We start from the raw sequence: 144,179 nt of genomic DNA, 5'->3' as shown, positions 1-144,179 counted from the left end.
TCCCCAGCGATCCTGGCCACAACAGGTGTCGCTTGACCAGTGTCTCTGTGTAGCCCTTGCCTTACAAAGACCAGTTTCTGCAAACACTCATCCCTGATAACTGGCTGATTATTCTGTGTAAAAGCATCTTAAGAATCAAGCAAACCACGTGTCACCTGCTGTGACCCAGTTATGGTCAGCAATGTTCTGAAGGGACAATGAAATCGGTGAAAAGAGCTACAGTGTTTTACCTGGTTTTTACGAAATCATGTACCTGGTATTGCAGATTTTAGTTCAGCGTCTTAAAGGGAAAGAGACTGCTAGTGTCTTTAAACAGGGAGTCTTAGTGAGTTGTGGATATCTTTGGCAGCATATAAAATATGCATGTCTATTGGGTAGAGCTTGGAGGATTTTTTTAGGTCACAAAAGCTAAACACTTGGGGGAGAAATTTATCAAACTGGTGTAAAGTAGAACTGGCTTAGTTGCCCATAGCAACCAATCAGATTCTATTTCATTTTTCACAGCTCCTTTGGTGGAGTCTGATTGGTTGCTATGGGTTCTACTTTACACCAGTTTGATAAATCTCCCCCTTGCTTTTTTGTCTTAAACCTTATTAGTTATAGACCTGCATCATGAGAGGAAATTGTTAATAAATGTGAGAATGGGTAAATGATTAGGTTAAGGTTTCTCCACTGACCATATACATAAAGTTGGAAGTAGACCTGAGAACTTGATGGCCCACTGGGTTTTGTATGAGTTGTAGTACGGATTAAAGGTTATGTGCACACGTGTTTGAAAACTGTAAGGGCTCATGCACATGACTGTGTGTATTTTGCGGTCTGCACGGAAAGAAAATCCGTTTGTGAGCATGAGCCCTAACTTTCCTAATAGATTGTGACAGCAGGGGATAATCAATGTAAGAGTCAGGGACACTGACTTGGGTTGCTAAATGTAAGCATCTGTTTATCTACGATAGTGGCTGACCAGTTCAATAGACTGGAAATGCAGAATGCCTCAGTACTGGTGTTCAATGGTTGAAAATATCAATCTAATGTAAATTTTATGACCTGAACGTTTTGGGAAAAAGTGTATGCACAACCAAATAAGCTGCTTAACCTGCAGAATGTCAAACAAATTGGGTAATACATTGTGCATCTGTCATACTGTATTCCTACAATTAAAGTGAATGTGTTACCTATAATTTTTTTCGGACATAGAATAACAACACACATCCTTTTTTCTAAACTGTTTTTATTTTCTGATTGTAGATTTTTTTTACATTCTATTTCCTGAACATGATTATGCAGGTGGCCATCTTGCCTGAGGAAGTTTCCTATTGATTTCTATGGGAGAGTTTTCTAGGCATGCTCTGTCACCTGTGCAGAGGTCAGGAGGGCGTACATAAGCGGTGATCTCACCTATTGTGAATGGTGGATCCTGTGTTATCTATACAGAGGTCATATCAGTCATTCTAATTTTGCCTGTGATGAACATGAGATGGCTATTAAAAAGTTACCTGAACGGAATAGGATGCCTATTATTAGGCTTACTAGCCAGGATTTAGGTGTGTTTTTTTTTTCCAAATATAATGACGTGGAAAATTAAACATAATATCAACAAGGGGTTATCTGTGATTTATTTTATTTTTATATATTGATGACCTAGCCTCAGGATAGGTCATTAATATCTGATCAGTGAGGTCTGACTCCCGACACCCCAGTAGTTTGAAGAGGCTGTGGCGTTCCTGTGCTTATCAAGCACAGCGCCGTACAATATATAGTGGCTGTGCTTGGTATGGCAGCTCAGGCCCTTGAATGGGACGGAGCTGTGCCTAGGCCATGTTACATCACAGGCCCCTTCCAACAGCTAGACCCCCCACCGAACAGATATTTATAACCTATTCTGAGGATAGGCCATCAATATCAAAAATGGTGGAAAACCCCTTTAACCACCTCCGGACCGCCTAACGCAGGATCGCGTTCCGGAGGTGGCAGCCCTGCGCAGAGTCACGCATATATGCGTCATCTCGCGATGGGCGAGATTTCCTGTGAACGCGCGCACACAGGCGCGCGCGCTCACAGGAACGGAAGGTAAGAGAGTTGATCTCCAGCCTGCCAGCGGCGATCGTTCGCTGGCAGGCTGGAGATGTGTTTTTTTTAACCCCTAACAGGTATATTAGACGCTGTTTTGATAACAGCGTCTAATATACCTGCTACCTGGTCCTCTGGTGGTCCCCTTTGTTTGGATCGACCACCAGAGGACACAGGTAGCTCAGTAAAGTCCCACCAAGCACCACTACACTACACTACACCCCCCCCCGTCACTTATTAACCCCTTATTAGCCCCTGATCACCCCTGATCACCCCATATAGACTCCCTGATCACCCCCCTGTCATTGATCACCCCCCTGTCATTGATTACCCCCCTGTAAAGCTCCATTCAGATGTCCGCATGATTTTTACGGATCCACTGATAGATGGATCAGATCCGCAAAACGCATCCGGACGTCTGAATGAAGCCTTACAGGGGCGTGATCAATGACTGTGGTTATCACCCCATATAGACTCCCTGATCACCCCCCCTGTCATTGATTACACCCCTGTCATTGATCAACCCCCTGTAAAGCTCCATTCAGACGTCCGCATGATTTTTACGGATGCACTGATAGATGGATCCGATCCTCAAAACGCATCCGGACGTCTGAATGAAGCCTTACAGGGGCATGATCAATGACTGTGGTGATCACCCCATATAGACTCCCTGATCACCCCCCTGTAAAGCTCCATTCAGATGTCCGCATGATTTTTACGGATGCACTGATAGATGGATCCGATCCTCAAAACGCATCCGGACGTCTGAATGAAGCCTTACAGGGGCATGATCAATGACTGTGGTGATCACCCCATATAGACTCCCTGATCACCCCCCTGTAAAGCTCCATTCAGATGTCCGCATGATTTTTACGGATGCACTGATAGATGGATCCGATCCGCAAAACGCATCCGGACGTCTGAATGAAGCCTTACAGGGGCATGATCAATGACTGTGGTGATCACCCCATATAGACTCCCTGATCACCCCCCTGTAAAGCTCCATTCAGATGTCCGCATGATTTTTACGGATGCACTGATAGATGGATCCGATCCTCAAAACGCATCCGGACGTCTGAATGAAGCCTTACAGGGGCATGATCAATGACTGTGGTGATCACCCCATATAGACTCCCTGATCACCCCCCTGTAAAGCTCCATTCAGATGTCCGCATGATTTTTACGGATGCACTGATAGATGGATCCGATCCGCAAAACGCATCCGGACGTCTGAATGAAGCCTTACAGGGGCATGATCAATGACTGTGGTGATCACCCCATATAGACTCCCTGATCACCCCCCTGTCATTGATCACCCCCCTGTAAAGCTCCATTCAGATGTCCGCATGATTTTTACGGATGCACTGATAGATGGATCCGATCCGCAAAACGCATCCGGACGTCTGAATGAAGCCTTACAGGGGCATGATCAATGACTGTGGTGATCACCCCATATAGACTCCCTGATCACCCCCCTGTCATTGATCACCCCCCTGTAAAGCTCCATTCAGATGTCCGCATGATTTTTACGGATGCACTGATAGATGGATCCGATCCGCAAAACGCATCCGGACGTCTGAATGAAGCCTTACAGGGGCATGATCAATGACTGTGGTGATCACCCCATATAGACTCCCTGATCACCCCCCTGTCATTGATTACCCCCCTGTAAAGCTCCATTCAGATGTCCGCATGATTTTTACGGATGCACTGATAGATGGATCGGATCCGCAAAACGCATCCGGACGTCTGAATGAAGCCTTACAGGGGCATGATCAATGACTGTGGTGATCACCCCATATAGACTCCCTGATCACCCCCCTGTCATTGATCACCCCCCCTGTCATTGATCACCCCCCTGTCATTGATCCCCCCCTCTGTAAGGCTCCATTCAGATATTTTTTTGGCCCAAGTTAGCAGAATTTTTTTTTTTTTTCTTACAAAGTCTCATATTCCACTAACTTGTGTCAAAAAATAAAATCTCACATGAACTCACCATACCCCTCACGGAATCCAAATGCGTAAAATTTTTTAGACATTTATATTTCAGACTTCTTCTCACGCTTTAGGGCCCCTAGAATGCCAGGGCAGTATAAATACCCCACATGTGACCCCATTTCGGAAAGAAGACACCCCCAGGTATTCCGTGAGGGGCATATTGAGTCCATGAAAGATTGAATTTTTTGTCCCAAGTTAGCGGAACGGGAGACTTTGTGAGAAAAAAATTAAAAATATCAATTTCCGCTAACTTGTGCCAAAAAAAAAAAATTTCTATGAACTCGCCATGCCCCTCATTGAATACCTTGGGGTGTCTTCTTTCCAAAATGGGGTCACATGTGGGGTATTTATACTGCTCTGGCATTCTAGGGGCCCCAAAGCGTGAGAAGAAGTCTGGTATCCAAATGTCTAAAAATGCCCTCCTAAAAGGAATTTGGGCACCTTTGCGCATCTAGGCTGCAAAAAAGTGTCACACATCTGGTATCGCCGTACTCAGGAGAAGTTGGGGAATGTGTTTTGGGGTGTCATTTTACATATACCCATGCTGGGTGAGAGAAATATCTTGGTCAAATGCCAACTTTGTATAAAAAAATGGGAAAAGTTGTCTTTTGCCAAGATATTTCTCTCACCCAGCATGGGTATATGTAAAATGACACCCCAAAACACATTCCCCAACTTCTCCTGAATACGGCGATACCACATGTGTGACACTTTTTTGCAGCCTAGGTGGGCAAAGGGGCCCATATTCCAAAGAGCACCTTTAGGATTTCACAGGTCATTTACCTACTTACCACACATTAGGGCCCCTGGAAAATGCCAGGGCAGTATAACTACCCCACAAGTGACCCCATTTTGGAAAGAAGACACCCCAAGGTATTCCGTGAGGGGCATGGCGAGTTCCTAGAATTTTTTATTTTTTGTCACAAGTTAGTGGAAAATGCTTATTTTTTTTTTTATTTTTTTTTTCATACAAAGTCTCATATTCCACTAACTTGTGACAAAAAATAAAAAGTTCCATGAACTCACTATGCCCATCAGCGAATACCTTGGGGTCTCTTCTTTCCAAAATGGGGTCACTTGTGGGGTAGTTATACTGCCCTGGCATTCTAGGGGCCCAAATGTGTGGTAAGGAGTTTGAAATCAAATTCTGTAAAAAATGACCTGTGAAATCCGAAAGGTGCTCTTTTGAATATGGGCCCCTTTGCCCACCTAGGCTGCAAAAAAGTGTCACACATCTGGTATCTCCGTAATCGGGAGAAGTTGGGGAATGTGTTTTGGGGTGTCATTTTACATATACCCATGCTGGGTGAGAGAAATATCTTGGCAAAAGACAACTTTTCCCATTTTTTTTATACAAAGTTGGCATTTGACCAAGATATTTATCTCACCCAGCATGGGTATATGTAAAAAGACACCCCAAAACACATTCCTCAACTTCTCCTGAATACAGAGATACCAGATGTGTGACACTTTTTTGCAGCCTAGGTGGGCAAAGGGGCCCACATTCCAAAGAGCACCTTTCGGATTTCACAGGTCATTTACCTACTTACCATACATTTGGGCCCCTAGAATGCCAGGGCAGTATAACTACCCCACAAGTGACCCCATTTTGGAAAGAAGAGACCCCAAGGTATTCGCTGATGGGCATAGTGAGTTCATGGAAGTTTTTATTTTTTGTCACAAGTTTGTGGAATATGAGACTTTGTATGAAAAAAAAAATTAAAAAACAAATCATCATTTTCCACTAACTTGTGACAAAAAATAAAAAATTCTAGGAACTCGCCATGCCCCTCACGGAATACCTTGGGGTGTCTTCTTTCCAAAATGGGGTCACTTGTGGGGTAGTTATACTGCCCTGGTATTCTAGGGGCCCAAATGTGTGGTAAGGAGTTTGAAATCAAATTCAGGAAAAAATGAGGAGTGAAATCCGAAAGGTGCTCTTTGGAATATGGGCCCCTTTGCCCACCTAGGCTGCAAAAAAGTGTCACACATCTGGTATCCCCGTACTCAGGAGAAGTTGAGGAATGTGTTTTGGGGTGTCTTTTTACATATACCCATGCTGGGTGAGATAAATATCTTGGTCAAATGACAACTTTGTATAAAAAAATGGGAAAAGTTGTCTTTTGCCAAGATATTTCTCTCACCCAGCATGGGTATATATAAAATGACACCCCAAAACACATTCCCCACCTTCTCCTGAGTACGGAGATACCAGATGTGTGACACTTTTTTGCAGCCTAGGTGGGCAAAGGGGCCCATATTCCAAAGAGCACCTTTCGGATTTCACAGGTCATTTTTTACAGAATTTGATTTCAAACTCCTTACCACACATTTGGGCCCCTAGAATGCCAGGGCAGTATAACTACCCCACAAGTGACCCCATTTTGGAAAGAAGAGACCCCAAGGTATTCGCTGATGGGCATAGTGAGTTCATAAAACTTTTTATTTTTTGTCACAAGTTAGTGGAATATGAGACTTTGTAAGAAAAAAAAAAAAAAAAAAAAAATCATAATTTTCCGCTAACTTGTGACAAAAAATAAAAAGTTCTATGAACTCACTATGCCCATCAGCGAATACCTTAGGGTGTGTACTTTCAGAAATGGGGTCATTTGTGGGGTGTTTGTACTGTCTGGGCATTGTAGAACCTCAGGAAACATGACAGGTGCTCAGAAAGTCAGAGCTGCTTCAAAAAGCGGAAATTCACATTTTTGTACCATAGTTTGTAAACGCTATAACTTTTACCCAAACCATTTTTTTTTTACCCAAACATTTTTTTTTTATCAAAGACATGTAGAACTATAAATTTAGAGCAAAATTTCTATATGGATGTCGTTTTTTTTGCAAAATTTTACTACTGAAAGTGAAAAATGTCATTTTTTTGCAAAAAAATCGTTAAATTTCGATTAATAACAAAAAAAGTAAAAATGTCAGCAGCAATGAAATACCACCAAATGAAAGCTCTATTAGTGAGAAGAAAAGGAGGTAAAATTCATTTGGGTGGTAAGTTGCATGACCGAGCAATAAACGGTGAAAGTAGTGTAGGTCAGAAGTGTAAAAAGTGGCCTGGTCTTTCAGGGTGTTTAAGCACTGGGGGCTGAGGTGGTTAAAATATGTTTAACATGAAAACCCATTTAAAACAATTGTTTATATTCTAATGGCATGTTTAGATTCGCTATGCCCATGAACAAAAAATAGACCGCCCAATGAAACCGTTTTAACATCATTTTAATAGAATGAAGGCGAGTCCTTCTAATTTGCTTTCCTTTAAAGATTAACACTGTAATGGCAAAGTCAAAATCAATATCATGAAAAAGGATCTGGTCGTCTTCTGCCAACTGCATGTTATATACATAAGGCAATAAAGGACATCTCCAGGATATGCTATAATCTGACAGATTTGTGGCCCCTCCACCAGTACTCAAAATGTAAGGGCCGAAGTGTTAGTTAAGCGCTGCAACCTTTTCACGTTTCCTGGCACAGTAAGACTCCCCCCTGTAGTGTAGTAGAGGGCGGCCTGGGAGCACTACTCTCCAGCGATCATAATGTTAGCGATATGCCATAACCTTACATGGGAATACCCCTTTAAGCTAGCCATAGATGTAAAGATGTCCATTTGATCAAAAAAATTGTTCAGATATTTGTCATTATCTGGATGCTTGGTGAATCCAGCCTGTATATGGAACATCATTAATAATGGTGACGTTGCCATTTTTGGAAATGTCATTCCTCTATAAGGTCCAGCAGACATATTTTGGATGATCATTACATTGGACCTGTAAATAACCATAGCTTGAAGCCATGATGTATCGATCAGTAATATGGTAGAAATTTGGATTCATACTAACTACTGTATACCTTGAGAATCCACAAGAAAAAAAAAAATTGTCATGCTCCACTGCAAGGAGACAAATCTGGTGCCTGTTGGACGCATGATATGGCAGCATGTGTGCGGAGAGTGTGACTGCACCATTGACAATTACTGTGTCACATATCGCACTCCATTTACCGTATACAAGTGGATGAAAATAGCAGTTCTTTCTGTAAGCTCTACTTTTAAGGTCTCTTACATTTTCATACTCTACCATTTTTCTGAAATAAACAGTTTATAACAAATGCTGACAAGGGGTGAAATGAAAATGGGGGGGGGGGGGGGGTGTATTCTGTCTTATAGGACTTGTGGTGAGAAGTCCTTGGAAGTGAGTCTTATGATAGAGCACGTGTTGATAAGGTGCTTTGGCTGGTGAATCCCTGCTTAACAGGGATCTAACGTGGTGGCCGGTATGTGACCCTGGCAGTCAGCCGTTGTAGTATTTTTCATGAATGAAACGTGCTTGTCGTCAGGACAGCTGAAGCCGCTGCTGTTTGTGTTGCTACCTCTCAGTTGTGTCCGTTTGTCCGTCACCAGCACCTGCTTATACGACTATGACATGGGCTGTTTGGATGTTTCTAATACTTCTCCATCCGTTCCTATAAGCAGGCATGTGTTCTTATTCTTGATAAGGCATCCCTTTTTTTTCTTCCTATATGTAGAGATTTAGAACAGTATACAACTCGGTTATCTATATAAACCCGTTAGGAACCCCTTAGATATCGAATGTGCTTAACATATATTACTATTGCCTCCAATTACCTTTCCTGGAAGGTTTCTTGTGTGTTTCAGAGAGAAACTAAAACTCAAATAATCTATGCAAGAAAAAAAGTCATGTTAATATCAGTGCTTCAAATATGAGCCCCTCTAAAATGGTTCAGGGGCATGTCCACCGTATACCTATTGTATATGGAGGTAGCAGCACAGTTCTAAATGTACTTGAAACTGTTCTATCCAACAAGCAGAGCCATGAGAACATGTTCAGAGTGCTGATGTGGCACTTTTTTTTTCCTTTACATTTTACTTTTTGCACAGAAATGTCAAATCTGCACGTTGTGAACAAGGACTAACGTGTTTGGTAGTCTCACCAAAGTCTTGGGCTAAATAAATTTTGACTTGGGTAAATTATGGCATAACCATGTCTCTAGCAACCTTGTGTACTAATGAACCTGTGTGACGTTTAATGAGAAACCCTACTGATTTGGAAAACCTCATCCACATGCTGCTGAGAAAAACTGTAACAAATTTGCATATAATTTGACTTGTGGTGCAGATTGTAAATCCGCAGCATGTCCATTCTTGCTGTGGTTTTCCACCATAATGGTGAAATCTGCAGCAAACTCAGAGCCTGCACACAATGTGGAAAAACCACAGCATAAGGCCTTATGCACATGACCGTTGTTTGGGTCCGTGGCTCGGATGCGGACCCATTCACTTCAGTGGGGTCCGCATTCATGGCTCTGTTCCGTGGCCCCCGCTAAAAAAAAATATAACATGTCCTATTCTTGTCCGCGCTTGGCGGACAAGAATAGGCATTTATTTTGCCGGCTTCCGTTCTGCAAATTGCGGAAGGCAACACGGGCGGCTTCCGTTTTTTGCGGATTGCAAAAAAAGGCACGGCCGTGTGCATGAGGCCTAACACAGTACCAACAAAGCGTATAAGATTAGACAAATCTCATGGTGCACAAATTGATCTGCTTTGCGGATTTTGAAATCTGCACCATGCCAATAATTGCGTTTTTCTTGTACGAATTTCAGCTTTTTCAATGGAAGGGAGAGATCTCTAGAAAATCCGCACCAAAAATTTGATAAATTCCAGATTTATGTGCGGTTTTTCGTATTGTTTTGGTGCAGATTTTCTGCACATAAATCTGGAAACCCTTAGGCTGCCTGCCACGATATCCACATCATTTGCTGCTGCCAAAATCCAGCAGATGTCAGTTTTCCACTACTTAAAATACTCGCCCATCCCTGTGCATGTACCCTTCTTTATAAAGAAATGAATCAAACTGACCTAAAATGAATATTTGTAATATACGTTATTTTCACTATTTCCTTGTGAAATAGGCACCTGAAGGGTTGGATGTGCTGTGCCAGCGCTGGTATCGGCAGGTGCAGCGATAGGCGCTTTGTCCTGTGGAATCTATAGAGCACTGATATGTCAGTAGTGTATGTGCACGGATCGCAAAGTGCTGTAGGCACCTAAATCCTTCAGGTGCCTATTTGACAAGGAAATAAAGGGATTCTGTCACCTTGTTTTAGCTTATAGAGCTGCGGACATGCACGGCTAGATCACCGCTAGCACGTCCGCAATATAACTGTCCTATAGGGCTGTGTCCTTTTATTGTGTTTAAAAAATTATTTTTATAGAAATGTAAATGAATCTGGTAAGGTGCCCAAGGGGCTGTACTGACCTTCTAGGAGCCCAGCACCGTCTGCATCCTCCGAATCTCCTCCTTGCTCAGTTAGATTGCTGTAATCTCGCGATGCACAGTTCCTTCCCTGAGGCTGATGCCAGCACAGGGAAGGAACACTATACCGGCACTGCGCATGCACGAGTTCGCGGCAATCTAACTGTGAGCAAGGAGGAGGTTCGGAGGACGCAGGGGAGCGTGGCTGGGCACCAACAAGGTTAGTACAGCCCCTTGGGCTCCTTCCCAGGCTCATTTACATTTCTATAGAATCATATTTTAAACACAATAAAAGGACACAGCGCTATGGGAAAGGTATATTGCGCACGTGCTAGCGGTGATCTAGCTGTGCATGTCCGCAGCTCTGTAGGCTAAAACGAGATGACAGAATCCCTTTTAAAGTATATTACAAATATTGAGAGAGTTTTTAATAAAGTATATTCCAAAGTTTAAGCACTGGTTTGTGGAAAATTTTTGAAGTGCAGGAAAGACACATGCACATATGTAATAAGCCATACTTTTGTGCAGGTGAGCCTATTGTATCAATAGTCATGATACATGTCATTAGTACACTGGTACTAGGGAATATTACCTATCAAAAATTATCATTCGTGTGTATATATTATAAATGCAAGCTCATGAAACCTGTGGCATAAAAAATAGAATTCAGAAAAGTTGTGGACCGCCCGAATATGGGTTGTGTGTACTGTATTTTACTTGTAATTTTGCAGTAGTACTCACTTGGCACAAGGTGGCGCTGCACTTAGAATGGTAAATGTCTGTGAAGATTTTTTTTTTTTACTTTAATAAAAAGACATCACAGAGAAGTCAGGAGTTTAAGTAGAAATATTATCAATTGCAAATCTTCCATAAAAGTTCTTTTTGCTGCATTTGTCTTATAGTTAAGCACTAACTAAAGTTGATCAGATAACCAGCCTGGTCTCTACTATAGGCCTGCAGAGCTTTGCGTAATATCCTTTATACACTTCCCATAGTGGAGACCCTGAACACATTCGGCTTACCTTCAAACAGCCTGGGAGAGGGGATATTTATTTCTTTAATTTATTTTCTCATATTTTTGTAAAATCAGCAGAAATGCAATAAAATTATATTTCAACAACCTTTGATTTCTTATGGTTTTATTTCAGTGACTACTCTAGAACATTGTGTGGACTGGTGAACTCTATTATTTGCTTACTATATACATATAGGCAGCTTGTGGATGTGAAAAGACATCATGCAAAGGACCGTATTTTGGATCCACATCCTATCTGCATTATTTTAGGCTCCCATGCAGCGGTTCCACAAATTATAGGACCTGTCCTATTCTTGACTGTTTTGCAGGCAAGAATAGGCTGTTCTATTAGATAAATACAGCATGCATAAGGGGTTCTGCAGTTTGTTTAAACTGATGATCTATCCTCTGAATAGATTAGCAGCATCTGATCGGCGGTGGTCCAACACCCAGGACCCCCACCGATCACTGTCTACCGCTGGCCCAGTGATGCCACGACTAGTATCAATTACCTGGGCGGGGTTAATCTCCATTCAAGTGAACAGAGTTTAGCACAGGCCAGTGATACTAGTCGTGATGTCACTGGGCCTGCAGTGACCAGTGAGAAGGGCGCGCCGCTGCCTTCTCAAACAGATGATCAGCGGGAGTCCCAGGTGATCACATGTTGATGATCTATCCGGAGGCTAGATCATCAGTTAAAACAAACTGCAGAACCCCTTTAAGTGTGGGTCGGCACACATTTACTCTGTAGTAGACAAAAAAGTTATTGAACAAGCATAGAAATATGCAGGTATAACTGGAGTCAGGATAACAGCTACCACGGACCATAACGGAAGTCTTAGCTATCTTGAACCTTGTACGCCAAACTTGAAAACAGAGGTTCGCTCAACACTAACCAGATGAACCTTTGTTTTGATGCTGCCAGGGCTTTGCTGAAGGTGTGATTACCACTTAAAGGGGTTGTCCGGGTTCAGAGCTGAACCTGGACATACCCTTATTTTCACCCAGGCAGCCTCCCTGATGTCTGCATCGGAGCATCTCATGCTCTGATGCGGTCACTTGCCCTACGCTAGATTGTGCAGCTTCGCCCGGCAGTGTGTTTAGTGACATCACCGGCTCAGATGGGCGTGCTTCAGCTCTACCCTAGCAGTTTTACTGGCTAGGACAGCGCTAGAGCCCGCCCATCAGTGCCAGTGACATCATCGGGCTTCCTGGCAGCCCCATGGAGAGCCTGTTAAGTTACCGGAACTCTCAAATGCATTTGCCCTGCACGATTTAGCCTTTAGAGGCATTCCGTCATAAGACGTCTTTGGGCTGCATAACAGATCCGTCCCGTTTCCGTTATGCAGGAGAGGACTCCCCTCACACACCAGGTTTTTGCAACTTGTTGAGAGGGACTTGTTAAGTATGTGCAAAAATCATGGCATTAACTGGTCCATCAGTGCAGAAAAGTATCAGGACCTAACCATTCCCAATAACTGCCTGCTCATCAGATGCAGTGATTGTGTGGCGCCCCCCCCCCACAACCCAACAAACACCATCATAGTCAATGGGATCGGTTGGGTGGCGGTGTCTTATCACTTTCAAACAAGAGGAAAGAATAACAGATGTAAGGCTACTTTCAGACTAGCGTTCAGAGAGGATCCGTCTGGTGTCTGCACAGACGGATCCTCTCCTATAATGCAGACGTTTGAATCCGTTCAGAATGGATCCGTCTGCATTATAGTTTAGAAAAAAAAGTGTGAAAGTTGTTCAGACGGATTCGTCCAGACTTTACATTAAAAGTCAATAGGGGACAGATCAGTTTGAAAATTGAGCCATATTGTGTCAACTTCAGCCGGATCCGTCCCCATTGACTTACATTGTAAGTCTGGACGGATCCGTTTCCCTCCGCACGGCCAGGCGGACACCCGAACGCTGAAAGCTGCGTTCAGGTGTCCGCTTGCTGAGCGGAGGCTGAACGCTGCCAGACTGATGCATTCTGAGCGGATCCGCATCCACTCAGAATGCATTGGGGCAGTACGGATGCGTTCGGGGCCGCTTGCGAGAGCCTTCAAATGGAGCTCACAAGCGGAGCCCCAAACGCTAGTGTGAAAGTAGCCTAAAGTGCCTCTCAGGTTCAGTTCATCATTTCCTAACTGGTTTATTATTACTTATGTTTCTAAGATCTATAACAGATTCGCTCTTTTATCCTATTGACTTATAATAGGACCAGCAGGTGTCTTTCTCTTGGACATAATTCTAAAGACTACGCTATTGTGACACTTAAAGGGTGTCTTCATGTGCTGTAGACTTTGTTGTAGAATTTTCCCATGACAAAATCGGTTCCATTGAATGGCACAGAAAATTCGGCAACAAAATCTAGTGTGTGAACCCAAAAGAGCAATGAAAACCTGATCCAAGTGAACAGAATCTAGCCTAAATAGATGAGCACAGATGACAAGAAAGAATTACCCATCTAAAGGGCTTGTGAAAGTCTCAACTGTATCCATCTTTCTTGCCTGCATCGATGCCCCCACATGAAACATAACCACATAATATAAAAGGCATTACACACAATACGGACTGAAAATAAAAGGTGAACTCTGCTTCAGAGACTTTATTGGAAGGCCACAAGTTTATTCCTTACCACAGGACATAACTGGGCGATCTACTGTGCAACAGAATTTTCTAGGCAACATTTCTAGTCAGGAAGCACTAGTTGAGCTTAATAGGCAATTGAGTTAAGGACTTCAAAACTAAAAAAAAAAAAAAAAACACACCATAGAAGGAAGAGCCATGTGACTGACACAGTACACCCCTACAGCTGCTCCTTCCAAAAGATCAGAAAAAAATAACGGGATAAAATGTACACAAAAAACCCCACCAAAGATCAGCTGATATCAAGCTGATTATCATTGTTTTAATTCACGGCTCTTGTGGCGATGTGGACAAGTAGCAAATTCCCAGGTAACAGTACTGGTGGCCATTCATGTGTTAAGACCGCTAACCAGTCTAGAAGACATTTAGCTTTTCATTGGTTAGTGATAGCAGTGTACAAACACAAGGGCTCTTTGTGGATGTAGTGCTGGGAGGTACAACAGTTACACAAGTTCAATGCCTCACAATAAGTATGTTAGTCATGCAGGTACCTCTAGAACGGACTATGTATATGGCACACCAGTCACTGGCGGAGAATCTTGTTGAGTGGTGGAACTACAAGATGTTCAGAACGGAACAACCCAATACTGTAATTCAGAAGGTTGTGGTTTCCAGGAAGTGGATGTCCTCCCAGCGGCTTAGGATGCCCAAGATAAACTAAATAAAAAACTGCATGCAAAAGAAAAAAAAAAATCTGATTCAATGGAACAAAAGTTACACTGTAGCTGAAGCAGTTTTCAGGGATCCGTGGCAGGCATCAGAACCTCTGCGGCACAGGATCACAGAAATTGCAGCTGCACAGTTTAAAGCAGAGTCCAGCAGAACCTGGGCCAATTAGTTTAAAACCATATACACAGTGTAGGGAACAGCAGAAAAAGAAAAAAAAACATTGTTAAAATAAAAAAAGGGCGGGCAGGGCGTGAAATCTTTCATATCCATCTGTTCGCAGAGGAGTTTCAGCACAACATAAATAAAATCTTCAAGAAATAAATAGAAATTTGGCTCCTAGGATACCAGAAGAGGAATCGACTGCATCCATAAGGAAGGCTGTGATACCTCCACCCAACATAGCAGGGTCATCCCGTGCTGTGGGAGGGGAAACAAAATGGAGACGTGGGGTGCGAGGTCGGTAAAGAAGTTTCTCAGTGGTTCTTATGTGTCCTCATTCATTTCCTGGCTGTCCGTCCGGGCAATCTTTCGTGGGGGCGCAGATGTTTCACCTATTTCCAACTGGTCTTGGTCTCTTTTCTTTGCAGCGTTCTGCAGACAAAATGGAAGGCGATACGTCAGGTTAGTATTAAACAGCATGAGGCAGACGTGGTTACTTAGACAGAAGCTTCTTCCAACACACCACAAAAAGATTTCCAGGCCATCTCCAGGGCCACTCTTACATCGGTGTGATCCATCATGGCCCAAATAATAATGCAAGCCACAAAGTTAGTGACAGTCTTATATAGACAAGGGTTACAAGGAGGGCAATATGCATGTATGATAAAGATCATGTTCACACCAGCCCAAGTCTAGATAGTTTTTAATAGATGTGTGGATGGATGCAAAAGATGACATGTTATCAGTGTAGGAAATCATGCCAGCTATGAATGTCATCTATTTACAATTTTACATAACCAAAATTCAGCTTCGCCCTGTGATTGAGTTCACACAATATCATTCATCTTCGGGGATTCATTCCCATGTTTGGAAAAAAAATAAATAAATAAATAAATACATGAAAAGCAAGAGCCGATAACTATACTGAATAAACAAGTCTGCAATTCCAGCTGTTAGTCTCTGTAAAGCCAATTAAAACGGGCTGAGAATCCACCAGATAATGAGCAGTCCTATGAATGCTCGTTAGCGATTACTCGTTTTTCGGGTAACTGGATAGTTTGTGTAGGCACCTAAATCATTTGTCGGCAGCAGATCATGGTGTGTAAACAGGCTCTGCTGCTGGCAAACCAGTCTGTATGAGGACCAGCAATGTCATTAGCGATCACTTGTCCCCATATTGTGGAGGCGATCGCTGCATGGAAATGCAGAGGTTTCCCCCACCGACAACTAGGCGATTGTTGGGAAGGAACACTTCCTTTCCGACAATTGCCTGCTGAATTATCCCGTCTAAAGGGACCTCTAGGCCGCTTTTACACAGTCAGTGGTCAGTGATTGTGAGCCAAAACCAGGATTGGAGCCTCCAGAGAGGAGGTATAAGGGCAAGATCTGCACCTGTTCTGTGTCTTTGATCTGCAGCTGGTTTTGGCTCACAGTCAGATAGAAATAAAAAGCAGCCTTCAGCAACTTAATCAGTGATTTTGAGTCTAAGGCTTCTTTCACATGGCCGTAGTGCGGGCCACATACGGCGGTTACGCAATACACAGGGCACCGGCCGCGTGCATTCCGCGGAATGGAAGCATGGAACGGAACCCCACGGAAGCACTACGCCATAACTTGTTCTATCTTTTTGCAGAACGGACAGATCACAGACCCATTCAAGTTGAATGGGTCTGGATTCGCCCCGGCCGCCAAACGGACAATGCCTGTGCATTGGGGACTGCAAATTGCGGTCCCCAATGCACGGAACGGAACCAATACGTTCGTGTGAAAGACGCCCAACAGAGGTGCGGATCCAAAACACAGAACAGGTGCAAATCTTTCTCTTATACCTTGTCTGTGGAGACTCCAATCCTGGTTTTGGCTCAGAGTCACTGATCAAACATTAACTATGTGAAAGCGCATTAACTTGTCTGCCCTTCTTGTTGCAATTTTTTTTAACCACTTGCCATCTGGGCCATTTGCCCCCTTCCTGACCAGGCCTAATTTTGCAAAACTGACATATCTCACTTTACGTGGTAATAACTTTGGAACGCCTTTATTTATCCAAGTCATTCAGAGATTGTACTTCATGACAATGGTAAATTTGGGTCAATATATTTCACCTTAATTTATGAAAAAAATCCCAAATTTACCAAAATTTTGGAAAAATTAGCAATTTTCTAAATTTCAATTTCTCTGCTTTTAAAACAGAAAGTGATACCTCAAAATATTTATTACTTAGCATTCCCCATATGTCTACTTTATGTTGGCATCATTTTGGAAATGTCATTTTATTTTTTTAGGACGTTAGAAGGCTTAGAACAGTGTTTCCCAACCAGTGTGCCTCCAGCTGTTGCAAAACTACAACTCCCAGCATGCACGGACAGCCTTCGGCTGTGCGGGCATGCTGGGAGTTGTAGTTTTGCAACAGCTGGAGGCACACTGGTTGGGAAACACTGGCTTAGAAGTTTAGAAGCAATTCTTCAAATTTTTAAAGAAAATTGCCAAAACCCACTTTTTAAGGACCAGTTCAGGTCTGAAGTCATTTTGTGGGGCCTACATAGTGGATACCCCCATAAATGACCCCATTGTAGAAACTACACCCCTCAAGTTACTTAAAACTGATTTTACAAACTTTGTTAACCCTTTAGGCGTTCCACAAGAATTAATGGAAAATAGAGATACAATTTTAAAATTTCACTTTTTTGGCAGATTTTCCATTTTAATAATTTTTTTTCCAGTTACAAAGCAAGGGTTAACAGCCAAACCAAACTCAATATTTATGGCCCTGATTCTGTAGTTTACAGAAACACCCCAAATGTGGTCATAAACTGCTGTATGGGCACACGGCAGGGCGCAAAAGAAAAGGAACTCCACATGGTTTTTAGATGCCATGTCCCATTTGAAGCCCCCTGATGCACCCTTACAGTAGAAACTCCCAAGAAGTGATCCCATTTTGGAAACTAGGGGATAAGGTGCCAGTTTTATTAGTACTATTTTTGGGTACATATGATTTTTTGATCATTCAATATAACACTTTATGGGGCAAGGTGACCAAAAAATTGGTTGTTTTAGCACAGTTTCTATTTATTTATTTTTACAGCGTTCACCTGAGGGGTTCAGTCAAGTGACATTTTTATAGAGCAGATTGTTACGGACGTGGAGATACCAAATATGTATACTTTTTCTTATTTATTGACGTTTTACACAATAATAGCATTTTTGAAACAAAAAAATTATGTTTTAATGTGTTCATGTTCTGAGAGCTATAGTTTTTTTTATTTTTTGAGAGATTTTCTAATGTAGGGGCTCATTTTTTGCTGGATGAGGTGACAGTTTTATTGGTACCATTTTGTGGGACATACGCGTTTTTGATCACTTGGTGTTGCACTTTGTGATGTAAGGTGACAGAAATTGCTTGTTTTGACACTTTTTTTACGGTGTTCACCCGAGGGGTTAGGTCATGTGATATTTTTATAGAGCTGGTTTTTACGGACGCAGCAATACCAAATATGTCTATTTTATTTAATTTTTTCTATTTTTAACTTTTTTTTTTATTCCTTACTTGGGGAATTTTTTTTTTTTTTTTTTTTACATGTGAAACTTTTTTATTTTATTTATTTTCTTCAACCCTTTATTTTTTATTTTAAACTTTTCGTCCCCCATAAGATCATACAAGACCTCTGGGGGACATTTACTTCACTTTTTCTTTTTTTTTTCACTTTTGATTTCTCCTGTAACTGGGGCTGACATAGTAGCCCCAGTTACAGGAGAAATACACCCCCCCAGAGAGGCTGTACAGCATAATTCAGTGCTGTACAGCATAATTCAGTGCTGTACAGCATAATTCAGTGCTGTACAGCATAATTCAGTGCTGTACAGCATAATTCAGTGCAGGGCTGATCGAGGTCTCTGAAAGACCTCACACAGCTCCTTCACTCTCCGGTCCCCGGCGGTCATATGACCGTGGGGCCGGAACAGGAAGCGCATAGCGCTTCCTGCTCTGCATACACAGCACTCGTTGAGCGCTGTGTATGCAGCGATCCAGAAGGCAGGGACACCTGGGCACTGTCCCTGCCTTCTCTCTGGGTTGCCCTGCTGTCACTGACAGCGGGCAACCCGATCAGCAGCTGCACGATTAGAGTGCAGCTGCACTTTCTGAACAGACGTTCTGGAACGTCCATTCAGAAATAGAGAACCACCTCCCGGACGTTTATATCCTATGGGCGGACGGGAGGTGGTTAAAATGGGTGCCACAAATGAAAATTCCAACATATCTGTAAGAAAATGAAACCATTACAAAACCTTGGCTACCAAATATATTGGACCAACAAGTGGAACCTGAGATTAGTACAACAAAGTATTTACAGTGTCAATGTTAAAAGGTTTTCCAGGACTAATATTTAAAGGCTATTTGGGGGCAATTTTTTTTATTGCATTGTACTCATTTTAAGCTAAAAACCATTTTGTAAATTGGTCTTTATTACAAATGAGGAACCCTTTTTTCTGTACAGAGCCGAGATGCTCTAGAAGCAGATTCAGTTGGGGAGCTGACGGGCTCCTTATCTCTGACATTATAAACACTCATTAAAGTTAAGTTTTTATGTTACTGATAGAATGTGGCTTAAATAAGTGTTTATGTCCTCTTGTAGTTTAGAGATAAGGGTTATTAGATGACTGACACAAAGCGAAAGTAAAAAAGTATGATTGGCCCAGCTAGACAGTTAACCCTTTGTGACAGAGTGGCTCAATATTTTTAATAAAGACCAATTGAAAAAATTATTTAGCCCAAAATGAGTAAAATGCAATCACAAAAAAATCTGCCTCCGAAGGTGTACATAATCTTTAAGGTCTATCTTGGCATAGGCCATCAATATCAAATCAGTCGGGTTCCAAGTCCCAATTAGGATGGCCACTTGCTTCACTCCAAAAAGCCAGAAATTATAGGCCATGCTAAACCAAGCCCCATCCAAGTAATGGTGACGGCAAAGGAAAAAAACATGGAAGATCTGAAGGTGAGCTGTGCGGGGCTCAGAGTGCTTCTCTCACTCTCAGTCAGTTTGCGCCTGCAGCTCCCGCTTAGCACAATGTTGCTGTCTAAGGCCTCTTTCACACTTGCGTTGTCCGGATCCGGCGTGTACTCCACTTGCCGGAATTACACGCCGGATCCGGAAAAACGCAAGTGTACTGAAAGCATTTGAAGACGGAACCGTCTTCCAAATGAGTTCAGTGTTACTATGGCACCCAGGACGCTATTAAAGTCCTGGTTGCCATAGTAGTAGTGGGGAGCGGGGGAGCAGCATACTTACCGTCCGTGCGGCTCCCCGGGCGCTCCAGAGTGACGTCAGAGCGCCCCATGCGCATGGATGACGTGATCCATGTGATCACATGATCCATGCGCTTGGGGCGCCCTGACGTCACTCTGGAGCGCCCGGGGAGCCGCACGGACGGTAAGTATGCTGCTCCCCCGCTCCCCGCTACACTTTACCATGGCTGCCAGGACTTTAGCGTCCCGGCAGCCATGGTAACCACTCTGAAAAAGCTAAATGTCGGCTCCGGCAATGCGCCGAAACGACGTTTAGCTTAAGGCCGGATCCGGATCAATGCCTTTCAATGGGCATTAATTCCGGATCCGGCCTTGCGGCAAGTGTTCCGGATTTTTGGCCGGAGCAAAAAGCGCAGCATGCTGCGGTATTTTCTCCGGCCAAAAAACGTTCCGTTCCGGAACTGAAGACATCCTGATGCATCCTGAACGGATTTCTCTCCATTCAGAATGCATTAGGATAATCCTGATCAGGATTCTTCCGGCATAGAGCCCCGACGACGGAACTCTATGCCGGAAGACAAGAACGCAAGTGTGAAAGAGCCCTAAGCGTGGTGCCGGGCAGAGGTCAGGGTACCAGGAAATCGGATTGTCCTGCCTAAAGCTGGACATCTGGCCCCCCTACTCCAAATAGACCCTCTGATTAGGTGACTGAAGAGGCTGCAGCGCTCCATCAAGTCCCTTTTATTACCTACCAGACTGCGCTCTGTACTGTTACAACTCAGTCTCTGTTGGTGTCCCGCAAGGCTCTGTCCTAGGACCCCTGCTCTTCTTCAGCTACACTTTTGGCCTGGGACAGCTCATAGAGTCCCATGGCTTTCAGTATCAGTCTTATGCTGACGACACACAAATCTACCTCTCTGGTCCAGACATCACCACCTTACTATCAAGAATCCCACAATGTCTATATTCTACATCATCCTTCTTCGCCTTTCGCTTTCTAAAACTCAATATGGATAAAACAGAATTCATCATCTTTCCTTCATCTTGCTCAACCCCCCCCCCCCCCCCCCCCCCCCCCAACAGACCCATCACAATCAATGGCTGCACACTATGCCCGGTCAACCAAGTCCGCTGCCTTGGAGTGACCTTGGATTCTGCCCTTTCCACCATCTGCCGCCTCCAACTCAAAAACAACTCCCGCATGCGTGCTTTCCTTAACTTTGAATCTGCGAAAAAGCTTGTACATGCCCTCATCATCTCCCTCCTAGACTACTGCAACACTCTCCTCTGTGGCCTTCCATCTAGCACTCTCACACCCCTCCAATCTATCCTCAACTCTGCTGCCCGACTAATCCACCTCTCACCCTATTACTCCTCTGCCAATCCCTTCACCCAGCGAATTCACTTCAAAGTACTAACAAATACATACAAGGCCGTCCATAACCTGTCCCCTCCCTACATCTCTGAGCTACTTTCCCGATACACCCCCACACGCACTCTCCGATCCTCACAAGACCTCCTTCTCTCCTCTTATCGCCTCTTCCCACAATCGCCTCCAAGATTTCTCCCGTGCATCCCCCACACTCTGGAACTCGCTGCCCCAACATATCAGACTCTCACCTACAGTGGAATCCTTTAAAAGAAACCTAAAAACCCACCACCTTTTCAGACAAGCCTACAACCAGTGACCCTCTATATCGCCATGACCAACTTCACCCGCACCTACTGTGTCCTTCTCCCATACCATGTAGATTGTAAGCCCTCACGGGCAGGGCCCTCTCTCCTTCTGTACCAGTTTGTAACTCGTCTTGTTTATGCTTAGTGCAATTGTCTGTATTATGTATGTATACCTCTTCTCATATGTACAGCGCTATGGAATAAATGGTGCTTTAATAATAAATAATAATAATAATAATAAGGCACAGTCAGAAGTACAGAAGTGTGCCTGGTAAACAATGAAGGGGATGACATTCTATTAGCGGGTATGATGATATTGATGGCCTATCCCATGTCAGACCCACCTGACAGGAGGACAGCACATTTCAGAAGTCAAAAAACTGGCCAGAAAAATAGTCTAATGCCTGCAAATAAAGTGTCTTGAGGAGAACAGTCTCACCTTTTTGTCCCATTGCTGGTGTAAATATCGCAAAAGTATATTTGTTTTCTCTGTTACTATGACTGGACGGTAAAAAAGAAAAAAGAAATTAGAACCATCATCTGACAACATTGTCACCCCTCCTGCCCACAGCAATGAACTTACTTTGGTCAGAAGGATACTCTCTTGTGGGCAGGTAAACTGACGGCCGTCTATTCTGCAAGACAATTCCTCAATCGTTACAGGATAGAAAACGTGATCTCTAACACTTAAAGGCCTTGACTCCACTCTTGCCTACATGCCACACTCCAGGATGTACACAGACTAGATAAAAAGTGCCAGATTGCCCTATTCTGTCAGTTGTGTCCCATGCATCTTTAAGTGCATATCACAGCGTCAGCGAGTCCCTCTTTGGAATACAGCATCAGCCACACAACTTCCCAATCAGTGAGGGATCATGCTGCAGCCCCCTGACTTATACAGAGCCACTAAATGGGATAGCCAGGAAAGGGGATAAAAGAGGTAAAACTTATACTTGGACAGTGGATCCTTAACCCCTTCCTGCTGCAGCAATTTTCCTTTTTTAAATTTTTCCATTCACATGAGGGCTACGCAGTAAAACTGCCCGTATAGGTTACGCAGTAAAACTGCCCGTATAGGTTACGCAGTAAAACTGACCTGTAACCTTCACTCTCTAGGTCAGTAAGATTATGGCAATACCACAATAATAATAATAATAATAATAATAATAATAATAATAATGATGAATACAACTACAGCTTGTAGGTTTTAATCTTGATAGAGTTTTTTTATTATGAAACATACGGCAATATTCATGCGTGATGTTTTGGCTCACAGGCCTTCCTGAGACACTGCCTATATATAAAGAAATACAAAAATTTTAATAAAAAAAAGTTACAAAGACCAGATAACATATCCACTCAAATCAGTACACTGTTCCCTGTGCTAGATGCAACAGTGTACTGATTTGAGTTTATTTTCAGAGTATCTTGTATATCTGCTTGCTGTGTCAATATTTGGCCTTTTTCTTTAATACCCTAAACAAGACATTACTTATGGCTCATAAATGAGAGATTTGTTTTGTTTATACCACCATTTTGACCTTTTTGGCAACCTTATGATCCTTTTGGTGGTATTGGAATGAACTCCAGGTTCTGTGCAAGCCTCCATCTGGCAACCTACCGTGCTTGTAAACCGCGTCCAGAATTTTGCACTATGTAAATTGCTGATATATCTTGTGGGTATGTTAATCTGGTCTTTGTAACTTTCATTTTTATTTTTTGTAATTTTTGTATTTCTTTATATATGGGCAGTGTCAGAGGAAGGCCTGCGAGGCGAAACGTCACGCATGAATAATGCCGTATGTTGCATAATAAAAAAACTGTACAATCAAGATTAAAATCTACAAGCTGTAGTTGTATTCATTATTGATAACGGGGTTGGAACCCTACTTACAGCAGATACACGAAGTGCGACAAAGATTTACCGTAATACCACATTTATATAGTTTTCTTGTTTTAATACTGAAAACAAATAACTTTAAAAAAGTTGCAGAGCAATATTCTGACTATCTTTTGATACCATTTTGGAGTGTGGTTGACTATACAATCACTTTTTATTCAACTTTTTTGGGGGAGGTGAAGCCACCAAAAAAAAAAAAAAAAGGCAAATCGACCATTTTTTTTTTTTTTTTCTGTTACGGCATTCACCACACAGGATAAATAAGTTTATATTTTAACGAGGCTCTGTCACCAGGATCAACCCCATTAAATCAGACATACTGCCCGGTAGGGCTCATCATGCTGATTAAAACCATGCCTTTCTTTTGTCTGTATGCTACACAGCTGCAGAGATATGTGTTTATATTCATATGCAAATAAGTTCAAGCACCAGGAGGCGGGACTGAAGCCTTGGAGCACTGCTTTGTGACACCCCCTGTGCTTTACACACGCCCCACCTGCAGTTCAGCGCCATTCACTTCTATGGGGCCGAGCCACGCCTAGGCCATGTGACCTATGAGTATGTCATCACATGGCTTAGACCAGGCATCCTCAAACTGCGGCCCTCCAGCTGTTGTAAAACTACAACTCCCACCATGCCCTGCTGTAGGCTGATACCTGTAGGCTATCCGGGCATGCTGGGAGTTGTAGTTTTGCAACAGATGGAGGGCCGCAGTTTGAGGATGCCCGGCTTAGACAAAGCTGTAAGAAGGCCACGGCACTACTGCGAGAGCCGATGCCTTCTCAAATAGCTGATCAGTCCCAGATATCGGACCCCCACCGATCAGATACCAATGATGTATCCAAAGGACATTTTTGGACGAAGCAACACCTGGGGTGAGGGGGCATTTGAATTTTTATTATTTGAGGTTTTTTTTTACATTTTTTCACTGTCATTTTTAGCCTCCTTAAGGAACTTGAACATGCGACCTTTTGGTCACTTGTCTTTAGGATTCTGACACGCTGCCTGACAAGCCATGCCTCGTCCATGGCTTTACAGGCAGTTAGCTATGACAGGCCTGGGAACTTTCCCAAGGGCCCAGGCAGTCATGGTAATAGAGAACAGTCATTGTGGCAGAGTACCAGCTGTATTATACAACCAGCAGCTGCCATATATTGAGAGCTCAGTGTGTGAGCCCGTTCCATACTCCTAACACTGCGTTGGGTCTTTAATCCTTACACAGACCATAACATCAGGTATACATGTACACCTGATGTCAGGAACAGGTCAAAGGAGTACAAGATTAGGAACTAATAAAATATATATAATAAGATTCTGATGTGTTCTTTGCGCCAGTAACATCTCCACTCATCAGTTGGCCTCACCTGGTCAGAAGAAAGCTGTGCACATGTATGGCTAACTGCTCTGAGGATCAGCAGAAGATAAGCACAGGTCACCATTCCTGACAGGTCGGTTTTACTAAACAATTATATTCCCCATGCAGTAACTATTGCGGAGTATCTTTTCACATAACACAGCATTATCATTGCATTGCAGCACTGACTTGACAGTAGCAGACCATGCGGAGGCATGCCCCCGACTGGTAACACCCAGCTGTACATTTACCAAAACATACAAGGTCCTAGCAGAAGCCAAGCATACAAAACTATATAAATGGCCCCAAATCACAGCACAAAACTATCCCACAACGATACAGCGGAGACAAGTAAAATAGTGTGGTTGGGAAAATGACTTACTGAGGCTTTACACACAGAGTCTGCATGAAATCTGCTGAAGTTGCTCTCATTGTACACTGGTAGGCCTTTTAAAAAGTCTGCCTAAGAGGGAAGAAAAAAAATATAAAAATGTAAGAGCACAAGCTTATGTCTTCCAAAATAACGCACATTACCTGGGCTCCCACTGATTAGCTAAGTCAGAGTCACAACCCAGTACCCTGAGGAGTGGTGAATGGACGGCACTGAACTACTTAAAAGGTATATGTACACTAGGGGACATTTATCAAACTGGTGCACAGTAGACCTGGCATAGTTGCCCATAGCAACCAGATTCCACCTTTAATTTTCCAAAGGAGCTGTGAAAAATGAGAGGTGGAATCCGATTGGTTTCTATGGGCCAGTTTTACTTTACACCAGTTTGATAAATATCCCCCACTGTGCGTATTAGGCTACTTTCACACTAGTGTTTTTTGCGGATCCGTCATGGATCTGCAAAAATGCTTCCGTTACAATAATACAACATCATGCATCCGTTGTATTAGGTCGAACGGATCCAGTTGTATTAGGTCTTCTATAGCCATGACGGATCCATCTTGAACACCATTGAAAGTCAATGGAGGACAGATCCGTCCCCATTGACTTACATTGTGTGCCAGGGCGGATCTGTTTGGCTCAGTTTCGTCAGACGGACACCAAAACGCTGCAAGTAGCGTTTTGGTGTCCGCCTCCAAAGCGGAATGGAGACGGAACGGAGGCAAACTGATGCATTCTGAGCGGATCCTTTACCATTCAGAATGCGATAGGGCAAAACTGATCCGTTTTGGACCGCTTGTGAGAGCCCTGAACGGATCTCACAAACGGAAAGCCAAAACGCTAGTCTTACATACAAAAAATCCACAGCACAATACAGTACCAGCTACGTACATAAGACTTTCAACATCGCATGTACATGGTGTGGAAATGACCTGCGGTGCAGATTTTAAAGTCTGCAGCATGTCGGATTTTCAAAACTGATGCAAAGGTCGAGATGTGGGGCAAATCCATGTCAAAAAACACAAGTAATACAGGCGGATTTTGGAGCATCAATGCAGCATAAACTGCAAGAAAAGCTGTGCAGAAAATCTGCATAAACCACACTGCCGCGTGCATACACCCTCACCAGGTGCATTAGTTCACCAGATGCCTAACGATTTGGGGACTAATTACATGCAATGAGAACTTGTTTGATCAGAGTCCCGACTTCTGACGTGCAGGGCACATTTACTACAACCTTTCTCCACCATGTGAGTCTTGCATTTCTACGTGCCCCCTGCACGGAACCGGTTTCAAAATGGGACATCCGCATTTTTATTTTTTTTGCGGCCCCATTGACTTCAATGAGTTTGTGGGCCTCATTTTACGGACATATTCTAGCTTTTTTTTACGGAAATGACATACCGATGCAGAAAGCACATAGATGATCTGTGCGCTTTCTGGTTCCGCAAAAAGATAGAACATATCCTATACTCGCCCCCCAAAATGCGGACCCAATGAAGTCAATGAGTCTGCAAAAAAAAAAAATGCAGACACAACGCGGACAGTATCTGTATTTTGCAGACTGCCTGAATAATGCTCTCCAAGATGTTGATACCGGTGACCCAGGTGGCCGCTGCTTTCCAGGGTACACTAAGAGGGGGATGCTGTGCTCCACCAGTAGTGTGGCCCCTTCATTCACAGGACTGATGGGGGCCCAGAAGTCAGACCACACCAGTCGTACAGGGCCGTCACCGTCTAATAAGCCATGACCTGTACCATACTCCTGAATAGGTCACGTATCATGCGGAGGACACAGGACTGGGGGTCCTGGGTTTGGATGTGACAGGGGCGGATACGGATGACGACACTCACTGTACTATATAAGCTTATATATGGCGTATACATGCTCTGTAGGACAGCCACCAGTTATCACCAATGACAGTATAGGCAATGATATAAAGGTGAGGGACAACCTAAAGAGCTGGACAGAAATGGCTGCCTGCTGGAGGTGACACCTATGGATGGAGGTTACTCTAAGGAGGGAAACCCTGAAGCCAAGAGGCACAAGCCGTGCTGCGGCCTGGACTGCGGGCTTCTTACCTCGCCGCAGCCTCCACTACCCACATCAGATATGCAACAAGCACAGTCCAGCTCCCCATCCCACAACATGGCCGCTGACACTCCGAGCCGGGCACCTCACAGACCCAGCACCTTCCAAACTCATATACATATACACACCATCATCAGCCAGCTCCCCTCAGCTCCAGCCTAGCCCGTTCACACAAACCACCACGGGAGCGTCTCCTGGAAGCCACGCCTCTCATTGGACACCACGCGAGAGCTTTGCCTTCGGTACGCCGCACCTGATTGGTTGATATTTCCTTCTCTCAGCATTGCGGCGCCCTCATTGGCTGTTCAGCTAGTCTGTCAAAAACGTAACTAGCGCGACCATGTTAGGGTGCACGGGAAAAGGCACGTGTTCTTGTCGCTGAAGTTGTCATTGGCTGACAGACAGTCGCTAGTGCTCATGGGAGTTGAAGTTCTGCTAAAGTGTTTGTGTGACGCCGTTGATTTGCATAGAATTCCCACAGATATAATTAGACGCTCTTGTTGCTTATGTCAGACAAGTTGCAGGTGTTTAGCGTTGTTTCGCTTGGTGTTTATATTACGGTGAAAATGCAAAAGAAGACTTTTTTTTTTACTTTAAAGGGCATCTGTCAGCAGTTTTGTACCTATGAATCTCGGTTTGTCCAATATTGATATGTGCCCACATTGCCGAGAAAAATGATGTTTTAGGCTACTTTTACACTGGCGTTTTGGTTTGTGAGATCCGTTCAGGGCTGTTTTGCACTAATGGATTCTGAATAGAAAAAGATCCGCTCAGAATGCATCAGTTTGCTTCCGTTCAGTCACCATTCCGCTTTGGAGGCGGACACGAAAACGCTGTCCATCTGACGAAACTGAGCCAAACGGATCCGTCCTGGCACACAATGTAAGTCAACGGGGACGGATCCGTTTTCATTGACACAATCTGGCACAATAGAAAACGGATCCGTTCCCCATTGACTTTCAATGGTGTTCAAGACGGATCCGTCTTGGCTATGTTAAAGATAATACAACCAGATCCGTTCTGAACGGATGCAGACGGTTGTATTATCTGTGCAGATCCATGACGGATCCGCACCAAACATGAGTGTGAAAGTAGCCTTAATATATGTAAATGAGGGGTGTTGCTGTTACACATAGAGACTCAGCTCTCTCTGCAACTGTCATGCTCTTTGATTGACAGGGCCATGCAGTGAAAACATCATATCTAACCCTGTTAATCAACGTGGAGAAGGCGCCTTAGTTGCTGAGAGCAAGGTTTGTTGAAAGTTTAGGTACGTTTTAAGCCATATGTACCCCAAAATGATACAGGTAAAATCTACAGCTTATCACTCAAAATAAGAGCCCTCATACAGCTCAAGTGACTAAAAAGTAAAAAAAAAAAAAAGGCTCTTAAAAACTAATTTCAACAAAATTCATGTTTAAAATCCAAATGGTGCTGCTTCCCTTTTGAGTTCTGCATCCTCCTCCAGCTCTTAAAAGGCCAGCGTGTGTGGCCTAGCAACTGCTCTTCCCTGGATATAAAAGGCACATTACCTTACAGGAGGGTGACTGAGCAATAAGGTTCCTAGCTTGCCTAGTCCCTGCAAAGGATTTTGTGTCTTCTGAGCTCTCATGCCTTACCTCTGCCTGTTTACCATGTTGATTCTGTTCTGCCTGCCCTGACTGCCCTTTTATCATATTGACCCTGTGCCAGGTTTGATCCCTGCTATGGGGCCCTTACTTCTGTATGTACACCACTGAGTATGACATAGACGTACACACGCAGTTCTGGGCTGTACATTTATGTTGGCACAGGTCTTAAGCTTCCTCATCTTGCAGTTGAGCTAGTTGGTTGCCACTGCCTCTACTGGACCCAGAGGCGGACTGGGAGCTTCAAGCGGCCCTGAAAGAAAACAAAATAAGGCCCCATCTTGTAGGTGGATCCAAATTGACAGAGGACCAGGCAACACAAGTAGGCAGGGACATCGCAAATAGGCAGGGACAACAAAAGTAGTCGAATCAGCAATACCGTAGTGCAGCACAAAATGAGACCCCAGCAGAAACAAGTACCACAGTGCAGCACAAAATACTGCCTTCCCTGCTCCAGTATTCAACTGTAATAACGTCCTGTGGATGGAAATACACTAGAATTCAGGAGGGCACATGTGGCCACCAGCCAGGCCATAAGTACCTGAAGCTCCTAGCATTAATTACTACTGAGAGCTTAAGATTGTTAGGTATCCAACTGATGGTCATGAGGAGGGCTCATACGGCCCCCGGACATCAGTCCACCGGGAAATTTCCCTGTAGGGTCTATGGCCAGTCTACCCCTGATTGGTCCTAGCATTGCATGATTGCCAGGTAGCGCTCGGTGGCCCACTCATTTCTAGTTATGCTCCTGATACTGGGGGCATTATGGGGGCTATTTTAGATACCGGGGGCACTGTGGGAGGGCAATAATATATATGGAGGTTTCTGCAGGGTTTGGCTTAAAAAAATGAAATCTATTTGTTTTTAATGTTTGTTAAAAACAAATGCAAAACCATCATTAAAAACAGATAGATGGACGAAAAATGGATTCACACATTGATGTAAAATCGCCATGAAAAACTGACAGTTTATCCATTTTTTATATTTTTAACAACCGTGTTTTTTTTCACTGTCATGTGACAACAGCCTTAGGGCTCATGCACACTAACGTATTTTCTTTCTGTGTCTGTTCCGTTTTTTTTTGCGGAACCATTCATTTCAATGGGTCCGCAAAAAAAACGGAAGTTACTCCGTGTGCATTCCGTTTCCGTATTTCCGTTCCGCAAAAAACTAGAACATGTCCTATTATTGTCCACATTACAGAAAAGGATAGGACTGTTCTATTAGGGGCTAGATGTTCCGTTCAGCAAAATACGGAATGTGCACGGATCTCATCTGTATTTTTTGCGGATCCGTTGTTTGCGGACAACAAAATACATACAGTCGTGTGCATGAGCCCTTAGTGGACTAATATCAGCTCTGTAAATCACAGTGGTTTTTCCCTGCACACACACATAGATAGATTAAGGCCTCCTGCACACGACCGTTGTGTGCACCCGTGGCCGTTGTGCCGTTTTCAGTTTTTTTTCACGGACCCATTGACTTTCAATGGGTCCGTGGAAAAGACGGAAAATGCACCGTTTTGCAGCCGCATCCGAGATCCGTGTTTCCTGGCCGTGAAAAAAATACGACCTGCCCTATTTTTTTCACGGCCAACGGTTCACGGACCCATTCAAGTCAATGGGTCCGTGAAAGAACACGGATGCACACAAGATTGGCATCCGTGTCCGTGATCCGTGGCCGTAGTTTACTTTTTATACAGACGGATCCGAAGATCCGTCTGCATAAAAGCTTTTTCATAGCTGAGTTTTCACTTCGTGAAAACTCAGAACCGACAGTATATTCTAACACAGAGGCGTCCCCATGGTGATGGGGACGCTTCTAGTTAGAATACACTACAAACTGTGTACAAGACTGCCCCCTGCTGCCTGGCAGCACCCGATCTCTTACAGGGGGCCGTGATCAGCACAATTAACCCCTTCAGGTGCGGCACCTGAAGGGGTTAATTGTACTATCATATCCCCCTGTAAGAGATCAGGGCTGCCAGGCAGCAGGGGGCAGACCCTCCCCCCCTCCCCAGTTTGAATATCATTGGTGGCCAGTGCGGCCCCCCCCCTCTATTGTAATAATAGGTTGGTGGCCAGTGCGGCCCCCCCCCTCCCTCTATTGTAATTATTCGTTGGTGGCACAGTGTGCGCCCCCCTCCCTCCCTCCCTCTATTGTAATAATTCGTTGGTGGCACAGTGTGCGCCCCCCATCGGCCCCCCCTCCCTCTATAGCATTAACAACATTGGTGGCCAGTGTGCGGCCTCCCATCTCCCCCCCCCCCCCATCATTGGTGGCAGCGGAGTTCCGATCGGAGTCCCAGTTTAATCGCTGGGGCTCCGATCGGTAACCATGGCAACCAGGACGCTACTACAGTCCTGGTTGCCATGGTTACTTAGCAATAGTACAATAGTAGAAGATTCATACTTACCTGCTGGTGGCTGCTGCGATGTTCGTGTCCGGCCGGGAGCTCCACCTACTGGTAAGTCACAGGTTTGTGCGGCGCATTGCTAAATGAACTGTCACTTACCAGTAGGAGGAGCTCCCGGCCGGACACAGACATCGCAGCTCCCAGGTAAGTATGAATCTTTTACTATTGTACTATTGCTAGTAACCCGCTGCCACCAATGATCGCGGGGGGGGGGGGGGGTTAGATGGGAGGCCGCACACTGGCCACCAATGTTGTTAATGCTATAGAGGGAGGGAGGGCCAATGGGGGGCGCACACTGTGCCACCAACGGTTTATTACAATAGAGGGAGGAAGGGGGGGGGGCGCACACTGTGCCACCAACGAATTATTACAATAGAGGGAGGAAGGGGGGGGGGGCGCACACTGTGCCACCAACGAATTATTACAATAGAGGGAGGAAAAGGGGGGGGGGCCGCACTGGCCACCAATGATATTCAAACTGGGGAGGGGGGGGGGGGTCTGCCCCCTGCTGCCTGGCAGCCCTGATCTCTTACAGGGGGATATGATAGTACAATTAACCCCTTCAGGTGCGGCACCTGAGGGGTTAATTGTGCTGATCACGGCCCCCTGTAAGAGATCGGATGCTGCTAGGCAGCAGGGGGCAATCATGTACACAGTTTGTAGTATATTCTAACTAGAAGCGTCCCCATCACCATGGGAATGCCTCTGTGTTAGAATATACTGTCGGAAATGAGGTTTCACGATCTAACTCATATCCGACAGTATATTCTAACATAGAGGCGTTCCCATGGTGATGGGGACGCTTCAAGTTAAAATATACCATCGGATTGGAGAAAACTCTGATCCGATGGTATAAAAGGGACTCCAGACTTTACATTGAAAGTCAATAGGGACGGATCCGTTTGAAATGGTACCATATTGTGTCAACGTCAAACGGATCCGTCCCCATTGACTTGCATTGTAATTCAGGACGGATCTGTTTGGCTCCGCACGGCCAGGCGGACACCAAAACGACTTATTTTTCATGTCCGCGGATCCTCCAAAAATCAAGGAAGACCCACGGACGAAAAAACGGTCACGGATCACGGAAAAACGGAACCCCGTTTTGCGGACCGCAAAAAAATACGGTCGTGTGCATGAGGCCTAAGTTAATACAAGTCTCTTATTCAGGGGCGTAGCTAAATGCTCATGGGCCCTGGTGCAAGAGTTCAGTTTGGGCCCCCCTTCCCTAAGTGCTTTGTGGCCAGGGGCAAGGAAGCACATACCCTTTGTGCTGCCTGAGTCAAAAATTGAAATGGCATCCCCCCATGCCAAATTCTTGACCTAACCCCTTTCCTCCAGCCAGAGGTGTAACTTGACCAGCATGCACTTTCTATAATACCGGTGTGTCTTCTTAAGGGTCTTTGGGCCCCCTCAAGCTCCTGGGCCCGGTAGCGACTGCTACCTCTGCACCCCCTATAGCTATGTACTAATGTACTGTGATTGTCCATATTGGCTCCTTTGCTAGCTGGATTAATTATTCCATTACATTATACTTTACTCGTTTCCATAGTTACGACCACCCAGCAATCCATCAGTGGTGGTCGTGCTTGCACACTGTAGTAAATCTCTGATAGCCGGGACCGTGGGAGCGCACATATGCTGGTGCTTTTTTCTTTAGTGTGCAACGACCACTGCTGCTCTATTACAGGGTGGTCATAACCATGGAAACGAGCAGTGTATAATGTGATAGAAAATTAAATCCAGCCAGCAATGGAAACAATATGGATAACAATACATTAGTAAGTGCCTTGTATTAACTTTCTCTACATAGTAAATGCTACTTGCTGAAGTGAGACAACCCCTTTAAATCTGTGTTATCTATTCTCTTTAAATACTGCTATTCTGTAAATTTCACACATATTCTTAATCTGCAATATCTGGTATCTTAAAGGGGTCATCCGAATTTTAAAATATTCCCCCAATGCTCCTTGTATGGGTTATACTTACCAGCACCCACGTTTCTCCAGATGCCTGCACAGCCGCCGCTGCATGCCCCCGTCACTCGGATCAAAACATCTGGCAATGGGGGGGAACAGCCAATAGCAGGCCCCCTTGAGACTCGGACATGCAGAGGTGGCCGTGCAGGGATCCAGAGCGACACAGGTGCCGGGGAGCAAGTAAGTATAATCCATACAAGGGGCCAGGGCATTGGAGGAGATATTTTAGAATTTGGATAACCCCTTTAATTGTGTACAGATGGTATGTAGATGTGTGTGGAAGAATCCTATTAGCTCATTTGTATTTTAGGTTGTAAGGTTAACACCCAGGTTTTTGCCCAATAAAAGGAACTTTCTGTCGTTTGGGGTCATAAGAGAAAAACTGAAATACCACCATGAGTCATGTCTTCTCATTCTTTTGCCCCCAACCAAATTTGAAGGTTTGGAGTACTGCACAAAACATAGTTAGGCCCCTTGTGTAGGGATCATACAAAAATTCCAAATACTATATACAGTGGGGCAAAAAAGTATTTAGTCAGCCACCAATTGTGCAAGTTCTTCCACTTAACCCCTTCCTGACACATGACGTACTATTACATCATGGAAGCCACTGCGTTCCTGCAATTTGACGTAATAGTACGTCATGGTGATCAGGCGGGCACCGGAGCGGTGCGTGCGCGATCACTACAGGGGCCCGGCAGTCCCTGGTAGCCGGGCCCCTGCTGTATCCGCTGGCATCACCGTAAAAGCCAATGCCGGCGGATTATCCCCTTCTATGCCGCGGTCCGCGCTGACCACGACATAGAATGGGTTTGTGTCGGGTGAGGGAGCGCATCGAGTCCCCGCGCTGCTGTGGCAGGGACTCGATGTGTCAGAAGGCAGCCCAATGCCGTGCAAAGGCTGCCAAATGCCTTGCACGGCATCAGGACCTGCCTTCTACGGGTGCAGAGGAGATCCAGCCTCAGGCTGTGTCTCCTAGGCAACCTGTTTGTGTACTACTCACTGTAGTACACGAACAGGCAATGCATTACAATACAGATGTATTGTAATGCATTGCAGAGGGGAACAGACCCCTAAAAGTGAACATCAGAAATAAAGTTAAAAAAAAAAGTGTTTTTAATAAAATTAATAAAGTACCGGTAATAAAATTAATAAAGTAAAAAAAACGCCCCTTTCCCCTTATTTTATAATAAAAAAACAGAAAAAAAACCCACATATATTAGGTATCGCCACGTCCGTAATAACTGGCTCTATAAATATATCACATGATCCACCCTGTCTGATAAACACCATTTAAAAAAAACCCATTAAAAACGGTGTAAAAAAAAACACCAAGCGATCAAAAAGGCGTAGGTCCCACAAAATGGTATCAATAAAACCGTCACCTCATCCCGCAAAAAATGAGCTCCTAACTAAGACAATCGCCCCAAAAATAAAAAAAAACTATAGCTCTCAGAACATGGAGACATTAAAACATAATTATTTTTTTTTCATTTCAAAACTGCTATTATTGTGCTAAAGTGAAATACATAAAAAAAATATACATGTTAGGTATCGCCACATCCGTAACAACCAGCTCTATAAAAAATATCACATGACCTAACCCCTCAGATGAACACCGTAAAAAAATAACAATAAAAACTGTGTAAAAAAAAAAGGCATTTTTGTCACATTACATCACAAAAATTGCAACAGCAAGTGATCAAAAAGGCGTATGACCCCCAAAATAGTACCAATCAAACCGTCACCTCATCCTGCAAAAAATGAGTTCTTACCTAAGACAATTGGTCAAAAAATGAAAAAGCTATGGCTCTCAGACTATGGATACACTAAAATATCATTATTTCGGTTTCAAGAAAGCCATTATTGTGTAAAACTTAAATAAGAAAAAGTAGACATATTAGGTATTGCCACGTCCGTAACGATCTGCTCTATAAAAAAAAGTCACATGACCAAATCCCTCAGGTAAACGCTGTAAAAATAAATAAATAAATAAATAAAAACTGCGCCAAAACAACCAATTGGTCACCTTGCCCCAGAAAGTGTAATAATGAATGATCAAAAAATCATATGTACCCAAAAATGGTACCAATAATAACGTCAACTCTTCCTGCAAAAAATGAGCCCCTGCACAAGACGATCGGTGAAAAAAAAATTAAAAAAAAGCGCGTTCAGAAAATGGAGATACAACAACCAAATTTTTTTTTCAAAAATGCTTTATTATGTAAAACTGAAAAACATCATAGAAAGTAGACATATTTGATATCATTGCGTCCATAACAACCTGCTCTATAAAAATAGCACATGATCTACCCTGTCAGATGAATGTTGTTAAAAATAAAAAATAAAAACGGTGCCAAAACATCAATTTTTTTGTTACCTTGCCTCACAAAAAACGTAATATAGAGCAATTAAAAATCATATGTACCCCAAAATAGTACCAATTAAACTGGCACCTTATCCCGTAGTTTCCAAAATGTGGTCACTTTTTTGAGTTTCTACTGTAATGGTGCATCAGGGGGGCTTCAAATGGGACATGGCATCTAAAAACCAGTTCAGCTAAGGCCTCTTTCACACTTGCGTTGTTGGGATCCGGCATGTACTCCACTTGCCGGAGGTGCCCGCCGGATCCGGAAAAACGCAAGTGTACTGAAAGCATTTGAAGACGGAACCGTCTTCCAAATGCTTTCAGTGTTACTATGGCACCCAGGACGCTATTAAAGTCCTGGTTGCCATAGTAGTAGTGGGGAGCAGGGGAGCGGTATACTTACAGTCCGTGCGGCTCCCGGGGCGCTCCAGAATGACGTCAGAGCGCCCCATGCGCATGGATGACGTGATCCATGCGATCACATGATCCATGCGCGTGGGGCGCCCTGACGTCACTCTGGAGCGCCCGGGGAGCCGCACGGACGGTAAGTATGCTGCTCCCCCGCTCCCCACTACACTTGCCATGGCTGTCAGGACTTTAGCGTCCCGGCAGCCATGGTAACCACTCTGAAAAAGCTAAATGTCGGCTCCGGCAATGCGCCGAAACGACGTTTAGCTTAAGGCCGGATCCGGATCAATGCCTTCCAATGGGCATTAATTCCGGATCCGGCCTTGCGGCAAGTGTTCCGGATTTTTGGCCGGAGCAAAAAGCGCAGCATGCTGCGGTAATTTCTCCGGCCAACAAACGTTCCGTTCCGGAACTGAAGACATCCTGATGCATCCTGAACGGATTTCTCTCCATTCAGAATGCATTAGGATAATCCTGATCAGGATTCTTCCGGCATAGAGCCCCGACGACGGAACTCTATGCCGGAAGACAATAACGCAAGTGTGAAAGAGCCCTAAGGGTACTTTCACACTAGCGTTTTTCTTTTCCGGCATAGAGTTTCGTCACAGGGGCTCAATACCGGAAAAGAACTGATCAGGCATATCTCCATGCATTCTGAATGCAGAGTAATCTGTTCAGGATGCCTCAGGATGACTTCAGTTCAGTCATTTTGACTGATCAGGCAAACGCTACGGTTTTATCTCCGGCGAAAAAAACTGAAGACTTGCCGGCATTTTGTGCCCATAGGAATGTATTCGTGCCGGATCTGTTCAAAATACCGGAATGCCGGATCCATCCTTCCAGTCTGCGCATTCGCAGACCGGTAAAAATGTGAAAAAAGATACAAGACGGATCCGTCTGTCCGCATGAAAAGTGGAGAGACAGATCCGTTCTTGCAATGCATTTGTGAGACGGATGCATCTCACAAATGCATTCAGTCACATCCAGAACTGCCCGCCGGATCACACTGCCGCAAGTGTGAAAATAGCCTTCATCTGCCTTCCAAAAACCATATGGCGTTCCTTTCCTACTGCGCCCTGCAATCCGAAGAATCAGGGTAATAAATATTGAGTTTTGTTTGGCTGTTAACCCTTGCTTTGCTTCTGTAAAAAATGGATTAAAATGTAAAATCTGCCAAAAAAGTGAAATTCTGAAATGTAATCTCCATTTTCCATTAATTCTTGTGGAACACCTAAAGGGTTAACAAAGTTTGTAAAATCAGTTTTGAATACCTTGAGGGGTGTAGTTTCTAAAATAGGGTCATTTTTGGGTGGTTTCTAATATGTAAGCCTCACAAAATGACTTCAGAACTGAACTGGTCCTTAAAAAGTGGGTTTTGGAAATTTTCCGAAAAATTTCAAGATTTGCTTCCAAACTTCTAAGGGCTGTTTCACACGAGCGAGTCCTTTGCGGGAATCACGCTCCGAGTGTGATCCTCCGCTCTAGACTTGCAGGAGCGCACGGCATTATCATGATTTATAATGCTATGTGCCTCTGCATGGCCTTTTTTCCACAGAATCATAGTGACATAAAGCTGTCAGTATGATTCTGTAGAAATAACGTCATGATAATGCCGTGCGCTCCTGCAAGTCCAGAGCGGAGGATCACACTCACACACGGAGCGTGATTCCCGCAATGGACTCGCTCGTGTGAAACAGCCCTAAGCCTTCTAACGTCCCCAAAAAATAAAATGTCATTTTCAAAATGATCCAAACATGAAGTAGACATATGGGAAATGTAAAGTAATAACTATTATATGAGGAATCACTATCTATTATAAAAGTAGAGAAATTAAATTAGAAAATTTGGGAATTTAAAAAAATTTGGGGTAAATTTGCAATTTTTTCACAAATAAAGGTGAAATATATTGACTCAAATTTATGACTATCATGAAGTACAATGTGTCATGAGAAAACAATCTCAGAATGGCTTGGATAAGTAAAAGTGTTCCAAAGGTTACCAAGTAAAGTGACACATGTCAGATTTGCATAAAAAAAATGGCCTGGTCAGAAGGGCGAAAACTGGCCCGGGGTAGAAGGGGTTAAAAAGATGAGAGAGGCCTGTAATTTTCATCATAGGTACACTTCAACTATGAATGGGGGAAAGAATACAGGAAATCACATTGTAAGATTTCTAAAGAATAATTGGTAAATTCCTCGGTAAAATAAGTATTTGGTCACCTACAAACAAGCAAGATTTCTGGCTCTCACAGACCTGTAACTTCTTCATTAAGAGGCTCCTCTGTCCTCCACGCGTTACCAGGGCCGTCTTTTCGAATGGGCACGCTGGGCAGTTGCCCGGGGGCCCCACTTGCCTGGGGGCCCGCCTGCCCAGTGAACCCACCAGCCAACTTCCCAACCGTCATTTAGCAGCGTTGCCGCCAGGGCCGTCTTTACCAAGGGGCAAAAGGGGCAGCTGCCCTGGGCCCAGTTGCTCCTGGGGGGGCCCAAGGCAGCTGCCTCTTGAGCCCTGCTAGCTACTGCCCCGGGTGTCAGGCTGTCGGCTACACAGGCATCATGATCGTACTGTGTTAATGATCTTAATTCTAGGACCTTAATGAGTTTTGATCTAGGACCTTAATGACATCATTACCATGTGACCAGTAACCTAGCAATTACTGGTCACATGGCTATGAAGTCATCACAGGTCCTATCAGGAGTGTTGCAGAAGTTAACTGTGGAGCTTTTCTGTGTAAAGATTACATCAGAAAAAGGTGACATGGGGTTGTTATTTTAATATACTGTAAACTACTGTATAGTGGGGTGCTGTGTACTGTGTGGGGGGCTGTATACTGTGTGGGGGCCTGTATACTGTGTGGTGGGCTGTATATTGTGTAATGGGCTATATATTGTGTAATGGGCTGTATATTGTGTGGTGGGCTGTATACTGTGTGTGTGTGTGGGGGGGGGGGTGGCCTGTATACTGTGTGGTGGGCTGTATAGTGTGGGGGGCCTGTATAGTGTGGGGGGCCTGTATAGTGTGGGGGGGGGGGGCTGTATAGTGGGGGGAGTGCTATACTGCTGTACTGTATAGTGTGGGGGGCTGTATACTGTGGGTGCGGTATAGTGTAGAGTGCTGTACTGTATAGTGTGGGGGGCTGTATCGTGTATAGTTTGGGGTGCTGTATACAGTGAGGTGCTGTATAGTGTGGGGGTCTATACTGCTCTACTATATACTGTGGGGTACTGTATAGTGTGGGGTGCTAAACTGCATACTGTGTGGTGCTGTATACTATAGGGTGCTATACTGCATACTGTGTGGTGCTGTATACTATAGGGTGCTATACTGCATACTGTGTGGTGCTGTATACTATAGGGTGCTATACTGCATACTGTGTGGTGCTGTATACTATAGGGTGCTATACTGCATACTGTGTGGTGCTGTATACTATAGGGTGCTATACTGCATACTGTGTGGTGCTGTATACTATAGGGTGCTATACTGCATACTGTGTGGTGCTGTATACTATAGGGTGCTATACTGCATACTGTGTGGTGCTGTATACTATAGGGTGCTATACTGCATACTGTGTGGTGCTGTATACTATAGGGTGCTATACTGCATACTGTGTGGTGCTGTATACTATAGGGTGCTATACTGCATACTGTGTGGTGCTGTATACTATAGGGTGCTATACTGCATACTGTGTGGTGCTGTATACTATAGGGTGCTATACTGCATACTGTGTGGTGCTGTATACTATAGGGTGCTATACTGCATACTGTGTGGTGCTGTATACTATAGGATGCTATACTGCATACTGTGTGGTGCTGTATACTATAGGGTGCTATACTGCATACTGTGTGGTGCTGTATACTATAGGGTGCTATACTGCATACTGTGTGGTGCTGTATACTATAGGGTGCTATACTGCATACTGTGTGGTGCTGTATACTATAGGGTGCTATACTGCATACTGTGTGGTGCTGTATACTATAGGGTGCTATACTGCATACTGTGTGGTGCTGTATACTATAGGGTGCTATACTGCATACTGTGTGGTGCTGTATACTATAGGGTGCTATACTGCATACTGTGTGGTGCTGTATACTATAGGGTGCTATACTGCATACTGTGTGGTGCTGTATACTATAGGGTGCTATACTGCATACTTGGGGGTTTACATCCACTTTAATCATACAACTAAAAAAACGAAATAAATATAGATATATATATAAATGTACACACACTCTGGTGCTGGTGGGTAATGCTGGTGTGGGTACTGCTGGTGCTGGTGGGTATTAATGTTGGAGTGGCGTGTGTACTGCCTGGGTACTCTACATTGTGACATCACAAAAAAAAAAAATGTTTGGGTTTACATCCACTTTAAGTTATTAGTGCCCCTCAAGTTTTGACTGTAATATCTTATGTGTCCCCCTTATATAGCAATCTTAGAGTTGCCACTCGTTCGAGGAAGTGTAAAAAAGGTGAGGAAAAATAAAGTTTATTACGTGTTGGTGAAAATAACCTTTAGTGCAGAAATGAAACGTAATGTTTTGAGTGGAGCACAGAAGAGGAAAAAGGCTGCAGAGGAGAAAGAGAAAATGTGCAAACTTCCAAAACTAACATCTTGGCTCAATCCAGGTGCAACGTCAGCCAGTAGTTCTGCTCCTCCAGATGTAGCATCCACATCTACATGCACTCCAATTCCAGCAGAAATACCAATGGTATCATTACCTGATCCTACTGCTGGGGAAAATCCACAAGAGGAAATGCCCAATAAATATCGCCTTATTGATAATTTGCATTTTTATTCTAGTGCGTGATTGTGTAGACAGGGCCCCAGTGCACTGTATTGCCCGGGGGCCTATAATGCTCTTAAGATGGCACTGCGCGTTACCTGTATTAATGGCACCTGTTTGAACTTATCAGTATAAAAGACACCTGTCCACAACTTCAAACAGTCACACTCTAAACTCCACTATGGCCAAGACCAAAGAGCACCAGGCTGGGAAGACTGAATCTGCAATAGGCAAGCAGCTTGGTGTGAAGAAATCAACTGTGGGAGCAATTATTAGAAAATGGAAGACATACAAGACCACTGATAATCTCCCTCGATCTGGGGCTCCACGCAAGATCTCACCCCGTGGGGTCAAAATGATCACAAGAACGGTGAGTAAAAATCCCAGAACCACATGGGGGGACCTAGTGAATGACCTGCAGAGAGCTGGGACCAAAGTAACAAAGGCTACCATCAGTAACACACTACGCCGCCAGGGACTCAAATCCTTCAGTGCCAGACAGGTCCCCCTGCTTAAGCCAGTACATGTCCGGGCCGGTCTGAAGTTTGCTAGAGTGCTTTTGGATGATCCAGAAGAGGATTGGGAGAATGTCATATGGTCAGATGAAACCAAAGTAGAACTTTTTGGTAAAAACTCAACTCGTCGTGTTTGGAGGAGAAAGAATGCTGAGTTGCATCCAAAGAACACCATACCTACTGTGAAGCATGGGGGTGGAAACATCATGCTCTGGGGCTGTTTTTCTGCAAAGGGACCAGGACGACTGATCCGTGTAAAGGAAAGAATGAATGGGGCCATGTATCGTGAGATTTTGAGTGAAAACCTCCTTCCATGAGCAAGAGCATTGAAGATGACACGTGGCTGGGTCTTTCAGCATGAAGCCTCATTCACACAGTCAGTATTTTGGTCAGTGATTTCCATCAGTGATTGTGAGCCAAAACCAGGTGTGGAACCTCCACAGAGATAAGGTATAAGGGAAAGATCTGCACCTGTTCTGTGTTTAGAGCTGCACCTGGTGTTGGCTCACAATCACGGATGGAAATCACTGACCAAAACACTGATGTGTGAATGAGGCATGACAATGATCCCAAATGAAGCATTTCAAGGTCCTGGAGTGGCCTAGCCAGTCTCCAGATCTCAACCCCATAGAAAACTTTTGGAGGGAGTTGAAAGTCTGTGTTGCCCAGCGACAGCCCCAAAACATCGCTGCTCTAGAGGAGATCTGCATGGAAGAATGGGCCAAAATACCAGCAACAGTGAAAAACCTTGTGAAGACTTACAGAAAATGTTTGACCTCTGTCATTGCCAACAAAGGGTATATAACAAAGTATTGAGATGAACTTTTGTTATTGACCAAATACCGTACTAGTTTTCCACCATAGTTTGCAAATAAATTCTTTAAAAATCAGACAATGTGATTATCTGGATTTTTTTTTTTCTCATTATGTCTCTCATAGTTGAAGTGTACCTATGATGAAAATTACAGGCCTCTCATCTTTTTAAGTGGGAGAACTTGCACAATTGGTGGCTGACTAAATACTTTTTTGCCCCACTGTATGTGTGTATACTATGAATGTATGTGTGTATATATACGCCCCGCCAGAAATTAGGAGCATTTTCTGCCAACAACGCTGGCTTAACAGGTAGGAAAAAGACCACCCAAAAATTACAGCCTTAATAAATGACCCCCATTGTGCTCCCTCTCTTCACTGCAGGAGACAAAATTGAGACAGGCACATAGGGCGATGATTTTTCGAACGGTTGTAAATCAATAGCAACCAATCAGATTCCACCTTTCATTTTCTAAAGGAGCACTGAAAGATTAAAGATGGAATCTGGTTGCTATGGGCAACTGAGACAGTTTTCCTTTACACCAGTTTTGATAAATCTACCCCATAGACTTTCTCGAGTCCATCTTGCTTCCTCTCCTGCAGCAAGAAGAGAGAGCTATGTGAATGTTCTCGCTCCTCCTTCTAGTGATTGGTGGGGTCTCAGCACTCAAACCCCACTGATCAAAACTTTTGATAAATCTTTATGAAATATCAAAAGTTTGCTGACAACTCAGTGACCTTTTAATTCTTGATCATTGCCAGCACGTTTGCTACATTAAAATGCAGCTGGCAATCATCAATACTGTATAAGAATCAGCAATCATTACTGCGATCATTTGTCCTCCAACAGTCCCATTGTAGCCCCACAGCACTGGCGCAGCGTTCCCATTCTTTTCTATAGGATCACCGCTACTCTGTTATCTAGGCTGTGTAGCCATACTCTAAATAATCTTTATCGGGGAAGAGAAGGGATATGACATTGCTCATCTGGTCCAGGGGAGAATGAGGTAGCCCTGCTGTTGATTATGTAGCTCATGCTTTTTGTGGTTGAGGCTGGTGTGCTCTTATGTGCTTGGCTATTTACGCCCAGTGGGTGCGTTTCTTAGATATGGTTCCCATGGCTCAGCAAGTGATATAACAATCTCTGAGCTTACCTGCAGGGATGTATTTAGACAGGTTAAGGTTATATACTGTGCTGGAAAAACACATCAGAGGTCCCTACTTTCTCCTAGGTGAAGTTATAAAGAGTCAGAATAGATCCCCTTTCCCAAAGTTGTCAGAACAGGACATCTAGTTCGTAGCTACAAGGATATTTTCACTCCCTGGTCAGACCATTTGTCGACTCTGAGACTTGGTACTTTACGGCATCCAGATCATAGAGGTATATTCAGTTTTGGTGAGTATGGGTGTACATAGCATATGGGCATGTGTGAACTCCGCACATCCTACACTTTATTTTTCGGCTGTGCTATATGGCTTGGGCCAGACGTTTAAAAAAAAAAAAAAAAAAAAAACATGGTAAGAAGGCGTCCCAGTTGTCTGCTTTCAGAAAATATGTGTATGGGGGTAACAGGTCTTAACTTGTAAATACTGTGAAAACTCTCCTGGCATTGATAGGGTTAAGGAGCTGTCAGCTGAATGCTATCCTAATGTGTATGGTAAACTTAGAGGGTTGTCGCATTAAAAATATTGTTTATAGTTAAATCTAGCCCATTATTAAAAACATTTTTTGCATTTACACCTATTAAAAAAAAGCTTATATCCCCAGATATTCCAGGAACAATGTTAGTATAGCGCCACCTGCTGTTTTTATTGAACAGCCTTTCTGTGTCCACCTCAGTAATTACAGTAATGTGTCTCACTCTCATCACCTGCTCAATATTTCTTATGACATGCAGAGAAGACACTTGTAGCTTCAGCTTCATCACACCGGAGATTCCTCCACATACCAGAAGGAGCAAGACTGAGCATGTGTGTCCACCTCAACACATTTACTGAGGTGGACACAAATAGGCTGTTCAGAAACAGCAGGTGGCGCTATACTAACATTCTTCCTGCAATATCTGGGGATAGGAGCATATTTTAAGAAGTGCAAGGACAAAACTTGTATGGGCTGGACAACTATGAAGAATATATTTCATTGTAAAAGGAAAACTAAAGCTAGAAGCAAATGATAAAAGTAAACGGGAGATAATCTTTCCCACACTATATGCTCTAGCTACAATAAGACATCCATAGCAATATTGCAGACATCCTATCCTTAGAACATTTGGGTGGGGTGTAATACCAGCTTGTCAAAATTCATGCAAATTAAAATTTCATGAATTAATATGAAAATGTTAACCTGAGTTTTAGTCATTGTGGCTTGGAGGGCAAGAAAGGTGGGGGCCTGTGAATTAAAGCGTCTCCCATGTACATACCTAATTGGTCTTTGCTCTCGATCTCTTCATAGTTTTGTCTGGCTAGTATTTTCCTCCTGCATCAATATGCGTCAAGAACCTATGGGTCTTTCCCTACTGCGGCAGGTTTCTTAAAAGCTTAAGCTCCCACCCAAGGGAGACGAGCAGGATCAATAATAAAAGAAGCCGTCTGCTATTACAATAACAACAGAAGGTCCATAAACTAATGAATCAGCAGTGGAATGTCTCTGTCCATTACTGGTACATAACAGGGCACTTACTTCAGATTGAACTGGAGCTAAAACCAGAGACATGGATGTTTGCCAGTTACAAGGAAACCTAATATTATTAACCCCTTAAAAGCATTTGAAGCAAAATTAAACTTAAATAGTCACTAACTGTTCATAAAACCTTGGATATGTCATAGACACATATCAACAGGTTTGATCGGATAGGGTCTGAGTGCTGAGACCCCCTCTGATTGCTAGAACGAGCAGAGAGAAGTTCTTGAATATCACACTCTCTCTCCTCACTGCAGTAGACGGACTCAATAGAAAGTCTATAGGGCTGCCTCAATTCCATCCCCAGCAGTGAGGAGAGACGGTGATATGTGAGTGCTTCTCTCTCCGTGTTCGGAGGGGGTCTCAGACATGTGTGAACTCTGCACATCCTACACTTTATTTTTAGGAGGTGCTTCTCTCTCCTTGCCAGTGATTGAAGCCGTTCGCTGTATGCGCAGTAATAGGAAGAATAGTGGCGGAGCGATCCATGCAGCTAATCAATATCAGAACTGCTTTCTCATATCAGGGTTCCATTGCTGCCGCTCATAAAAGGTAAATTGCTTAAAAACTAACAGATTCCCTTTAAATGGTCACCAACCAGTCAATAAACTTTGCATACTAGTACAGGCGAATAAGAAATCTTGTAATATATATTATCAGATACAAATACCTATTTTTCCAATTAGCTCTTTTACTAGCACCCCAACTAAGATTCCTCAAGATGAAGCGATAGACCATTAGCTCACTAAGGCTGGGTTCACACTTGAGCGTTTTACAGCGCGTTCAAACGCGCTGTAAAACGCTCAACACATGAAAACCAATACTTCCCTATGGCCCTGGTTCTCACTTGAGCGTTTTACAGCGCTGAAAAACGCGCTGTAAAACGCCCTACGCTCAAACAAGTACTTGAGCTTCTTTGGGGCGTTTTGACGCGCGTTTGTGGCCATAGGACATTGCAGTCAATCACACAAACGCGCGTCAAACGCGCGTTTACTATTGCAAAAACGCTCGTCAAAAACGCGCGTTAAACGCGCATATCAAAGACGCTCAGGTCTGAACCCAGCCTAAAAGATCAGCACCCGACGTAAGCTAATGGAGAGGGGATAAAGAGTGAGCTGACAGTCCATCTCAATCTCACAAGAAGAGAATGTAAGTTTAGTGGAGAAAGAGGCATTTCTCTCTGATAAGACATATCACAGAGTTTCTCATATTTGCCTGTACTGTTGTTTTTTGTAGAAGTGTTTGAAAAGTTGATTATAAATACTGTATGTCAATCATTGCTTTCCTATAGTATTGACATTTAATCCATCAAACCGCATAAGACAGTGCTGCTTCTCTACATAAAGTGATGTGCATGGAAAGGCAATTCTGATCACTCAAGGAGCCAATTTCAACTATTGATATACTCTGGGGGTCGCATTACTGCCTCTTTGCCAGGGGAGGTGGTTGCAGGTAACTATATCCAAACCAAGGGTTGAATGAAGAGGCGTGTGTGCATGCATATGGCTTTCTGCACATAGTAACAGTCAAACAAGTCACAACTTAGTTTTCACATGGATGACATGGCCTCCTCCCCTGGTTGAACGTAAATTCATCAGATATTTATGCCACAAACTGTAGATATGCCATCAACATCTATGATGGGAAAGCTCCTTTAGGGTGGTGTCTCACACACTTTTTTTGCCAAAGCTAGAAGTGGGTTGGAACACAGGAGAGGTGAGAACTGATTATCTATCACCACTAGAATACCCTGCTTATCACTGTTTATAGTGTATAGACAGAAGAGAACACAGGAGAGGTTAGAACTGATTATCTATCATTACTAGAATCACCCTGCTTATCACTGTTTATAGTGTATAGACAGAAGAGAACACAGGAGAGGTGAGAACTGATTATCTATCACCACTAGAACACCCTGCTCATCACTGTTTATAGTGTATAGACAGAAGAGAACACAGGAGAGGTTAGAACTGATTATCTATCATTACTAGAACACATTGCTCATCACTGTTCTTGATAAACATGGGCCTTAGATTGATAGAACTTAAAATATATTTATGGACATTAATAGGAACTTCGAAAAGTTTATAAAAAGTTAAAAAATTAATTATACAACAGTCCGAGCTGGAGTCGGTACATTTCTACCGCCTCCACCTAAAGCTAGCTTCAACTCAGACAGCACAGCCCTGTGATTTTGTACCTAGATTATGCATGGTTTGCATAGGTTTATGTTTTATGTGATTGTATGCTATTATATAGACCCATACAATTATTGCACATTGCCTGATTAAATATGATGTATTTTGTTATATTATCCACATGATGGCAGTTATTGTGGCTGGTTTCCACATTTTTGTATTTTGTCATATGGTTATGAATAAAGATGTATTAGTATTTTCTATATATTTGGACACTGTTTTTGTAACATTGGCAGTGTTTTTTGCAATTTCAACCAAAGCCAAAGGGGGTCCTAAGGGCTTGTCCAAAAGGTGTTTTTTTAATGCCGATTTCAGTGCATATTCCTTGCCAAACTCCATGTGAAAACTGAGGCTAATCAGCGTCTCACTGTTTCCAATAGGAACCCTTTTTCCTACAGATTTTTTCCACGTGGATTTCAAATCCACATCAAGAAGGTAAAAGTCCGTTCTTGGCACAGATTCTACATGGAAAATGCTTGGATATCACATCGGGTATCCACTAAAAAGGGCTAAATACCCAGTAGATCTGTGGCACACAGATGCAGATTTCTGCCTTGGAAAAATCTGCCATGTGAATCAACCCTAAAGAGAGCAACGTTATGAAGGAAAATGTTTTTGCTAAAGATAACATACTGTACTGTGTGAACCTAGGGGTGACTTCACATACTGTGCCAAAGCTGCATCATTTTGCCACAAAACGGCAGCAAAAAAAAAGAAGTTATTTGACCGCAATGTGCCGACCCTAAATATTGTGCCTACCAAATCCATGTTGCTGTGGAAAAGAAGTAACCCTAAGGCCCCTTTCACACAGGCGAGTTTTCCGCGTGGGTGCAATGCGTGAGTTGAACGCATTGCACCCGCACTGAATCAGGACCCATTCATTTCTATGGGGCTGTTCACATGAGCGGTGATTTTCACGCATCACTTGTGCGTTGCGTGAAAATCGCAGCAAGCTCTATTTTGTGCGTTTTTAACGCAACGCAGGCCCCATAGAAGTGAATGGGGCTGCGTGAAAATCGCAAGCAAGTGCGGATGCGGTGCGATTTTCACGCACGGTTGCTAGGTGACGATCGGGATGGAGACCCGATCTTTATTATTTTCCCTTATAACATGGTTATAAGGGAAAATAATAGCATTCTGAATACAGAATGCATAGTACAATAGCGCTGGAGGGGTTAAAAAAATTATAATAATTTAACTCACCTTAATCCACTTGCTCGCGCAGCCCGGCTTCTCTTTGCTGTGTACAGGAAAAAGACCTGTGGTGACGTCCCTCCGGTCATCACATGGTCCATCACCATGGTAAAAGATCATGTGATGGACCATGTGATGACCGGAGTGACATCACTACAGGTCTTTTTCCTGTACACAGCAAAGAAGAGAAGCCGGGCTGCGCAAGCAAGTGGATTAAGGTGAGTTAAAAATTTGTAATTTTTTTTTTTAACCCCTCCAGCGCTATTGTACTATGCATTCTGCATTCAGAATGCTATTATTTTCCCTTATAACCATGTTATAAGGGAAAATAATACAATCTACAGAACACCGATCCCAAGCCCGAACTTCTGTGAAGAAGTTCGGGTTTGGGTACCAAACATGCCGATTTTTCTCACACGCGTGCAAAACGCATTACAATGTTTTGCACTCGGGCGGAAAAATCGTGCATGTTCCCGCAACGCACCCGCACCTTTTCCCGCAACGCCCGTGTGAAAGAGGCCTAATACTTTCAATAAAAGAAGCAGCCCACAAGGTGTCCTTATAGAACAAGCAGTTTTACTCTGGAACAAGCAATACAGCACTTCCATTTTATGTAGCTAATTGTCTGTACAAACCAAACCTGGCAACAATTATAGGAGATACACAGGACTGGATTTAAAGTGGGAAGAGAAGTCACAACTGTGACCGATGGATCATCAAAAGTTGTCCCTTTTCAGACAGTCAACGATTTCCTTCCTTTCAACATCCTGCGAAGAATTACTTCAATGCCACCTCTTGTGCTTATGCGCTTTACCCAACCATGAGTTCTCTGGCGTTTCAGGAATTTAGGTTGGTATTCCATACCCCTCTTCTTGGTACGGACTGGCAGCAAGCTCCAGTTTGAAGGTAAATTCCTGGACAGGATCCCGCAGCCTGAGGACAAGATCTCTGTCTGACTGATGCTGCGGAACAGACTTCCAAATGTCCTATGCTGTGCGCAGAAAACGAGTACTGAAGGCTTCAGTGTTAGAAACCTTTAAGGGAAAAGGAGATTATTAATACAGAATAAGCAACAGTAACTATAATTATTATTATAATTCTTCTTCTCTTAAAAGGCTGTCTGAGAGTTGAAGGCTATGTACACCTTTGGGGGCATTTTTTTTTTATTATTATTGCATTGTACTCATTTTGAGCCAAAAATCATTTCTTCAATTGGCCTTTATTAAAAATGTTTAACCCCTGTCTCTGAGCAGCTTTGAGATTCTCTAGCAGCAGGCTCTGAATTTTCACTCTGTTCTGTCAGGCCGTTCAGCTCCTTATCTCTGACCTTCTAAACAAACACTTATTATAGCTCAGTTCTCATCTTAACGATAAGAATCTGGCTTAAAGGGGTTGTCTGGGTTCAGAGCTGAACCCGGACATACCCATAATTTCCCCCAGGCAGCTCCCCTGATGTTAGCATAGGAGCATGTCATGGATCGCGCAGGGAAAGGGCTCTTTTATTTACTATAACACACTGCCAGGCAGAGGCTTCCGTCTAGCAGTGTGTTCGGTGAAGTAACCGGCTCCGATGGCAGGGCTTTAGCGCTGCCCTAGCAGTTTTACAGGCTAGGGCAGCGCGAAAGCCTGTCCATCAGTACCGGTGAGACATCACCGGGCTCACTGCTGGGCGGAAGCCTCCGCCTGGCAGCCCCATGGAGAGCCCCAGTACGTCACCAGAACTCTAAAAAATGCCTTTGCCCTGCGCGATTGAGCGTAGGGCAAAGGAGAACATCGGAGCACGAACTGCTCCGATGCTCAAGTCAGGGGGGCTGCCTGGGTGAAATTCTAACTATGTCAGGGTTCAGTTCTGAACCCGGACAACCCCTTTAAATAAATGTTTACGACCTTTTCAGAATTTAGAGATAAGGTTTATTAGATGACCAGCACAAAGTAGCAGTCACACAGCTAGAAAAACAGTTAACCCTTTGTTATAGAACGGCTCAATAGTTTTAATAAAGACCAATTGGAAAAATTATGAGTAAAATACAATCATAAAAAGAATAGCCCCTGAAGGTGTACATAGCCTTTAAAGGAGTTTTCAAAGACCAGAAAGCCCTTTAGATATGTGCAGGCAGAGTGCAGGGGTTAAAAAACAAGACTCACTCATCACTGAATCTTCGGTTCCAGCAGTGAGCTCCCTACTACTCTGCTTCCATTCCCCTCTGGACCGGAAATCTGATGTGCCATCTACATGCACATCACCGCGGCTGTGCAATCAGCAGCCTCCACTCGGACGTGTGCAGGCACATCACCGCTGGCAGCCAGTCAATTGCCTATTTGTGGCAGCGGCGATGTGCCTGCAGATAGCACATCACACTTCTGCTCCATTGGAGTCTGGAGGAGGAGAAGGGTGCTCGGGAGCTGAAATCAAAGCACCGGTGACAGGCAGTCTTTTTTTCCCCTATAAACTCCTGTACCCTGCCTGCACATTGCCCCAGTACACTGTGAGCGCTGCAGCCTCTTCCTTGGCCTGTGACGTCACGTCCTTCGGTCACATGGCCTACGTGCAGCCCAGGCTTATTCAAATGAATGGACCTCAATATACAACATAAGACTGTGCTTGATACACTATTAAGAGGCTGGGGCAGTGCAGCTGATTCCAGGGATAGGTCATCAATTATTAAGTCTTGGACAACCCTTTTAAAAGGTTATGTTTTCCCTGGCCAACCCCAATCAGAGGATAGGCCCTCAATATTAAACTCCTTTAATAATAATAATAATAATAATCAGGACGCTCAGCTTTCCTGATGTGTCCTAGTAAATCCTTATATAATGCTGCGTTTGCATTGGCAGTGTGTTCACATATGTACAGAAACAGAAAACTGAAGAGAAAAAAAAATTAACCCCCCAAAGACCCCATTAAAGGGCTTCTGTCACCCCACTAAAGTCTTTTTTTTTTTTTGGGCTAGTTAAATTACTTATATTGCGATATATCAAAATATAATGGTCTTACTTACTTTGATTCAGCAGTTTCTTCTAAAAACGAAGTTTTATAATATGTAAATTAGGTCTCTACCAGCAAGTAGGGCGGCTACTTGCTGGTAGCAGCTGCAGAAAACCGCCCCCTCGTCGTGTTGATCGACAGGGCCAGCCGGGGTCTCCTCCTCCGGCCAGCCCCGCCGGCCAGCCCTGTCGCAATATAAGTAATTTAACTAGCCCAAAAAAAAAAAAAATTACTTTAGTGGGGTGACAGAAGCCCTTTAAGTATATATAATGCATGTATTTTGTCCTGCTTTTTTTTTCAGAAGAACAATTCAGAAATGTCTCCCTCTGTTATTCCTCCTGGAAATGTAAATGTATGAATGCATTGACAACTAGGCCTTCCCATGCCCCTGTGTGCACAAATCATGTACTACTGGAAGTGGGGTCAATGCGATTTCTACTACAGAGCTGGGTGTCAAATGGTGATGGTCTTCATCAGTCTCCAGGACCACCAGTCAGAAGACTTCCAAGACAAAGCCCTTACACCTCCCTGCAAAGTCAATGCTCCTATAGAAAGCCATTGGGATTTACCAAGGCACATACAGCCCCCGAAATAGACGCTTCCGGGCAGCGATAATACTCCACAGAACTGCCTGCCTTCATCCTGCTACACCCTCACTACATGTCCTTCCCTCACCTGCCAAGCGCTCCCCACACCGCCATGCTGCCGGTGTCACCTCCAGCTTCTGCGCAAGCGCGCTAGCAGCGTCGGGTCGCACGGCGCATTGGTTTGTGGGAGTTGTAGTCTCCAGGCAGACCGGTAGTCACGATTTGTTTACGTGTGGTCCAGTCATGCTCAGTACAGTTTTCCATACTCAAGCTGTGACAGAAATGCGCCGCATGTCTAAAGGGCCCAGTGTTATTGTCAGAAGTGTGTTTGTGCACTATTTTTCTTGAGCAGTACATAATAGGAGTTACATAGCATACAAAATAGGGAACCATATTGGGAGAATTGCAATGACATTTTCCTTTTGTGGTATGATGATACCATAATACCTTTGGGTCTGTATGAAGAGCCGTGGCTCCCATGGGGTGTACATATTAGATCATATCAGTCTACCATTGTATAAAAACGACAGTGGGGTGTACCTAGAAATGACTGCGCCGGGTGGGCCCCACAGAATTGATTTTTTAACCAAGACCAATTTCTCCCCTTTATGAGCAGATGGATTTTTTTAGTACTTGTGGCCTCAAAAGCCTGGACTAGTAGTGTCTTTTTTTTGTCTTATTATTTGTGATACCCGTAGGGTAGGGGATTTTTATTGCTATTTCTCCTAATAGCTGATATTAGCCCCAGTCACTGATTTGGCTCTCCTAAGCAAGGCATGCTCAACCTGCGGCCCTCCAGCTGTTGCAAAACTACAACTCCCAGCATGCCCTGACAGCCTACAGCAGGGCATTGTGTGAGTTGTAGTTTTACAACAGCTGGGGGGCCGCAGGTTGAGCATGCCTGTCCGAAGCAGTTCCTGATGTTACCCAGCACCCGGCGATAACCTAATCAATGGGTCATGAGGAGGAAGCGTCATGGTGACTTCCTGATCAGTATACGCATTGCTCATTGCGCCCCGTGTATGTAGCGCTTAATAAACCATCTCTGTGGGAAGTCCAGCTGCATCATGCATCTGGCTCTTCTCTCCTGCACCATCTCCTTGCAGCAGCGCTCCCTTCAAGGACATTCAGAAACGTCCTTACAGAGTTGAATGCGGACCTGGCGGTAAGGAAGAGGTTAGACAAATTTCCTGATAGGCCACATGTGCCACAGGAATACGGCAGGCTGTTGTGGCAGAGAACATTCTGCTGGAGTTCTCTAGCTCCGGCATAGTCGGATAGTGCCGTGTGCCCACCAGACTTCATTAACTAAAATGGGAACAAGCGGGGATCAGACCGCTCAAAATCCCTGAATTCAGCTGGACAAAAAAAAAAGTTGCGTGCAGCAATTTTTGACCGTCCGAATCTTTGCCAGTTACCAATATAATCAAGGGGGTCCGGTGGACACGAATTTCCAGCAGGCTGTTCTCTGCTGGAAGAACCTGGCGGATTCCTGTGCCGCATGTGTAACTAACCTTCATGTGCTGGTGAGATCTTCTTATGAATGATTTCCAAGAAGACTGATTAGCTGCATTCTGGCTGATCAATATCTTATTTGTGCAGGCAGCTTTAAAGGTCATGGACACCTTTGCATCATTTTTTTGCCTGAACTTTGTGTAAAAAAAAGTTTCCAATTGGCGTTTTTTCTTCTATATTTATCATGGATATGAACAAACTTTAAATAAGACTAAAACAACATGAGCCTGTTCCTTGCAGGAATAAGGGAATGTTCTTATATAAAAGTTTCTTCTGCTTCTGGCAAGAGGCAGACAATGTGTCCTCAGCTAGGAATGTCCTACCTTCATTACATAATGAATTCCACTGGCAGGCACAAAGAGGTGACATCCTACTTGTGAGTCAGTGCTTCTGTCCTAGCAAAGTCCTTCAAGCCATTATTTGTATTTCTACACTGAACAAAAATATAAACACAACACTTTCGGTTTTGCTCCCATTTTGCATGAGCTGAACTCAAAGATCTGAAACATTTTCTACATACACAAAAGACCCATTACTCTCAAATATTGTTCACAAATCTGTCTAAATCTGTGCTAGTGAGCACTTCTCCTTTGCCGAGATAATCCATCCCACCTCACAGGTGGGGCATATCAAGGTGCTGATTAGACAGCATGAATATTGCACAGGTGTGCCTTAGACTGCCCACAATAAAAGGCCACTCTGAAATGTGCACAGTTTTGCCTTACTGGGGGGGAGGGAGTCAGAAAACCAGTCAGTATGTGGTGTGGCCACATTTGCCTCACGCAGTGCAACACATCTCCGTCGCATAGAGTTGATCAGGTTGTTGATTGTGGCCTGTGGAATGTTGGTCCACTCCTCTTCAATAGCTGTGCGAAGTTGCAGAATATTGGCAGGAACTGGAACACGCTGTCGTATACGCCGATCCAGAGCATCCCAAACATGCTCAATGGGTGACATGTCTGGTGAGTATGCTGGCCATGAAAGAACTGGGATGTTTTCAGCTTCCAGGAATTGTGTACAGATCCTTGCAATATGGGGCTGTGCATTATCATGCTGCAACATGAGGTGATAGTCGTGGATGAATGGCACAACAATATGCCTCAGGATCTCGTCACTGTATCTCTGTGAATTCAAAATGCCATCAATAACATGCACCTGTGTTTGTTGTCCATAACATACGCCTGCCCATACCATAACCCCACTGCCACCATAGCCCACTCGATCCACAACGTTGACGTCAGCAAACCGCTCACCCACACAACGCCACACACACTGTCCGCCATCTGCCATGAACAGTGAAAACCGGGACTCGTCCGTGTACAGAACGCCTCTCCAACGTGCCAGACGCCATCGAATGTGAGCATTTGCCCACTCAAGTCGGTTACGACGATGAACTGCAGTCAGGTCCAGACCCCGATGAGGACGACGAGCATGCAGATGAGCTTCCCTGAGACGGTTTCTGACAGTTTGTGCAGAAATTCTTTGGTTATGCAAACTGATTGTTGCTGCAGCTGTCCGGGTGGCTGGTCTCAGACGATCATGGAGGTGAACATGCTGGATGTGGAGGTCCTGGGCTGGAGTGGTTACCCGTGGTCTGCGGTTGTGAGGCCGGTTGGATGTACTGCCAAATTGTCTGAAACGCCTTTGGAGACGGCTTATGGTAGAGAAATGAACATTCATTGCACGGGCAACAGCTCTGGTAGACATTCCTGCAGTCAGCATGCCAATTGCACACTCCCTCAAACATTGTGACATCTGTGGCATTGTGCTGTGTGATCAAACTGCACATTTCAGAGTGTCCTTTTATTGTGGGAAGTATAAGGCACACCTGTGCAATATTCATGCTGTCTAATCAGCACCTTGATATGCCACACCTGTGAGGTAGGATGGATTATCTTTGCACACTCTTGGCATTCTCTTGATGAGCTTCAAGAGGTAGTCCCCTGAAATGGTCTTCCAACAGTCTTGAAGAAGTTCCCAGAGATGCTTAGCACTTTTTGGCCCTTTTGCCTTCACTCTGCGGTCCAGCTCACCCCAAACCATCTCGATTGGGTTCAGGTCCGGTGACTGTGGAGGCCAGGTCATCTGGTGCAGCACCCCATCACTCTCCTTCATGGTCAAATAGCCCTTACTTTCAAAGTTTTCCCAATTTTTCGGCTGACTGACTGACCTTCATTTCTTAAAGTAATGATGGCCACTAGTTTTTCTTTACTTAGCTGCTTTTTTCTTGCCATAATACAAATTCTAACAGTCTATTCAGTAGGACTATCAGCTGTGTATCCACCTGACTTCTCCTCAACGCAACTGATGGTCCCAACCCCATTTATAAGGCAAGAAATCCCACTTATTAAACCTGACAGGGCACACCTGTGAAGTGAAAACCATTTCAGGGGACTACCTCTTGAAGCTCATCAAGAGAATGCCAAGAGTGTGCAAAGCAGTAATCAAAGCAAAAGGTGGCTACTTTGAAGAACCTAGAATATGACATATTTTCAGTTGTTTCACACTTGTTTGTTATGTATATAATTCCACATGTGTTAATTCATAGTTTTGATGCCTTCAGTGTGAATCTGCAATTTTCATAGTCATGAAAATAAAGAAAACTCTTTGAATGAGAAGGTGTTTCCAAAATTTTGGTCTGTACTGTATGTATTTGACAGAGAATTTGAATCTAAATCTTTGCTTCAATGTACCTTTATTCCTACTAAAGTTATTAACAATTTTCTTTGTTACGGATACAGATATGGCTGTGACATTAACACATAAGCAGAGGACGGAGATTGTAATAATCTCCAGGGAGAGCAGAGCCAAATTTTGACAAACAGGTGGGCAGCAAAGGGTCAATATGATAAACAGGCAGGGGACAGGTCAGACAGGCGAGTCAGAGTCTGTATTCGGGCACAGGTAAGGCTATGGGCAGACAATTGGAACATAACACCTCTGCAGGGACTAGCAATCCTGCAATGAGGAGCACAAAGTGAAGACACAATCATAATAGAGTACATGTATAAAGCAAATCCAGACAATTCATTCTGGTGTTCAGTTACTGAGCAGACATGTTATGTCATCAGTACACTGCTCTGCCGTCTATTAACAGCATGTGGATGAGCACAAGGAACAAGTATTCAGCGGCACATGGCAAGCAGTAGGACATTATATTCTGCTGAAAGGGAAGAACTGTTATTTTTCATTCCTACACATGAATAAGTCCACTTGATTATTTATTAGTCAGATATTCTTTCTAACTTTCATTTGCAATGTATTTTAGTACATGTCTCGACAGCAGTCTTTTTTTCTTTTGTGCTCAATAACTTAAAGGGGTTGTCCCATCTCAGACATTGGGGGCATATCGCTATTTTAGCCAAGTGGCATACTCGGATGTAACGGATCACCTGGCACCCCGACTGAGTACCTCCGTTGACTGATGCTCCTAGTGTTTCCTGAGGGTTCCAAGCACTCTGGCAGACACCACAATCACCGAACCGAAGAAGCATAGAAATCCTCTTCAAGCATATTAATGCTGTAGGCAGTTGAATAGGAAACCATACGAATAGGTTTTACTTTTCACTCCTAGCAGTCAAACTGGGACAGCATGCAATAAATCCTCCCCCAAGAATGAGACGACACTTCACCTTGAGGGTTAAAACAGGAACTGACAGTACTTCACGCACAGCCTCTTTTATTCACAAACCAAAAACATAGTACTGCCCACAGGGGTTTGAAATACAACCAATCAGTAATTTACAACACATACAATGTAAGTACAGCAACCAATCGTTCACGCCCCCAGAGGACCAGAAGGGAGACTGCGACACAGGACAGATACAACATATCCCCACAATGCATCATGGTTTCCTCCTCTCTGTCCCGGAGACAACCGAGGAGCAATCCAATTATCTCTCAGGACAAAGGGAAATCGCCAATACACATGTGCAGACAACAGGACAGACATCACCATTTAAACACACAATGGGACAATGGCACAATAGAAACACACCCAGCATATTCCTCCCAAGCTGACAAGTTGCACTTATTATAAATTGTTACAACTTTGTGAGTTTATATTGTCCATACATATAACTTACATCAATGTAAACAGTATAACTAGGGGACAAACCTATCCAAAATTCACTTGAATAGGTTCAGGGGTTTAAAAGTTAGTATGGGCCATAATCCTGAGGCAAGAGCCTGGTAAACAGGCCTCTCCAAAACCCAGTGGCGAGGTTGGTTTCGCCACACATCTCCCCCTCCCAGGGAAGACTAACCAGATACCTGACCTCACGGTCAGTACCTGAGTTAGTCTGGCAGTCCAACCACAACCCAATACTGGACCTGTTGAATCTTGGGGCCTGGCTCTGTTCTGTATGTCCCCAGCTGTTGAGTGGGCATCTGCTACTCCTTGCTTCCTTGTGGTTCTCCAGCTTGGAGCTGTAGGTACTTGGTGGGCAGAGGCCGACTGCGCTCTGCCCAGATGCCAGCTCTTCCGCTGGGGTAGCCTGTGGGAAGTCCGGCTCTGGAGAAGAGGATAGGGGAGGGCAGAGGCCGACTGCGCTCTGCCCAGATGCCAGCGCTTCCACTAGGGTAGCCTGTGGAAAGTCAGCCTCTGGAGAAGAGGATAGAGGAGGGCAGAGGCCGACTGTGCTCTGCCCAGATGCCAGCTCTTCCGCTGGGATGTGGTCAGGGAATTCTATCCCCAGGACCTTGTTGCAGATCGGCTGTGGAGAGGAGGAATCGCTTACCTCCTCCTCCTGGCATTCCTGCAGGGTTGGTGGGGGATCTGAACCGGCCGTCCAGCATCCCGGTAGGCCTGGTGCAGAGACCGCGGTCCCATCTGCACCTTCGGAGTTAGGGGTGCTGTCCCCCTGTGGTTGGGGAGAGAGATCAGTGGGTATCGCAGGCTCATCCCCTGCCCCCAGAACTCGGTTGGGAAGTACCTGGGAAGGGGAGGGCTCGCTTACCTCCTCCTCCTGGTATCCCTGCGGAGATGGCTGGAGATCTGGACCGACCGTCCAGCATCCCTGTAGGACTGGTAGAGAGACCTCGGTCCCATCTCCACCTGCCATCTGTGGGTCCTCCCAGGACCAGTCTGTGAGGTCCCTCAACATTTGCGAGTAAGGACCACCTGCATCCACACCTGGCAACTCCGGCTGCTGTTGAGGGTCTGGGCCAGCTGCCCAGCATCCCGGTGGAGAGACCTCGGTCCCGTCTCCACCTGCCTGTTGTGGTTCCTCACCGGACCAGTCTATGAGGACCCCTACCTCTGTAGCTGGTACTGAAGCAGGGGATACTTCAGTCGGGTCTTCCCAGCTGTAGGGTTGTAGGTCTGGGACTGCCACCCAGCTCTCTGGCAGTGTATAGTGGGACCGAATTGAGCTGAAGAAGTATTGGTAGTCCTGCTCCAGCTCCCACTCCTTTGTCACTAGAGATGCCAGGTCTTGTCTCACCTCTCTCGCTGTAGCCCAATCATGCATAGCCTCCCTGTAGTCATAGATATCCCAGAACCGGGACCCTCCAGCATCTCCGAACTTCGGTTCTGCGAAGGCCTCAAACAACAGGCCAGGGCCATCATAATTCTCACCCTCGGGTCTGTCGTGTTCAGCCATCCAGGGGGAGTGCCGAATCACATACCACCAGAGTGCCTGGTAGGCGTCATCTAGCCAAAGCTCCTTCCATACCAGGCTCTCCAGTTCTGTCACCCACTCATTCAGGGGCTTCTCTCCCAGAAGGGGCATTCGCAGGGCCACTCGCATCCGCAACTGCTGTTCCTCACTGGGGAGACACTCGCCCCGCCGCCGCTGGGCATTTTCCAGGGCATCATACCAGACGCCTTTCCGGACTGCATCCCTCCAGTCCGGGTCATCCTCCTTCTCGTAGTGGAACGCTGTTCGAAGACTAGCCGATTCCATCCTGCTGTAGCCAGGGGCGCTGTACGGATACTAGCGTTACCCTCAATTTAGTAAATCCACGAACGGTGTCTCCGAGCTGCTTCTCCTCACACTAGGATGCCATCCCACTGCTTGCCACCAATGTAACGGATCACCTGGCACCCCGACTGAGTACCTCCGTTGACGGATGCGCCTAGCGTTTTCCTGAGGTCTCCAAGCACTCTGGCAGACACCACCATCACCGAACCGAAGAAGCAGATAAATTCTCTTCAAATATATGAATGCTGTAGACAGTGGAATAGGAAACCATATGAATAGGTTTACGATCCTAGCAGTCAAACTGGAACAGCATACCATAAATCCTCCCCCCAAGAATGAGACGACACTTCACTTTGAGGGTTAAAACAGGAACTGACTGTACTTCACGTACAGCCTCTTTTATTCACAAACCAAAAACATAGTACTGCCCACAGGGGTTTGAAATACAACCAATCAGTAATTTACAACACATAAAATGTAAGTACAGCAACCAATCGTTCACGCCCCCAGAGGACCAGAAGGGAGACTGCGACACAGGACAGATACAACATATCCCCACAATGCATCATGGTTTCCTCCTCTCTGTCCCGGAGACAACCGAGGAGCAATCCAATTATCTCTCAGGACAAAGGGAAATCGCCAATACACATGTGCAGACAACAGGACAGACATCACCATTTAAACACACAATGGGACAATGGCACAATAGAAACACACCCAGCATATTCCTCCCAAGCTGACAAGTTACACTTATTATAAATTGTTACAACTTTGTGAGTTTACATTGTCCATACATATAACTTACATCAATGTAAACAGTATAACTTGGGGACAAACCTATCCAAAATTCACTTGAATAGGTTCAGGGGTTTAAAAGTTAGTATGGGCCATAATCCTGAGGCAAGAGGCTGGTAAACAGGCCTCTCCAAAACCCAGTGGCGAGGTTGGTTTCGCCACACTCGGCTATGGGAATTCCCATTTAAAATGAATGGGAGTTGCTCCGGCAAACACACCCACTGCTTCATTCACTTCTATGGGGCTGACGTAAATGTACACTGAAAAAACACAATGTGAACACACACCGTAGGCCTATCTGATACTGATACTGTAGCGCCACCTGCTGTTTGTTTTTATTCTTATTTCTTTGACCCACTCACTGAGAAGGCCGCACATGCTCAGTTTCATCCTTCAACTGCCTCCTGAGCACAGCACTGGTTCTAGCTTCGTGTACTATATGATGTCTGATTTTCATTTTTTACATTAGTCATAGGATAACCCCTTTAAATGTAGCTCCTTCCTGAGAACACTTGCATTCCTGTGCCTGGTTCCATCCCTCGGCAGGAGATGAACAACCTATTGTCCATGCAACCGTACCAGGCTAGAAGCAGGCTTCCCAATCTAGCAACCACGTCTCCTGCCATCACATTAAAATGTCTGGAGGAAGACACAGCCAGAAAAAGCTCTGGAGTCCTACAAAAGTCAGATTTTTTTAAAATCACAATTATTCATTAGAGAGTAGTCTGCAGGACCAGAAAACTGCAGGCTGGACCTACGAACTAGAAGTAAGTTGGTGTTGATCCAGTGCTACGAATGGGAAATGTCACGAGGGTGTCAAGAACCACGCCTGACTCCGTTATACCCGGGGTCAGGAAGTCGCAGCGGCTGGCTGCGCGCTCTATGTAAGATAGGGCTGTTTCCTTATGGTAGCTTTCTGGGTTTGCTTTGCAAACCCTTTTGGCTCACTCAGGGATCCGTAGCTCCTTCTCCTCAGCTGTTCCTTGTCCAGCACTCCCAACCTCCTTATATTCCCCTCTCACACTTCTCTGGTTGCCAGATATAGAGCTTCCTGCCTGGACATCTATTCTGACCCTCTGGAGCTGTGTTGCTGCGTTCTCTGGTAGTTGGTCCAGAACGCTACCCTCCGGATCCCTGTTGGACCTTTGTGGACTGCTGTGGTCGACCCACCTGGGTGTATGTGTTTGTCTGTATTGTCTGTCCTCTCCCTGGTGTTTCCCTCTTAGTGTCAGTGGTGCGGACTAGCGATCCCACCGGCCCGTTCACTATCTAGGGCTCATTTTAGGGAAAGCCAGGGTTTAGGCACGTGATCGCCGCACGGGTGAGGAACCCGTCTAGGGACGTCAGGGCAGTCCGGTGCCAGGCGCAAGGTGAGTCAGGGGTCACCACCTTTCCCTCTCCCTTGGGCAGGGCTTTCCCTTTTCCCTCCCTGTGCGTGACGCCGGTCATTACAGGAAAAATTAAATGTATAAATGCTATTTTAACCCCTTAAGGACTTGCCCTATTTCACCTTAAGGACTTGGCCATTTTTTGCAAATCTGACCAGTGTCACTTTAAGTGCTGATAACTTTAAAACGCTTTGACTTATCCAGGCTATTCTGAGATAGTTTTTTCGTCACATATTGTACTTCATGACACTGGTAAAATGAACTAAAAAAAAATCATTTTCATTTATAAAAAAATGACTCTCCTTCATGGTCAAATTCTGAGATTGTTTTTTCGTCACATATTGTACTTCATGACACTGGTAAAATGAACTAAAAAAAAATCATTTTCATTTATAAAAAAATACCAAATTTACCAAAAATTTGAAAAAAATTGCAAATTTCCAAGTTTCAATTTCTCTACTTCTATAATACATAGTAATACCTACAAAAATTGTTACTAATTTACATTCCCCATATGTCTACTTCATGTTTGGATCAATTTGGGAATGATATTTTATTTTTGGGGGATGTTACAAGGCTTAGAAGTTTAGAAGCAAATCTTTTTTAGGGACCAGTTCAGGTCGGAAGTCACTTTGTGAGGCTTACATAATAGAAACCACCCAAAATGACCCCATTCTAGAAACTACACCCCTCAAGGTATTCAAAACTGATTTTACAAATGTCGTTAACCCTTTAGGTGTTCCACAAGAGTTAATGGCAAATGGTGATAAAATTTCAGGATTTAGATTTTTTGGAAAATTTTCCATTTTAATCCATTTTTTCCAGTAACAAAGCAAGGGTTAACAGCTAAACAAAATGCTATATTTATTGCCTTGATTCTGTAGTTTGCAGAAATACCCCATATGTGGCTGTAAACTACTGTACGGGCACACAGTAGGACGTAGAGGGAAAGGTGCGCCGTATGGTTTTTGGAAGCCAGATTTTGCTGGACTGGTTTATTGGACACCATGTCCCATTTGAAGCCCCCTGATGCACCCCTAGAGTAGAAACTCCATAAAAGTGACCCCATCTAAGAAACTACACCCCTCAATGTATTCAAAACTGATTTTACAAACTTTGTTAACCCTTTAGGTGTTGCACAAGATTTAATGGAAAATAGAGATACAATTTCAAAATTTCACTTTTTTGGCAGATTTTCCATTTTAATATTTTTTTTCCAGTTACAAAGCAAGGGTTAACAGCCAAACAAAACTCATTATTTATGGCCCTGATTCTGTAGTTTACAGAAACACCCCATTTGTGGTCGTAAACTGTTGTACGGGCACACGGCAGGGCGCAGAAGGAAAGGAATGCCATACGGTTTTTGGAAGGCAGATATTGCTGGACTGTTTTTGTCCCATTTGAAGCCCCCCTGATGCACCCCTAGAGTAGAAACTCCAAAAAAGTGACCCCATTTTAGAAACTACGGGATAGGGTGGCAGTTTTGTTGTTACTAGTTTAGGGTACATATGATTTTTGGTTGCTCTATATTACATTTTTTGTGAGGCAAGGTAACAAGAAATAGCTTTTTTGGCACCGTTTTTTTTTTTGTTATTTACAACGTGTGACACCATACTGTCTGGGGGCTGCAAAAGCACAGTAGCCCCCCGATAGGAGAGGGAGGGAGCTCCCTAACTGTTAACCTTTTCCATACAGCGGTCCGTACGGACCGCGGTATGGAAAGGGTTAAACAACTGACATCACAGCACAGATGTCAGCCTTTTATACCAGAGTGTCAGCAATGTGCTGACACTCTGGTATACCCACTGGACGCCAATGAATATTCAAGAGGAGGCGGGCGGGGGATCGCGATCCCGCCTGCCGCACCGCCCGCCTCCTGCACCGCCCGCACCGACTGCAACCCCCCCCCCCCCCTGCACCACCCACCGGCATAAAATAATTCAGGGGTGCAGGGGGGGTGAAAAAAATCATAATTTTGGGCATTTTTAAGTTTCTGATCCCCGCGGTCAGGGACCGCGGGGATCAGAAACTGCAGAAAGCTCTGCAAACCGCAGGTCTGAATTGACCTGCGGTTTGCGGCGATCGCCGATACGGGGGGTCACGTGACCCCCCCCCAGCATTGTGACAGGATGCCCGCTGAATGATTTCAGCAGGCATCCTGTTCCGATTAACCCCCGCCGCGCCGCAATCGCGGTTTAAAGCCATGACGTACCGGTACGTCATGGGTCCTTAAGGACTCGGGAAACATGCCGTACCGGTACGTCATGCGTCCCTAAGGGGTTAAAGGGTGGTGGGAGGACAGATAGCAGAAATGCATAAGCTAGTTAACCACCTTGAAAGAGGAATCATGTTCTCTAGTTCAGGCTATCGTGTTATTATCTGTCTCTCATCGCAGAGAACTAGTACATGAAAATACGGTATGTGCCAATTATTCTACACATGGCATCTCATATGTGAACCTTTTACTGTATATGCAAGCTGAGGCATGACGATCACTGTGTTACGGATATTGTACTATGAGCGGATGAAGTAACAGGTATGTGAGGAAACATGAAGTACTCTGTGGCACATACTATACTCCTATTCGGTTGTGTAGTATATAGCATTCATATACATATTTCCCAGGCCTAGTCATAAATAATGATCACACGTCGTATTAAAAGTGTGTCATTCAGCACAGTATCAAATCATAATATAGTGAGTAATCTCTGCAACTGTGAGGATCATCCATGCTTATAAAAAGGAGGGAGATCAAGTTTGCTCTGCCATTCCACTTCCAGAGAAGTCTAGAGCAGTAGGCTTCAGTTGGGGTATGTAATTCTCTAATAATGTATCATTTCTGAATATTGATATTTGACGAAGCCAAGATGTCAAGCTAATAGACTGGACTTTGTCCAGTCTGCTTTAAAATGACCTAGCTTCAGAATATTTAATTTAATCTGGTTTCAAGGGACCTGATTGACATTGGATTATTAGATTTTCAGGATTTGAAAATGACCATAGAAAAGTATATATAGCTCACTCTAAGGCCACTTACACAGACTCAGTATTGGTCCAAAACACAGAAGAGTCAGAAATCTTTCCATTATTATTTTTCTTTCTAGGTTCTACTCCTGGTTTAGGCTGATTAAAAAAGAACTGACCAAATAGAGTTCAGAGCCTGCAGAAAGGAAACTATGGGTACAGCCACAGAGTCAGATTTCTTGATGCAGGAGTAAATGATAAAAGGAGAAAAATTATAAGGAGCAGATACCACTTCTCTTTTTTTGAATCAACTGCTGCTTTTGGCTTTCAAAACTGCATCAAGAAACCTGACCGTCTAACCGTAACCCTAAAAATGTTTAGTAATTAGAAGAACCCACTAATTGGTTCTTTCTGTTCAGTCTTCTGCTTCTTGTCATGTGAAATTTCACATTGTATTTTACTTGTAGTTCTGTGCTAGAAAGAAGTGTCTGAACTATCACATGAAGCGCTCATTCAGATTTCTCGTTCAGGTGCTGTCTGAGTGTAGAACAGACAGTACCGGGCCTGAACTTGAACCCATTAAAGTCAACGGGTCAATTCACATGAGCGATTTTCCCTATAGCATTGGTATATACTGAAAAAGTCGCAGCATGCATCATCCAATTCTGATTTTACCGGAAGAATGGGTCTGTGAAAAAGTTGGCTGTGTTTACTGTCCGGAACACGGACGAGTTTCATATTGCTCGTCTGACAGAGCACTTCAGGAAACTTTTTAAAGAAAAGGCATTTCACTGTATATTATGTATATAAGTTATGTTTTCCTGGTGGATACATGGAAATGACTGCTTACATACTCTTGTTTGGATGGTCCAGTCTGCTCGGTTGTCCATGTGCTGCAGCCCCAAATCAGATAATTTAGCTTTTTCAGGGTACTAATGAAAAAGGTGGTGTTGGTGTGACGAACCAGCGGGTGTGAACCCACTGTGCCACATGTCCTACCTCCTCTAAGGGCGTTGTCTAAGTGATCTTCACAGTACCCCTGATTGTGGGGATAGACTTTCCAGAGGGGAACACCAGGTCGCTACCTCTTGAGGAGGATTGGCACACAAGGCAGCTGGTCCAGGCGGACCAGGAAGTACCTGAGCAAGGTACCTGACGTACAGGCGTTGTCAGCAGGCTGAGTCTTAACCAGGAGCAACAGTGCCGAACCGAAGCATGAGGCAGTGGCGAAGTCAAACAGGCAACAGGTCAGGGCAGGCGGCACAGGTCAGCCAATCCGGATCGGCAACAGGAGAGTCAAGTCAAGCAGGCAGGGATCAAACAGGTAGCAGAGTCCAGGAACAAAAGTACGAGTCAGGAACACAAGCAGATATCAGGAACCTTAACAGGACACAAGGACCTTGACACTGAGGCATCTGGGAAGGGGGCTGAGCCACTTTTATATGTGCAGGAGGGCTAGGATTGGTCAGCGAAGTCACATGATCCAACCCATAAAGCACAGGAAGTGACGCGCTCTGGCCCTTAAGGAAATGCTGCAGGAAGCAAGCAGCAAGCATGCTGTGGCCAGGGCTGAAAGGAAACACTGGCAGCAGATCACAGCTATACACGGCGCCCTGGACCGCGGCGGTAAGCAGGGGAACAGCGGCGCACAGCAGCCGCTGTTACAGTTGTTCTTTGCTTGACTTTGTGTAATACATGTTATCACTTAATGATGACAGTTGCTTTTGATTCGTATCCTGAAGAATAAACTTGCGGGCACCATCATACTTCTACTATGTAAGACCCAGTGGCGTAGCGTGGGTTGCGAGCACCCGGGGCAAGTCAACCTGTGACCACGCCCCAACCTGTGACCACCTGTGACCACGCCCCAAAAAATGCAGTAGATGTCACCTGCAGTCCTACGTAACACTACAGATAACACAGTGATAACTCTCTGAGTACAGATAATGTAGTAGATGGGTGTGAGGCCCCAGAATTCAGAACATGAACAGTGTGACCTGGAGTCTGGGGCCAGGCTTCGGCAGTGTGGCTAAAATTCTATATCCACCCCCCAAAACAGATATTTGGATGGATATAACATACAGTTCTATGAAATATACAGGAGAATACCGCACCATACCTGTTACATCCAGTGACATCTCCTGTGATGTAGACTTTCCTCAGCATCTTCATTCGGAGATAGGACCGTCATGATAACTTCTTTCAGCCGCGTCTCGTCTCTGTAGAGTTTCACATAATTTTTTTTTTTATTTCTCACTTTACTATCATCCTCAGATAACAGACCTCCCCCCGTAGTGCCCATAACTATAATGCCCTCCTTATAATTATAATATATACTTGCCCCTCTGTATTAATATAATTTTTTCCCCCTCCGTATTATTATTATTAATATTATAATGGCCCTCTCTGTAGTATTATAGTAATAATTATGCCCCCCTTCAGCCCCTCCAGCATTCAGTCCCATGTAAGATACAACCTTCCCCCTGCCTTCAGCCCCTCCAGCATACAGTCCCATGTAAGACACATCACTTTCCTGCCTTCAGCCCCTCCAGCATACAGTCCCATGTAAGATACATAACTCATGCCTTCAGCCCCTCCAGCATACAGTCCCATGTAAGACACATCACTTCCCTGCCTTCAGCCCCTCCAGCATACAGTCTCATGGAAAATACATCACTCCCGCCTTCAGCCCCTCCAACATACAGTCCCATGTAAATAATATCACACTCCCTCTCTTTTCAATCTGCCTTCAGCCCCTCCAGCATACAGTCCCATGTAAGATACATCACACCCCTGCCTTACAGCCCCTCCAGCATACAGTCCCATGTAAAATACATCACTCGTCCTACCTTCAGCCCCTCCAGCATACAGTCCCATGTAAAATACATTACTCCCCGCCTTCAGTCCCTCCAGCATACAGTCCCATGTAAAATACATTACTCCCCGCCTTCAGTCCCTCCAACATACAGTCCCATGTAAAATACAAAACTCCCCCTGCCTTCAAGCCCCTCCAGCATGCAGTCCATGTAAATAATATCACCCTCCCTCTCTTCGCCGCTGGCCTTCAGCCCCTCCAGCATACAGTCCAATAAGATACATCACTCCCCCTGCCTTCCAGCCCTTCTTGCTAACAGTCCCATGTAAAATAATATCACCTCCCCTGCCTTCAGCCTCTCCAGCATACAGTTCCATGTAAATAATATCACCCCCACTACCCTCTCTTCAGACCCCTCTAACATACAGTCTCCAGTACAAGGATTATTCCTCCTCCCTTCAGCCCCTGCAAAAGGCCCCCCAAGTAAACATACCAGTCAATATTCTCCTCCACACACAGACCTGCAGACTCTGCTCCTCTCTCCAACATCCTGCTCTGTAGAATCTCCTGCAAATATTGAGGCCCTGCCCCCTGGATGACGAGACTCCGCCTCTTCCCCGACATCATACCTGCTAGGATCAACTCCATTCTAGTCACTACGGTCGCTCTACTGCCTCATAGGCTTCAGGCCACTAGCCTGAAGCCTATGAGGAAGAACGGAGTGGACAGGAGCCATAGGCTCCCGTGGCCCTCATTGAAGTGCTTGCTGCCTGGCGCCCCCTGCAATTTTTCGCCCAGGGAAACGCCCCCCCACACTACCCCACTGGTAAGACCAGACCACTTGTTGTGGTTAAAAGCCGGGATTATATTTTGCCTTTGTCAGAAAAGTTATTCCCATCAAAAACATTTACGGCATAGCCACAGAATCCCATAGCCACCATTTCTCCTGGTGAAGCGGTCACACATCTAGACAGGAAACGGATAGAGGTGGGCGTGTACGTGTGCAGCTCTTTCCACTAATTTCTATGGGAATATGTAACCAGCAGAATATTGCCACCCCTTCTGGATGTGGGGCCGGTGGCCATCTCATAGCGCAAGACCCCTGTTTTGGGGATAGATGTGGGTACCTAAGGCCGTTGCCCCTGTACTCCTGAAGGCGGCATCTTACTGGCGAAACATGTCTGCAGGCTCTGTATTTAAATGCTCTGAAATGCATGAATATGGAGGAATGCGACCTGCATGCACATAAACCCTTCTGATAGCCACATCACATATACTAAACAGCAGAATTGATATAATCTTTTCACTACACATGTTGTTGGAATTTTATATCCTTGAGGCTTTTAGAGGCATCACTAAAAGTGAAGCTCTATTTTAAGTAGCCTAGTAAATTGCTATTACTAAGTTATATTTAGGTATAAGGTAGGGTGGAAATCAGGCCTTAGAGGCATACAGTATGTGTAATCGCAACTGAGTATTTACTCACCTTCTACCAGGGCCTCATTTTTGGATAGGGTCCCAAAGTTGGGACCTGTAAACATGCCATACATTTCTCTGGTGGGAATTACCCTTCTAAACCTAAAGGTTAAAAGGAACCTGTAATATTGAACATGATGTTTGAGCTGCAGGCAGTATGTTATAGAGCAGAAGGAGCTGAGCAGACCGCCTATTTAATATCAGTCAGTGACTGACAGCTATCTCTGTATACACAGTCATAGAGGGAAGGCTGTCAGTCACTGATAGGACCGCCTCCTTGACATCAGTCAGTGACTGACAGCTATCTCTGTATACACAGTCATAGAGGGAAGGCTGTCAGTCACTGATAGGACCGCCTCCTTGTCTTCAGTCAATGACTCTCAGCTATCTCTGTATACACAGTCATAGAGGGAAGGCTGTCAATCACTGATAGGACCGCCTCCTTGACATCAGTCAGTGACTGACAGCTATCTCTGTATACACAGTCATAGAGGGAAGGCTGTCAATCACTGATAGGACTGCCTCCTTGTCTTCAGTCAGTGACTGACAGCTATCTCTGTATACACAGTCATAGAGGGAAGGCTGTCAGTCACTGATAGGACCGCCTCCTTGACATCAGTCAGTGACTGACAGCTATCTCTGTATACACAGTCATAGAGGGAAGGCTGTCAATCACTGATAGGACTGCCTCCTTGTCTTCAGTCAGTGACTGACAGCTATCTCTGTATACACAGTCATAGAGGGAAGGCTGTCAGTCACTGATAGGACCGCCTCCTTGACATCAGTCAGTGACTGACAGCTATCTCTGTATACACAGTCATAGAGGGAAGGCTGTCAGTGATAGGACCGCCTCCTTGACATCAGTCAGTGACTGACAGCTATCTCTGTATACACAGTCATAGAGGGAAGGCTGTCAATCACTGATAGGACCGCCTCCTTGACATCAGTCAGTGACTGACAGCTATCTCTGTATACACAGTCATAGAGGGAAGGCTGTCAGTGATAGGACCGCCTCCTTGACATCAGTCAGTGACTGACAGCTATCTCTGTATACACAGTCATAGAGGGAAGGCTGTCAGTCACTGATAGGACCGCCTCCTTGACATCAGTCAGTGACTGACAGCTATCTCTGTATACACAGTCATAGAGGGAAGGCTGTCAGTCACTGATAGGACCGCCTCCTTGACATCAGTCAGTGACTGACAGCTATCTCTGTATACACAGTCATAGAGGGAAGGCTGTCAGTCACTGATAGGACCGCCTCCTTGTCGTCAGTCACTGATAGGACCGCCTCCTTGACATCAGTCAGTGACTGACAGCTATCTCTGTATACACAGTCATAGAGGGAAGGCTGTCAGTCACTGATAGGACCGCCTCCTTGACATCAGTCAGTGACTGACAGCTATCTCTGTATACACAGCCATAGAGGGAAGGCTGTCACTCACTGATAGGACTGTCTCCTTGTCTTCAGTCAGTAACTGACAGCTATCTCTGTATACACAGTCATAGAGGGAAGGCTGTCAATCACTGTTAGGACTGTCTCCTTGATATCAGTCAGTGACTGACAGCTATCTCTGTATACACAGTCATAGAGGGAAGGCTGTCAGTCACTGATAGGACCACCTCCTTGACATCAGTTAGTGATTGACAGCTATCTCTATATACACAGTCATAGAGGGAAGGCTGTCAGTGACTGATAGGACCGCCTCCTAGACATCACTCAGTGACTGACAGCTATGTCTGTATACACAGTCATAGAGGGAAGGCTGTCAATCACTGATAGGACCGCCTCCTTGACTTCAAAACCCAGGATGAGCTGGAATATAAATTAACAAATTACAAATTTTACTGAATCTTTTCCCATCAAACTATTTTGATCTGTTCAGCATCTCCTGCTCTTTAAAAATCTGTCGGTGCATTTTCGTGGTGACAGGTTTCCTTTAATGTGTGTATGTATGCCAATAATTATCATTACTTCCAAGGAGCTGTACATTTAAAAACATATAAAACAAAATAAGTACAATTAGCATTAAGTTATTAACTGACTGGTACAAAGGAGGCAAGAGCTTACAATCTACAAGGGAAGGGGGAAGGACACAGTAGGTGAGGGTAAAGGCTGCAACTCTGCTGCCCAGTTACTCCACCTCTCCCCTTGTTTCTCCTCTGCCAATTCCTTCACTGGCTCCCCATTGCCCAGGGAATTCAGTTTAAAATACTATCAACTACATATAAGGCCGTCCACAGCTTGTCCCCTCCTTACATCTCTGACCTGCTTTCCAGATACCTACTTCTCTGTTCTCCTCTTGTCTGTTCCTCACACAATCGTTTCTCACAGAGAGCCTTAATACTATGTAACTTACTACCCCAGCACATAAAACTATCCCCAATTTCCAAACCTTCAAAAGCAACCTAAAAAAAAAGCACCTCTTCTGAAAAACCTACCACCTGCAATAATTATGCTGCCACCCTCAGCTAGATGAGCAGCCAGTTCAGGATAGATTGGAGGGGCGAGAGAGAGTTAGATGGGAGGCACAGAGGAAGATATTGCAGTACTCTACTACCACCACCACTCCCACACTCAAGGGGGTGTGGGGTTTCGCTCTGGTAGATAGGGTAAGCGGGCGCAGTACAAAGGCAAAATACAAGTTCTTAACTCAAAACGTCAGTGTTTATTCACACTTGAGGCAATTGTACAAAACAGACCGTAACTTTACAGTCTTGGTGGTAATTCACACACAATAGAAAGTTCATAAAACACAAGTCACCTTGCTGGCAGTTCTGCCTCCAGTAGTCCACAGCAGGCTTTAGGTGGCCTGTTTCCCCAGCATGCGGCTCTCAGCCCTCCAGCACGGCACAAAGCCTCAGATTCTAAAAACAGACATCGCTGCTGAGCCCAGCTGCGTATTTAAGGACAGCCAGGTGCTGCCAAAACCCGGACCGGCACTTAAACTCCGGTCCGGTATTTGACCTCACCTAGCTGGAAACCAGCCCAGCTGCACATGCTGGGAGGAAAATACCTGCCTTGCCAGACACAACCCCTCACTGTGTCACAGGGGTCATAGAACTGAGAAAAGCTGGTCATTCATATCATGTTAATACGGGCTGAACCTGAGTATGGCGGGTTAAGATGACCGTATAAGATGAATATGGGCAGCTGGACTTAGTGTTCCCTGGGTTGAGGTCTAAGCCCTCTTTCAGACGAGCGTCCTGGATTTGCTCCGGATGCGTCCCGGGTGCATTGCGGGAAACCCGCGTGAGTGCGCACACAATTTTAGTCAGTTTTGACTGCCATTGCGTTGCATTGTTCGGTTTTTGCACCCGCATGATAAAGTTCGGGTTTGGGTTAGGTGTTCTGTAGATTTTATTATTTTCTCTTCTAACATGGTTATAAGGGAAAATAATAGCATTCTTAATACAGAATGCTTAGTAAAATGTGGATTGAGGGGTTAAAAAAAATTAATAAATTACTCACCTCATCCACTTGATCGCGCAGCCGGCATCGTCTTCTTTCTTCTTCTTTCAGGACCTGCAAAAGGACCTTTGATGACGTAATCGCGCTCACCACGTGGTGAGCGTGATGACGTCTGCGCAGGTCCTGCTAAATGAAGATAGAAGGTCCGTGTTTTGCAGGCTGCAAATACATACGGTCATGTATATGAGCCCTAAAAGATAGCCAGTCAGAATTAAATTATTGGGAAACAGCTCCCTATGTCAGCAGCAAGTTATGATACAAAGTTATGCAAATGAAAATTTTTGGGTGGAGTCTCCCTTTAAAGAGGACCTTTCACTACAATAAAAAATGTAAACTAAGCGTACAGACATGGAGAGCGGCGCCCAGGGATCTCCCTGCACTTACTATTATCCCTGGGCGCCACTCCGTTCTCCCGGTATAGGCTCCGGTATCTTCATATGTTCGGCTCAACTGGGTGGAGCCTGCCGGCGCCTCCTTCTCCCAGGCTGTAGCGCATAGCCAATCGCAGCGCTCAGCTCATAGTAGCCTGAGAGGTTTTTTTTTTCTTTCAGGCTATGACCTGAGCGCTGCGATTGGCCAGCACTCCAGCCTGAGAGAAGGAGACGCCGGCAGGCTCCACCCAGTTGAGCCGAACATATGAAGATACCGGAGCCTATATCGGGAGAACGGAGCGGCGCCCAGGGATAATAGCAAGTGCAGGGAGATCCCTGGGCGCCGCTCTCCATGTCTGTACGCTTAGTTTAGATTTTTATTGTAGTGAAAGGTCCTCTTTAACTCGTGTAATCATATTTGTCTACGTGCTCTTTACACATTTAGGCTAGATTCAAACGACCGTATGTATTTTGCGGTCCGCCAAATGCGGATCCGCAAAAAATACGAATGATGATCCGTGTTGCATCCGTTTTTTTGCAGATCCATTGTAACAATTCCTATCCTTGTCCGCAAAACGGACAAGAATAGGACATGCTCTATATTTTTTGCGGGACTTCGTTAACGGACATGCGAATGGGTCCTCATCCAATCCGCCAAACAAAATGGAACGGACTCGGAAGCAAAATACTTTTGTGTGAATGTAGCCTTTATCATATATCTGCAAAAGAGTATACACATGTTTCTATGCGCCTTGGGGCACGTGGTCTGTCCGTTAAAATATTTTTTGACATGACATGTTCCTCAAGTGGTGTGCTTCGTTCGACTGTTACTTTGTGCTGTTTTTGCTGTGTGCAGTTTAGACCTCAATCCTACTGCTTTTCATTGCTCTGCCTGACCTCTCTTAGGCTAGGTCTACACGACGACATTTGTCGCGCGACAGATAGAGCACAACTACACTGCAACATTTGCTGCGCCAATGTCGTGCAACAATTTTTATAATGATAGTCTATGGCAGTGATGGCTAACCTCCGGCACTCCAGTTGTGGTAAAACTACAACTCCCAAGATGTACACTTGCTTGGCTGTTCTCAGAACTCCTTAGAAATGAATGGAGCATGCTGGGAGTTGTAGTTTCCCCACAACTGGAGTGCCGGAGGTTAGCCATCACTGGTCTATGGTGTCGCACTGCGACATGTGATATGCTGCGACTGTGATGCGGCAGTCGCAGAAAAATCCATTTCGAACGCAGCATGTCGCAGTGCGACACCATAGACTATCATTATGAAAAATTGTCACACGACATTGGTGCGACAAAATGTCGCGCTACAAATGTCGTCTTGTAGACCTAGCCTTACATGTGTGGATTGTATTATTGGATTTTCTTTTGCCTCCACTGATGCTAATTTCTGACAAGTCCCATTAAGCTAATGGTGAACAACACATTCACCACGTGTCTAACACGTTTGATAGATAGAAGGTAATTTAGAGCTTTGGAGAAGATTTATCAAAACTGGTGTGAAGGAAAACTGTCTTAGTTGCCCCTAGCAACCAATCAGATTCCACCTTTTATTTTTCAGAGCTCCTTTGGAAATTAAAGATAGAATCTGATTGGTTGCTGTGGGCAACTAAGACAGTTTTCCTTTACACCAGTTTTGATAAATCACCCATATTGTCCTTTTTATAAAAAGTATTAGCTATATCAGTTTAAAGGGGTTGTCTCGTGACAACAACTTATCCCCCATCTACAGGATAAGGCCTCTTGCACACGAACTGTGCTGGCCGTGCCAGTGCTGTGGACCGCCAATTGCGGTCCGCAAAGCACAGGCACCAACCGTGGGGCAGCCGCATGCGGATTGTAGACCCATTCACTTAAATGGGGTCCGCAATCCGTCCATTCAGCAAAAAGATAGAACAGGTTCTATTTTTTTGCGGAACGGAACACCACAGAAGCACTCTGTTGTGCTTCCGTTCCGCTCCACACCGCATCTCCGTGATTGCGGAATCAAGTAAATGGGTCCGCATCCGTGATGCGGAATGCACACGGCCATATGCGGGCCGCAATATGGCCACAGGAGCACTATGGCTGTGTGAAAGAGGCCTAAGTGTCTGATTTGAAAGGGTCCCATTTCTCACTAACACAGGGGCCTGTGTTCTCTGTCTGAATGGAGCAGCTGAAACACATACATGTCCGATGCTCCTTTCTACTCGGTGGAACTGCTGGAGATAGCCGAGATCAGTGGTCAGACACATCCCCTACCCTGTGATGGCTAACCTCTGAACCTCCAGCGGTGGTAAAACTATGATTCCCAAGATGCACACTTGCGTGGCTGTTCTCAGAACTTCATAGAAGTGAATGGAGCATGCTGGGAGTCGTAGTTTCACCAGAGCTGGAGTGCCGGAGGATAGCCATCGCTGCAATTAGTTTTTGTCATGAGATAACCCCTTTAAGCACTTTCAGTCCTTTAACCCTCATCAGCCTCAGTGCATGTAGGTAAATACAAAAATTGCTAGGTTCACATCTGAGTTGTCATATCCATTTTTCTTTTTCATTATAGGAACAGAACAACTAAAATACCAGCACTGATCGGGCATAACAGCACTGATCTCATTGACATTGTAGGGTCCGTCAGTTTTCTGCTATGGTGTCTATCATTTTACCGGCAGAAATCTGGCCACTTGATGGAATTTTATAGAATCTGTGATGGAAGCTCCTAATGAAACCTTCGATGCAGAAGTGAACCCTCTTTCATTCTCACGTCAGTGTGCACACACACCCATTCATTTTAATGCGCGTATTCACACATCCGTGCTTTACCATGGTCCGTGGGTCCTTGGTATTAGCATGCTTTAGTTTGTCCGTGTTCACGGATCCATCATACCCATTATAGTCTATGGGTCCTTGAAAACCACGGATGCAACACGGATGCCAGACATGTTCCAGCTGCACAGTGTCCGTGAAACACGGATAACACACAGAAAGCAAAAAACGGACACACAGATCCTTCATGAACATTTTCACGGAGGCATCACTAACCACCTTTTCTAGATTTGAGCACGGACGTTAACGTCTTATCTTGATATGTCCATAAGGCCTCATGCACACGGCCGTTGTTTTGGTCCGCATCCTAGCCGCAGTTTTGGCGGCTCGGATGCGGACCCATTCCCTTCAATGGGGCCGCAAAAGATACGGACAGCACTCCGTGTGCTGTCCGCATCTGTTGTTCCGTTCCGTGGCCCCGCCAAAAAAATATAAGGTGTCCTATTCTTGTCCGGCAGTTATATTAAAGGCTGTCCGTGCTGTTCCGCATATTAAAGGCCATCCGTGTTTTGCGGATTTGCGGACCGCAAAACACACAACGGTCGTGTGCATGAGGCCTAATGCAGATAGCAGCTATTTATGTCTGGTCAGCAGAAGCCGAATAATCACGCGGATGCTTAGCCCCACATAAAGCAATGTGATATCGCAGGTTACATTAACACTTTGAATACGCCTTTACAACTGGATCATCACGCTTTTATGTAGTCAAAAGACTCATTTCCAGGGCACATGGTTCTCCTATTAATTGGAGGTACGGAGAAAGGGTTAACTGTCACATCCCATTGAAGTGACAGGACGCAGCCCTGTTACTAAGTTACACTGCTTTCCTTGTGCGATTGGATGGTGCCTCCTGCCTGCAATGGCTGCTGATAGGAGCTTCATCCTGCGTGCTGGCCTGCGCACACACCTCTAAGGAGGGATACAGTGAGATTCTGTACGGCAACAGCATGTGGCGGGGGGGGCGGAGGGCAGTAGAGGGTTTACATCTTCAGAGGAGGTAGGAAAGCTTAGATGGGAAACAACAAGCAAGTATCCATGCTGCATGCAGCTGCCCAGGCCACGGTGTGGCTGTAGACGCAGGCGTTGGGCGCAGGATAAGAGAATTAGCCTCAGGAGCAGATTGCCTCTGCAGGATTTTCTCTCTGTATCCATCGCTCACCCTGATCCTCGTCTGCAAACGAATCCAATTCCGAAGCACCAAAAATCGTCGTGACAATAAATGAGGTAAGCAACCCCGACCAAATCTTTCTATTAGCTCAGAAGGTGAAAGAATCGCGCCGTTCCTTATTCCGCTGGATCATGGCCATTTGTTAACCCTTTCCTTAAGCAGGAGGATACTGTCAGCAATAACAAATGCCTCTAGACCTGAACATGGGTATTGCGTTCTCTACTGGCCCTGGTAGTCAAGGCTTTATTGGTATTCGTGGTACTATTATCACTATACTGGTATCATTATTAGCCTGCAAAGGAAAGTGCCAGCTGAATTAAAGGGGTTGCTTCATTTTGCTCTTCATCATATGAGATCAATGGTTTCTAGATGTGTACAGTTATGCAGGATACGGACACAGACCATATTGCTTTTCCATAAGAAAAGGTTTTAACTTTTCCTGTCCCTGCAGACTATCGCTCCCTGTTATCCATGGCAGCTTCTCTGCAGCTTGTTGCACATGGTTGTGTTGTGATTTTCAGACTCATTTTGAATGCTGGCTGCTATTGCTGCAGACTCTGATGATTTATATGTACAGTATATGTACAGTGTGTGTGTATATATATATATATATATATATATATGGCACATTCAGCCCTGACCTACTTATCTGGAAAGAGGTAACACAGAGAAGTATACGCAGCAGGTTTTATAAACACGTAGGTTTTTTTCTGCACTTTTGCATTTTTTGTCTGCAAAAACGCAATCTTCAGATGTTTGCTTAAGGTCTATAGGAAATATGAAATGCAGGTTTTTAATTTTTTTATACTACCATTTTTCTTTATTAGGTGGCATTTTATTACTGTATGTTTTGCCGTTTTTTTTTTTAGCCATATTGCCATCGCCTTCTCTAAAGGGGAAAAATGCCAGAAAGAAAACACTAGTGGTAAGACACGGTGGCCCAGATTCACTAATCCTATAGATGGCAAAAACTTAGACAGGCCGTCTAGACCTGCACCAGATTTATCTCAGGGGCTCAGGCTGGATGAGAAACCTGATGCCGGGATAGACACTTTTTTCTGACTCTCTAACAACTATTGGTTGGCCTACTTTGAGACAGAATTATGGCGCAATTTTGGGGCAGAAAGAGGCATTTTAGGCCACACCCCCTTTCCCGCTAAGCTGCACCCCCTCTTATGTCAAAATAAGACATATTTTTGGCGCAGATGACACATTAGTAAAACAAAAGCCATAAAAAAGCCTGTGTTTATTATGTTTTATATTGGTAAAATAAACTCCAATACCAAATTTACACTATTAGTGCTATTAATAATTTAAAAAATTTGGTCAATTAATTTTCTACTATTAACGTGTATATGAATGCTAATGCTATCCACTTGTATAAGAAAACATAGGCAGACTCTTAGGAACTCCACTTAGGATCATTGACTCTATGGTGGACTACAAGACACATCATTTATGGAGTAAATGGACTGCAGTCATTTAACATGCTAGCCACAGAAGTGCATTTCAGCAATACATTAGTGAGGAGAAAAAAACGATGGTGCCACTCAGCAGGCTTCGTCCAAGTACACCAGGGACACATTTGTTGGTTTTATATAAGAAAGCATGTCTAGCAAGGATAGATTTGGTAATGAAAAGCATTAATATGCCCTTGCAAAACAGCATGTGTATATAGGAAAGCAAATGCAGTGATCTGGGCATGATGTTGTGCAGGCCAGTGCAGGAATAGTTGGCTAGGAAGGAAAATTGCACTGTAATGCTGTGGTACGGGCCGTGAGGGAATGCTCTGCAGGAGGACAGATGATGCAAAAAATGACTGGACTTCTGTATTATGCAATTATGTTACAGGCCTTTAGTAAGGTAGGTAGAGAGGAGCGAATCGAATCCCACAAAGTGGAATTCGATCCGAATTTCAGGATAAATTCGATTCACCTAGAAGCTCGTGCTTTGTGTCAGCTAATCGATTTACCTGAAATTGTATAAAAAACTAAAAAATTCAAACTTACCTCCTCCATTTGCTCGCGACTGGCCGCCAGCTTCCATCTTGCTTGAAGATCTTGGCCGAAATCCGTCATACATCACTACTGCAGCCGGCGTGATGACGTAATCTCGTACCGCACAGGATTTCGGCCCAGATCTTCAAGCAAGATGGCGGCGGCCGGCCCGTCGCAAGCAAATGGAGGCAGTAAGTTTGATTTCATTTTTTTTTATTGTTAATTTTACATTCAGATGCCACGATCATGTATGAACGTGGCATCTAAGGGGTACAATGACAGGGGTGGCGCTATCGCAGCTCCCTGTCATTGCACCCGCTACTTCGTCACAAAGCAAATTTTGGGGTGAAATTCGGCAAATCAGTCGAATCGAACTTTTAAGAAATTCGCTCATCTCTAATAGCAGGTTAACAAGTCAAAAGGTGATGATAGGGTTACCATGTGCAGATGATAACCATACAGGAGTGTGAATTGTGTGCAAAGCTGATAGAAACTTATATAAGGCTGCTTTGGTCAGTGGTTTCCATCAGTGTGAGCCAAAACCAGGTGCGGGTCAAATATACAGGTGCACATCTTTCCATTGTACCTTATCTCTGTGTGTCTCACAATCACTGGTAAAACATTGACCAAACACTGACAGTATTAAAGCGGCCTAATATGTATGACATTCCACCCTGAAATGCTGCAATATTGTTATGAATATTTTATAGTGGTCCAGTACTGAGGCATGAGTGATATGTCTTCAGCCAAATACCAGAAATAATACTTGAAATTGTAGGTCTTTACATGACCCCAAAGTAAGGCCTCTTTCACACTGGTGTGTGCGCCCCATTGCCGTATTGCGGACCGCATTTGCGGATCCGTAATGCACGGGTGCCATTCCGTGAGCATTCCGCATCACGGATGCGGACCCATTCACTTGAATGGGCCCGCAAATCCGGAGATGCAGAATGGTGTGGAACAGAACCACGGAACGGAACCCTACGGAAGCACTACGGAGTGCTTCCGTGGGGTTTTATCCCGTACTTCCGTTCCGCAAAAAGATAGAACATGTCCTATCTTTTTGCGGAACGGCCGGATTGCGGACCCATTCAAGTGAATGGGTCCGCGATCCACTGCGGCTGCCCCACGGACTGTGCTCGTGCATTGCGGCCCGCATTTTGCGCACGCCAGTGTGAAAGGGCCTTAACCTTGGACAGCATGTGATATCATCTGACCAAAGATTGAACGAAAGGCAGGACTTCATTTAGTTTGTCACTCATATACAGTATATACCATACACACAGTATTGACTACAAAGCTTAAAATAAAAAAGATAAGACAGATAGATATTAGATAGATATGAGATAGATGAGAGAGAAAAATATGATATAGATAGATTGGCATGCCTTCCAACTGTCCCTGGGCAGCATGTCTCACTTACAACTGTGCAAATAGAGTTGAACACAGTGGTGAAGCAGGGAGCCCTCAACTCCCTGTTAGAGCATACCCCTTGCGCCCACTGCTGTTAGTGGCCTGGGGCAGAGCGATGTAATGATGTCATTGCGCCTGCTACAGGCCGCAAACAGCACACACTGGAAGAGGCCTTCAGTCACTGGTGATCTCCTTTCATGCAGGAAATGGGGCCAGGTGAGTATTAGATTTGGAGGCTCTAAGTGGCATAACACTTCATGAGGGGCACAAAGGGGTATAATACAGTATGGGCAATCTCTAAAGGAGGCACCAAAATATATTTTATCGAGCATTCACAACAATCTAGATTGAAGCAAAAAAAGCTTGTTGCACACACCCCACTAAAAAATTGTCAATAATCACCATTAGAGTAACAAAAGAGTCCAATAATTACACATAGACGATCGTAAAATAGTACTAAAATTAGCAGCGGATAGATCAATACAGGAGAAGATAAAATAGGAATCACTAGACACAGACACAGAAATCACTAGAACGGCACTAGAGAAAATCAAAAGGTAAATCCCAATATCAAAACGTAATAACCCCGAATATATAGTGATAAAGGTCATAGCAATATAAATATCAATCCATATAATACAATCAAGCAGCGCACCAACTCTGTGGCCACCTCCTCCCAACGCCGTTTCACCACACTGGGCTTCTTCCGGGGATGTTTTCAATAAAGGACTCTTGTTACTCTAATGGTGATTATTGGCAATCTCTAAAGGAGCATCATACTACACGAGGGGCACTAAGGGGGTGTATTACTTCAGGAGCACTATGTTGGCAACTATGGGGGCATACTACTTCATAAGGGGCACTAAGGAGACATAGCAAAAAGTGGGAAGGGTCTAAGGGAGCATCATACTGCATTGCGGCACTAAGGGCATTATAAAGAGGGAGGAGGCACTAAGGAGGCATTATACTACATGAGGGCACTAAAGGGGTATTATACTGCATGATAAGAATTTAAGGGGGCATCGTACTATGTTGGGGGCACTAAAGGTGCATCATACTGTGTGGGGACACTAAAGGAGCATCATAGCCCTGGGGGGGCACTAAGGAGACATCATTACTATTGAGGGGGACTAAAGGAGCATCAGTACAGTTTGTGGGCACATACACTGTGTGGGGCATCCTTACAGTGTGGTGGGCACAAAGAGGTACTATTTCTGTGTGGTAATACAAAGGGGACTGGATGGGATTGGGTGTGTATGGATAAGAATTGGGTAGGCTTAGAGGTGTGGCTTAATGTAAAAATATTTGTTGTCCGCCTGCATTTTATCGAAGTTGGGAGGTATGTATTAAGTGATGTTTATTTGCTTTGCAATCCTTTCAGTTTGACTGCATAACCTCTTTTTCAGTAAGTAGGTCAGAGCTATGTCTAGGAGCACAGACTTCTATGTAAGTGAGTCATCGCATCCAGTGCAACCCACTTAATCGCAACATGAATGACAACAGTTTTTATAAATGAACTACACTCCTGAACATTGAAATTGCAACACCAAGAAGGAAGGGATGTGGAATTATGGAAATCACAGGATCACTAGACATGTTAATGATATGCAAATGATAAAAATGGAAGCAAAATATTGAAAACATTTTGATTTATTCAGTATCAAGTATGAGAGTCACATGCAGAAATACACACACATGTCTTGGTATGCTATCAATGAGGTTATTACTGGTTGTCTGAGAAATGTTCTGCCATTCTGAATGCCCTTGGGCACGCAAATCATCAAAATCCGCTGCTGGTTGCTCTCTTTGCAAATGCCTAACAATGACATCCCAGATGCGCTCAATGGGAGACAAGTCAAGAGACACTGCAGGCCATGGTAGCACGTTTAGGCCACTGGCTGGTCACAGTAACACAAGCAATATGCAGCCTGCGCTGTCCTGTTGAATAACAGTTTCTGGGACACTTTAGAGAAATGGCCATACCACTGGTTCCACAACTAAATCATTGTAACACCGAGCTGATAGTGTACCTGAAATGAAGACTCTAGAGGCATGGCTATTGTACATTAGGACTTGTGTGACCTTCCCTTGTGAAGGCCTTTTCATGGCATTGCCCACGTGGTCTCCAGACCAATCTCTGGCTATCATTGCGTCCAAGACAAAAGCAGGAATCATCGCTGAAGAGGATGGACCTCCATTCCAGCCTTCATTGCCATCTAGCTGTGCACCATGATAGCCTTTGAGAGACGTGGTGTGAGGTCAATGGAACACCTGTAGCTGGAGGTCTGGCTCATAGCCCAATGTCGTGCAAACGCCTTTTGATGGTTTGTGTAGACACTGTCATCCTAAGTTTGGGAGGTGATGTCCAATTTAACTTGCAGTACAGAATGGATCTCTAGGCGCCATTCTTGTAATCAGAGGTTTGGAACAGTGCAGACATCTCGGTTCATGGATTCTTTCCCTCTCAGGTTACAACAAATGTTGATAACTGGCACATTGATGAACAGGAGGCATCGCACAATCATCCCACATTACTTGATCTGATATTTGAGGTTTCATTTATATACCTTCCACATGCTACTTCTTCGATTTGCGAAATCTTACAGCTTGTCCTTTTTGGTGTTACAATTTCAATGTTGAGGAGTATGTCGGTTGCCTGCTTAGAAAATGTCAGGCTCAACAAGTGTGCATTATGGTTGATGGTCAGAGTTCCCCCTCTCCCGCATAATGGCTTCCGCACAGGTCACAGAGCATGTCTACAAAACTCAAGTCAGTGAATTATCTCCAGATCACAGGTGCTTATGGTCCATATGGCTGCTTTAAAGAATATCTCTGAATGCTGTTAACTGCAGATCAGGCAAGATGGCAGCTCCCTTAATCATCTTCAGAAAACAGAATGAAGCACCCCCCTTCCCAATCATAATATAAATACAGACTAGAAAACAAGATTATTTATCAGTATCTGGGTTTAATTTGCAAAATACCAGAGATACATTACCTTCAAAACCCATTAATGAATGTATGAAAAGGGTTGTATGTTCTGTGAAAAAGTCCTATATGAAAAGTGCATTTCTTTGGTTCATTCTTGATATGACTGCTCATTTTTGACACACAGTTATCCTGTCAACCAAAATTATTGAGTGGATTGCAGTGTTCCAATAGACTGTCAAAATTGGAGTTATGGAGTATGGAGTGAAAACCACTTAGAGGTGACCGAATCACTATATATGGAATTATCAAAGGTCAGCATAGGGCTGTAACCAAACAAGAGGTCACCTTCTATGTCTAGAAGAAAGAAAAATTGTATGTCAACATATAAGGGGATTCTGTACTGTAGGAGCAGCGAGACTATGGAATTCTCTACCAAGTCATTGTATTAAGTAGTTGAAATAGGTGTCTGGATGTCTTTGAGTGTAATGAAATGACAAGTTATAGGTACTAGATTACTGAAGATCTGGCCACTCATCACTGTCACCCTCAAATCCCCAATAATGGTGCATGTTTGGCTCAGATGGAGTGGAAAGGGGTGGCTATTTGTCAGATGGTAGCAATTTTGTCTGATAGAAAAGTAGGTAGCTCTCCAGAAATCCAAAAAAGTCAATATAGCGAGGGCCCATCAAAGGTGCCATGTTGATTCAGGGCAAGTCACTGATGTAATTATACTTGGTAATGAAGCCTGTCGCCATTTAACTATCACACAATACATTACATATGCTGCGTGACACTGCACAGAATGTACTGTATTCACTATGTGAGAAAGTAACAGGTAACCTCCAGTATAACTGGTGAGACACAACTAAAACCAGGCAATGTCCAGGGGTGCCATCCCCCATATGCGGAAAATAGCACTCTCGAAGTATGAGCGTAGTCCAGGATCCCACTGTTTATGATGGTAAAAAACTGCATGCACCGGTTTTTGTCTGGCCAAAAAACGTGTTCATGTTGGAAACTAGCCAAATACCTGCTGGATCCCATTATAGTCAAAGGACTCTGTCAGTGAACTGTAGTATTTTTTTAAATTTATATTGGGGCACAGGTTAGGTTGGGGTTAGCTCCTAAGCCGGACAAGCCCTTCAACCTTAGTTTTATTTTGGTGTATCAAATGTCTGGGGCAATCACTTTTTCGGATTTTCTGCTCCACTGTCACAGTCCCGCCTGTGAAGGGGACTAGAAGATCGAGGAGACTGGCTGCATGTGATTGACAGCCTCTTTAGTTTCACTTTCCGTGTTGTTGCTGGGGATGACCACACCTCTTGTCTCAGATGTAACTTAAGTGGTCATTCCTTCTCCTCTATTTAGTCTTGCCTCACCCATCATGCTATGCAGTTGATAGCTCCTTGTTTGTGGAAGTCCTGGTGTTGGTTCTCTCTAAGTTCCTTCTCGTCCGCATACTTTTGGAAGTTAAGTGTATCTTCTTTGTTGTTGGTTGTTTTCCCCTACCTCCTGATATTAGGCCTGAGGGGGTCTCCTATTTCTTCATCTGGGAAGGAATAGGCCATCCGTGTCCTGACACTCTCTGCAGGGCCCTGTTAGGGTGAGATTGGGCTTAGGTTCCTGCGTATGAACATTCCTACCATCAAGGTCTGTTCATACTTATAGCAGTCAGTGCTCGGCGTAGGGACTCTCTAGGTGTGACCATTTCCCTTTCCCTAGGTTCCAGGCCTAATACCTTTTCCCTTCCCTTCTGTGTTCAGTGTGGAGTGTATTTACCACACTGCGCTGTGACATCCACATTATATTAATTCCCCCTCCAGGCTATTGACATCAATCTTTTTCACTCATAGGAATTTGCTATAAGGAAGAGAATTTAAGCTTTGACAGATCATAGGTTTTTATCAGTAGGGATCTGAGTGCTGAGACCCCCACCAATCGCTAGAACAAGGGCACACATACTGTAGGGCATTCACTTCTTGCTGCAGGAGATGGACTCAATAGAAAGAGATGTGATCACTTCTCTCTCCTCGTTCTAGCGATCGGTGAGGGTCTCAGCTCTCTGACATCAACTCTGCATCTTCTTGGTATACTCTACTAGTATAATAACTTATAATAGAATGCCTTTTATACTATTTAATCAGAGTTAAACTGTGTTTGATACTAATATAAAGTAGGTCACGAACAGTTTAGACCAAGTGGTCCTTACATAATGGAAACTGTAACCATAGCTACTGCATCCTGTCACTATGGCAACTCCTTTCCCTGTCAGCATCCTTCCACATGTGTTACTTTTTATTTTACTTGGCAGGAATTATATAAAGAGTTGCATTCTGCTAAGTGTTAAATGAATTCAAGCCAAAATAAATAAAACAGGCAAACAATTCATCTGGTTAGCTTGAAATCGAATATATAAGCAAACATAAATTGACTTTTTCCGATAGAAATGAATGATTAAAATGTGTCCATAAGACGGCGGCTTGTGCTTCCCATGGGTGATATTCTCTATTTCCTTAAAAAGTATCGGCCGGATTAATATAGGAATTGGTTTAGGGATAGATTAGTATGTGTTGAGGTTGGGTTGAGGGATTATCTGTTCTTCTTCTTTAGGGTACGACCACCCTGGGTGGATTTCCTGTATCAGAATTTCTGCTGCAGATTTGCTGTGTATTTCACCCTCTGGATTTCGAGGGGTGAAATCTGTGCTGGAAATCTTCAGCATGAAAGTGACATGGTACATATTTAATCTCATGCAGTGTAGATTTCTTTTTTTTTTTTCAGTTTACGTTGCATATTTTTCTTCGTACCATTTGAATGAGGTTTCTTAAATTCTCATCCCCTTTGCTGGCACTATAAAATGCTGTAGATTTGCTCCACGCAAATGCATGTTGGCAGATCAGCAGAGTATCTGTCTCTTGTGGATGTACTCTGAAAGGGAATGTGTCACAAGGTTTATGATCCACCATGTGAGGACAGTATAAACTGGTGATAGAGACCCTGCTTCACACACAAGGTCACAAGGATGACCAAGTGTGTGTATTGCATTGAGTGGACTCCAGCTCTTGGCTCCCAGTGAAGCTGCTCATCTCTGATTATAGCAAAACGACTGAGCAGGAAAAGTAAGTGACTCTGTATCATAATAAGGATCCTTGCCGCCCCTTAAACAGAGGGGCATAAACCTGGTGACAGACTACTTTTGGCATATGTAGGGAAGGATAGACAATTATTTTAGTAAATACAGTAAATATACTTTTATAGCGATAAAAACACAAATCGGCATTATGTGTAACTTTAATTTCCCATAACCCCTTTAAGTTGAACACACTCCTCGTCACAAAAAGGAATGTAGAAATGAGTTTGGGAGAACATTCGTCACCTACGAGGACTAGATCAACTTTACCATTCTACGTTGAAAGAGGCACTTCTCCAAACAAATGTTGCCTCCCCGTTTTGTAAGTGAGCTGGTATATATAACTGTTTGACAAAGTTGCATATCAATTTATTTATGCATTTTCAGCCTCCTTTACTTTTGGCAGTTATATCATGTGTCCCCTGAGACTCTGGATCTCAGAGCATCTGCTGTGTGGACTGGAAGTCAGTTTCTCTATTCTTTCCTGTACACTAGATGTCACTGTTCTGGTCCGCCCCCTTCACTGTCGTCTGCTCTTCCTGAATTCTTAACCCCTTCAGCTGCACAGACTCAGGGCTGAAGGCTTTACTGAGTAGCTGCAGGCAATGAGGAGACAAATGCTGGGCACAAGAGCTGACAGAAGAGTTCTGCAGGGCATTGCACAAGAACAGGTAGGGGGAAGATCCTGTGTGTATAAGCAGTGTCATTATAGAGCTGGGACTTGTAGTTCTACACATACAACATGCTGCAGAGTCTCCCAGCAGGCAGACATGTCACTCAGGGCAGCTCGTGTATCCACTCCCTTAGCAGTGTCATTATACAGCTGGGACTTGTAGTCCTACACATACATGATGCTGCTGAGTCTCCCAGCAGACATGTTACTCAGGGCAGCTTTTGTATTCACTCCCTCAGCAGAGCAGGGGGAGGGGCAGAGATTGTTTTTATTGCATGTAAACAAAGGGCCAGAAGAGAGCCAGGGAAATTAGAAAATAGATATTTATTTGCCGAAAACATGCTTAGCTTAGTTATATATTGCTGACCATCAGATTTACAGTGCTATATATATTTTTTTTCATAACTCGGACAGCCCCTTTAATATTGTCATCACCTACATTTGCAAACAATATAAGTAAGTGAGCTTAGTGATACCACAGAATGGTCTAAATGACAATGAAAATTTGGCAAGGTAAATAGTTACCACAATAATGTTGATCTGTTGAAATGATTTCACATGTTACAAGTAGCTGAGAAATGTAACATGTTCTGGGAGATATTTCTTGGAATATGAGAAGCTGGGAGTGAAATTATTGTATCTGCCAGAACTGCAGTCTGATTCTAGATGGATTTAAATTGCAAATGAGAAAAGTCTGAACATTGTGTATTGTGGGGGTGGTAAAAGATTCATACACCTTAAGTGTCACCCAGTTACAGTGTCATTGAAGATCTCCACTAAATGAAAACTTATGATGCATGTGGTATATAGTATGTCCATTATATAACCAAGAAACATCTTGTATATTTCTATAGTTGGTCACATTCATTTGGCTGGCAGAGCATTTTAAGACAAATATGGAATGCCCAGATGTACAAAGTGAATCAGAATGTACACACAAGTATAAGAAGTCACTTCCAAAACATGTTTGAATAATGCTGCTTGTTCTTGAAGTAGGCTGAACTTTTAACTATTTGGGAAACACGGTCCTAGAGGTTAGTACTGGTGCCTTTCAGCACTAGGGTCTTGAGTCCGAATCCAGCCAAGGGTAATATCTATATGGAGTGGATTGTCCTTAAGTGGGTTTCCTCCCAAAGACATAGTGATAGAGAATTTCGATTATGAGCAGCATTTGGGACAGTCAGTGATGATAATATCTGTAAAGCGCTGTGGAACATGTGTGCACTTTAAAAGCAAGAGAAAAAATAAAATGCTTTGAATACTGGTTCTGTTCTGGACAAGTGTCTGGTCTGGTCAACTACAAATAGGCAGATCAGACCAACCATCTCAGAACTGTGACCCCCACCATTCCTAAGAACGAATGGACAAAGGTCTCTTCGGCTTTTCCTCTGCACAGGGAGTCTTATGGCCACAAGCTATGTAGAGAACTGCAACACAGCTCTATTTATTGTAGTTCCCTGGATATTGGGGGAAAAGGAGCCACATTGCTTAAAGGGGTTGTGCTATCTGGACTTTTATGGCATGTCCTCAGGATATGCCATTAATGTCCGATAGGTGTGGATTTCACCTCGGGGGCACCATCAGGAATGTGGAGGTTGCATACATGGTTCTCTCCACCCTGTGCATATACTATGAATGTCTAAATGGAAAAAAAACTCCTTTAAGTTGTATTTTAGCTTATTCATTCTGATGTTTGGTGGGAGTTTCATCAGTGGGACCCTAACTCATACCACAGTGAAGTCATATCTTAGCCATGCCAATATTGAAAAAGTGTTCCCATTCTTGCAAATATCAAGAAGGAGTATTTTCTTCAAATATATACCAGTATATATTTTGTTATAAATCATAAGTCTTCAGGTTTATGTTGGTAATAGTAAATGCATAACTATAACAGTAGGCTTTTCTGGCCATATCACTAACAATTCTTAAATCAAACAGTAATCCAGCTCACTTGTCTGTAATCCATATGCACTAATTTGTATGGCAACATAAAAAAAAGAAAGCCCCAGCATCTAGTAGAAAATTAAAACATCCAAAGTCCATCATGTTAGGGAATGCCTAAGGGGAGTATATGCCTGAAACATGTACGAAGTTAAGTAAGCCACATGTACCATAATGGATTGGGTGGATTTTATGGACTTTCAATAAAATATGGCTGTTTGAATTTTTACTGGATGCTGAAGCTTTCCTTTTTTCCTACTAACAAATTATTGTTACATGTCACTGGATTTACATACTAACTGATCATTACAATGATTGTGAAAGATTGCACCAAGGTATGTTTACAGATAGCAGTCTTCCAATATGATGTGAACCGTCCCTGGTCTGACATTGGTAGGACATTTATTTCTATGCAAATCACTAAAACTATTGTCCTATACCTGCTGGAGTTATGAAGGGGTGCAGGCCTCTACATAACTTCAGCAGATCAGCAGATCCACCGCCGCTTCTAAATGTAAGACGGGTTCCTAGCTGTCTTACATTTAGACCATTTTCTACCCCTAAAACAGGTGTAGAAAATGGTAAATGAGACAGGACTATCGACCCGTCCCCTTTCCCGCCCACGCCATGCCAACTTTTTTGACCTGACGTGAGCGGGGAGAAGTCTCAATCTTTTCACCGCAATCTGCACCAGAAATATGCCTAATTTAGGCGTGTTTCTGTTTAATACATGACCCCCTATATGTCAGACACGACTTGATCTGTCCACCATCTACAACTACAACTGAATGTCCCGTGCAGTCCCTATGTAGACTTAGTTTTTTTCTGCAATGGTCAGGTAGATGCCATCAAAATGGTTGTGAGTAAGAAAGAGGACCCTCATTTTATTGTTACGTCATGAGTAGTTCCTCTATAGTCAAACAGATGGTGGATGCACTTCTAGTTCTTATTTTTAAGTCAGTCCCTCATATTCTAATTTTACTCTTAGACATGAACATATACTAGGGACAGTCTCATAGGAAGCCAGCTAACCCACCAGTAGGTTTTTTAAAAGTCTAGTATGAAACTAGAATATCTAGAGTAAACCACACAAACACAGGGAAAACATACAGTTTTTGTCGTTGGTCAAATTTTGAATACCCCAGCTGTAACCAGGCAGCAGTTCTAACCACATTATTTTCCTAATAATTTGTATTATGAAATTAAATATTAAGATCCTTGCAGTTCCAGAAACAACTATTGTGTCTTATACAATTCCAAATCCTGTGATTGTCACTAGAAGAGCTCCCTAGTTCCCTGCTAATGCCTTCCTTTTTTAATTTTAGGACACACCATGTTGACCAGCATAGCAGAACGGATAATGTACTGCCTGACAGGCAAAACCCCAAATTCTGTGGGTCCTTCGGACACTTCAGAAACCAGCGATGGCTTCGATTTTCTCGAGGTGAAGCCAGGCCGAATTTTAAGAATACGACACATACTGCCTTCTCGATCTGGAGGTGGAGAGGAAGGCGAGGAAATAGAGGATGTGAAAAATTCAGGCCGAGGACTGATCCACTGCAAGCGTCGAATAACTGTCTATCGCAATGGACAGCTTGTGATAGAAAATCTTGGTGCCACTCTTCGTTCTGAAATCTTGCATTGCCGCAATGGGAATACTGAACCTGCAGGTACATTGGAAGTCGAGCTTTCAGATTATACCAGCACAGGTAATGAGAGTGCTGGAGGAAAGGAGAGTGATTTACCACCTGGGAGGCGCAGAAAACGTAAGCCGAAAAAAGTTCTGCAGGTTGACTGTCAAAGGCGTGTTACTAGCTGCAAAGGCACCCATTCTGATGTAGTCCTGTTCTTCATTCATGGTGTTGGAGGTTCTCTTGACATTTGGAAAGAACAACTGGATTTTTTCTCAAAACTTGGGTATGAAGTTGTAGCACCAGATTTGGTGGGGCATGGCTCAAGTGCAGCTCCACAAATAGGTGCTGCTTACACCTTTTATGCCCTTGCTGAGGACATGAGATGTGTGTTCAAGCGCTACGGCAAGAAACGAAATATCTTGGTGGGACATTCGTATGGGTAAGTTAATAAACAAAAATACATGCTTAGATTTAATTTTTTTTGCAAAACATACCGTATGTTATTTCACCATAATTGGGGTTCTTACTGACAGCACACTGTCTTTTGACATCACTTAGTTTTCTAAGCTACTTCCATCGGAAACACGGTAGCATGAAGAATCATGACACCCGGTAGGAATTCATTTCTGCCTTTTCAGATACATAGTTTTCTTTGCTAAAACTGGCATTTCACTCGCCATTCTTAGTAAAAACCCTGCCAGAGGAAGATCCAACTAAAGGCACACGCCTTAAATTTGTTGCATCTCCTGTTGTCCGTGTCACAGAACTGAAATTTACTCCAGCTGTAATAGATCTCTGGTGTAATGTGAGCCAGTTGCTGGAGCACATGTTATGAAATGTGTCAGCTGTGGAGGACCACCCATGGTCCACCTCTTCCCATCCATGCCCTCCCCACTTTTTTGAAAAGTGGAAAGAGTGTCAGAAAAAGCTAAAAAGTTGCTAATTTTGTAGCAAACGGCCCTTTTGACACAATGTGCAACTTTTGTACACCAGAAAACTGGCATAGAGCTATCGTAAATTACCTCCATAGCTCCCTGCTGCTAGATCTAGCAAACCTCTGCTAACTAAGCCAAGCACAGCTCTTATTTTCAGTCACAGTTTGGGGAATGTGTCATCGAAAGTTTTTCCTGCCAGTTAAAACCTGATAGCTACACATATCCTTTTTTCCTAATCCTTTCTTGAAGATGATTATGGGGTCAGTCATCTTGCCTGCGCTGTTCTTAACATCATTTAGAGACATGCTTTACTGCAGCCACCATGGACCATAGACACAATGAACAGGAGGGGACCTCATTGACATCTATGGGAGAGTTTTCTAGGCATGCTCTGTCACCTGTGCAGAGGTCAGGAGGGAGGAGATAAACTGTGATATCATCTACTATGAATGGTAGATCTTCTTATCTATATAGATGATATCTATCATTCTAATCCTGTCTGTAATGATAAGCAGATAAGTGCAGTAAAGTGATCTGTACAGACCAAAAAGTGGCGCTGATTATTAGGCTTAGTGGCCAGTGTGAAAACTGCAGGAGTTTAGGTTCATTAAATATAGGTAGTGACATGGAAAATTAAAACATCACCAATGTTTTTGAAAAAAATATGATGAACATAAAAACTTGTGGGGTGATTTATCAAACTGGTGTAAAGTAGAACTGGCTTAGTTCCCCATAGCAACCAATCATATTCCACCTTTCATTGGTGGAATCTGATTGGTTGCTATGGACAACTAAGCCAATTACCCCATTGATTTAAACAATAGGACATTTTCGGATGACACATTCCCTTTACAGATATTTCCCACATTGATCCGCACTGGTTAGAAGTATCTCTTTATAATAAGCTAATTACAAGGTGTGTGAACCTGCTGGATCGCCTAGCAATCAACTATAAAATGTGGGGAACTTGGAGTAGGTGTTCAGTTTTGCTGCAGCGCCTCCACAGGTGAATTAAGTATTACACAGTGGGTGGTGTAAATATATACTGTAGTAATCATGTCTTCCAAAAGTGTTTTCACATATGTTGTAGGAAAATAGCAAAAAAAAAAATGAATCATAAAAAATATACCTCCCCTATTAATCTTTATCTATAGTAATAAGCTGTGAAGGAATCACTCTCAATAGGGCAAGTTAGGCCCCTTGCAGACGAGCTTGTCTGGATTAGGTCCGGATGCGTTGCAGCTGCGATCAGGGAAAAACGTGCGAGTGCCTACGCAATTGCAGTCAGTTTTGACTGCGATTGTGTTGCATTGCTCTGCTCAGTTTTTTCCGCACGAGTGCAATGCGTTTTGCATGCGCGTGAGAAAAAACTGATTGTGGTACCCAGACCCAAACCCGGACTTCTTCACTGAAGTTCGGGTTTGGGTTAGGTGTTCTATTCATTTTATTATTTTCCCTTATAACATGGTTATAAAGGAAAATAATAGCATTCTTAATACAGAATGCTTACTAAAATGTGGCTTGAGGGGTAAAAAAATTAAAAAATTAACTCACCTCATCCTCTTCTTCGCGCAGCCGGCATAGTCTTTCTTCTTCTTTCAGGACCTGCAAAAGGACCTTTGATGATGTAATCTGAGCGCGGTGACGTCAGCGCAGGTCCTGCTGAATGAAGATGGGAAAATAATACAGGAAATTGACTTTTATCAATTTACTAACATCATCTCCTAGCAACCATGCGTGAAAATCGCATTGCATCCGCACTTGCTTGCGGATGCTATGCGATTTTCACGCATCCCCATTCATTTCTATGGGGCCTGCGTTGCGTGAAAAACGCAGAATATAGAACATGCTGCGATTTTCACGCAACGCACAAGTGATGCGTGAAAATCACCGCTCATGTGCACAGCCCCATTGAAGTGAATGGGTCCGGATTCAGTGCGGGTGCAATGCATTCACTTCACGCATTGCACCCGCACGGAATTCTCGCCCGTGTGAAAGGGGCCTTATATATCAGAATAAATGGTGTTTAATGCACAATTAGAAACTACTTTGGGGTAAGAAATAAGTGTACTTTTCATGCAAAAACCATAATGGCCCTGATTAATTGTTGTGGCTTTAGCATTTACTATTGTGGCTGTTTGCTGTTTGTTATTTATAAGGAAAATAAGCCAAAAAGAATCATCCACTGTACTTCGTCAGTTGAGGCTTTGTGTCTTCGTGGGGCAAGGGGCATGACTTAAGGTTCACCATTTTGTGCCAGAATATTGGCGCAAAATTCTGATGCATAGTAAACCAACCAATACCTGGTATAAAACTAGACTAGACAGTCTAAAGGTGCACTACAATCATCACCAAGTCTAACTATTAAACAGGATTAGTAAATTTCCCCAATGTGTTTTAAAAAATAGACGTTTAAAAAAAAAAATCAGTAATGAATGAAACAACTGTTTCATGCCTGCACATTAAAGGGGTTCTGCAGTTTGTTTAAACTGATGATCTGTCCTCTAGATAGATAATCAGCATCTGATCGGCGGGGGTCCGACACCCGGGACCCCCGCCAATCAGCTGTTTGAGAAGGCAGCGGCGCTCCAGCAGCGGCACTCCAGCAGCGCCGCGGCCTTCTCACTGTTTACCGCAGGCCCAGTGACGTCACGACTAGTATCACTGGCCTGGGCGGGGCTAAGCTCTGTTCACTTGAATGGACCCCTGCCGATCAGATGCTGATGATCTATCCAGAGGATAGATCATCAGTTTTAACAAACTGCAGAACCCCTTTAACCCCTTCCCTCCCAGAGCCGTACATGTACGGCACAGGGTGGGTGTTTAAAGATTTTTTTTTTTAGACAGCAGACACCTGGGGCTAATGTATGCAATTGACGATAATGTTGATCACATACGTTTAACCCCTTAGATTCCGTGATTAAACGTGACCACAGCATCTGGGAGGGAAAAAATCCAGAATAGCGCACTTACGGGTGTGTACCAACTCTCCCTAGCAGGGATTGGGGGGCTGGATGGTGAGTGCGGTAGTCTTGTTCCTCCTGAATGATCTGAGGCTGCCGCACATAAGTTCCTATGGGGACCCTGCCTGTGGCAGGGCTCCATAGGAACATAATGTAATCCTCATAGAGTCCAATGCTAATCCTTTGGGGTCTATGAGAGACACAATATGATGATTGGTTGTTAAAGTTCCCTATGGGAACTATAAAAAGTGTGAAATTTTATTTTTTAAATATAAAAATAAAATGTTATAAAAATTCAAATCACCCCACTTTCCTCACTATAAAAAAAACCCCACATAAACAATAAAAAAATTAATATCATGGATCGTATCGCTACATGCAAAAGCTCCCATATTATTAAAATATAAAAAGATTTATCCCATACGGCAAATGGCGAAATGGAAAGAAAAGTCAAAATGGACGATTCGCTGTTTTGATCATAAAGTCATACCCACCCTAAAATGGTATCAATGAAAAGTACAGATCGCCACGCAAAAATGAGCCCCCACACAGCTCCATACTCCATAACTACAAAAAAGTTATAGGGGTCAGAATATGGTGATCTTTGAAGGTTTTTTTTTTTTTCAGTATTAAAACGCAAGAAAAACTATACAAATGTGGTATCGCCGTAATCGTACTGACCCGGATAATGAAAGTAACAGGTCAGTTTTACGCATAGGGAATACCGTAAAAACAAAACCCATAAAACTGTGCCGGAATTGTGTTTTTTTTTTCCAATTTCACCCCTTTTGAAATTTATTTCCAGCTCCCCACTACATTGTATTCAATATTAATTGATGGCATTAGAAATTACAACTTGTCCCTCAAAAAACGAGTCCTCATACGGCTCTATGTGAACGGAAAAATAAAAAAGTTATGTCCCTGGGAGTGAAAAATGAAAACGCAAAAACAAAAAACCCTGCCGGGGTTAAGGGCATCTGTACCTATGAAACTGACAGACCTGTTGCATGTGCGCTTGGCCGCTGTGTTGGTCCCATGTTCTTACTTTGATTTACTTTAGGAGAAGTCAGGTGTGCTGATGTTTTCACTGCCTGGCCCTGTCGATCCAAGAGGGTGTGACAGTTCCAGAGAAATCAGAGCCTCTAGGAGTAACATCAACACCCCCAATGCTTTTAGAGGCTCATTTGTATATATATTAAAACATTTTTTTTTTCAGCAACGCAGACACATATGAACATGGGACAATACAGATGTCTTCAGCTGTCAAGCCCACATGCAACAGGTCAGCCAGTGTCATTGGTACATATCTGCTGACAGATGCCCTTTGAGGCTAAGGCTGGTTTCACACGGGCGTTGCGGGAAAAGGTGCGGGTGCATTGCAGGAACATGCGCGATTTTTCCGCGCGAGTGCAAAACATGGTAATGCGTTTTGCACGCGCGTGAGAAAAATCGTGCATGTTTGGTACCCAAACCCGAACTTCTTCACAGAAGTTCGGGCTTGGGATCAGTGTTCTGTAGATTGTATTATTTTCTCTTATAACATGGTTATAAGGGAAAATAATAGCATTCTGAATACAGAATGCAAAGTAAAATACGGCTGGAGGGGTTAAAAAAAAAATAATAATTTTTTAACTCACCTTAATCCACTTGTTCGCGCAGCCGGCATCTCTTCTGTCTTTAACTGTGAGCAATAGGACCTTTGATGATGTCACTGCGTTAATCACATGGTCCATCACATGATCCATCACCATGGTGATGGATCATGTGATGAGCGTAGTGACATCATCAAAGGTCCTATTGCTCACAGTTAAAGACAGAAGAGATGCCGGCTGCGCGAACAGGCCCCTTTCACACGGGCAAGTATTCCGCGCGGATGCGATGCGTGAGTTGAACGCATTGCACCCGCACTGAATCATGACCCATTCATTTCTATGGGGCTGTGCACACGAGCGGTGATTTTCACACATCACTTGTGCGTTGCGTGAAAATTGCAGCATGTTCTATATTCTGCGTTTTTCACGCAACGCAGGCCCCATAGAAGTGAATGGGGTTGCGTGAAAAATCGCAAGCATCCGCAAGCAAGTGCGGATGCGGTGCGATTTTCACACACGGTTGCTAGGTGACGATCGGGATGGGGACCCGATCATTATTATTTCCCCTTATAACATGGTTATAAGGGAAAATAATAGCATTCTGAATACAGAATGCTAAGTAAAATAGGGCTGGAGGGGTTAAAAATAAAAAGAATTTTTTTAAACTCACCTTAATCCGCTTGTTCGCGCAGCCGGCATCTCTTCTGTCTTTAACTGTGAGCAATAGGACCTTTGATGACGTCACTACGCTCATCACATGATCCATCATCATGGTGATGGATCATGTGATGAACGCAGTGACATCAAAGGTCCTATTGCTCACAGTTAAAGACAGAAGAGATGCTGGCTGCGCGAACAAGTGGATTAAGGTGAGTTAAAAATATATATATTTTTTTAACCCCTCCAGCCCTATTTTACTTAGCATTCTGTATTCAGAATGCTATTATTTTCCCTTATAACCATGTTATAAGGGAAAATAATACAATCTACAGAACACCGATCCCAAGCCCGAACTTCTGTGAAGAAGTTCGGGTTTGGGTACCAAACATGCGCGATTTTTCTCACGCGAGTGCAAAACGCATTAGAATGTTTTGCACTCGCGCGGAAAAATCGTGCATGTTCCCGCAACGCACCCGCACCTTTTCCCGCAACGCCCGTGTGAAACCAGCCTTAGGGTACCAACATATTGCAGACTTACAACCAGGGATTTGCATGCTGTAATCTGCATCTTATTAGTACCTGCTAAGTGGATAAAATTTAAGCAAATCACACACTGCTGAAGAAAAATCTGCAGCGTAAATTGACCTTCAGTGTTGTACCCTTAAATTATCTTGGTCATTAAAGAGGACCTTTCACCATTCCTGGCATGCCTGTATTAATAACTACATGCCTTCCCCACATAATAACAATTCTGGAGCATCTAGTCTTATGACTCTACTGTATGTTGTGCCATTTCTTTATTATTTCTACTAGAAGTTATGAATGAATTGCCAGCAGTCTGCAGTAAGGGTACAGAGGGGTGGTAACCAGTTGGGGGGAAGGGGGGGGGTGTACATTCACAGACTCACTCTATCCAATCAGTGCTGCCATTGTCAGACTGTTCAGGTACACCCCCCCAACTGGTTACCTCCCCTCTGTCCCCTTACTGCAGACTGCTAGCAATTCATTCATAACTTCTAGTAGAAATAATAAAGGAATGGCACAACATAGAGCCATAAGACTAGATGCTCCAGAATTGTTATTACATGGGGAATGCATGAAGCTATTAAAACAGGCATGTCAGGGGTGGTGACAGGTCCTCTTTAAAAACAGCGGCAGCCACATGGTATTGCCCATTACTAACAACGTTGTATTTTACAGTTATTGTACAGTGCCAATGGAATGATGACATGGTGTACTGTACATCTGTGATAGTTCATTCTTGTTTGTTGGATACTACTCATATACAGTAGAGTAATGAGAATGAATCATGGGTAGAGAATGATGGGCATGTATCCAAAAGAAAGGAAAACAAGCCTAAAGATGTGAAAGGGATCAGTCAATGTATTTACTGCCATGATGCACATGATAAGCATGTGTTTTCTACCATTGTAGTGTATAACTACAGTATTTTTATACTATGTTTCCCTTATGCCACTGGTGTTATGTGATTTACATTCATTTCATTGCATTCAGATATTATTGCATGTTGTAATACTTTAACATTTTTCTTTCCTATTGTTTTTTGTTTACAGAGTCTCCTTTTGCACATTCTTGGCCCATGAGTTCCCTGATTTGGTCCACAAGGTGGTCATGATTAATGGTGGTGGTCCTACAGCTCTGGAACCAAGCCTCTGCTCTATCTTCAACATGCCCACGTGTGTGTTGCACTGTCTGTCTCCTTGCCTTGCGTGGAGCTTCCTCAAGTGAGTTTACTTTTATCATTTACTACCTGCTACTACCTCTGATTTGCTTAGCTCCTTGCCATATTGGATAATCTTTATTTTCAGGTACTTGCAATGTACAGGGTGGGCCATTTATATGGATACACCTTAATAAAATGGGAATGGTTGGTGATATTAACTTCCTGTTTGTGGCACATTAGTATATGTGAGGGGGGAAATTTTTCAAGATGGGTGGTGACCATGGTGGCCATTTTGAAGTCGGCCATTTTGAATCCAACTTTTGTTTTTTCAATAGGAAGAGGGTCATGTGACACATCAAATTTATTGGGAATTTCACAAGAAAAACAATGGTGTGCTTGGTTTTAACGTAACTTTATTCTTTCATGAGTTATTTACAAGTTTCTGACCACTTATAAAATGTGTTCAATGTGCTGCCCATTGTGTTGGATTGTCAATGCAACCCTCTTCTCCCACTCTTCACACACTGATAGCAACACCGCAGGAGAAATGCTAGCACAGGCTTCCAGTATCCGTAGTTTCAGGTGCTGCACATCTTGTATCTTCACAGATAGTGAAGATATAAAGATAGTGGGGCCATTCTTCATCAATGGAAACCTCAAGGCCACTGGATATGCGAAATTGCTACATGATGATGTGTTTCCCTCTTTATGCACTGAAGCTGGCACGTTCCCTGAGTTTTTCCAGCAAGATGGTGCACCACCACATTATGGGTGTCAGGTCCGAGCATTCCTAGATGAACAGTTTCCTGGAAAGTGGATTGGTCGTCGTGGGCCAGTTCAATGGCCCCCAAGGTCTCCCGATCTGACCCCCTTAGACTTTTATCTTTGGGGTCATCTGAAGGCAATTGTCTACGGATACTGGAAGCCTGTGCTAGCATTTCTCCTGCGGTGTTGCTATCAGTGTGTGAAGAGTGGGAGAAGAGGGTTGCATTGACAATCCAACACAATGGGCAGCACATTGAACACATTTTATAAGTGGTCAGAAACTTGTAAATAACTCATGAAAGAATAAAGTTACGTTAAAACCAAGCACACCATTGTTTTTCTTGTGAAATTCCCAATAAGTTTGATGTGTCACATGACCCTCTTCCCATTGAAAAAACCAAAGTTGGATTCAAAATGGCCGACTTCAAAATGGCCGCCATGGTCACCACCCATCTTGAAAAGTTTTCCCCCTCACATATACTAATGTGCCACAAACAGGAAGTTAATATCAAACGGAGAATGCAAATGTGATCGCACACTGCATCCAGCACTCTGCCCTCCATGCTGGATGAGACATTGGTTTATATTTTGGCCAAAGCATAGTAAGCCACTCACCGCGTCAAGGTCGTCTCAATTGAGTGGTCCCTAACTCTTGTTCCTACCTGTTCATGGGCCATGACAGCCACATAAAATCCAGGGAATGCAGGTCAGCATGCAAGCCAAGTACACTTTGCTTGTAACCCCGTCCGGTGCCATTACAGCTTTCATCGGATCCAGGGATGCAAGTACCAACATGCATGCTGAACCCACCATATACTTCTCCTGGAGCCAGATGGCTAATGGTAGGTTCTATATAAGCAGACTCAGTTTTATACTGACTTTAAAACCAGCCTCCAGGACAGATTGACTGGTCAGGTGTGCATGACTGCATGGAGATCGCCACGCCTCCAATATATACTGCAAAGAAAAAATGTGGAAGTTAATATCACCAACCATTCCCATTTTATTAAGGTGTATCCATATAAATGGCCCACCCTGTAGATGTTCTTCAATATCATAGACAGAAGTGGGAATGTGTATATTACTGCATTCTTTAGCTTCAGCAAAAAAAAGCAGAATACAGACAATGACAGAGGCACCTGAATGACCAACTATAATAGCACATGTATCAGTATTTTCTTTGCTTTAAACCTATGCATGTGCTACAGCTTCCATTCTGGCCCTGGAAAAAAATCTAAAATTGGCCCCATGTTATAGGAATGTTCAGATTGACAGAATGCGGGGCAGGACATGTAGGCAAGGACAAGCAGGGCCAGCAATACCTTAGTGCAGCACAAAATACTGACACCCCTGCCACAGTATTTAACTGTATCTCAATTCTGAGGACAGTGATAAAGAAGGGCACCTGTGGCCACTGGCCAAGTGCATAAGTACCTGATTCTTCTATGTTATGTACCTGGCTGGTGGTCCCCTGGACATAGGCCCACCTGGTGATTTCCCTGTAGGGTCAATAGCCAATCCGCCTACTGATGTCTGCAGTCCGGGCTGTTTAGCTCACAAAGCTTTACATAGACTGGATTCAGTTGTGTCCGTTTCTCACACACAAGCAGGACTAGCTTTGTACAGAGGGGGTCATTTAATAAGGCCAGCGTTTTAGACACCGGTCCTAATAAGCCCTTGCGTTGTCAGTGGATCCGCCGAAGTTATGTCGAGGTGGCGGCACCACATTTCTGGTGTAAAATTCTATCTGAAAGTATGCCAACGAATAGTTTTCAAAAGTTTCTGTCCCTGCACCACATATATCGTTCAGCCTGAGCCCATGTGATAATTCTGGTGCAGGTGTGGAAAGTCTGTTTACGCCATTTATAGGATTAGTAAATCTGGGCCACTGTTTTTGTAAGATGAGTACCGTATATTGTTTTTGGAAAATGCCATCTTGATGAAACTGAAAATGCTCATGCAAAAAAAGACTATAAAATACTATAATAAATACAAGAATGAATTCTCTCTCTCATGATAGGGCCGGCTTTGCTCGACAAGGTGCCAAAGAGAAACAGCTCTTACGAGAGGGTAATGCCTTCAATGTGTCATCCTTTGTACTAAGAGCCATGATGAGCGGACAGTACTGGCCGGAGGGAGATGAGGTTTACCATGCAGAATTAACCGTCCCAGTCCTGCTGGTGCATGGCATGCATGACAAATTTGTTCCACTCGACGAGGACCAAAGGATGGCAGAGGTAAACTAATTCACACTTGGAAGTTTGCTATGTCATTACTTGGGTGTCTTGCCTATGTAAAGCCACATCAAACTCATGTGTGACAGATATAGTATAATGGACTAAGATTACCAAAATCTGAAGCTACATAGCTGTCAGATCAGAAATGTCTTTCCTAGGGTCCATTCACACGTCCGCAAAATGGGTCCGCTTCCGTTCCGCAATTTTACGGAACAGGTGCGGACCCATTCATTTTCAATGGGGCCGGAATGTGCTGCACTTCCGGATCTGCACTTCCGTTCAGCAAAAAAATAAAACGTGTCCTATTCTTGTCCGCAATTGCGGACAAGAAAAGGCATTTTCTATGAGAGTGCCGGCGATGTGCAGTCCACAAAACACATACGGACGTGTGAATGGATCCTAAGGCTACATTCACACGACCATATATGTTTGGCGTTCCGCAATTTGCGGCCTGTACATGGCCTGCGCTATATAGAGAATACCTATTCTTGTCCGCGGAACAACGAATGCGGACAGCACACGGTCGTGTTTTGCGGAACGGATGCGGATCCATTTATACAGTCGTGTGAATGCACCCTTAGATATCTGGTTAGGTCTTCTTTATCCTTAGATAATTCTGTTAATAAGGAGGATCAAAGGGATTTCTGGGTTTACAATATTGATGGCCTATCCTCATTATAGCCCATCAATATCAGATCGGTGGGATTTGACCCTTTACACCCCCTACGTTTATCTGTTTGAAGGGGCTACATCGCTTGATTTCACTGCATGCTCTCTACTTAGGATCGGCTGCACAGGGTATTGTCGCATTGTCCTGTTCACGTGAATGGGATAGATAGGCCATCAATCTTGTGAACCTGGAAAATCTGTTTAATGAAACCATTGAATGTATTTCACATTTAAAGGGGATGTCCGGGTTCAGAGCTGAACCCGGACATACCCTTATTTTCACCCAGGCAGCCCCCCTGAGGCTAGCATCGGAGCATCTCATGCTCCGATGCTCTCCCTTTCCCTGCGCTAAATCGCGCAGGGCAAGGTCTCTTTTGTTTTCAATAACACACTGCCGGGAGGAAACTTCCGTCGGGCAGTGTGTTCGGTGACGTCACCGGCTCTGATGGGCGGGCTTTAGCGCTGCTCTAGCCGTTTCACTAGCTAGGGCAGCGCTAAATTCCGCCCATCAGTGCCGGTGGCATCACCGGGCTTCCTGGCAGCCCCATGGAGAGCCCCGGTACATCACCGGATCTCCAGAAAATGCCTTTGTTCTGTGCGATTTAGCGCAGGGAAAAGGAGAGCATCGGAGCATGAACTGCTCCAATGCTCCTGTCAGGGGGGCTGCCTGGGTGAAAATGGAGGAATGTCCGGGTTCAGCTCTGAACCCGGACAACCCCTTCAAGGTCTGTCAGGTATGACTTAGCCATCCATTCGCAATTGGTGTAATGGAAATTGCTGAGAGTTTCCAAATTAGAAATGCTGGTGTTCTCAGGTTTAACAAGCTAAGTATTGCAACATTTCATGGTATTCAGCCTGCAAATATAGAGACATCTAGTGGCCATAAGTAGAAGTACCTTTAAAGAATAAGAACACTGGCCCACATTTACTAATGTGAGGAGCACATGGCTTGTGGCATAAATTGCATAAAAATGTTGCCTAGTTTGGAGCATCTAGGTTTAGAGAAACTTTCTGCTCCTAGTCCAAAAAGGGGGTGTGGCTTATAGGAAAGAATATGTAAAAGGAGTTTTTCAACTAATTTGTGCCACCATTCCAAGGTAAAATTCTGTTCCAAAGTAAGCCCACCATTAGTCAATATAGAGTTAGACAGAAGTGTCTATCCCTGCGCCATATTTATCATCCAGCATAAGTCACTATGATAAATTTGGTGCAAATCTAGACAGCCAGTCTAAGTTTACACCATCTATAGGATTAGAAAATCTGCTCCACTGAATTGCAATATCTTGACAGTCTTTGTGCCACCTTTTTGATACTGCACTGTACCATTTCAAGGGGTTGTCCCATCTCGGCCATTCATGGCAGAGATGGGTATAATCATAGTAAGCAGCAACCTAGGGAAGCAGAGTTAGGCTACTTTCACACTAGCGTTCGGGTGTCCGCTCGTGCGCACCGTTTGAAGGGGCTCACGAGCAGCCCCGAACGCATCCGTCTGGCCCCAATGCATTCTCAGTGGAGGCGGATCCACTGAGAATGCATCCGCCTGCCAGCGTTCAGCCTCCGCTCCGCTCAGTGAGCGGACACCTGAACGCTGCTTGCAGCGTTCGGGTGTCCGCCTGGCCGTGCGGAGGCGAACTTATAATGGAAGTCAATGGGGACGGATCCGCTTGAAGATGACACAATATGGCTCAATCTTCAAGCGGATCCGTTCCCCATTGACTTTCAATGTAAAGTCTGAACGGATCCGCTCAGACAACTTTCACACTTAGAAAATTTTCTAAGTTTTAATGCAGACGCATCCGTTCTGAACGGATGCGAACGTCTGCATTATCGGAGCGGATCCGTCTGATGAAACATCAGACGGATCCGCTCCGAACGCTAGTGTGAAAGTAGCCTTACTGCAAGCAACCAGCACTCCACTGTTTCTGTAACTCCCATAGCAAATAAGCTATACAAAGAGCATAGCACAGCAAGCTATACTGTTTCCGTAACTCCAGAGTTTGATGTGCTACACTGCAAATCATCTATTCACTTCTATGGGAGTTACAGAAGCAGGGGAATGCCAACCGCTTGACCACTTCTGCAACTCCTGGGCCAATGCTTACTGTGGGTTATTCCCTTCTTGACCAGGAAAGGCCAAGATGGGACGACACCTTTAATGTTTTACAGGTTGTGGATTTTTTACGGAATTCTCCTGAATGTTTTATTTATGCAAATCCATGGCAAATCTAAATATAATAAATAACTCTGATCCATGTAATAAATGTTTTTTTTTTTTTTTCAAATAAGTTGGTGCTACATACCTTACCTAGGTCATAGATGAAAGATTTTTTGGGTATCTGAGTGAAACAACTGTTTTTGAAGCTTCAGACAGAAATTTGCTAGTCTGATTCTTTTTCTCAGTTGTATTGCAGAGGTCATCCACTCTCAGCAATGTATTTGGCTCTCTTGGATAATTTTGTGTTTTAGTTGTCATAACATGGTATTCTTTATTCACTCCTCCAGATCCTTCTAGTCAGCTTCCTCAAGATCATCGAAGAGGGTAGTCACATGGTCATGCTGGAGTGTCCAGAAACTGTTAACACTTTGCTTCACGAGTTCTTTTTATGGGAGCCAGAGGCGCAGAACACAAGTACAGAAGAAGCTGTGAATGAGTGAAGAGGAAAAGTCATAGGTGACCTTAATGAGAAACAGAAAGGACTTTTCTGTTGATTGCCCAAACAGCGTTTGGAGAAGACGTCTGAAGGTCTGCAAGCTAAATGGCCAAGGTTTTAGACTTTGGTTCACAGTGAAGATGGCGTCAAGGGAGAATATTGTTTCTGACAATTCAGGAACTTTAGATAATACAGCTTTTAAAAGAGGTCTTCTGCCATTTGACCTCCTATGCAGCCATAATAATTTGCAAGACAACTAGTGGTTGTCCAAGGTCCATTGTGTGTAAAACATCAGATTGACCGTTGTTGTAGAATTGTGGTATAATACAGATCCTTGCTGGTCATAGGCCCGTGGAAGAGGTTTTTTACATCCGAGTGTTGCTAAAAGCTGAGAATAATGAATTATTGTTACAAAATAAATCATATTACAGTCCACCTGTAAAGTAATTGAAGATGCAGACATATGGTCATGTATGTCTTTATTGCCAAAAACAATAACTGGCAGAAAAATGGTTACATGGTGTATATTCCATCTTATGTCAGACCCAGTGGATAATAAGAGAATACCTGTAGAAATTGCTGAAATCACATAGAGACTATGTAAAGATATATAAATAATGTTGATAATGTATTTTCTGTGGCTCTTATTTCAGATGACTACCTTGTCCTTTTCCTTCTGTTGTAAACATGGAGGTTGTTTGAAGGCAGGATTAAATCAAATTAAACGTGTCCTTTATAAGAACGTTTCTGACTTTTTTCTACTCCTTAAAGAGTTGTCCATCCCTTTACAGTAGTTGATGACCTATCCTCAGGATAGGCCATGAATATCTGCTGAGCTGTTTTGCATCATCCATTGTGCTGTGGACACAGCTGGTACTGCAGTGCTGCTCCCAAATTGAATGTTCTGCATTGACCAGCTCCATCCACTGAACAACAGAGGGAGCTATGTAGTTCCAGTACCAGAGCTACTGCAGAAAGGACTTGGCGGGTGTGGGGTGTTGAACCCACACTGCTCAGATAGTAATGGCCTATCATGAGGATAGGCCATCACTTATAAAGGAGTGGACAAACCCTGTAGCCTCAGAAATAAACATGCGACCTAATAATGGTGTAAATAGCAACTCTAATAAGTATTTGGGTATATAGCTTCAATTAAAAAAGAAAAAAATGTTTTATCTTACGGACTCATTATCTAGAGCAGTGATGATCAACTCCTAATATTGTGGAGGCATGAAATATGGCTCCTGACTTCATCAAAGGATTACACATCTAATTCAGTCAAGGCTAAAGATGGCTATACACATTCAATAGCTGTCGGCCAAAAGATTCTTTAGCCGACAGCTCCCACATATACGTTTGGTGTGGCTGAATGTGTATATGTATTGAATGGGCAGAGGGGAACAAAAGAATCGGGTGAAAATACAGATGGCACAACTGTGCCCCCCATGACATACAAAGCCGAGCAGTCCTTGCCTTCTCTAGGCAACCTGACTGCACTGACATAGATCATCCAGATTTCACAATGGCACTCTTGGACTGAATATGAGTGTGACCATCTATTTGCATATTGCTGTGCTGCTATTTTAACCATCTATGTAGACCAACAACAACTGTAATGCTCCAGAAGTCTGAAGGCCGTCTGTCAAAAACCAAAGTTTTACTGTGGTCCATCTACAGAGCAATAATTATATTATATTTAGAGACTTAAATAGGTTTGCCTATCTTAGTCATCTACAATTGCAAGACATCCTAAGTGAACCCTTTGGAATTACCTTGCTTTCTACATTGATTACTACTGAAATGTGGTCTGGTTGTTATCTAAGTCCCATTTATAGACAATTCCAATCTAACTAAATCAATCACACATAAACAGCTGTACCATTCATGTCTTTTATAGAGAATATTGAGTAAATATACACAGTGCAGGGAAAAGAAGTGATTTCTCCAATAGCTCAGCATAGAGATGAGATTGGAAGGGTGGGTTTCATAGGTGATTTGCCTATTAAATAAAGACACACAAAGCCTAGTTACTGACAAACCTGTTCTTTGCAATAAAGATTGGTCACAGCCTATTTTCATTTTCGTTTTTGCTCTTGTCTTTAAAAAGCCATAACATTTTTGCTTTTCCGTTCACATAGCAGTATGAAAGCTTGTTTTTCAGCAGGGCAAGTTGCATTTTTGAATTGCTCTATTTAATTTATCATATCTTTTATTGGCAATGGGGAAAGCAATTCTTTATGGGGGGAAATTAGAAAAATCCACCATTTTGTGATTGTTTTTGGGGTTTTGTTTTTACCTCATTCCTTGTTCGCAAAAAATGACGTGAGAATCTTATTCTGCAGGTCAGAACAATTACAGCAATTCTAAATTTTTATTAAAATTTCTTTGGGGGGTGGGGGGGGGGGCAAGTTGGCAAAAAAAACTGAAGATTGGCCATTTATATTTTTTGTCCTTGGAAGCATTTACCATATGGAATATTTTTATATTTTGATAGTTCAGACAATTTTGGATGTGGCGATATCAATTATGTTTATTTTTTAATTGTTTATTTTTATATGTAAAATTGGGAATTAGGGTGATTTAAACTTTAAATACCTTTGTGTTTTTTGTTGTTGTTTTTAAAAAAAAAATATTTTCTGTAATTTTCTGTCCCATTAGGGAACTTGAACATGCAATCCTTTGATTACTTATAACATAGATTGCCATAGTATGCTATTAACAGACAGCTTAGTATGGCAGGCCTTCGAGCCTTCAGAAGGCCCCAGGCTGCCATAATAACTGATGAATCCTCACGATTTCACCATTGAGAGGCGGGTCAGAGAACAGAGGAAACCTCCTCCCTTTGTTTAACCTCCATGATGCTGCTGTCACGATTGAATATAGCATCTGAGGCGTTAAATCACCAGGATTAGAGTTATCTCCTATGCCTGTTATTGTGGCTGAGTGTCAGCTGTATCAAACAGCAAGCACCCGCTGAATATGGAGTGATCTCAGCTTGTGAGCCTGCTTCATACACTCCCTGTGCACCAATCATGTACAGTTATGTTGCAGTGCACGTAGAGGTTGATATGAACCATGCCTTGATGTAATCAACTGTCAGGAGACCTAAGAAGAAATTTTATACAGATCCATGAAGCCTGGAAAAAGGTAGAAAAGCATTGCTAAAGATCTGGGTGTACAATCAGTGGCTATACAAATTATCTACAGATCGAGAAAATTCAGGATAGGGGCTACTCTCCTGAAATATCCTGAAAGAGGTAAGCAGGAACTCAAGGGCAACACCGAAAGACCTACAGAAGACTCTACAAACTACAAAACCCCAAGAATGGTGTTCAATATAAAGACAGCACAAAAAAGCCACTACTGTACAAAAATAACACTGTTGCCCATCTCAAGTTTGCGTGAGACCGCCAGAATGTTCAGTGGGATACAACCACACTGTCAGGTTTCCTAGTGCAGTTTTGGAAGTCAAAATGGAAAGGAGGGAAAGTATAGGACATATACGACTTCTCTTTTCTTTTAATTCACTCCTGGTTTTGACTTACAAACTGACCGTTTGGTTGTACCCTCAGGAAAAATGTTCTATGGACAGATGAGGCAAAAGTGGAACACGCCAAAACTTTATCTCAACTGTGAAGCATGATGGAGGGAGTATCATGGTTTGAGTCTGCTTTACTGTCTTAGAGCCTGGACATTAACACATCTCCAAAAGGCTAACCATTCCAATCTCCCATTTTTTTTTTTTATCCCATCACTTCAATTTAAAACATAACATTTATTTATTAAAATTATGTACACTACCCCACCTATCATTGAAGGGGTTATCTCACCTGGAACTTTGATAGCATATTGCTAGGCTATGCCACCAATGTCAGATAAATGCACCTATCTCTAGAACGAAGTGCCCAAAATTTGGGAAAGCACAACTCGAATGTGAAACCACCTTCTTATAGCCTGGACATCTTGCGATTATTGAAGAAACAATGAATTGTATGGTATATAAGAACATGTTACAGGATAAGATAAGGGCACCAGTCCATGACCTCAACCTGAAGACATGATGGTGGCGCAGCAAGACAACGACCCAAAGCACATAAGTAAATCAGCTTAGGAATGGTTGAAAAATAGATGATTTGTGTTTTGGAATGGTCAAGTCCTTGCCTTAACCCCATCAAGATGGTGTGACATGGGCTGAAGAGGGCTGTGCTTCCAGGCACCCCAAAAATATTAATGAACTGAAACATTTGTAGGGAAGAAAGCTTCAAAATTCCTCCTCAATGTTGTGCAAATTTTATTTGCAGCTACAGGAAATATTAGAAGCAATTGCTGCTAAAGGGGATCTACAAGTTATTAAATTCAATGGTTCACTTACTTTTTCACCCTGCACTGTGGATGTTTACTCATGAACGATACAACTGTTCAGTTAGATTGTTATCTCAATCAAAATTACAAACACAATAAGACCACATTCCAGGTAATTCCAAAGGGTTCACTTACCTATCTTGCTTCTGCATGGTACAGCCACAGGCTATGACATCAGTCTCGGACTGGCCCACAGGGGTTTGCCCACCCTTTGCACAAGTGGTAGAGTAAACTGACTGCACTACATAGGCAGTGTACACAATTTTTAAGTTTTATTATAGTATTACATGGACTTATTAGTGGCATCACCGTTATTGCGATGTCCATGGCAACATCAGAAAGTACGTATATTTTTATGGTTTTGGTAGAATATCAATAAGCAACATTGCAATGAAAATATTACTGACCCTGTAGTTTTTATTGATACTTATTGATATTTATTGATCTTGGAGTGTGACTTTTTTTAAATCACTTTTTACTCCATTTTTTGGGGGGCATAAAGTGACAAAAAAGGTGAATCAGCTATCTTGATTTTTTTCTGTTACAACGTTAACCGCATGGGATAAATGTGCTTATGTTTTATTAGTTCAGGCATTTTTGGACGTGGCATTGCCAATGATCTTTATTTTTTTTTATTGTTTATTTTTCATATGGGGGAAAAACTTTTTTTTTTACTGTTTTTACACTCCCCTTAAGTCCCCTTAGAGGAGACTGCAATTGTCTGATCGCTTCTCCCATAGACTGCAATGATTTAACATTGCAGTCTATGGAAAATTCACTATGTTCCTATGTTTAATTGGCACAGTGGTTCCACTACAACTGTACATAATAGGGTTAAAGGATGAAAACCAGAGGACCACTAGAACAACGCCCTAAGGTTTAGCTCAAACTCAAACCGGTTAGCTGGCACAGTAGTTCCAAAACCACTGTCTGTAATACAGCACATGCCTCTTTAGTTTTGGGGCTTTTCTGGGTTGTTGTTTTTTTCTTATCTGACTAGTGACAGATTCTCCATATTATTTAAGGCCACAAATAAACATATCAGCGTAGGCTGTGTAGCATATTAGATATGATTGGAAATTAGGAGTGGTTAGAGCAGTATTGTTTCACATGCACTAATTTCTTTATAGGGCTACAGGGCCATCTTGCTTTATTACTTGTAATGATGCCCGTGAGGAGTCTAAACTAATAATACTAATGATAATTGCTGCTTAACTCTGCCTTAATCATAATATCCATCAATCACAGAGAAGAAGAGTCTTATATCTTTAGCTCATTCAGAGAAATTAGTGCCAGCAACTGGCTTATTGTGAGAATAATTCGGACTAAGCAGTATATAACTTGACTTCCACAAGAAGAGGAAGAGAGCTCTCTGGTTCTGAGAAGAACATAAAATGAGGAAGCCAAGTATTCTACTGCTTACAAGTTTATGATTCCCCTGGCTGGCATGGAGGCATTAAAGACATTGTCGTCTCATAGAAGCATTGTGGACATCTTGGGGGCATTGTGGCTGGCAGTATTAACATGTCTGAGTGACAATGACAAACATAGCTATGGGTAAACGCATGTTTGACGGTGTTATCATACAGCGTGTTTAAAAAGACACTGCGCAGGACACATGTGTTATGCCTTTTCATATTCCAAAGCTTCCAAAAATTGGCCCTTATCAGGAGCAGATGATGTTTAAACACACACAGTGTTATGGGATAAAACAAATGTAAAAGAAAGGGGTTTTAGGGACAAAGCAACCAAAAATTATGCCTTGACAGGGTTGGAATGCCTGCCCGTCGGACACGCACAAGTGTTGTCAAAAGAAAAAGAGGCTCATTGGGAACAAGCCTAAAAAAATTCTCCCTTTTAATTGGGAGCAGTAGCAATGTAGTGTGGATGCGGAAAGGGTATGGTACGAATATAGTGGCATGCGGCTGCAATAGTAGTGGCAGCAGGAGCAGCATAGCGTGGAATATACAAGGCTGTCTATGGATACTAGTTGTAACAGTAGTAGTAGCAGTAGTTATAGTGGTAGTGGTGACAGATGCTTTGCATTAATAGCGGTGGCAGTAGGGGATTAGCAGTGAGGAGCAGCAGCTGAGGCAGACGTGATGGTAGGCAAGTCACAGCAATGGCATGATGGAGGCAGCAGTTCTACAGAACATGATGATAGTCAGGCTGAAGCAGTGACTTGATAGCGGCAGTAGCATGATGGAGGTAGGTTGGGCGATATACTAGTGTTAACCATATACCGCAATATTAAGAAATGGCGATATCACCGTTTCTTAATTACCGTGGTATTTTAATGATGTCATAGGGGCATTCACAGTCCGCGTCTGGCCACCTGCACACATTGCCTGCCAGTTCTCACTGCAACCGCCCCCTCCTCGTTCCTACTTTACCAGGACTCCCGCCCACCGACCCGAAAACTGTCACTCATCAGCCATGCTACGACCGCCCTGAAGGTACAGACACATCTGATGTACAAAAGCCAGGCCGACTTCAGCAGCCAATGAGAGAAGCGAAAAGACAACGGCATCCTCACAGGCCAGCTGCGAGCCAGCCCTGGCCTGTACCATTGTCCACATCGGGGGAAAACACATGCTGACTAGGGTACTAGTAAACGCCAGTACTAGGGTACTGATGAATAAACAGATCTCCTAGGTAATACTGTCTCTTAACATCTGTTGGCAGGCTCATTGTTTTTTCAGCAGCCCCTGCACACGGCAGTGCCAACTCTAGCAAATCTGCTTACAAAAGTGACACTCTAAATAAAATATACCACTTACTGCCCCCCATATACACATGAACGACTCCCCCGTATACAGTGTACAACATTTGACCCCCCATATACAGTGTACAACACCCAACCCCCCTCCCGTATACTGTGTACAACACCCAACCTGCCCCTGTATACAGTGTACTCTGTATAGTGCACATAGATGGAGATGTACTAGATGCAAGAGGAATATACAGTTCATGAGTCCCTTCAGTATAAGCCCCATACAGTATAATGTCTCCTCGTTGCCCCCATACAGGAGCAACAAGGAGAAACTACTGTATACTCTATGTGGGCAGCAAGAAAATATATTATAATGTATGGGGGCCACAAAGAGATATTATACTGTATGGGGAGGGCTAAAAACTGTAGCCCCCATACAGCATAATGTCTCCTTGTCGCCCCAAGTGTTTTTTCTTCTAAATGGGTATTTATTGTGATATATATCGTTATGGCAATAAATTTATTAATATCATTATCGTGGGAATTTTTTTGATATCGCCCAACCCTAGATGGAGGCAGGCAGGCAGCAACAGTGGCAAGATGGGGCACCTCCAGTAAGGCAAGATCTATTCATCGGCCTCAGCCAGAGGAGAGTGAAAATCCTCCCGATTCGAGGCTTAGTTCATTTTGACAAAAGTGATGTTTTGGACACTGGTGGAGAACAGCTTGGTCTGTTTGGGAGTCACCATGCCCTCCGCGGTGCTCAAAACCCTCTCCAAGATGACACTAGAAACTGGCCAAGAAAGAAAGGGAGCATGCTGTGGCTGTTAGGGCCACTTTTCTAGTCTGCCTGCCCAGAAATCCATGGGATCAGGGGTCAGGAAGCTGCTGATTGGCCTCAGCCTGGTGCTACACGTAGAAAAACCGTTCCATCACATAAAGGAGACTGAAATGGCTGCTGCTACTATTACTGCGGCTTCTGCTACACGTGGCCTCCCTTACAGACAACTGGCGGAAAGGCGTCTGCTTGCCATAAGCTGTGGCAAGCTGTGTACACACTGTTTTCTGGTAATAACGTCATTTGTCCTCCTTTTTTTTTTTTTTTTTTAACTTCTCTTTATTAACCGCCTCCGGACCGCCTAACGCAGGATCGCGTTCCGGAGATGGCTCACTCAGGCAGAGTCACGCATATACGCGTCATCTCGCGAGACACGAGATTTCCTGTGAACGCGCGCACACAGGCGCGCGCGTTCACAGGAACTGCAGGTAAGCGAGTGGATCTACAGCCTGCCAGCGGCGATCGTTCGCTGGCAGGCTGTAGATGCGATTTTATTAACCCCTAACAGGTATATTAGACGCTGTTTTGATAACAGCATCTAATATACCTGCTACTTGGTCCTCTGGTGGTCCCTTTTGCTTGGATCGACCACCAGAGGACACAGGCAGCTCTGTAATAAGTAGCACCAAGCACCACACTACACTACACCCCCCCCTGTCACTTATTAACCTCTTATTAACCCCTGATCACCCCATATAGACTCCCTGATCCCCCTCCTGTCATTGATCACCCCCCTGTAAGGCTCCATTCAGACTTTCGTATGTGTTTTACGGATCCACGGATCCATGGATCAGATCCGCAAAACACATACGGACGTCTGAATGGAGCCTTACAGGGGGGTGATCAATGACAGGGGGGTGATCACCCCATATAGACTCCCTGATCACCCCCCTGTCATTGATCACCCCCCTGTCATTGATCACCCCCCTGTAAGGCTCCATTCAGACGTCCGTATGTGTTTTACGGATCCACGGATCCATGGATCAGATCCGCAAAACACATACGGACGTCTGAATGGAGCCTTACAGGGGGGTGATCAATGACAGGGGGGTGATCACCCCATATAGACTCCCTGATCACCCCCCTGTGATTGATCACCCCCCTGTGATTGATCACCCCCCTGTAAGGCTCCATTCAGACGTCCGTATGTGTTTTATGGATCCATGTAACGCTCCATTCAGAATTTTTTTTAGGCACAAGTTAGTGGAAATTGATTTTTTTTTTGTTTTTTTTTGTTTTTTCTTACAAAGTCTCATATTCCACTAACTTGTGACAAAAAATAAAATCTCACATGAACTCACCATACCCCTCACGAAATCCAAATGCGTAAATTTTTTTAGACATTTATTGTAATGACCGGCGTCAATCAAAGGGAGGGAAATGGGAAGGCCCTGTCCAAGGGAGAGGGAAAGGTGGTGACCCCTAACTCACCTTGCGGCTGGCACCTGACTGCCCTGACGTCCCTAGACGGGTTCACCCGTACGCCGATCACGTGCCTAAACCCTGGCTTTCCCTAAGATGAGCCCTGTGTAGTGAACGGGGCGGTGGGATCACTAGTCCGCACAACTGACACTAAGAGGAAAACACCAAGGAGAGGACAGACAATACAGACAAACATATAATCCCAGGTGGGCGACAACAGCAGACCACCAAGGCCCAACAGGGATCCGGAGGGTAACGTTCTGGAACAACAACCAGGGAACACAGCTACACAGCTCCAGTGGGTCAGTATAGAAGTCCAGGCAGGAAGCTCTATATCTGGCAACCAGAGAAGTGGGAGATGGGAATATAAGGAGGTTGGGATTGCTGGACAAGAAACAGCTGAGGAGGAGAAGCTACGGATCCCTGAGTGAGCCAAAAAGGATTGCAAGGCAAACCCAGAAAGCTACCATTACGAAACAGCACTGTCTTTGTACATCGAACGCGCAGCCACCCGCTGCGACTTCCTGACCCCGGGTATAACGGAGTCAGACGTGGCTCTTGACACCCTCGTGACAGTACCCCCCCCTTCCACGAGGGACCTCCGGATACTCAGGACTAGGTCTCTCAGGATGAGAGGTATGAAAAACCCGAACTAACCTGTCGGCGTTTACCTCAGAAGCTGGAACCCACATTCTTTCCTCGGGACCGTAACCCCTCCAATGCACCAGATATTGAAGAGAACGGCGGACCCGACGAGAATCAACAATTTTGGATATTTGAAACTCTAGATTACCATCCACAATAACAGGAGGGGGTGGCAGCGGTGATGGTTCTAGAGGTGGAACATACTTTTTGAGTAATGATTTATGGAAGACGTTATGAATTTTAAAAGTCTGAGGTAGCTCCAGGCGAAAAGCCACGGGGTTAATGATGGCTATTATTTTGCAAGGACCAATAAACCTAGGACCCAGTTTCCAAGAGGGAACTTTTATTTTAATATTCCTAGTAGACAACCACACATAGTCATTCACTCCTAGGTCCGGACCTGGCGACCGTTTTTTATCAGCCATGCATTTATATTTACCTCCCATATTTTTCAAATTAGCTTGCACTTTCTGCCATACAGATGAAAGAGACGACGAAAACCGTTCCTCTTCGGGAACCCCAGAAGACCCCCCCTCTTTGAAAGTACAGAATTGGGCATGAAAACCATATGCACCAAGAAATGGTGACTTGCCAGTATATTCCTGACGGCGATTATTTATGGCAAACTCGGCTAACGGTAAATATGATGACCATACCTCTTGGTTTTCAGACACAAAACATCTTAGATATGTCTCAAGGTTTTGGTTGGTACGCTCAGTCTGTCCATTCGACTGAGGATGGAAATCTGAGGAAAAGGACAAGTGTACCCCCAAACGGGAACAAAAAGCTTTCCAAAACTTAGAAGTAAACTGGGTTCCCCGATCCGAAACAACATCGGAAGGGACCCCGTGAAGCTTCACGATTTCACTGATGAATACCTGAGCAAGAGTCTTAGCATTAGGTAGTGCGGGTAACGCAATGAAGTGTACCATTTTGCTAAACCTGTCCACTACTACCAAGATAACTGTTTTACCCGCAGACAAAGGTAAGTCAGTGATAAAATCCATTGACAGATGTGTCCATGGCCTATTGGGAATGACAAGTGGCAATAAAGACCCTGCAGGACGTGTATGAGAGACTTTCGCGCGCGCACAAGTAGAACAAGAAGACACAAAATCCATTACATCCTGACGCAACCTTGGCCACCAAAAACGACGAGACAATAGCTCCAAGGTTGCTTTACTACCCGGGTGCCCAGCAAGTGCCGAATTATGATGTTCCTTTAATAATTCGAGACGCAGGTTCAACGGTACAAACAATTTCTCTGAGGGGCAAGAGACCGGGGCGTCCCCCTGGGCCTCTAACACCTTCCCCTCCAGAACAGAGTGTACCGCAGAGACAACCACTCCTCTTTGTAGAATGGGTACCGGATCACTCACATTACCCCCTCCAGGGAAACAACGCGATAATGCATCTGCCTTGGTATTTTTTGCCCCAGGACGATAGGTAATAACAAAGTTAAACCTGGTAAAGAAAAGCAACCACCTAGCTTGTCTAGGGGTGAGACGCTTAGCTGATTCGAGGTACAGAAGGTTTTTGTGGTCCGTAATCACAGTGACGGGGTGGATTGCCCCCTCTAAAAAGTGACGCCATTCTTCAAACGCTAGTTTAATAGCTAATAGTTCCCTATTGCCAATATCATAGTTCTTCTCTGCTGCAGATAGTTTTTTAGAAAAGAAAGCACAAGGACGCCATTTGCCAGGAGACGGACCCTGAGACAGCACAGCCCCCACTCCCACCTCTGACGCATCTACTTCACCAATAAAAGGCTGGGAGACATCAGGTTGGATTAGTACAGGTGCCGAGGTAAACCTCTCTTTTAGAGAGGAAAAAGCAATTTTAGCGGCGTCAGACCATTTAGAAAAATCAGTCCCCTTCCTAGTCATGTCAGTAAGGGGTTTTACAATCACCGAATTATTTTTAATTAATTTTCTGTAGAAATTTGCGAAGCCCAAGAACCGTTGCAGTGCTTTGAGGTTCTCAGGAAGATCCCAATCTAAAATTGCCTGGACCTTCCTAGGATCCATACGGAAACCTGAAGCAGATAATAAATACCCTAGGAACTGTATTTCCTGAACGGCGAAAACACACTTTTCAATTTTAGCATATAATTTATTCGTCCGTAGGACCTGCAGTACCTGTCTGACATGCACCTCATGTGTTTTCAGATCCGACGAATAAATTAAAATATCATCTAGGTATATCACCACAAACCTGCCGATAAGATGACTAAAAATGTCATTAACGAAATGTTGGAAGACAGCAGGAGCATTGGTCAGACAGAAAGGCATGACTAGAGTTTCATAATGCCCCTCAGGGGTGTTAAAGGCTGTCTTTCACTCATCCCCTTCCTTGATACGAATCAGATTGTAGGCCCCCCTAAGATCAAGTTTGGAGAACCACCTAGCACCCGCAATCTGATTAAACAGGTCAGGAATGAGAGGAAGAGGGTATGGGTCTCGGATGGTTATCTGGTTTAATTCACGAAAATCTAGGCAAGGACGCAGGCCCCCATCTTTCTTTTTAACGAAGAAAAACCCTGCAGCCACGGGTAAAGAAGAGGGTCTGATGTGTCCCTTAGCCAAGCTCTCGGAGATATAATCTTTCATGGCTTGTCTCTCTGGACCCGAAAGATTATATAACCTGGTCTTGGGTAATTTTGCATCGGGAATCAGGTTAACCGGGCAATCATAAGGACGGTGAGGTGGTAACTTCTGACAACCCTTTTCAGAAAAAACGTCCTCAAAGTCCGAAACAAATGTGGGTAGGGTAGCTATGGAGGCGACTAAGCAATTGCTATTTAAGCAATTTTCTCTGCACTGCTCACTCCACTCCAATATCTCCCTGGCCTGCCAATCCACCACTTGATTGTGTGCTACCAACCAGGGAAGACCCAACACCACCGGAGTGGGAAGCCCCTCCAGAACATAACATGAAAGCAACTCGTTATGGTGGTCCCCTACCCGAAGGTGTAAGTTATGGACAATGTGAGTGAGGTTTCTCTGAGACAGAGGAGCAGAATCAATAGCGAATATGGTAATAGGTCTCTGTAGCGTACAGAGAGACAAACCCATAGTGTGGGCAAAATGGGCATCTATCAAATTTACTACTGCTCCACTGTCTAGAAAAAAAGAAATAGTCTCCGTCTTAACGCCAAAAACAACAACCGCTGGCAACACAAATTGCGATGTTCGTATGGAGGAAACGTATACCCCCCGGCTGACATCCTCCACACAGCCTGGGGTTAGTAGTTTTCCGACGATCTTTTGTTTTTGAGGAAGGAAGGACAGACATTAATAAAATGACCCCTCTCCCCACAGAAAAAACAAACCCCACGCCTACGGCGAGCCTCAGGAGGATGGACCTGACGAGTAGTTCCTCCTAGCTGCATAGGCTCGTCTAAGTCCATACAGACTAACTGCTGCTTGAGAGGGGTTACCAATTGCTCCGGATTTTTCAATCTGTCCCTAAGACGTCTATCTATTCTGATAGAAAGGAACATCACCGCATCCAGGGAAAATGGAGTCTCATACAGCGCAAGCGCATTCTTAATCCTTTTCGGATAACCCAGAGCAGAACTGACTCCTGAGAGCCGGGTCGTTCCACTGGGTATCCGTAGCCCACCTACGGAACTCTGCGCAATACTCCTCTACTGGCCGCTCTCCCTGTAGGAGTCTCCTTAATTTTGATTCAGCCAGTGCGACTCGGTCAGGGTCGTCATATATGAGACCCAAGGCCCCAAAAAATTCATCCACTGACCGGAGAGCCTGGGAATCAGTGGGTAAAGAGAACGCCCAGGATTGCGGGTCCCCCTGCAGCAGGGAAATAACAACCCCCACCCGCTGTTCTTCATTACCAGAGGAGTAAGGGCGCAGTTTAAAATATAATTTACAGGCCTCACGGAACGTCACAAATTTGTCCCTTCCCCCAGAAAATCTGTCAGGAAGAGCAACCTTGGGTTCCGCAACAACCTGGTTACCTGTAGCAACCGCTGGGCTTGCGGTCTGTTGCAATTGCTGCTGTTGCTGGAGGACCGACGCCTTCAATCCTGGCGCCTTCAAAGACAGGCCTTGAAGTTGCTTTGACAAAGCAGCAATTGGACCCATACTGGATACTAAGTAGGTAGAAAGAAAAAGTATTTTATTTTTTTTCTCTTACCTACACAAAATAAGGGCCAGATATAATGTAATGACCGGCGTCACGCAAAGGGAGGGAAATGGGAAGGCCCTGTCCAAGGGAGAGGGAAAGGTGGTGACCCCTAACTCACCTTGCGGCTGGCACCTGACTGCCCTGACGTCCCTAGATGGGTTCCTCACCCGTACGCCGATCACGTGTCTAAACCCTGGCTTTCCCTAAGATGAGCCCTGTGTAGTGAACGGGGCGGTGGGATCACTAGTCCGCACCACTGACACTAAGAGGAAAACACCAAGGAGAGGACAGACAATACAGACAAACATATAATCCCAGGTGGGCGACAACAGCAGACCACCAAGGCCCAACAGGGATCCGGAGGGTAACGTTCTGGAACAACAACCAGGGAACACAGCTACACAGCTCCAGTGGGTCAGTATAGAAGTCCAGGCAGGAAGCTCTATATCTGGCAACCAGAGAATTGGGAGATGGGAATATAAGGAGGTTGGGATTGCTGGACAAGAAACAGCTGAGGAGGAGAAGCTACGGATCCCTGAGTGAGCCAAAAAGGATTGCAAGGCAAACCCAGAAAGCTACCATTACGAAACAGCACTGTCTTTGTACATCGAACGCGCAGCCACCCGCTGCGACTTCCTGACCCCGGGTATAACAGAGTCAGACGTGACTCTTGACACCCTCGTGACAGACTATGGAAACACTAAAATATGATTTTATTTGGTTTAAAAAATGAAATCATTGTGTAAAACTTACATAAATAAAAAAAATTGTATACATATTAGGTATCACCGCGTCCGTGACAACCTGCTCTATAAAAATACCTCATGATCTAACCTGTCAGATGAATGTTGTAAATCACAAACAAAAAGTGCCAAAACAGCTATTTCTTGTTACCTTGCCTCACAAAAAGTGTAATATAGAGCAACCAAAAATCATATGTACCCTAAACTAGTACCAACAAAACTGCCACCCTATCCCGTAGTTTCTAAAATGGGGTCACTTTTTGGAGTTTCTAATCTAGGGGTGCATCAGGGGGGCTTCAAATAGGACCTGGTGTCAAAAAACTGTTCAGCAAAATCTGCCTTCCAAAAACCGCATGGCATTCCTTACCTTCTGCGCCCTGCCGTGTGCCCGTACAGCAGTTTACGACCACATATGGGGTGTTTCTGTAAACTACAGAATCAGGGCCATAAATATTGAGTTTTATTTGGCTGTTAACCCTTGCTTTGTAACTGGAAAAAAAAATATTTAAATGGTAAATCTGCCAAAAAAGTGAAATTTTGAAATTGTATCTCTATTTTCCATTTATTCTTGTGGAACACCTAAAGGGTTAACAAAGTTTGTAAAATCAGTTTTAAATACCTTGAGGGGTGTAGTTTCTAAAATGGGGTCACTTTTTTGGAGTTTCTACTCTAGGGGTGCATCCGGGGGTCTTCAAATGGGACATGGTGTCAAAAAACCAGTCCAGCAAAATCTGCCTTCCAAAAGCCGTATGGCATTCCTTTCCTTCTGCGCCCTGCCGTGTGCCCATACAGCAGTTTACGACCACATATGGGGTGTTTCTGTAAACTACAGAATCAGGGCCATAAATATTACGTTTTGTTTGGCTGTTAACCCTTGCTTTGTAACTGTAAAAAAAAACATTAAAATGGAAAATCTGCCAAAAAAGTGAAATTTTGAAATTGTATCTCTATTTTTCATTAATTCTTGTGGAACACCTAAAAGGTTAGCAACGTTTGTAAAATTAGTTTTGAATACCCTGAGGGGTGTAGTTTCTAGAAAGGGGTAATTTTTGAGTGGTTTCTATTATGTAAACCTCACAAGGTGACTTCAGACCTGAACTGGTTAAAATGATCCAAACATGAAGTAGACATATGGGGAATGTAAAGTAATAACTATTTTTGGAGGTATTACTATGTATTATAGAAGTAGAGAAATTGAAACTTAAAAATTTGAAAATTTTTCCCAATTTTTGGTAAATTTGGTATTTTTTTATAAATAAAAAAGAATTTTTTTTACACCATTTTACCAGTGTTATAAAGTACAATATGTGACGAAAAAACTTTCTCAGAATGGCCTGGATAAGTCAAAGCGTTTTAAAGTTATCACCACATAAAGTGACACTGGTCAGATTTGCAAAAAATGGCCTGGTTCTTAAGGTGAAAATGAGCCCTGTCCCTAAGGGGTTAAACACGTGTTTTGTATATGGACTGTCTGCTGCGGAGGCGGCAGTGTTATATGAAGAACAGTTGAAGTTAATAAAGAAGTTATTTCAAGCATTTGGTGTGCTCTTTAGTTTCAAAGATCATTTATTTGAGATCATAGTAATAGAGATACTTCAATGCGTTATTACATTTTGTGTCAATATTGGAAATATAGACAATGCCAATAGTTATTGCCATAAAGAAAAAGAATAACAAGTACAACTGAGATCAATCCAGTAACAAAAAATGAGAAGTAAATAGCCCTGCATAGTACACATTTATCAAATTATAATGTGAAGGTGTATCTAAGGTCCACAGAATTTGTTGATGACAACCAAGGTTCCCATACTTTCTCAAAATTGACTAGTGAGTCAGTTCTTATTGCCGTCAGTCGTTCACACAAGAGTAATTTATTAACCCTATCTAAGACAGCCTGAAAGCTGAGTGAAGATGAACGCCATTTGAAGGCTACATGAATTCTCGCTGCTAGTAAAATAAATTGCGATAATTTAAATCTGGGGAACGATAGCCATGAAGGCTTGTCGCCTAATAAACAGTGTGAGAGTGTAGCGGGATAATTACAACCCAGGGTCGTTGCGATCAAGGAACAGATCGGATCCCAGAAACGCCGGATCACTGTACAGTTCCACCATATGTGTAGCATCGTGCCGTCCATGTCACACCCTCTGAAGCATTTCGGGGAAACCTCTGGGTACATATGATGTAGCCTGGACGGCACCATGTACGTTCTATGCAAAATTTTTATAGAGGTCTCTGCCAGCGTGACCTGCCAAGAGCCCTTCGTAAGCGTTTGGGAGCGTTGATGCCACCTAGATATAGAAGATTCTGTACCCAAGTCGCTTTCCCATGCTAACATATATGGGAGTTTTACCCCTTCTGGATGAACGTCGAGGAGCCCATATATTCTGGATAGTAGTCCCTGTTTATATAGGGAGTAAGCCATTGTTTCTTTCAAAAGGGGTAAAATCTAATTTCTGGGTGGTTCCTATCAATGACTGCAGAAAGGAGAATATCCTATTAACATTGAAGTGTTCCCCTGCGGGTGGGGAGTGTTTGTCTACAAAGTCACCATTTGGTTCCAATTTTCCCCATCGCAGGAATTTATGTAGGGAACAGAGATTCTTTTTAATCCACCAAGTGAAGGCGGTGTATTGCAAACCTGGGCGGAACAGTGGGTTACCAAATATCGGAGTCAATGGGGATGGGGCAGATTGTAGTTTATACTTAAAACGTACTGATCTCCAGAGGATCAATGAGTAATGTGATAAAAGGGATGTAGTGCGGATGATCGGTGGTACTGTCCATATCAAGGCTGTCCAAGTATAGGGTGTCATGTTGGACATCTCTAGCGTGACCCAGAGTGGTTGTTTCTTCCTTTCTAAATGCGTTAAGAATAGTTGGGCCAATCTTGCAGCTCTGTAGTATTTCAGTAAATCTGGAACTGATAAGCCCCCCTGTGCTTTGTGCCTACACATAGTTGATTTAGGTATGCGTGGTCTCTTATTAGCCCAAATGAACTTCATAATGTCCCTCTGTAGGGTCTTTAAATCTGCTGAGGGAACAGGGACAGGGAGGGTCCTAAACAGGTATAAAAGTCTCGGAAGGACTACCATTTTAATTATGTGAATCCTGCCGACCCATGAAACTGGTAAAGAGCCCCAAGATTTCAAGTCCTGTTTGATTTTACGGTACATCGGGGGAAAGTTAGTTCTATATACCAGGTCAATTTTGGTTGGTAACAGCGTCCCTAGATATGAAATATAATGTGGCTTGTGCTGAAAGGGGAAATTTCTTAGCAATAGCTCTTTCGTTTGTGGGGAAACATTACAGAGGAGTAGTTCCGACTTGTTGTGATTAATTTTAAGGCCAGATACCTCTGAAAAGGTTTGCAGTATATGCAGCAGATTTGGGAAGGACATGATGGGATTGGTAACGGACATTAGTAGGTCGTCAGCAAATAAGTTTAATTTATATTCCGTCCCTTCTACAGTTAATCCTTTGATATCAGGATTGTTTCTAATGTGAATGGCCAAGGGTTCTATTGCCATGGCAAATAGAGCTGGGGATAAGGGGCACCCCTGTCGTGTACCTCTGTATATCCATATAGGTGATGGGCAAGAGGTAGGGAGTTTAAGATGTGCTTCAGGGCAAGAATATAAAGAACTTATTGCTGTGAGGTATGGGCCGTCCACACCCATTCTAGATAGGACTTTGTATAGATAATCCCATGTAACCGAGTTGAATGCTTTTTCTATATCTAAAGCTAACAGTGCTAGAGGAATATTGTTCTGGTTAGCTTCTTGAATGAGATTCAAGACCTTTCTAATATTGTCAAGGGCTTCTCTCCCAGGTATAAACCCCACCTGGTCCTTGTGTATAAGATCTGGTAAGATGGTGTTTAACCGACGGGCTAAGATGGATGTAAATATTTTGTTGTCTAGATTAAGGAGGGATATGTGTTTGTAGTTGGAAGGATTCAGAGGGTCCTTGTTGGGTTTAGGAATAACTGTAATATTGGCCTGTAGAAATTCTGCTGGGGGTATGTCCTTGTAGAAGGAGGTTGCAATAATTGGCAATATGTGTGGAAAGTAAAGGGGCGAATTTTTTATAATATAGCGCCGAGAAGCCATCAGGGCCGGGGGCTTTACCTATCTTTAGGTTTTTTATAGTGTATTCAACTTCATCATTGGATATCGGTCTGCCTAGTTCTGACGAAGTCTCTGACGTTATCCGGGAAATAGAGACCGTTGATAAAAAGTTCTGTATGTGGGAATCGGAGGGGGAGCTGGGAGTGGAGTATAATTTCTGATAAAAGGAGTAAAACATATGATGTATAGTATCTGGGTTAGAAGTAAGTTGGCCCGAGCACGTACGTAGCTGAAAAACCTGGTTTATTTTCTGTTTTGCCTTAAGTTGGGAAGCTAACATTTTATCGGGCTTGTTTGCATATCTATAATAATATGATCCTGTCCAACGTAGGGCCTTCTCTGTATTGTTAGAAAGGATGGCGTTTAGTTGCAATTTAGTGTCTTTAATGGCTTTTAGTAGATATAGAGAAAGGGATCTCTGATGTGACCATACTAATCTTTCAAGTTTAGCTTCTAAAACTCTTTGAGCTTCAGTGCGATCTCGCTTCATACGTGAGGCTACACTAACAAACTTCCCCCTCATAAAAGCTTTGTGGGTTAGTCACACTATCATAGGGTCAGAGTCGGCTGTAACATTATCCCTACAAAAATCCTGGATGTCCGTTTGAAGCTGATCAACCAGTCAAGGGCGTGTCAGTAAGGACACATTTAGTCTCCACACATAAGGCGAAGAGGTACGATCATCCCTAGCTATCTCGGTCAACACTATGTCGTGGTCTGACCAGGAAGAGAGGATGTGTCTAGAGTATGAGACATAGGGGAGAAGGGCCGTGGAGGTGAATATCATGTCGATGCACGTATATAACTGATGTATAGGTGAGTAATATGTGTAACTCCTTTGTGGCCCATTATGTTCCCTCCACGTGTCAGCTAAGTTTAAAGACACTAATACCTTTCGAATCTTGATCTCGTGTGCGCGTGGACGTGGCTGGGTGGGGGCGACGAACGGTCCAATATAGGGTTAATAGTAAGGTTAAAGTCCCCAAACCAAATGATCTTATGATATGTGAGGGATTCAATAATGGTTCCCATCTCACCTAGGAATGATACTGGGTCCTCATTAGGTGCATACACATTGACAAGACATAATGTTTCCTCCCGGTATGTTCCCAACAGAATAAGAAATCTCCCATTTGGGTCGAGGATCGATTGCGTCACTGACATCGGTAAAGAATTTTTTAACAACGTTATCACACCCCTGCTTTTTGATTGAAAGGTAGATGAAAAAAACCTAGAGTACTGTGGGTGGAAGAATTTCGGATGGGACCCGGGTGTATAGTGCGACTCCTGTAGACAAAAGACGTCAGGTTTATGTTTCAGATACACACAAAAATGCCATTTTCCGTTTTCTAGGCGAGTTCAAGCCCCGCACATTATGGGACAAAATTTTATACATAACTGATATAATATGAGAGGTTCAAGTGTGTGCTGAAGTAAGGGACGTACTCTATCTCAGGAGCCTCCACCCCCACCCCTACACTTATATGCAGGACCTTATCAATGTTGTGAAATGGGTAATCTCTAGAACAGAAGTCATGAAACAAAACAGTTAACAATAAAACAGATGCATAAATTGCATGGTATAGCAAGAGCTGAACCAAGTCAGCACATAACGATGGGTTGGGTGAGAGGAAGTCTCGCCCAAAAATGCGCGAATCTCCGTCTCCATCAACCCTCTTAGTTGAGGCAGCATGAAAGTCCACTAAGCCAAATCCCTGATATAGGACTCCAAAAAACTGTGGGGTAAGGCCACTAATAAAAAAACTTATAGCAAAAACAAGGCTTTGCAAAAAAAGGGTAACTTACGTCTCATTATGATGATGGTACTTTAGCATCGGTCCATCAAGTAGGTCATGCCACCCCATTCTTGGCAATTCAGGTTCTGGGTGAGCTGCTCGCAGAGCCTGATGTGGGTTCCACCGAGGTCCAGATCCTAGCTGGTCTTTGAAGCTTGGGGGCAGCCTCCGGTCCGTCCCGGTGTTCAAGCGGTATTCCTGCACGCTGCAAAGTCTCTAAACCCTCTGATAGCGATCGAACTGTATGGTTCCGAGAGTTGAGTTGGAAAGAGAGTGCGAAGGGAAAGCCCCATCTGTATTTCACTTGTGCCTTCTGCAATGCTTGAGTCACCGGTTTCAGCTCTCGTCTTCGACGGAGGGTAGATGGCACAAGGTCCGCATACAAGTGCACAGATGAAGGTAAGCCCAGCAGCTCCGAGATGTTTTTGGCTGCAGCCAGGATCAGGTCCCTGACCTCAGGGTGATGAAATTTTAGGACCACGTCCCTTGGTAGATCATTCGAGCGGGGTTTCCTCAAAGCCCTGTGGACCCTGTCCATTTTCAGGCGGCTTTGCTCCTCTTGTGGTAGGAGAGCCGTGAATAGCACTGTCATGGTGGATTGTAAGTCCAGATATAATTCGGGCAGACCCCTTACACGGAGGTTTCCTCTGCGGGACCGGTTTTCAAGGTCCTCTATCTTGGACTCGAGCGCCTCCAGTTGCGCAGTGTGCGAGTTAATGTCTGCTCTGTCGGAGCCCAGCGCGTCCGCAATATCATCAGTGCGGGACTCCAGATCAGAGACCCGTTGCCCCAAGTCCTGGATCTGACGTGTAAACTCTGCCACTGCTTGTGAGAGTTCTGTACGAAACCGAGCAGCGATGTTAGCAAAGAGTTCTGCCTGACCTTGTTGTTGGTCTTGTGGCTCCGGCATGCAGCCGCTGGTAGTGGAGGAGGCGGGGCTAGCTGGAGCTGGAGAGGGGTCCACCATTGCTGAGCGCCCAGTATTTCTAAAGAGTTCAGGCAAAGTCTGTGATGGCGCCGGTGTACTCATCGTTCTCGACTTCCCTCTGTTGCGGGACATTCTTAGGTTGTCAGACACCAGTTTTGAAGGCTTGTGGAGCCGGTAAAGCGGCGCTTGTAGAGGGATTAGATCGGCTCATGGCACGGAGCTCAGAGAAGCATGTCCTCCTCCTCAGGCTGCGCGCATGCGCCTCCTTGGTGTGCTCTTTAAACCTACTGTTTCCATAGAAAGGCGCTAGAGGAATTACAGAGTAATAGACAGTCTGGTTAGATTAAAAGTCAGATATATCAAAATTCTTCTAATGCCACAGCGCAAAAGGCACTTCATAGTGCTGCGCCTGCCACACTGAAGCAGGCAAAGCGGTGACATCATCATCATCGCGCTGCTTGAGCTGGGCAGCATACAGCTCAGGACACAGACCAGAAAAGGTCTATGTCCTATACTGCATCGCAGACAGCATCATGAAGCAAGTATTTGAGTTTGTTATTTTTCTTTGGCAGAATGCAGTTAGGCCTTTATGTGGGGTGGGTCATTATTATAACTATAAGGACATTGGTTCTACTGCGGGCACTTAAAAGAGGCATGTTTTTGTACTGACACACATAAGGCATACCTCCCAAGTTTTTGGAAGTTTGAAGTGTAGTTCATTGCGTGAAAGATCAATTTTTCCTGTATATTTATACACTTCAATAGTTTTCTCTTACAAAATAGCGCAAAAATTATCTGAATATAGAAATATCTAAAATTTTAATTGCATGAAATTATGAAATAATATACAAGGTGGGCTCTAATATTTAGATAGGAAGCAAAAAAACACTTTCTGGATAAATATTGTAACTGCAGTAATGAAAATCTATACCTCAGATCAAAAAGACAGACATTTATGGAGCAAAGAGGGACAGAGGGACTTGGGTCAAAAAGAGGGACACTTAGGAGGTCTGATAAGGGGACATTTTTGGGGATATTGTGTCTACTTGGGGCACTAAAAGGAGGTAATTTTTTTTGTGGTACACATTATAAAAGGAGACATTTTTGGTCCTACACACATTATAAGGGACACTCTTTGTACTGGCACACATAAGGGACATTTTTGTACTGGCACACATTATAAGGGTTATTTTCGTACTGGCACACAGTATAAGTGGGTATTTTTGTACTGGAACACATTATAAGGGGGTATCTTTTGTATTGGGATACACCCAAAGCTATAAAAAGAGCTCAGCGGCGAACTAGCAAAACCATTAACAGATTTATTTAACCAATCACTGGCAACAGGAGTCGTCCCAGAAGATTGGAAATTGGCAAATGTTGTGCCCATTCACAAGAAAGGTAGTAGGGAGAAATCGGGCAACTATAGGCCAGTAAGCCTGACATTAATAGTGGGGAAATTAATGGAAACCATACTCAAGGAGAGGATTGTGGAACATCTAAAATCCCATGGATTGAAAGATGAAAAACAGCATGGGTTTACTTCAGGGAGATCATGTCAAACTAATCTTATTGATTTTTTTGATTGGGTGACTAAAATAATAGATGGCGGAGGTGCAGTAGACATCGCTTATCTGGACTTTAGTAAGGCTTTTGATACTGTTCCACATAGAAGGCTTATCAATAAATTGCAGTCTTTGGGCTTGGACTCCCATATTGTTGAATGGATTAGGCAGTGGCTGAGGGACAGGCAACAGAGGGTTGTAGTCAATGGAGTATATTCAGACCAAGGTCTTGTTACCAGTGGGGTATCTCAGGGATCTGTTCTGGGACCCATATTGTTTAATATCTTTATCAGTGAAATTGCAGAAGGCCTCGATGATAAGGTGTGTCTTTTTGCTGATGACACAAAGATTTGTAACAGGGTTGATGTTCCTGGAAGGATACACCAAATGGAGACCATAGTGAGACCTCATTTGGAGTATTGTGCGCAGTACTGGAGACCATATCTCCAGAAGGATATTGATACTTTGGAGAGAGTTCAGAGAAGAGCTACTAAATAGTACATGGATTGCAGGATAAAACTTACCAGGAAAGATTAAAGGACCTTAACATGTATAGCTTGGAAGAAAGACGAGACAGAGGGGATATGATAGAAACTTTTAAATACATAAAGGGAATCAACAAGGTAAAAGAGGAGAGAATATTTAAAAGAAGAAAAACTGCTACAAGAGGACATAGTTTTAAATTAGAGGGGCAAAGGTTTAAAAGTAATATCAGGAAGTATTACTTTACTGAGAGAGTAGTGGATGCATGGAATAGCCTTCCTGCAGAAGTGGTAGCTGCAAATACAGTAAAGGAGTTTAAGCATGCATGGGATAGGCATAAGGCCATCCTTCATATAAGATAGGGCCAAGGGCTATTCATAGTATTCAGTATATTGGGCAGACTAGATGGGCCAAATGGTTCTTATCTGCCGACACATTCTATGTTTCTATGTTTCTATTATAAGGGGGTATTTTTTGTTCTGACACACAGTAAACGGGGATATGTTTTTTATAGTGGCACGCATTTTAAAGGAAAATGATTGCTAATGGGGGGACCTTATGGTGGACTTTATTACTACTGGGGGACTATGGGCAACATGATTACTAGTATGGGCACTATGGGGGCATTATTACTTCTGGGGCACAATGGAAGACATTATTACTATTGGAGGTACTGTAGGGGGTACTATTACATATGAGCACAATAACCAAATTTTTCGCCCCATAAGACAAATCCCCCCTCAAATCTGGGGTAAAAATGCCCCTGCGTATTATGGGGCCGAATACTAATGAGCGCTTCCATTATGGAAGTGCTCATTAGTACTGGAGTGCCAGGAAGTGGTGAAGGCTCTGTACTTACCGCTTCCTGGTCCTCGACTGTCAGCTGTGCAGTGGCTGCGCACAGCGTGAGGGCACTCTGTGACCTTATGCTGTGCGCGCCGGTTCACAGCACAGCCGGCGGCAGGAAGAAGAGGATCGCGCTGGAAGAGAGGAGCAGCAACGTCCGGAGCAGGAAAGGTAAGTGTTTTTTTGTTTTATTCCATAAGAGGTTGATGGGGGCTGATATAAGGCTTCTGGTGGCTGATATAACGTGGCTGGGTGCTGGTGAGAGGCAATGGGGGCTGATATAACGCTGCTGGGGGCCGTTGAGAGGCAATGAGGGCTGATATAACGCTTCTGGGGGCTGGTGAGAGGCAATTGGGGCTGATATAATGCTACTGGGGGCTAGTGAGAGGCGATGGGGGCTTATATAACGCTGTTAGGGGCTGGTGAGAGGCAATCGGGGCTGATATAATGCTGCTGGAGGCAGGTGAGAGGCAATGGGGCTGATATAAGGCTGCTGGGGGCTGGTGAGAAGCAATGGGGGCTGAAGGGAGGCTGCTGGGTGCTGGTAAGAGGCATGGGGGCTGATATGAAGCTGCTGGGGGCTGATATGAGGCATATGGGGGATGATGAGAGGGATATGGGGGCTGATGAGAGGCTGGGGCTCTTATCTGAGGTCTGATTGGGGGTCATTCACATTGGGGTCTGAGCTGAGGTCTGATTGGGGATCTGATATGAGGTCTTATTGGGGTCTTATTGACATTGGGGGTCTTATTGGGGCTGTCAGGTGAGGTTTGATTAACATTGGGGGTCTGATTGGTGGTCTGACCAGAGGTCTAATGAAAAATTTTTTTTCTTATTGTCCTCCTCTAAAACCTAGGTGCGTCTTATGGGCAAAAAATACAGTACTTTGGGAGGACACTATGTTTATGGCACATTTATTGCTAGGTGCACTTTTTTTTTTTAAGGCACTGTGTATTAATAATTATTGAAGGGGACACTATAGCATTTTCAGGGGGATTATCTATTTCTGCAGTATAGTACTGGAATGAGGAAAGAGAATATCTACATCAGAGGTGTAAGCGGTATCTGGCGCTGTATTACCCTTTATGTTTTGTAGCGCTGCGTGTAATGTTTTCCAAGTATGTCTTTAACACTAGGAATGGAGGAAATGGGTTAGGTGGAAAATTTGGCATGGGAGGTTGGGGTACCATTAAAATTTTCACCTCGGGCAGCAGAAAGGCAGGGTCAACCCATGCTCAAATGGTATTTACTGACCTTAAACAATGCTCCTCAGCCCCTGTATCCCATTAAACTGTGTACTATCCAACATACATATGGGGAATGGTTTGGTTATTTTTTCTACCCAATTTTTTTTATATGATGACATACTGTATGTGAAAAAACACCAAGAATTATTTGTGAGTTACATAACTGGTACATCTTTCCTTTGTCATATTTACATCTCAGAAATACACCAAAGACACTGAGCTTCTTAGGTAGTACGCTCTGAAAGACATAATGGGGGTAACTTATTATGCAAAGTATGCCACTCTTCAATGTATTTTTGTCACACATTCAGTTGCAAAGGGGATTTGCGGCCGAATCTGCGACTTTCCCCCGCTCACGCCTCTTTTCCGAGGTGGCGAAAAAAGGGGACATAAGGGTTCGGGCCGCCTTGCCCGTCTCATTTATCATTTTCTATGCCTGTTTTTGGCATAGAAAATTACTTAAATCTATGCCAGCAAAGGAGCTGGTGTAGATTTAAGCAAGTTGCACGGCCAGCGCCTAAGTTATGTAGAGGCCAACGGACATGGACCATCTAAATCACCTGTCTTAGTAAATGTCCCCCAATGTGCGTACAAGGACATTATTTGATATTTGAAAGCTCAAAGCTCATTGTTGTCATGTTGTGTTTGAATTCCATTGAAATGAAACAGTGACATCATGTGGCAATGTGTAGTACTGTAGTTTGTCATTGGTTGATTTTGTCTTATTTCAAAGAGTGGTACCAGCATATATAATCACCATGCCAAATTCAGATCTCCCAAGTGTCCCTCCTTTTGAGAGACAGTCCCTACTTTTAACCCAAGTCCTTGTGTCCCTCTTTCATCCTTTAATGTCCCTCATTTTGATCTGAGGTATAGATTTGCATTATTACATTTACAATATTGATCCAGAAAGTGTTTGGCTGGTTCCCATGTGTATTTTAGAGCCCATCCTGTGCGTTATTTCATTATTTGATGCAATTTGGATTTTAGAAATTTCTATATTCAGATCATTTTTGTGCTATTGTATATAGGAGAACTATTAAAATGTATAGATGTGCAGAAAAAATGGATCCTCCACACCATGAATCATAAGTCCCTCTTGGACTGTCCAAAAGCTCGGGAGGTATGCAAAATGATGGCCTAGGAAGCCATATGCAGCCCTCATGCTCATGCCCATGGCCCAAGATTGAGGTGCATTACTTTACCTACAGTAGCTAGATGATGAGGAGACCTCCTATACTGTCAATGCTTTCCCTATGGTAATTGAAGAGCATAAAAGAGCCTTCATCGTGTGTTATGGGAGCACTGTAACATATTTTGAACCTCTAATTGTTATGTGATATTTGTGTACTTTGCAGCTCATGACAGTTCTATATGCATTGTAATGATGTTTCAAGGTTTCTGAGTAGTATCATTTAATTTTTGAAGTATGGTATATACAGTGAATGGCTTCTCTGTCTACTACTTGAACTGCAGAGATGTCAACCTGAGTGAGCCCTTCAAAGGGTGATACTTAAGCACCAGTTGGTGGCAAAAATGGCAGTAGCTTTTTGAGGGGCATAACTTACCTAATGGAGCATGGCTAACCTCCTATTCAAGATACAGTAGTAGGGATGCCAAATCAAGCTATGTACAGCACCAGAACCAAGCTCAGGACATAAATACAGCACCAGAATTAAGCTCATTGTATAAATACAGCACAAGAAACAAGGACGGCACATATACTGTGCCTTGAAAAAGTATTCATACCCAGCACGCTTGACTATTTTCAGAAGTCCCACTGAAATGGCCACTGCTCCATTCACTTCTATGGGGCTGACAGAAATAGCCGAGCCAGCGATATGCCGCCAATGTCTGAGATGGTACAACCCCTTTAAATGTAATCTATTGGGATTGTATGTGATAGAATAACACAAAGTAGCAAGTATGTGTGAAGTGGATAGAAAATTATACATGGTTTTTAAACTTTTTAATAAATAAAAATCTGGAAAGTGTGGCATGAGTTTGTATTCAGCCCCCTGTACTCTGATACCTCTAAATAAAACCCAATGTGACCAATTGTCTTCAGAAGTCACCTAATTAGTAAATAGTCTACCGGTGTGTAATTTATTCTCAGTATAACAACAGCTGTTCTGTGAAGACCTTGGATGTTTGTAAGTGAAAATTAGTGATCAAACAGCATCATGAAAACCAAGGAACACACTGGACAGGTCTAGGATAAAGTTGAGGAGAAGTGTAAAGCAGGGTTAGATTATAAAAAAATATCCCAAGCTCTGAACATCTCACGGAGCACTATTCAATTCATCATCTGAAAATGGAAGGGGTATGGCACAACTACAAACCTACCAAGACATGGCCGTCCACCTAAACTGACATTCCAGGCAAGCAAAACACTAATTTGAGAAGCAGCCAAGAGGCCCACTCTGGACGAGCTGCAGAGATCAACAGCTCAGGTGGGAGAATCTGTCCACAGGACTTAAATTAGTTGTGTACTCCACAAATCTGGCCTTTATGGAAGAGTGGCAAGAAGAAAGCCATATTTGAAAGTCCCATGTGATGTTTCTTACAAGCCATGTAGGGGACACAGCAAACATATGGAAGAAGATGCTCTGGTCAGATAAGACCAAAGATAAATTTTTTGGCCTAAATGCAAAATGCTATGTGTGACAGAAAACAAACACTGCATATCCCCACCATGGAACATGGTGGTGGCAGCATCATGCTGTGGGGATGCTTTTCTTCTTCATTCCCAGGGACAGGGAATCTGGTCAGAGTTGATGGGAAGATGGATGGTGCTAAATACAGGGCAATTCTGGAGGAGAACCTGGTAGAGGCTGCAAAAGACTTCACCTTCCAACATACAGCCAGAGTTGCAATGGAATGGTTTAGATCAAAGCATAATTATGTGTTAGAATGGCCCTGTCAAAGTCTGGGACAAACTGTGACAATACTTGAAAATCTTTGACACTCTACATCCAATTTGACTGAGCTTGAACTATTTTGCAAACAAGACCTGACAAGACCTGCAGCTGTAAATGCAGCGAAAGGTGGTCCTACAAAGTATTGACTCCAGGGGGCTGAATACAGATTTTTACTTATTAAAAATTTTGAAAACTTTATATTATTTTCTTTTTACTTTACACATACTTGCTACTTTGTGTTGGTCTATCACATAAAATCCCAATAAAATACATTTAAGTTTATGGGTGGAAAAATGTGGAAATGTTCAAGGGGTATGAATACTTTTTCATGCCACTGTATACAGCACCAGAACCAAGTTTGTTATATAAATATTTTACCAGTGCTAAGCACATTACTTAAATATAGCACAAGAATCCAGCTCAGGACACAAATACAGTACAAGAGGCAAGCTCAGGTCATGCAACATAAGACCCCAATAATGACACATATATACAGCACCAGAACCAAGTTTATTACATAAATACAGCAATAGAGCCAAGCTCCATACAGATAAAATTTGCATAGTCAGGTTATCCCTTGCCATATAAGTTTGCACAATGTGAAACAATGTGAAACTACAACTCCCAGTATGAATGGTTGTAAAAGTATAGTCTTAGTTGTTGAACAAAATAGAATACTACTACTCTGAGCCATCATCACTCAGTAGTTACAACAGCAATGATCAGACGCAGGTGCAAATAAACATTTACATGCAGTGACTTACAAGTGATGTTTCCTCCAGAGATATTCTGTTTCCCGTTCTTTCCTCCTGGTTCAGACTACCATGGTGGCTTCTCCTCGCCATAACTCATCTTTGCAGAGTTTGTTTGTCACCCACCTATATATTAACACAAATGTTACCCTATGTATATTGATGCTGGAATTCTGTGAAATTTTAACCTTCCCTCTTGCTTTCAGTTCAGATGCTGACTAATGTGCTGATCCTATTTATTCTGGGCAGTTTGATCCACCCCTTTGTCTGAGCTTTAGGTATTATAGTGTTTGCTAGCCCTCATAAAGGTGTGCTTTTTTTGATTGTCTGCCTGTGTACAACCTCTGCCTGCTTACTGTCTCTGATCCTCTGCTACCTGCCCTGACTTCAGACTTGTTTTATGGACATGCTCGAACTCTGCTGTCTTGACATTGAATTTATGTTATGGATACGCATGAACTCTGCCTGCCCTGACCTTGGTCTGTTTCCTGACAACAAGTATTGCCTGACCCCTTGGTGCTTCACACAAGTGTCTCTGACCCTCATGGGTCAGCTGCCAACTGCACAGGGACTATTACAAGAGGTAGCAGTCTAGTTGGTCCCCTGCAGCGAAGACCAGATCCCTGTATAGGAGTTAAAATGTGAAAATCAGGGGATCGGCAGGAAAACACCCTTAAGACTAAAGCAAAAAAAAACTAGTTAATTGGTAGAGTAGGTCCACATACACTGTTCATTACAGTAAGCTCAGGCCAAGGATCCCGCTGGCCCACCCTGAATAAGTCATTCTGGATTTCAATTATTGGCTGAGCAATGTGAACGCCTGGAGCAAATATTGTCATATGTGTCTGCCCACTTCAATACTCTGACATCTACAGCAGTGGTTCTGCAACAACCAGCAGCAGCAGCTACACCTGTCCTACCTCCACAGGCTACACCCACAGGAGGTTCGGGTCTTCGTCTACCACCTACTCTAGGCTATGATGAAGACCTCAAGCTATGCAGTGTATTTTTTAACCAATGCACAATGCACAGTTGTTGTCTTACCATTTTTCCACTGACCGGACCAAGGTGACATTTCTGATCTCACATAGACTGGGCTAACTTGTTATGGAAGAGGGGTGATCTGGTCACTAACAATCTGCAAAATTTTCTGGAAACTTTCCGTAGAGTCTTTGAAGAACCCAGGCAAACTTCCTCTTGTAACGGTCACGTCCACACACACACAGGGGGAAGGATAGTGACCACTGCGCTCCACCCTCACCCCTGGTCCTGCCTACTTGCCTCACGAGTCCTGATGACAGGGGACAACTGGACGACAGTCCCTTACTTAGGATATGTGCAGGGAAGACAGACAAGATAAAATACGAAACGTGAACGGACCGGGTCAGAACCAAGAGAGCTACGCAGTACAAAGGGTTAAGCAAAGAATGGTCAGGAGAAGCCGGGGTCAAATACCAGGAGAGTAGAGAAGTACCAGAGGAGTCCGCAAAGAGTAGTCAGGTGGGTGCCGAGGTCACAATACCAGGAGGGATGCGCAGTACAGGAGGAGCAGGCAAAGGATCGTCAGGGAACAGGATCAGGTGAGTATTCAGTAGTCCAACAAATAGCCAGGAACCTAGAATTAACAGGCAACCTGTGGCCAGCAGGCTGCCTGTAATTATAGTGGGGTCTGAGGGTCATGTGACGTGGCCAGCGTTACATGACCGACAGACAGACAAGTCGAGCACCGAGTGATCAGCTCGGCGCTCAAGGCAGACCTAGGAGCAGGGAGCCTCCCAGCTAGCAAAGCCGCCCTGGAAATGAGGCCAAACACAGATCCTCGCTCCTGAAGCTAAGTAGCAGGTCTGCGGCTGATGGGAGACACCTCTGCTGCTTCCTCTCTAATGAAGTACAGTCTCACAGTTGGCCAATACGGCATTAAGTTTTGAACCCTGGCCTCGAAGCTGGCCTGGAATAATGAGGCACTAGTGGGAGATATTGTTAGGGTGAATCAAGGATGAACTGGTGGATCAAGACATTCCATCTACTCTGGAGGCATTGATATCTCTTGGCACTCACATTGACCTTAAGTTTCGAGAGGATCATGAATCATGAGAGGAAACCTCCTCAACTGGCACCTACGTTTCAAAAACTGTGTTTGTATTGTGGTGACAAGGGGCACTATGCTTGCACTTATGCTTACAAGGTGGGAAACTCCAGTTGCCTAGACCAGTAGGAAAGACTGTCCTGGGTGTAAATAAGCTCTCTTCTAGATTTGCCTGTGATTCTGTCCTGTGGTTGTACATGGTTTACTGTGCCTTCCTGGACTCTCCAGCACCTAGGTGGTGAGCTCAGTTAACAGAAAAGCCTTTCCTGAGACAGTACAGGAAATCGGTGAACTTCACACTAAGAGGATTTCCTTTTACGTCCTGCCAGGAGTCTCCCAGTTTCTTGCTGTTTGGGATTGCTGTGGCTCTGTCTTCACTATCTGTTTCATGGCTGAAATTTTGGGCAGATTCTTCGCTAGTGTTCTCCATGTCATTTCCGCTGTCTGTCCACAGTACAGACCACCAATCACCAATTATTCTCTCCCCCTCATTACTAGCAGTGCCCCCTACTTTGATAATGCTCCCTGAGAGCACTGTTAATAGTGGCCTCCATATTGTGAGCCATAATAATAATGCCCCCTAAAGTTCCTCCAGTAGTTATCGTAGGCTCCTCTATAGTGCAGCCAGTATTAATCATAGGCCCCTCAATTGTGTGCCCAATCATAGGCCCCTCTATATTGCCTCTAGTATTTACTATAGGTCCCTTTATAGTGCCTCCCCCGTAGTTATCATAGACCCCTCTATAGCCGCCCAGTAGTTACAAAGGCCCCTCTGTAGTGCCCACAGTAGTTATCATTGGCCCCTCAATAGTGCCCAATAGTAGTTGGCAATGTCCCCTCTACAGTGCCTCTAATAGTTATCATAGGTTCCTATATAGTGCCCCCAGTAGTTATCATAGGCCCCTCTATAGTGCCTCCAGTATCCAGGCGATCCCCTGGTTTTTACCCTTTAACTCCTATACAGGGATCTGGTCTTCGCTGCAGGGGACCCACCAGGTTGTTGCCTCTTGGAATAGTCCCTGTCAGTTGGCAGCTGACCAATGGGGGTCAGAGACACCTGTGCGAAGCACAAAAGGGTCAGGCAATACTTGTAGTCAAGAAAAAGACCAAGGTCAGGGCAGACAGAGTTCATGCATATCCGTGGAACCGCAAAAGACGAACACTGGCCGTGTGCTCCCCACATCTCGGTGCAGACCCTCAATGAGTCCACGGTCAGCATGTTGCAGCCAAAGATAGGACATGTCCTATCTTTTGTGGTGGGGCTGCATGGACCTAAAAGCAAATAGAGATCGGAAAAAATGCATCAGTTTCTACAAATATCTGTGTGCCTGGTTGAAATCTACTTCAGCTCGTGGAAGGCATGTGAAGCAATGGTTCACTCACATAGATTTCAGTAATCCTTTATGAAAAATGGGCTGGGGTTGATGGCTCTGTTCACACCCCACCTTCAACATGCACCCTTTTTGGAAAGAGAGAGGGTCGCATAAATATGTTAATTTCAACTAAATTTTGTTGCAATGGCATTCAAAAAGTCACATATTTGGGGTAAACTGGCATATGGGGTAGCTACATTTCCCCCATAGAGCCCTTGAAAAGGCAAAATGGCAAAGCCAGATGGGATGTGATGGAATTGTGGTGGCTTTTATTGTTTCAATGCCTGTAATGTCAATTAACCCTGTTGCTGCTCTCTTTGACCGCATTTTCAGGAGGAAATCATTGCACACAGAAATTTCTTCAGGTTCCAAAAGAGAAAGTGATCACTGGGAGACAGGTCTGGAGTGTAGGGTGGATGGTTAAATTCTATGAAGCTGTATTCCCTGATAACAGCTTGTGATTTGTGAGACTTGTGAGCTGGTACATTGTCGTGAAGCAGCAACACACCTGCCGACAACTTTCCACAGTGTTTCTCTTTGATTGCCTCACATAATGCTTTCATTGTTGAAGCATAAGTGTCTCCAGTAATTGTTGTCTTGTGTGGCATGAATTCAAGTGATAGAACACCTTCTCTATTTCAAAAATCTGTGTCCATGATCTTTCTACCTGACTGCTGCACATGAAATTTCTTTGGAGTTGGTGACCCCTTGTGCTTCCATTTCATGGACTATTGTTGGCCTCAGGATCATGGTGCTGGACCCATGTTTCATCACCTGTAATAATTTGAGAATAGAAGTCTCCTGGATTTTCTCTAAGCATGTCTAAATTGCTGGCGACAAGTTTATTGCTAAGACGTCAACATTCATGGCACCCACCGGGAACTGACCTTTGACATGATCAAAACATCATGAATGATACTGGAAACTTTGCCAATTGAAATGCCTAATTTATGAGCTATAACACTGACTTTGACCCGGCAATCTTCCAAAATCATGGCCTCTACTTTATGGCACATTTCCTGTGAATATGTTTAAACAGGTTGGGCTGAATAGAGGTCATCTTCAAATAATTCCCTACCCCATTTAAACTGCTTATCCCAAAATTTTACTTGGTAGTATGAAGGTTTATCATCACCATATACAGCAATCATCCTTTCATGGATTTCTTTAGGCTTCTTTTCTTCCTTTGTAAGGAATTTAATCATGGAACAAAGCTCCAAATCCCTCACTTTTTTTTGTAGACCCGTCCTGTACTGCACTTGCCATCTCGTCAGTTCCAGTGGTTTCATCAGACTCAACTGCTACTGTGTGTGTGTTGTATGTCCAGACATATCTCAACCTGCACAGTCAAGTTCAGCTCTCGAACACTGACAGAACATGTCGGAGTAAATAACTCATTGAACACCTCTCGTATTTAATCAAAGGTGCTGCACAACGTTTTTTGTGTTTATCCATCTGGAGTGTCAGCATAGAGGGAATCTGTGTTTCAAACACTGGTTGAACAAGGGGAGTATAGCTTGGTTCCAGAGAGGGGATGGTATACTACAAAACAACATGCACCAAGAAGAGAATGGAGAGCTGTTTTATTGTGACCAACAATTACGCTAGAAGAACAGAAGGTGCTAAGAAGGACATTGTAGTGAAGACTACCTGTGTGCCAAGAACTGGAGCTTTGAAATGGAGCTTTTGCCAGTTTGTTATTATTTATTCAGCTCCAAAACTTGTTTTTCATGTTTTAATTGAGTTAGTAGGACATTTTCTGGCATCTGAAAGGCATTATTTGGTGAAAATGCTCTTAAGAACTGTAACTATTAGCTAGTTGCTTCTTGTGACAACCTTGTAATCATCAAGCTTGTTGCGCCACGTGAGTTCAGTAAATCTGTTATCAAGTTATAACTGTGTCCACCTGTTTCCTTCCCCCATCCTCAAGTGGGGAGCGATATACAGTACACCAATCTTGGGCCAAAATGGTCTGACCCCTTTACACTGTCCCATTACTGAGATATCCTTGATTGGGGTAACATATCAGGGTCAAGGACCACACACCAAAAAGTTACCCCTGTGACTAAGTAGCTACCTAGGCTATTGTTATACCTAGCTTGTTTTATTGAACATGCACAGTATAGAGCACAAATTCCGTTTTGTGTGGGTGTTTTTTATGATAATTGTTTAGTACATACAGATGACAAAGATATTACGAGGCAAGATGATGATATGTCAGTAACTATAGGAGACAACCACTAATGCCTAACCGGCTACTAACCACTCTTGTCCCAGACGAATAAAACATAACTTTTACTTATTAATCTTTAAAACTCGTGAAAAGATATTTAGTGAGCTAACTAGCAGTTAAAAGCACTGTGCCCCATGAGAGATGCTTTGAATAATAGGTCAGTAACGTGTATAGGTAGGCGGGAGTGCACTGACACCGCTCTACCACACACCACCGTCCCAGCTGTATTAGACACGATACTTTGCTGTGCCTGATGTCTACTAGACCCCCATACCTGGGGTGTAAGCACCAATGTGAAACAAGCCTTATGGCAGTGAGTGTTTTACATCAAGCACACAGATTGCAGCATAACTCAAAGGAGTTCAGCAACTTAAAATCTAAATTCCGCCCCCCAACATGTTTCGCCAGCTACTCTGGCTTCATTAGGGGTATCGGGCAAACTATAGGAGAGGCACTAAAGCACATAAAATGGACTGGGATGCTGCCTTTACTAAGTATCTCATTCCATTACATCCGTCATCTATGATATTCACTAGAGATGAGCGAATTTCATATTTTGAAATTCATTCACACTTCATTTGGTGGTAAAAGGTAAATTGCGTTATGGATTCTGTTACCACGGACCATAACTCAATTCTATGACGGAATACATAACGGAATGCCTTTTAGAGGCATTCCGTTATTCATTCCGTCATAATAGAAGTCTATGGGCTGCAAAACGGATCCGTCCAGTTTCCGTTATTCAGGGGAGTCCTCTAAAGGCATTCCATTATGCATTCTGTCATAGAATTGTGTTATGGTCCATGGTAACAGAATTCATAATGCAATTCACCTTCTACCACCAAATGAAGTGTGAACGAATTTCATAAGCGGAAGTTCGCTCATCTCTTATATTCACCTTTGGGATAAAAAAAAACAAACTTTTTTTTCATGATATGGCTTTGTTTTGTTGTATTTTTTCATTAAATTATGCATCCTCCTACATTATTCCTATGAAACTATATTTCTCAGTTTCTATGTAGCAACATGTTTCACATAGTGTTGATCGCATGTATATTCAAATTGCAAATTTGTATTGCAAATTTTCTGATTGGCGATTTTTGCAATCAAGAAAATAATGACTGGAGATCACGAATAATGACCAATATTCGCCCAAATATTCGCGAAATATTGCGAATTCGAATATTTCCCCTGCCGCTCATCACTGGTTTCACAAAGTGATTTTAACAACATATAACAATCCCTTTTTCCTTCTAGTGTATGGGGAGAAAGTAGAGGTTGACTGCATGGGCACTACTAGGAGTCTGGACGTTACCATGACTGATACTCTTAAAGGGATCCTGTTACATTGAACATGGTATATGATCTACATGTGACATATTATAGCAGGAGGAGCTGAGCAGATTGATATGTAGTTTTGTGGGAAAAGATTCAGTATAATCTGTAATTCCTATATTTAAATCTCTGCTCATTTTAGACCATAGTCTATATTTAAATCTCTGCTCATTTCGGTCCTACTCCAACTGCACAGTAAATGAACATGTTCAGCACATGCACAGATGTATGAACAGACGAAGTTCTATCCAGTGACAGCACAGCACTTCTCTTCCCCTCAGTCAGTCACAAAGTGACATCTCCACCGGCTCTAGTGACCGACTGGAGGTGAGAGAAGCCTGTCAGTCAGTCAGTCAGTTTCTGGTGATGCAAAATATATATTTTTAATACAAAACTGATTTTATGCTGAAAAAGTAGTAAAACATAAAAATAACTATATAACTTTGGTACTTCCATAACCATATCAACCCACAGAATAAAATTATCATATCATATATACCATATGAGGAACCCCATAAAAAAAATTAAAAAAAAACAGAATTGCAATTTTTGCCCACCTCACCTCCCAAAAAATGGAATAAAAAGTGATCAAAAAGACATATGTGCCCAAAATGATACCAATAAATACTGCAGTCTGTCCTGCAAAAAACAAGCCCTCACACAGTTACATTTGTGGAAAAATAAAAATATTATGGCCCCTAAAAAAATTTCAGCAAATTCCATGTTAGAAAATCCTGATGACACTCCTTCCCTTCTGAATGTTGACGTGCCTCCAAACAGCAATTTATGACCACATATGGGATGTTGCAGTATTGAGGAAAAAATGCAGAACAAATTTTGGGGTGCATTTTCTCCTGTTATACCTTGTGAAAATAGAAAATTTGGGGCTAAAGCAAAATTTTATTGGAAATAAAATATAATTTTTCATTTTCACAGCCAAGTGTTTCTAAATTCTATGAAACGCTTGTTAGGTCAAAGCATTCACTTCACCCCTCGATCAATTCCTTGAGGGATGTAGTTTTCAAAATGGGGTCACTTTTTTGGTTGTCCTTTCTAGGGGTACCTCAGGGTCTCTTCAAATGTGTCATGGCATCCGAAAACCATTCTAGCAAAATCAACCCTTCAAAAACAATATTGCGCTACTTTCCTTCTTAGCCCTGCCTTGTGCCCATGAAGAATCAGGGTAATAGATATTTAGGTTTGTTTTGTTGTCTACCGTTGGTGTGTTACAGGAAAAATCGATTAAAATGGAAAATCTGCACACCCCAAAATTTTAATTTTTACATTTCACCGCCGTTTTGCTTTAATTCCTGTGGAACACCTAAAGGGTTAACCAAGTGTGTAAAATCTGTTTTGGATAAAATGAGGGGTGTAGTTTAAAAAATGCGGTCATTTTTGTGTGGTTTCTATTATGTAAGCCCCTTAAAGTAATGTCTGAACTGGTCCTTAAAAACACGGTTTTGAAAATTTTCTTGAAAATTTCAAAAATTGCTACCAAAATTCTAAGCCTTCTAAAAAAATAACATGAAATTTGCTAAATGATGCCAACATAAAGTAGACATATGAGGAATGTTAATAACTATTTGTCCAATTTCTCGATTTTTTTTTTATACATATGGGTAAAACATATCAACTCAAATTCACCATTAACATGAAGTACAATGTGTTACGAGAAAAAAGTCTTAGAATCGCTTGGATCAGTAAAAGTGTTTCAGAATTACTACCAGATAAAGTGACACGTCAGATTTGAAAAACGGAGCTTCGGCATTTGGTCCAAACTGGCTTTTGCTGGAAGGGGTAGAAAAAGTTGTATGAGCCCCAAAACAGAACCAATAATGATGGCAGCTCATCTTATGGCTGTACTGATACCACAGAGGCTGGTCAATAGCAACATGGCGCCTGTAAACCAATCCATCACAATCTGTGCTGCAAAAGCCAAAAGTTTGCTCTTTCTCCTCTGAATTCTGGGCAGTTTGGCATTTCAGCAGCCAGTAGAACTCACCTAACAGTTTAAAGGGTGTGTGTGGTGTGTCTCAGATGGCACGTGCTGGGCACAATATATTGGGCACTGAAATGCCATATGTGTGGAAAATGTGCAATTTTCATTTTGCACAGTCCCCTGCTTATTAATTTCTGCAAAACACCTGTGGTGTCAAAACGCTCACTAAACCCCTTGATGAGTAACTTGAGTGGTATAGTGTTTCACCCCAGAGCCTCTACAGTTGTCAGCACAAGATGCATAAATCACCACATTGGGCTTCAGATGCGCATGGTGCTCATTTACTCCTGAGCCCTGTTGTATGTCCAGGCAAAAGATTAGGGCCACATGTAGGGTGTTTAGAAAACCAGATAGCCCGGTATAATAATACGAGGGCTTGCATTTCACACTGGCATACGATGAGTACAATATATTTGACACGGAAATTGCATATCTGTGTAACAATTGCAATTTTCACTTTGCACAATCTGCTGTAAATGAATTTTTGCAAAACATTTGTTGGTTCAAAATGCTTACTAAACCCCTTGATAAATACTGTGAGGGATGTGGTTTTTAAAATGGGGTCACTTCTTGGGAGGTTTCTTTTTTTATTTTACCTCAGAACCTCTGCAGTCATCAGCCAGTGTTGATGACTGCAGAGTGCTAAATCACCAATCTACACCTCAGATGCACATACTTCACTTTCTCTTCTGAACCCTGTAGTGTGCCCAAATAGCAGTGTATTTGCACATACAGTATGGGTAGGAGAAATGGGTAACAAATTGTGAGGTCCTTTTTCTCCTGTTACCCCTTGTGAAAATGAAAAATCTGGGGCTAAGCCAACATTTTACTAGGAAAAATTTAATTTTTCATCTTCACGGTCAAGGGTTTCTAAATTTTATGAAGCACCTGTTCGGTCAAAGTTCTCACTACACCCCTTAATAAAATTCCTTGGGGGTGTAGTTTCTAAAATGTGGTCACTTTTTGGGGGTTTCTACTCTAGCGGTA

The 144,179-nt window shown here is 43.7% G+C and overlaps 3 protein-coding genes across 3 annotated transcripts; 1 reads left to right on the top strand and 2 right to left on the bottom strand.

Moving 5' to 3' along the window:
- Nucleotides 1-13,928: 13,928 nt before the first annotated feature.
- Nucleotides 13,929-27,711, bottom strand: DDA1 (DET1 and DDB1 associated 1). The gene is made up of 5 exons (XM_040417401.1): nucleotides 27,621-27,711; nucleotides 25,389-25,469; nucleotides 22,336-22,387; nucleotides 22,192-22,253; nucleotides 13,929-15,262 (listed from the first exon to the last, which is right to left on the bottom strand). Exons 1-5 carry the CDS (start codon nucleotides 27,624-27,626, stop codon nucleotides 15,155-15,157), a joined length of 309 nt encoding a protein of 102 aa, XP_040273335.1. The 5' UTR covers nucleotides 27,627-27,711; the 3' UTR covers nucleotides 13,929-15,154.
- Nucleotides 27,712-49,030: 21,319 nt separating this feature from the next.
- On the bottom strand, nucleotides 49,031-52,231 carry MRPL34 (mitochondrial ribosomal protein L34). Its single transcript, XM_040420362.1, has 2 exons — nucleotides 52,134-52,231; nucleotides 49,031-49,506 (listed from the first exon to the last, which is right to left on the bottom strand). The coding sequence occupies exons 1-2, from the start codon at nucleotides 52,157-52,159 to the stop codon at nucleotides 49,206-49,208; spliced, it is 327 nt and encodes a 108-aa protein (XP_040276296.1). The 5' UTR covers nucleotides 52,160-52,231; the 3' UTR covers nucleotides 49,031-49,205.
- Nucleotides 52,232-76,562: 24,331 nt separating this feature from the next.
- On the top strand, nucleotides 76,563-105,359 carry ABHD8 (abhydrolase domain containing 8). The gene is made up of 5 exons (XM_040420361.1): nucleotides 76,563-76,807; nucleotides 90,162-90,909; nucleotides 98,195-98,365; nucleotides 101,090-101,306; nucleotides 104,478-105,359. Exons 2-5 carry the CDS (start codon nucleotides 90,170-90,172, stop codon nucleotides 104,628-104,630), a joined length of 1,281 nt encoding a protein of 426 aa, XP_040276295.1. The 5' UTR covers nucleotides 76,563-76,807; nucleotides 90,162-90,169; the 3' UTR covers nucleotides 104,631-105,359.
- The last annotated feature ends 38,820 nt before the right edge of the window (nucleotides 105,360-144,179 follow it).

Source organism: Bufo bufo, chromosome 2 (assembly GCF_905171765.1).
Source record: "Bufo bufo chromosome 2, aBufBuf1.1, whole genome shotgun sequence".
In the NCBI taxonomy this organism is placed as follows: Eukaryota; Metazoa; Chordata; class Amphibia; order Anura; family Bufonidae; genus Bufo; species Bufo bufo.
The sequence above is the reverse complement of the archived record's forward strand: the minus strand, read 5'-3'. Positions and strand labels throughout refer to the sequence as shown.

Bases quoted from the DNA above. Each gene is read 5' to 3' on its own strand.
- ABHD8 (XM_040420361.1), top strand. From the start codon at position 90,170: ATGTTGACCAGCATAGCAGAACGGATAATGTACTGCCTGACAGGCAAA. The intron at 90,910-98,194 runs GTAAGTTAATAA...TTTTGTTTACAG, and splicing joins TTGGTGGGACATTCGTATGG to AGTCTCCTTTTGCACATTCT. The intron at 101,307-104,477 runs GTAAACTAATTC...TCACTCCTCCAG, and splicing joins AGGACCAAAGGATGGCAGAG to ATCCTTCTAGTCAGCTTCCT.
- MRPL34 (XM_040420362.1), bottom strand. From the start codon at position 52,159: ATGGCGGTGTGGGGAGCGCTTGGCAG. The intron at 49,507-52,133 runs GTGAGGGAAGGA...TTTCCCTTAAAG, and splicing joins GTGTGGGGAGCGCTTGGCAG to GTTTCTAACACTGAAGCCTT.
- DDA1 (XM_040417401.1), bottom strand. The intron at 22,388-25,388 runs GTAAGTCATTTT...ATTGTCTTGCAG, and splicing joins ACTCTGTGTGTAAAGCCTCA to AATAGACGGCCGTCAGTTTA. The intron at 15,263-22,191 runs GTGAGACTGTTC...TTTTGTCTGCAG, and splicing joins ACCAGCAATGGGACAAAAAG to AACGCTGCAAAGAAAAGAGA.